Source organism: Schistocerca piceifrons, chromosome 3 (genome assembly GCF_021461385.2).
Source record: "Schistocerca piceifrons isolate TAMUIC-IGC-003096 chromosome 3, iqSchPice1.1, whole genome shotgun sequence".
Lineage (NCBI taxonomy): Eukaryota > Metazoa > Arthropoda > Insecta > Orthoptera > Acrididae > Schistocerca > Schistocerca piceifrons.
Window position 1 is genome coordinate 412,098,365 of NC_060140.1, and position 130,128 is coordinate 412,228,492.

A 130,128-nucleotide genomic window follows, 5' to 3' on the forward strand; every position below is an offset into this window, starting at 1 on the left:
ATTTCAGCAACAATGTCATTTTATCTAGAACACACAGTAGACAATTTAGATCTGAACACTTCCTTATTAGATAGACTACAGCTTCTAAGAAAATCATTCCGAAATAAGTCTTTCTAAAATTCAGCTGCATCGTATATCTCCAAAAGAAGTTTTCGATGTTATTAGTCAGCTCTCTTAAAAATGCATGTATTCCGTTGGCTATGACGAAATCGCTAATGTAACAATGACATCATGTTCGTCTGAGCTTTGTAATATGTTAAATTACATATGTAATTCAACTTTTAATAGTGGTAAGTTTTCAGACAGACTTAAAGGTGCTGTTGTGTAACCACTTCACATACAAAGAATTAAAACAACAGTACACATCTACCAGTCAACTTCACAGATGCCATTATTTTCCAAAAGGATTGCGATCATGTACAACAAACTACATAAACTCTTAGCAGTACACAAAAACATACTCAGTAGGAAACAGTTTGGACTACTAGAATCTTGGATTCATATACAAAGACGAGTTCAACAGCGGTTCTCTTTACATGTTTCTGCTTCTTATGCTCAAAGCACCTCTTATGTACTGAATTACGACTCCCTTTACAATGACCACTCCTCCGCTGAATGTTTATCACCAAAATTTTTACAAGGTTTCTGAGAGAGATATCGACTACTAATATTGTCGTATGTTAGACAGCCAACACATTGTGTAACTGTTGCTTGTCAGACTTAACATCTCATCTCGTGTATGCTTACGTATTCCAACGAAGCTGGGAATCAAAGTTCAAAATACGGATATTGTGTGAAAAGGATGTCCAAAAATTTCCATTTAAGACACATTTAGTCATCCTTCTGATGCTGAGAACTTTTATCGTTGAATCTATGGCTTATATTAGTTTATCGTCAGTGATTTTCAGATCAACGTTACGAATTACAGTGCTGGGTTAATGTGTGAGCTGGTATGTAGGCTAATTGTTTACTATGAAACAGCGACAGTTCTACCAAGAGGTTTACAGCTATGCGGAAGTTAAGTCTTTCCTAATCTGTATCTCCCTACAGATTGTTAATTTGTAGTGTCCCTTCGGCATTCAGTTTTTCTTTAAAAACAAATTTTTCCAACGTAATCGGGTGTCTGTTGCCAACATTTCCGGCCGTTCCCTCCACAGACATGTAAAAATGAGTCAACTTTTAATCGATTGTCTCCTGATTGTATATACATACACTGATACTGTGTCTGTCGCTTTGAATGAAGCAACACTGCTGACCAAATGATGCGTCAAGGTACGTGCCAAGGAAGGTTTTACAGCGTTCTTCAAAGACTCTTTGCCACACAAAGCAATATAACCCGTATTTGGTTCTATGGAGCGTTCCAGGTTACTGTAATAAAATACCAGTGTAGTCAGCACATCGATTTTATTCAGTAATTTATTTGGTTTAAGGCAGCTGCCTTCTCAGATAAACACTTGCTTTTCAACTTAAAGTTTTTGGAGTCAATATCGGTGTTCAAAGGCTCGTTGTCTTCATTCTGATTAATTAGGACAACAGCCTCAATTACATCTTCGTACCATGGCTCTTTGGTTGCTGGTTTGTACATGTTCAGACATGCTTTGGGCTGGTCGCCTTTATCGTACTGTACACTGTCCATAATTTCAATATACGCTAAAATGTATGTAATATTACAAACTACATTTCGGCACACTGCAACTTATCTCACAAAACGATAAAATACACAGCGATGTGAACAGCTGGTTCTCTTTACTCTTAATGTTGGTACTGTTTTTGTAAATTAATTCTTTCATGTACTGTCGTGTATGTCATCTGTGATACGCCGTTCTATCATTCACATTTATCTTTCTTGGAGTTGTAATTTTCACACAAATATTTATTTATAAATGTTACACTTCCATAATCGTCCTATTTAAGTCTCGTTATTTTCTTATTAACGTCTTTAACTCAATTCATTAAATATTGTGGAAATTATATAACATTCTCATCTTTCTTATTTCTGCTCTGTTATCGCAGATGCGTCTCGTCCATACGCTGCCGGAAACCTCTGAAACTATATTAACTAAGTTTACTACAAAATATTTCTCTAAGCTTCATTATTAACCTTCTTTCTCGTACTGTCGCATTCGTTCTCATACTCTTAATCGACTTTAAACGACTTTCTCTTAATATTGTTGAGCCCACTTATGCAAATTAGAGTTGCTAAATTCTGTGCATCAAAGCTGAGTACACTGTAGTACATGGGGGATGGGGCGGAGCTAGAACGACAATCACCTTCAGTTTATTCCTTTACTCTCGATATAGTCCTTATGAGTAACTTAATTGCATCAGGTACCATGGATAACACATTTGTAAATCACAGTAACCTTATCACGCGTTATATTGGGAGTGGTATAAAGAAAAAGTCGCCGCAGTTCATATATGCTAGTTTTTAGGTATGATTTTCAGAAATAAAATAGCATTTACCTGTTGCGCTTTTCATGATGTATCCAGTTCTTGTTGTAGTAATGTCTTGAAAATTTTAAGAACGTAATTCACTTAATTTCGATATGAGTTATTCACAAGTTGAATTTTCAGAGATATTAATCACTTAGTCTACTATCTGAATTAGTCCAGTGATTTCTACTGCACTACTCACTTCTCAAAGACAGCTAGATAAATAGTCACTCTTATGCTATCTCTGATGAAATCTACAACGTTCTGAACAGATTACACAAGTGGAACATGCAAAGCTTCTTAGTTCGTGTTCAAAAAAGTTACACTGACTCCCTTTTTAGTAATTACAACAAAATAAGAAAATGTCTACATTATTATTCTTCTCGTCAAATTTTATGAATCACAAGAACGCTTACATTTCGTGGATTCACATGTCTATGCATGATGCAAATGACGAAAATACGAGGCAGCCTTTCATATTCACGAAGTGTTGGGCGCTTGACATAGCGACGAAGAGGAAACCACAACCTTATTTAGATTTTACTACCGTATAAATATAAAGGAACCTGTTGTTAATAATGTCCTGATAAAATCGGAACATATGTTAATTCTTCGTCATATAAGTTCTCTCGCTATTTGTATAGCTACTAACAACGAACGACTTTGTTTAAAATAAGGATATGTGCTATTAAAGCTTTGAAGATTTACGTAATCCTGAACTGAGTCCTAACGACGGTCAGACATCTTACCTTGCACCAGCGAAAATTATTACAAATATTTTGCCGTAGGCCTAATTAATGTAGCCCATTTCAAACCTGATCGAGAGTTTTTTTAATTATACTCACATATCGGTTCAGCTGCATTGTCGCATCAGCATTCAAACTTCTGTTAATGTTCACATAAACTTTATTCCCTCCTGGTCTCTTAATAAAATAATCTGCTTGATGTAACTAATTCAAATGAACCCAGTTTTTCTCAACGTTCGCCATGTAGTTTTCCTCGTAGTTTTCTTACTTTGATTGTATCCTCTAACGTATATCATAAAGTTACTAGAGAAATTTATTTGAAACTGCCTATCAGTCAAATCCACCGAATGGAGAATTAGATCTGTTTCATTTAGACAGAATTGATTTCATTACTAAAAAACACAATATTGTATATGTGTTTCAGGATCATTTAGCTTAGTTAATCGTTTTTCGGCTTACAAGGCCATCATCAGACTTTAACTGACTACTGGCGTCAAAGAAGTTATAATATTTCTAAACAACATTGGAAAAAATGTCATCTGAAAGAGGTATGAACACGAAGTAAATGTTGAAAAGTAAGTACAAATAAAAGGAGCAAACCAGGAAAAATATTAACAGTAAACTCGATAAACAGTGTGTACGTAACAATTTAAATTAAACTAACAGTTCAAATAAAATAAAATTAGTGCTTGACATAGTATTAAAGAATAGCTTTACGAGATATTACATATGGAAAGTGATACAGAAATGCAGTGAAAAATAGAATTGACTGTTGTAACAGAATCTATGGAGTACACAGGCAATCACAATAAAAGAAATAAATACAGAATAGTTGAGAAATTGAAAGGAACAGACAGTGTGGGAAGCACTGAACATTTGTGAGGATTAAGTGAAATTTAGAAGAGGGGAAGTATTGAGCTGTGTTTGGTCTTTTAATTTTAAACCAGGATTGTGACTCAGATGTTTGTTGATTTCCATGCTTTTAAAAGATTGAGTTTTACACCCTTGTTTGCTAAGTGGAAGTAACGGGACTGTGGCTGGTAGCTGTGGCTCTCAATCAGTGCATCCCAACAAATGTGGAGTCATACTTCTGCAAGTTACAGCTGTATTCATGGTCAGATAACCTAGTTGTTATGTCTTGCCTGCTTGATCAATATAAAACTTATTACAATCAGGGCATGTAATTTTATATACCCCACCGTTGGCTAGTAATTGAGTGTTATCTAAGCTGTTGAAAATACATTGCGCAATAGTGTTCCACACACATTAGAAAATCCTACAGTTGCATGATTTCATTGTTTTTCCCACACTTTGTGACACCTCTCCTATATATGGGATTAACACTACTTGCTGGAGACCTTGGAAAGAGCAGCAGAGGGGAGGGGGGGAGGGGGAGGGGGGTAGTAGAGGATGGGTGCAATTTTCAATTTTTTTTTTTTCCCTATGCAAGACATGGTCTATCAGGACAAGGTTGTATCCATTGGTTGGGACCATAAATATATGAGACAGCACATTATCGAGTGAAAAGCTGTATGGTGTGTGTTACTGGATGTTGTAAGCATGCAAACATTACTTTATCCTCAACTGTAGTTTTTCTATAATTTTTGAAACAATGTGTCTGTGGAATTACGTGAGTTGTCAGTTCTAGGTAGTTTGTGAATTTGTCCACAATCGCCATTCCAAGCTGCTTAAGTTACGAAAAAATGTGTTGAGCTGTTTTGTAAAACGAAAAATGGCTCTGAGCACTATGGGACTTATCATCTAGAAAATCCCTGACCCCGCCGGGAATCGAACCCGGGAACCCGGGCGTGGGAAGCGAGAACGCTACCGCACGACCACGAGCTGCGGACATTTTGTAAAACCTGTCTACGTACACGGTACACTATTTACGTATCTGAATCTGTAATTAATATTTGCATTCAAAGGTTCTTTATTCAGAAGATGTTGTTCAGAACTGTCCATGAATATTTCAGCCAAAAGCAGATTGAGAGGGGACCCCATAGCTACGCCAGCTATCTGTTATACAAAGTCACTTCGTTTTTGCAGTTGATACGTGTTTGTCATGCGCTGCAGCACTTGTGCTTGCCAAGCAGTTCCTGCCACGTGTCGAGCGATACGTAATTTTGTTGCTACATTTTTCTGTAGCTGTGACTTAACAGTATCTCAAAGGAGACATAACGTTTTTTGACTGTATTTTGGAGACGTATTAGCGATCACGCATGGTTCGGATCTGATGCCCATCTGCCGTTTCATCCAAGGTTTTACAGATGATTGACATGTTCTTATGCGCACTCGGACCTCGGAATTCGATGCACAAGAACTACCAGTCCTGTGAGTACATCGCTTTTCTGTCCACTTTGTTGCCTACTAGTGCTTTTACTCATGTATTTTTATTCCATATGCAGATATGACCTGAAGATATACCTCCAGAGCACAAATCCGGTCGCACACAGAGAAAAGACAATAAACAGCAATTGCGAATTTGGACTTTAAGTCAATTATAATATGGACTATTTTACCGTCTCTGATTTTAAATTGTTTGATTGTCGTTCACATTATGCACAAGTTTTTTAAGTGAGGGTGCCCAACCTACAAGGATTTGTAATCGCTCTCTGGTGTCCATCCAGGTGCTGTGGTTGACGAATCTGGTACTGTCGTTGATCATACACGATACTTCGACAGCATATCTTGCTGTAATTTTCAGGCGATTCATGCAGATTGACCTCAGTCTGCTGGCATCATCTGAAGATGAAGGGAGCAAACGCTCTCGCTATGTTGTACATCGTTAACGACAGCACCAGGCTGCATACCAGAGTGTAAGACAAACACTTGTATTTTTATTTATCATTTTAGTGTTATTGTTCCCTTTAGTAACTCTACAGCATTCTTCATTTCATTTAATGAGGCTATCGATTTGCATGATCTGTTCCCTGATTGCCCACAACACGTCTTATACGTTATAAGGTATTATATTAAGTATGTACACTCCTGGAAATTGAAATAAGAACACCGTGAATTCATTGTCCCAGGAAGGGGAAACTTTATTGACACATTCCTGGGGTCAGATACATCACATGATCACTCTGACAGAACCACAGGCACATAGACACAGGCAACAGAGCATGCACAATGTCGGCACTAGTACAGTGTATATCCACCTTTCGCAGCAATGCAGGCTGCTATTCTGCCATGGAGACGATCGTAGAGATGCTGGATGTAGTCCTGTGGAACGGCTTGCCATGCCATTTCCACCTGGCGCCTCAGTTGGACCAGCGTTCGTGCTGGACGTGCAGACCGCGTGAGACGACGCTTCATCCAGTCCCAAACATGCTCAATGGGGGACAGATCCGGAGATCTTGCTGGCCAGGGTAGTTGACTTACACCTTCTAGAGCACGTTGGGTGGCACGGGATACATGCGGACGTGCATTGTCCTGTTGGAACAGCAAGTTCCCTTGCCGGTCTAGGAATGGTAGAACGATGGGTTCGATGACGGTTTGGATGTACCGTGCACTATTCAGTGTCCCCTCGACGATCACGAGTGGTGTACGGCCAGTGTAGGAGATCGCTCCCCACACCATGATGCCGGGTGTTGGCCCTGTGTGCCTCGGTCGTATGCAGTCCTGATTGTGGCGCTCACCTGGACGGCGCCAAACACGCATACGACCATCATTGGCACCAAGGCAGAAGCGACTCTCATCGCTGAAGACGACACGTCTCCATTCGTCCCTCCATTCACGCCTGTCGCGACACCACTGGAGGCGGGCTGCAGGATGTTGGGGCGTGAGAGGAAGACGGCCTAACGGTGTGCGGGACCGTAGCCCAGCTTCATGGAGACGGTTGCGAATGGTCCTCGCCGATACCCCAGGAGCAACAGTGTCCCTAATTTGCTGGGAAGTGGCGGTGCGGTCCCCTACGGCACTGCGTAGGATCCTACGGTCTTGGCGTGCATCCGTGCGTCGCTGCGGTCCGGTCCCAGGTCGACGGGCACGTGCACCTTCCGCCGACCACTGGCGACAACATCGATGTACTGTGGAGACTTCACGCCCCACGTGTTGAGCAATTCGGCGGTACGTCCACCCGGCCTCCCGCATGCCCACTATACGCCCTCGCTCAAAGTCCGTCAACTGCACATACGGTTCACGTCCACGCTGTCGCGGCATGCTACCAGTGTTAAAGACTGCGATGGAGCTCCGTATGCCACGGCAAACTGGCTGACACTGACGGCGGCGGTGCACAAATGCTGCGCAGCTAGCTCCATTCGACGGCCAACACCGCGGTTCATGGTGTGTCCGCTGTGCCGTGCGTGTGATCATTGCTTGTACAGCCCTCTCGCAGTGTCCGGAGCAAGTATGGTGGGTCTGACACACCGGTGTCAATGTGTTCTTTTTTCCATTTCCAGGAGTGTATATGAGATACCATATTTAGAAATTAATAATATTTTCACCGTCATATAAACTAATAATAGCAATAAAAGGAATAAAAGATTAATGATGGGAAAAAATAAGATAAAATCCTACAATTATACTCCATTTATAATTATTCTTATATCTTAATCAATTCTCAATACTAATTGAAACTTAAATGCTGTTATACATTGGATCCTCAATGGTCACGATAAAACTTGAGTCACAGCTCCTTTTGTGCCTTTTAAAAATTCCAGTTGTCTAGAAAAGCCCTATTCTTTTGTGGTGCTCAGTATGAGATGGGACATGGCGCCTCATGCGGGTTGCCAGATGTTTAGTTATGTTGTCCACAGCATGAACGAAAATAATGAAGTACACATGACTTAGTGTGTACCAACTGGATCTAAAAAAACTAAACTCCGTCCTAAAAGGCTTTGGAAGTCCCAACGGTACCGAGCGGCCGCCGTGTCATCCTCAGCCCACGGGCGTCACCGGATGCGGATACGAAGGGGCACATGGTCAGCACACCGCCCTCCCGGCCGTATGTCAGTTGACGAAACCGGAGTCGCTACTTCTCAGTCAAGTAACTCCTCAGTTTGCCTCACGAGGGCTGAGTGCACCCTACTTGCCAACAGCGCTCGGCAGACCGGATCGTCACCCATCCAAGTGCTAGCCCTACCCGGCAGCGCTTAACTTCGGTGATCTGACGGGAACCGGAGTTACCACTACGGCAAGGCCATTGGCTACCAACTGAGTCTATCTGCAACAAAATTAAATAATATATCTGTCACAACTACAAATCGTATAAGAAATATAAAGAACACTCTTCAATACATATTTTTAATATATTAGTCAATAATAACTGTTCTTCCTGTTATCAGAAACTGTGGCAGCAATGAGCTTTTATGTGCTTGACGCTTCAGCTGTTTACATCCCCTGTACCCTAAACTTCGGAAGTTCCCTGTGTGATAACTGGTTAGCACTGTTATTTATTGCTGCCCAGGAATCTGGTTACTTAATATAAGTCGAAGGTCAACATCTACCGCGATATTGCCCTGATATCATTGGTTAGAGAACACAGTAATGCAATGTGATCAAATGTACCGAGCCCTCTACATTCGCATCTTTGTGACTGACTTTTGCCTATTTTATTTTTGTGCAGATATACAGAGTATGGCCCACGTCCCATTTTGGCATTGAATCATGCCTAAACTTGGGTTCACATACTGCATCTTCTTCCTTTCTCGGATGTAAACACGATGACCACTATTCTTATTGTCCCAGTTACTCTGCCACGTACCATTTCCCTAGGATTTTTATGCAAGCTCTTGGTGATTGGATCCCCACTGATCTGCCCCACTTTCTCAGTCTACCGATTTCGTCACCAAAGCACACAGGTCGTTATCTGACGATTATATCAATAGGATTTACGTGGTGACTTTTCCACTGCATACAAACTCTACGGATTGATCAATGAGACGATATGGAACAAGAGGGGTCTAATGAACTTATGTCCAGAAATGCATCGTTTCCATGCTAGAGACCATTTATTCAATCATAAGTTGTTACAGAAACTTCGGTCTAATGTACCATGCAGTCACAGCTACATGGTTTCCATGTGCCTCAACGCAAGTGTGTATGAGCCATAGCATGTTCTGTCTCACACATTCACATTGGCCAGGTTGCATCCTAACAGTGTGAAAGCAGCATGAATACGCTGCTCCATTATCTCCACATCTGGAATGGGCTCTGTAAACATGATACTTTTGAGATGATCCCATAACCAGAAACCGCACAAGTTGAGATCTGATGAACGAACAGGCCATGCATCTGGATCCCTTCGTCCCACCCATCGACCAGGGAAGACACGACTAAGATGCGTCCAGACGTTAACTTCAAAGTGGGCTGCAGCACCATCATGTAGCAGCCACATAACCCTTCGAATCATCTTCCAGCAGAGGAGGCAAAGTCACCTGCAAGAAACGCCGATAGTTCTGGCTTGCTAGGCGATGTCAAAGAAAGGCTGGTCCCAAAATACTGTTGCCAATTATCCCAGCCCACTCATTCCGGCTGCACCGATCCTAACGATTCGCTGTCACCATAGCAGAGGATTTCTGCATACTATCACACAGATGAGTGTTATAAAAGTCGAAGATACCACTCCGCGTAGAGGTGGCCTCGTCTGTGAATAGGGTGGATGACACAAACCCGCAATCGTGGTTGTTTGGTGAAGAAACCAGTGACAAACTGCTCCCGATGTGGAAAGTCTGTCGCTAGGAAGCCCTGCACAAGTTGTAAGTGATAAAGGCAGCAACAATTGTCGTGGATAATGTTCCACACGGTCGTCTGGCTTACCCTGTACTGGTGGGCCAACTGCCAGGTACTACACGGCGGTCACCTTCCACAGTGTTTATCACATTTTGCTCCAAGTATGCCGTCCGAACATTTCAGGTACGTCCTCAATGATTTCGTGCTTCCTGAAAGGGCCCTATCTCAGACAGTCAGCGAAACACTGTTGCAAAGGTTGAATTCTGTGATTGTTGTTTGCAGGGATTGGTCCACTGATACAACGTCGCTACCCACCACCCGTGCCGGCCAAGGTAACCGAGCGGTTCTAGGCGCTACAGTCTGGAACCGCGCGACCGCTACGGTCGCAGGTTCGAATCCTGCCTCGGGCATGGATGTGTGTGATGTCCTTAGGTTAGTTAGGTTTAAGTAGTTCTAAGTTCTAGAGGACTGATGACCTTAGAAGTTAAGTCCCGTAGTGCTCAGAGCCATTTGAACCCACCGCCCGTCGCTAGTTGCCTTTCCGTAAGTAAACACGACGTCGGCAAGCTCTCGGCTCGAATACGGAACCATTGTGTACAATTATGTATCACATCCACTACAAGGTGAGTCAGCAAGAGAAGCGAATCGAATATAATATTACCAATTACTATGGCAGGAGAGGACGCTAGGGCATGACGTATGAGTAACAGTACCACCCTCCAGGAGGAACCCATGCATACTGTAACTGTGGTTGCGTGGTACAGCACGTATTATACCACAGACTCTGTAACAAAGTATGATTGAATAAATGTTCTCTAGCATGGAAACCATACATTTTCAGACATAAGTTCATTAGATCTTTTTTGTTCCGTATCCTCTCATAGATCCATTAGCACATACGTCCCACCTCAGTTACACGTTTCACGGACAACAACAATGGGACAATACTAGACGCAGGCAGGTGAGGTACACAAATTCCCTTCCCTGGGGAGGGGGGGGGGGGGGGGGTAAGAGGGTGACATAAAGAGCGTCCGGCCACCCTCTACCGTTAACACACTAACACTGCCAAATCTAGAAGATAGATATCCCGACACCATGAAGATACAGGAAGAAGAAGATACCTTGTCAGCCCAGAAAGTTTCGAGACTAGATTAAGGAAAGAAATGTAAGAAAAAAAAGTTATGGGTTTATGCTTCAGGTGTCTTACATATTCTCCCCAACTTGATATCGATGTGCACAACGTTCATACAATGAGGTGAAACTGTCAGAAAAGTCTGGTGTATTTTTTACTCGGGCGTCACATTCGCGCCTTCCTCGATCACGCGGACCCATTATAGACCCTCTTTGCACGTTGTCGCTTTGTAGTAGGTTCGTTTTGGTAACATCCTTGATGATTTTTTCCAGAAAATAACTGTTCGCGTTTTTCGTTTCGATCAAGTCTCGATAGGTGTCCATAGGTCATTGCTTTTTGTTCAGGAGCCAAGGTGTGCGAGACAAACTTTGCACGCAAAATACCTTGGAGCCATTGTAAGATATGTTCAGTTCGTTCGTCCACTGAGATTTGTGACACAACGTTGACACAATACTGTCGCACAGCCACCACTTAACACTGCCTGCTCTCAACTGCCTGTTCAAATGCGCATCCGTTGTTTACAGCTGTTACTTCAAGCTACGACCGTTGTTACTGCGCTGACGTCACTTATAAGCCAGGAGTAAAATACCTCTCGGAATTTTTGGACAGAAGCATGTATCTCCGAAATTACTATCAATGCGTCTACTGGTTTTGTACTAAATGTTCCCGTAAATCTTAGAAGTACACTTCCCTGCTTTTGTGTTGGGTGTGCTATCGCACGTTGATTGCGCAGCTGCTGAGTCCACATGTTTGCTGCGAGTAAACGACGAAGACAAATACGGAACTATGGTTACAATCTCACTGCTGAAAACGGTAATTTATAAGTCACAGTTCCAACTTGTACATGATTTTGCAAGCTATCCCGGTGATTTTGTTGACACAAGCTAAGAATTTCTTTTTTTATTGTCTATGTACAGTCCTTACTGATATAAGAACACACATCATTTCTGCGAATAAAACTCCTACGTAATGTGAGAGTAGGATTGCTACTGAGAGACGTTCTAACCTTTTAGCATTGAAAAGTTTTCTTGTGGACAAGTGTTGTGAGTTTGTTGTTAATTCAGCATTGTTGCATGAGTGACAGAACACTTACTGCTTTTTTCTCCAGACCGTCGTCAGCGTACTCAGTGACAATGACAGTATCGTCTTACCCATCCATCAGCACAGGTATTAGACAAAGTTAGTGAACTGCTTATAGATGTTGATCCTGAAATTCTTGGTATATTGGAGCACCACTTAAATAATTTGACAATTCAGAGGATTTCTTTACCAGGATACAGATCAGCTGGCTGTTTTTCAAGAAGTTACTTACGGGGTGGGGGAGTATAAGTAAAAAACAGTTTTCCATTTGAGTCCATAGACGTATCACAGCACTGCACTGAACAGATATTTGAATGTTGTGCACGGGCAGTTGAATTTAGTGTAACTAAATTTCTAATTGTTGTTGTTTATAGGTTCCCTAACTCTGACTCCAGAGCATTTCTGCTCAAGCTAGAGAGGGTTCTTGATTCACTTTGTAGGAAGTACCAGAAATTAGTTACATGTGATGACTTCAATATATATTTTATAAATGATGGTGCAAGAAAAAGGATGTTGATAGAACTCCTAAATTCGTATGATGTGATGCAGACTGTGTATTTTCCAACTATGGTGCAGCGGAACAGTAGCTCAATCATAGACATTCTTCATTACTGGATGGGCATTCTGTTAGTAAAAGGGGGAATGGTCTTTCAGACCATGACGCACAAATTTTAACACTAAAAGTCTTTTCTACTGAAATGTCGCATATAATTACAAACTATGTAGGAAAGTTAATCCAACAGCAATACAGAATTTTTGAAACCTTGTCAGGGAACAAGAGTGGCAGGATGTTTATAGTGTCGATAACATAGATCATAAATATAATTCTTTCCTTAACACATTTCTCACGCTCTTTGAGAGTTGCCTTCCATAAAAACCTTCTAAATGGGGTATTAGAAGTAATAGACAGCCTGTGGCTGACTAGTGGGATAAGGATATCATGTAGAACAAAGTAGAAATTATATCAAAATGATAGAAGTAGTCACAATCAAGCTGCAGTAGCCCATTATAAACAGTATGTTAAGGTACTTAAAAATGTTATTAGGAAGGCAAAGAGATTGTGGTATGCAAATAGAACAGCTAATTCATGTGATAAAATTAAAACCATATGGTCAGTTGTGAAGGAAGTGTCTGGTCAGCGGCACAAGGTCGACGATATACAGTCAGTTCATAGTAAAAATATTTCTGTTACTGATAAATCAGATATATATATATACAGTATTTAACAATAATTTTCTGAACAATGTTAATGAATTAAATAAAAGTTTAGTTTCTACAGGGAATCATAACTTTCTTCTTTCTTGGCAAGTGCCTTTCTGAGACTGATGTCTGAAATACTCCTCTGCGATACAGACAAGGGAGAGACTCAGTCAATAATTAAACCACTGAAGACTAAGGACTCTCACGGCTATGATGGAGTGCCTAGCAGAATATTAAAGTACTGTGCTGCACATGTTAACTTGTATTTAGCCATATTTGTAATTTTTCCTTTAGGAGTGGTCAGTTTCCTGAATGGTTAAAGTACTCAGTAGTGAAGCCACTTTATAAAATAAGAGAAAGGAATAATGTGGACAATTTTAGACCTATTTCTATGCCATCAGTGTTTGCTAGTGTTATTGAAAAGGCTGTGTATGTAAGGATAATTCATCATTTTATATCACATGATCTGCTATCAAATGTGCAGTTCACCTTTAGAAGCCGTTTAACAACTGAAAATGCTATATTCTCTTTTCTCTGTGAGGTACTGGATGGGTTAAGCAAAAGGTTTCGAACGTTAGGCATATTTTTTTATTTAACTGAGGCATTTGATTGTGTTGATTACAAAATATTGCTCCAGGAGTTGGACCATTACGAAATATGGGGAATAGCTCACAATTGGTTCACCTATTACTTTAGCAACAGACAGCAAAAGGTCATTATTCACAAAGTTCAGAATGACTGTGACGTGAGGTCTGAGCGGGATGCAGTCAAGTGGGAGGGGGGGGGGGGGGGGGGGGGTGCCCTAGTGATCGATGTTGGCGCCACTCCAGTTCCTAATTTATATAAATGATATGTCCTCTAGTATTACAGGTAACTCTAAAATATTTCTGTTTGCTGATGACACTAACTTGGTAGTGAAGGATGTTGTGTGCAACATTGGCACGGTTTCAAACAGTGCAGTTCATGATCTCAGTTTATGGCTTGTAGAAAATAAACTAAGGCTAAATACAGTAAGACTCAGTTTTTACAGTTTCTAACAAACAATTCAACAAAACCTGACGTTCTATTTTCACAGAATGAACATATGATTAGTGAAACTGAACAATTCAAATTTCTAGGTGTTTAGATACATAGTAAACTGTCATGGAAAGCCCACATTCAGGATCTTGTTCAAAGACTTACTGCTGCCATTTTTACTCTTCAAACGGTATCTGAGGTGAGTGTTAGTTTGGCACGAAAATTAGTCTACTTTGCTTATTTTCATTCGCTTATGTCGTATGGTATTACATTTTGGGGCAACTCTTCCCACTCTAAAAGGATATTTTTGGCTCAGTAACGGGAGGTTTAGGCTTGGTGAACAAGTGTCTGACTCAGACAGCTTGCCAGCAGAGTACGAACACCTACAGCAAGTGTTCGCAGACAATGGCTACTCAACAAGGGACATCCGCAAGGTGCTACATCCCTCCAGACGACCTGATACTGAGGGAGAAGAACAAGAAGAAGAGACCAGGAGGGTAACCTTTCTACGGTATGCAGGACCTATATCTGCTAAGACCAGCAAAATACTGAATAAGCACAATATCAAGAGTGTGTTCTGCCCACCAAACAAGATCAAGGCGCTTCTTGGAACGGTTAAGGATGTTCTGGGATTGAGAAAACCTGGTATCTACCATATATCATGTGAATGCGGTATGTCTTACATTGGCCAGACCACCAGGACCGTTGATATAACATGTAAAGAGCAACAAAGGCATACTAGGCTATGACAAGCCACTAAATAGGCAATATCAGAACACTGCTTGGTACTTGAGCACACTATGAATTATGATAAAACCAGGATCTTATCTCAAACTCCAAATTTTGGAACAGCGTCATCACTGAATCGATCGAAATCAAGATGACAGAACATAATAAACGGGGAAGCTGGATACCAACTCAGCATGGCGTGGAACCCGGCTTTGGACATATTACAAAAACAACGGAAGAAAATACAAGACCAGGAGAATGGCAGGGGCGCTGGAGAAAGTCGTAACGGTCACCAACAGCAAACGCAGCCTGTGTACAGTGCTAGGAACGCGCCCGGCGGGCACGGACCTAGTACGGTACGCCATGAAACGGCCGCCACCGGGGAAAACAGCGGAAGCGGGCGCGGACGTAAGACGGAACATCTGGAGACCAACCGACACGGTCGCAGCGGGAACGGACGGCGTAGGGAACGACAGACACCACCCATACATAAATACAGGACACGGTCAGCCTGTCGTTCAGTCAGAGGAAGCACCTGATGAAGATGCCGAGGTACGACTTCGAAATATTGTGTTAGATAAACGCGGACCACCGGCAGTACACCCGATTCAACGAGATATCACAAAATCGCCTGGAAAGTCTAAAAAATTACTTCAGTAACATGAATTACACAGAAGAGGCATGCTCTTCAGCAAGAAAATTTACATCCGTCTGTACTAAGTACAGAACCATTTTTGACGACGTTAGGAACCAGGTATTAAATTGTAAGACATTTCCAGGGGCAGATGTGGACTCTGACCACAATCTATTGGTTATGAACTGTAGATTAAAACTGAAGAAACTGCAAAAAGGTGGGAATTTAAGGAGATGGGACCCGGATAAATTGACTAAACCAGAGGTTGTACAGAGTTTCAAGGAGAGCATAAGGGAACAATTGTCACGAATGGGAGAAAGAAATACAGTAGAAGAAGAATGGGTAGCTCTGAGGGATGAAGTAGTGAAGGCAGCAGAGGATCAAGTAAGTAAAAAGACGAGGGCTAGTAGAAATCCTTGGATAACAGAAGAAATATTGAATTTAATTGATGAAAGGAGAAAATATAAAAATGCAATAAATGAAGTAGGCAAAAAGAAATACAAACGTCTCAAAAATGAGATCGACAGGAAGTGCAAAATGGCTAAGCAGGGTTGGCAAGAGGACATATGTAAGGATGTAGAGGCTTATCTCACTGGGTGTAAGATAGATACTGCCTACAGGAAAATTAAAGAGACCTTTGGAGAAAAGAGAACCACTTGTATGAATATCAAGAGCTCAGATGGAAATCCAGTTCTAAGCAAAGAAGGAAAAGCAGAAAGGTGGAAGGAGTATATACAGGGTCTATACAAGAGCGATGTACTTGAGGACAATATTCTGGAAATGGAAGAGAATGTGGATGAAGACGAAATGGGAGATACAATACTGCGTGAAGAGTTTGACAGAGCACTGGAAGACCTGATTCGAAACAAGGCCCCGGGAGTAGACAACATTCCATTAGAACTACTGACGGCTTTGGGAGATCCAGTCCTGACAAAACTCTACCATCTGGTGAGCAAGATGTGTAAGACAGGCGAAATACCCTCAGACTTCAAGAAGAATATAATAATTCCAATCCCAAAGAAAGCAGGTGTTGACAGATGTGAAAATTGCCTAACAATCAGTTTAATAAGCCACAGCTGCAAAATACTAACGCGAATTCTTTACAGACGAATGGAAAAATTAGTAGAAGCCAACCTTGGGGAAGATCAGTTTGGATTCCGTAGAAATATTGGAACACGTGAGGCAATACTGACCTTACGACTTACCTTAGCAGAAAGATGAAAGGAAGGCAAACCTACGTTTCTAGCATTTGTAGACTTAGAGAAAGCTTTTGACAATGTTGACTGGAATACTCTCTTTCAAATTCTAAAGGTGGCAGGGGTAAAATACAGGGAGCGAAAGGCTATTTACAATTTGTACAGAAACCAGATGGCAGTTATAAGAGTCGAAGGACATGAAAGGGAAGCAGTGGTTGGGAAGGGAGTGAGACAGGGTTGTAGCCTCTCCCCGATGTTATACAATCTGTATATTGAGCAAGCAGTAAAGGAAACAAAAGAAAAATTCGGAGTAGGTATTAAAATCCATGGAGAAGAAATAAAAACTTTGAGGTTCGCCGATGACATTGTAATTCTGTCAGAGACAGCAAAGGACTTGGAAGAGCAGTTGAATGGAATGGACAGTGTCTTGAAAGGAGGATATAAGATGAACATCAACAAAATCAAAACGAGGATAATGGAATGTAGTCGAATTAAGTCTGGTGATGCTGAGGGAATTAGATTAGGAAATGAGACACTTAAAGTAGTAAAGGAGTTTTGCTATTTGGGGAGCAAAATAACTGATGATGGTCGAAGTAGAGAGGATATAAAATGTAGACCGGCAATGACAAGAAAAGCGTTTCTGAAGAAGAGAAATTTGTTAACGTCGAGTATAGATTTAAGTGTCAGGAAGTCGTTTCTGAAAGTATTTGTATGGAGTGTAGCCATGTATGGAAGTGAAACATGGACGATAAATAATTTAGACAAGAAGAGAATAGAAGCTTTCGAAGTGTGGTGCTACAGAATAATGCTGAAGATTAGATGGGTAGATCACATAACTAATGAGGAAGTATTGAATAGAATTGGGGAGAAGAGGAGTTTGTGGCACAACTTGACAAGAAGGGACCGGTTGGTAGGACATGTTCTGAGGCATCAAGGGATGACAAATTTAGCATTGGAGGGCAGTGTGGAGGGTAAAAATCATAGAGGGGGAGACCAAGAGATGAATACACTAAGCAGATTCAGAAGGACGTAGGTTGCAGTAAGTACTGGGAGATGAAGAAGCTTGCACAGGATAGAGTAGCATGGAGAGCTGCATCAAACCAGTCTTAGGACTGAAGACCACAACAACAACATGGTGGTTAAAATCTGTAATCAAGTGGACTGCCAAGAAAAATTAGAAAACGGACAATCTTTAATGTTAAAGAGGGAAATATGTGGTGGATTTAAGAGTCATCTATGTGGTAAATTCTCAAAGCGCATTTCTGTGTGAAATAACGTCAAGGCAAAACAGTGCGACTGCAAGAGGAATATTCGAAGAGATTGGTACAGTAGCTATGGAAACCATTTTGAGGAAATATAAGAATCTTATAGCTGTACCATATAAAGTGGAACTGGTTGACGCTAAAATGGTTGTATTAATAGATGAGCTGACTGGGATATTGCAACCACTCTTTCTAGACGACTATTGCGTTAGGAATCCGGATATAAGGCAATCTTTTCTGGGATTTTTTACCAAAATGGAAATGTGTGATTATCTACCACAAACTAAGATTTCTGTGTACCAGAATACTACGATGGAAACAGCAACGTGACTGTGAGAAACGTTAAGACACTTGGAATAGGCACTTTAAAGAGGATGAACTCCAGTTGTAAAATAAAGACACATAACAAATTTATGTACCAAATCACAAGGCCAGTAGTGGACAGAGATATATGAAACCATTTTAACAATTTTATAAAGTTCCCTGTTATGCATCTACAAGGAAGTATTATGTCTTATAGGGCTAAAGAACATGGTATTACCAGACTGGAACCTGCGATTTATAACTGCAGAATGAATGGTGTGTTTGACCCTGTGGAAGATTCTCTAAGTGTATTCAACACTAAAAATCAGTGCTTAAGATGTACTTTGCCATGCTTGTGCCTATCTCTTCTATGCAGCATAAAGTACAGCTTACAGAGCAGTTGGCGTATTTTTTTTAAACTGTTCTGCAATTTGTCCAATTGGATGCAATAAGAATACACAAAAGCTGAGTAGTGCGCAAGTAAACTTTCCAGCCAATCAAGGTTTAGAAAAGATTGTAAACTATGTTCTTCTTGCCTACAGTTTTAATTATTTGCCAGCAAACAGTGTGGAAATTGTTAACACAAACTCCAATAAGGACAAAATAACTTTTATATTGGAGAAAAGCATTTTTTTCCAATCCAGGACACTGATTTCCAAAATATTATCAAATATATATATTGCTGCATTTTGTTTTTTCCACAAATAATCTTAGTTTTCAGGTCTTAAGAAAAAGATGTACTATATCAGACAAAAATAAATGCCTGTAACAGATGTTACTCTTTTAAGGGCTCTAAATTTAAAAAATGCAAACAGGAATATTAGACAAAAGTAATTAGCACAAATGAAGAATATAAATAGTTGTTGAAAAAAGAATAATCCATCGAAGATGTGAAACAAGACTTTCTGATTATTTTAAACAAATTGTCTGGAAAATATGGATACAACTGAGGAATGCAGGATTAAGCATTTGCTGTAAATACCCATGGATAGTGGCCATATGTTGGAGTACTTACAGAGAATTATGGATCCTAGGACGTTTACTACATTTCAAAATACATTTCAAAAGCTTGTTTCTAAACATCCATTCCCCTTTGGGTCTGCTTAAAAGGGATGGTAACATTGTATCTAATTATTTTGGTCTCAGCACTGTGCATCTTTGCCACCTGCAGAGTTTAAAACTGAACCGATAAATACATTTAACGACCATTTATTTCGTAAAGTGATAAACTAAAACTTCTGCAAGAATATTAGGAAGAATCCACAGGGTTTGTGAGTTTGCACACTGAAACAGTGATGTTTTCATGATGTTACATATACTATTCTGTGATTGTTTGACAGAAGCAAACCAAGCAGCCACCCTATTGATCTAGAGTCCAGGTGTTTCTGAAGCTGACACATCGTATTTGACATCTTTCATAATCGTACTCAACGAGAATATGCAGTTTAAGTGGTACATTAAATTACAGATCCCTCCAAAATGCTTCTTTTTTAGTATAGTTTGTTGTGCTAAAGTCTCAGGAAACGTGACACTGGTGGCTAAAAATGCCATAGAGCATATCTTGGATTAGCTCTTGATATCATTTACTAGTTGGTTATGGAAAGGAAAGGGGATACAGTCTATAAGCTTTTTAGAGAACCCTGGCATCATATATGTGATTGACAAGTATCACAGGCTTCCTCAGTAATGTAAACAATAAGCTGCATCTCTCAAAGCTACATTGGAACTTTCATAATGCACAGTCAATATAAAACCAGACATTAATGTCAGTTATATTATTCTAGTGCATAACATGATTGCAGTATCTACTTCCACCTTCCCTGAAAATCGTGTTTAGTGAGGTGAAGCATTACTAAAAAGCTCCTAAAAGGGCAAACGATTAAAGTTTGATGTATGTACCACCAGTAACATAACCTCAATGGGGCCTAAAATAAAAGCAAAGAAAAACTATATTAGCCTGTCAGTAACATCAGTTACATTTTTCTAGGATTTGATGAGGTGAAGCACTATTGAAAAACTTCTAAAAAACTTCAGGTGATTAAATTTTATTTATTACACTCACTGTTCCTTGAACATTACTTGTGACAACCGAAGCTGCCCCTGTCCACATTGCAGACAATACAATCATTAAAAAATACATGTCCTACTTGGAATTCGGCAAAACTGTGGTATATAGTAAGTGCAAAAACCATTTCACATTTCTCTTAAAATTACTTTCAAATATAGGAAACCAAAAATACGAGGGTGAGTCAAATGAAAACCTTAAATATTTTTTTAAAAAATATTATTTATTGTTCAGAAGTGGTACAAAGCTGTATCACTTTTCATCATAATCTCCCCCACGCTCAATGCAAGTCATCCAGCGCTTACAAAGTGCACAAATTCCTTTAGAAAAAAATTCTTTTGGTAGTCCGCGCAACCACTCAGGCACCGCTTGGCGTACCTCTTCATCAGAACGGAACTTCTTTCCTCCCATTGCGTCTTTGAGTGGTACAAACATATGGAAATCACTTGGGGCAAGGTCTGGTGAGTATGGTGGATGAGGAAGACACTCAAAATGGAAGAGAACCCAGGTTTCGTCCCCAGTAACGATTCTTGCGAGAAAGCTATCATTTTCCCGTTCAAAGCGCCGAAGAAATTCTTCACAAGCATCAACACGTCGTTCTCTCATTTCAGGAGTCAGCTGCCGTGGCACCCATCTTGCAGACACTTTGTGAAACTGGAGCATATCATGCACAATGTGGTGTACTGACCCATGACTAATCTGTAAACATGCTGCAATGTCATTCAGTGTCACTCGGCGGTTTTCCTTTACTATGGCTTCAACTGCTGCAATGTTCTGTGGAGTCACAACTCGTTATGCCTGACCTGGACGAGGAGCATCTTCCACTGAAGTCACACCATTTGCAAACTTCCTACTCCATTTGTAGACTTGCTGCCGTGACAAACATGCATCACCGTACTGAACCTACATTCGTCGATGAATTTCAATAGGTTTCACACCTTCACTACGCAAAAAGCGAATAACAGAACGCTGTTCGTCCCTGGTGCAAGTCGCAAGTGGGGGCGGCCATCTTTATAATGATACTGCAACGGTATGCGTGCATCTGCACTATGCTACCACCTACAGGCCATTCTGCACTCTGTTTGTAGCAAAGTTACCAACTTACAGGATAACGGCGTGAAATTTAGATTTATTATTACAAATTTAAGGTTTTCCTTTGACTCACCCTCGTAGGTCATAGATTTCGGTGTAGTAATGAGAGTAACTTCAAATCTATTGTCTTGCAAAATCTTAAAACATGAAATAAAGCTACCATCTGTTTCAACATCTGCAGGGTTAACACGCATATTTTTGGTACATACTGCTCACAATAACAAAGTCGAAAACAGAAAATCTAGAAAAGAGATAGGCTTCAGGTAACAGTATATGCTGTGCCCTGTCCTTTGCACTCTAGTAGATGAGTCTTCTATGGGGCATTATTCATATGACACAAACACAGTGGTCGTCGCTGTGCTGGTGCCAGTCTCTGGGATGTAGCTTCCAATCGCTGCACATCCTGTGCCCTAGTCATCAGACTCTGGCGTGTTGCGTATAGTTTTAGGAGGGAACTGGAAAAGAAGTCCAAAGAATCATTGTGCCACTTATCAATTAGTCTACATATTAAATAATGTATATAATTCGAACCAAGATGGATATAGTTTCCACTAAAAATCAATGTAAACTGTCAGTGTCAACTTCATATCTGATTATAAAGTGAAAATTTTTATGTGGGGGTACAGATGGCTTATTGAGCGTCGAAAGCTGTAGGACAAATTCTCACCAATTTATGCAATGTAAACGCATTGGGTACATAGATCAAACCATGAGAGCAATGATGGTGTTCCAAACGATTCAAAGATTGCACTGTGAGAACAAAGATTGCAGTGGTGTGGGCCAGAGATCAAAGATGACAGGTGGATGGACTCATCGTCAACTCCCATCCCACCACCTTCCTCGCCGTAGCGTTGTCCCTGCTTCTTGGTGGCTACCAGGGCGTGTGTAGCTATGAGGGCAGTACAGCACTAAATTACAAATCATAAGCCAGAAGTCTCATACCTTTGCTACTAAATACCTGCTCCATAACGCGCAGCTGCTCTCAGTTTGTACAAATAAGATTCAATTCCATGTGAAAATTGCATGTAAATACATGTAACTGTCCATCTATGAACTGCAAGCTGACTATATGTTCGTCACATAAGTGAGCCTCTTATGTGATGACTAATATTATCTTGAGCACTATGAAACTGCCTTAGAATCAGCCTGTCCCTGGATTACTCTAGCTGTTTCTCTGAAGTAAGCTATTACACGATTTCACATGTGAAGCTATTGTACGTATGGCGCGTTTACCCTTAACTCCTCTAACAGTTTCCATAGTTCCTACCTACTCCGTAAGGTTTTAAATTGCGTAAGTCACGTACGGTTAAGGTTACCCAGTATGAATGACACATTTGGGCGATGGCTGTGAGCTGTGAGCGTTGACGCGCTTGAAGAAATCATTGTATATTCTTTCGATGTCCACTACCTCGTGCTTCCAGGCGTATAATTCTCATAACAAGGTGCACAGGTCTTTCATGTCAATCGGAAGTTTGATTAACGAAGCAGAAAACGACGTAAATCCTTAGTCAGGTAAAAAGTTATTTGGCTACCCTTAGACTGAGACAGCATTGTAAGAAGTCAAAGTGTTGCATGTAGTATAGTAATACCTTCCAGCCTACATAAACGTGGATTTAATTCCATTTCACTGCAATAACTGTATCCACAAGAGTGACTGATTACAGCCAGATCATTATTAATAACATTCTCACTAATATTGAAAATAATTATTGTGATGCACAGCTCTGCAACAGCAATCTCTGATCGTCATGGTTAATGTGCTACATCTATAAAAATAGTTACTTTGAAAAAAATATAGCAAGACAAGAAAGAAGTCAGGATTATCAACCTACAGAACATTAAAATTTTTAAAAGAACACTGAGGAGAGAGGGTTGGACCGAAACAACGCAAGTTCAAGGGCAAAAATGAGAAGTATGATGCATTTCTTGGCACATTAATGCCCTCTTTCCTTGCAGTTTTCCTCCAGATTACTTGTCAGAAAAAGCAGCAACACTGTAAGCAATGGATTAGCAAGGAAATAATTGGATTCTGGAGGAAACTGAAGGATGTTAAGCAAACAAGGAATACAAAGAAATACAGTTTGGGAAGAAATGCAGGCAGTAGCAACAGAACCAAAGGCCAGTTCAGTAAGACAGCTGTCACAAATTAAAATCATAAAAGTAAAACAGAATAAAACGCAATTAACACTGGAAGATATACAGTAGAGCGTCGATTATCCGAACGTCGGTCAACCGAACGACCGCTTAACCGAACTGTGTACTCGCTCGCACCTGTTACTCTCCCACCCTACCGTCCATCATCGACCTCACTCCCAAACCAAGCTTCCCACAGTAGTCGCCGCGCTGGGCCACCGCTGTCGGAACATTGCTTCTAATGGGGCCTTCACAGGGCGCTGCTGACCGGCCAAGCCGCCAGTCGCTGTGTTTCAACAATCAGCACACTTATATCGGCTTGGCACTGGCAGTAGAAGTAGCGACAGTATCAAAGCTGTTCACAGCAACAGCTGCGCCAGCTTAGAGTTGAGGCGTGCCGCTCCGCGCAGTTTGAAGGATTGCGCGCCCCCAAGAAGAGCTTCTCACGCTGCAAACAGTCACCTTCTGTTCTCTGTTACGACCACTTGTGTGCTGCTGCATGAAGAAGTGAACTTGATGGTACAAAATTCTTAAACGTAAACGTGTTGTCCTTTCTATGAAGTACAACTAAGAGGTTATTAAAAGGTTAGAAGAAGGTGAATCTGCAACCACTTTATCCAATGAGTACAGGTGGGGAAGTCAACAATTACGGATATAAAAAAACAAAAGACGAGCATAGCAAATTTTATAGCTATACTTGATTCTAATGATGGATCAACAAGCCGTAAAACTATGAAGCTCGCCACTAATACAGATCTAGATGATGCTGTTTACAAGTGGTTTATGCAAAAGAGATCGGAAGGAGAACCTATCTCAGGTCCCATTCTGTGTGAGAAGGCAATGCAGTTCAACGAAAAACTTGGAGGGTCTTCGAACTTTAAACTGAGCACGGGCTGGTTAAAACGCTTCAAGTCAAGACATGGCATTTGTGAGAAAAACTGTCGGCTGATTCTTCAGCATCTGATTCTTTCAAAGTCAAACTAAGGGATGTATTAAGGGAAGAAGATTATGCTCTCGAAAACGTTCACAATGCTGACGAAACTGGACTTAACTGGAAAGCTTTACCGAGAAAAAATCTTGTTTCACGTCATGAATTAGCAGCACCTGGTCCTAAAACTAGCAAGGACCGTATTACGGCTTTGACTTGTGCTAATGCTACTGGAAGTCACCGACTGCCTACGTTCGTCATTGGTAAAAGTAAAAAACCGCGTTGTTTCAAGCACGTTAATATGTCAGCCTTGCCTGTTGTGTACACCTCACAAAAGAGTGCCTGGATGGATAGTACGATTTTTATGAAGTGGTTTCTGGACGTTTTCGTACCGTCTGTAAAAGCTCATCAGCTAAAGAATGGGAAGAGGGAGAAAACACTACTTCTCCTTGTCAATGCACCAACTCATCCCATCATGTGATATTTTAAACAAAAAAGACGAGTTCATAAAGGTAATATTTCTTCCACCTAACGTGACCTCCTTATTACAGCCCATGGATCAATGCATTATTGAGACTTTCAAACAATATTACAGGTGTAACACTTCTTTCACTAAATGTAACTGGGTTTTCTCTTTTGATGCTAGTCAGTTGTCAGGTTGAGCATTACTGCAATGGGCATATAATTCTAAAGCATTATGTCAGGGTGAAAATCCTAAATAAATTATTTTTTCTCTTTTAACAACATGTGGGCAGGGTGGGTTCTTCCTTGGCTCGGGGATGAGGTAGAATGAAACAGCATTTTTACATAAGACAACTTTTATTGAAAGTTTTGTACAACTGTTTCTTACTGGATGTTCTGGCTCGGAGAGCGGCAGCTGTGTCGTTTGCGAAGCCTTCTGCTGCGGCAGCAGCGACGTCTGATTAAGCCTGGCGGTGTGTATCTCGTGTGGCCGTCTCGCCCAGTTGACTGGAGACGCGCCTCGTGCGGTGGCCCGTTTAATTATTGAGAGCGAAGTCGTGCATCGGATGGTGATACCTTGGATGTGGCGTCCCAGTGTTTCTCTTCTATAAGCGGCCGCGTGTGTTGTGTGTCGGCCAGCGGAGCGGCGCGGCGGGGGATGGCCAGTGTCCCGGACTCGAACAACGGACTCCTACTTGCCAGTCTTTGGCTATCAGATCTTCATCCCAGCTCACAGGTGACTGCTGATGTGAGGCCGTCTCCTTCCCGTCCTCACGAGTTACCTAGGTACATAAAAATAAGACTTCAAATACCTTTTAACTTCTGTCTTCTGGCGCCGAGGCTGCTGCTTGCTATTCCATTACAGCGGCGAACTTGGTGCGTCTGTGTACGATGTAGTCTCTTCTTGCATGATGGTCTTCAGCACCGAAACTGACTGAAAACAACTGCTACTCTTCTCTTCTTCTTTTGTCTGTCGGGCCCACTGCATCTCGCGTATTACTGGAGGTGAACGACTTCACGGTCATTGCCTCTTCTGTCACGTTGAAAAGCTTCTCAAATAATCTTCTTAAAGTCGGTCATTGGCTCTTGGAATGTAGGCGAGGGCCTTTGCTCACATGTGACAACTGAGAAACACGTGAGCCGGTCGGGCGATGCCCTGACGGCTGAATCGACAGCATCCGCTTATGTGGGGAGGGCGATGGCTTCTGAACTTGCTGACTTCATGGTCATTGTCTCTTCTGCTCTGCTGCTCTGCCCGCTGTTTGCCAGTGTGTAATTCTTCTAAACTAAACTAAGTTTGTCATTTATTTTCTAATTTCTACTTTACTTTCATGTCACTAATTTATTTACTTATCTTAAGTACCACTCAACACAGGAAAGAATTTTTGCGTAAGTTAATGTTAGAAAGAGAAGAGGATGGAGAAGAAAGTCTCTTAAGAAATCATAAGAATATTGACCTGAAAGACGCGTCCTACATGATCAGCACAGCATGGAATAGTGCAAAGGAAGAGAATTTGAAGAAAGCCTGGAATAAAATTTTGGACACAGAAAAAAATTCACAAGTTATGATTGAAAATGACGAACAGAATGATATGTCCGAAATTCTTGGTATGCTAAAAGAAATAGATTGCCACGAATGTGATGAAGAAGACGATCGTGAATGGATGAATATCGATGATGCAGATCCAGGACACCAAATCATGCAGGACAGCGGGATTGTAAACGTCGTCACTGATAAAGATGACGCCGCCAGCATCTCATCAATCAGTGCTCCAGAAAGTGAAGATGAAAGTATACCAACAGCTTCTGAGGCGTTCACTTGTTTAGATACTGCCTTGCGATGGTTTGAAGCCCAAGATGACAGTGACCAGTTTCAGATATCTGTAATGAAAAAAGTATGTGACTTAGCTGCTCGTAAGCGTGTAGGCTTGCTTAGACAGACCAAAATAAAGGATTTTTTTAAATGTTAATTTTGTATACTGTGTGTATTTCATGCAAAATGCGTATGTAACATGTATATATTTTTGTTTAATAAACTGTGCCACATACTATATATTCCTACTGAAGTTGCCTTTGTATGTTACTTTGTAATACTAAGAGAGATGCCTGTTTTTATGAATAAATTTACTGTACAGTACTTCTTTTTGGCAAATAAACATGTACAGTTCGATTATCTGCACAAACCAGTTTTCCGAACACCCATGTTCCCCAATTACTTCGGATAATCGCCGCTCTACTGTACTAAAAATAGGACGAAAAACTGTAATATTATTAAGACAATGAAAACTGAGTACACCATGTACTCAGAAACAGTTTCAGAGATGCTGAAAAGAATAAACATGGATCGAAGCATCCGAAAACACTTGGATAAACATTTCACTAAATGTTCCTGGAACCACTGACAAAACAGGAACTTTAACAACAATTCAGAAAGTAAAATCTAAGAAATATGCCTGCAAATGAAGAAATAATTGAACCATTTTTGGTTATAGCAAACTGTTCATTCAGAGAATGTGTGTTTTCAGAAAAATAAAAAATAAGGGACATACAAGAAAAGTGACAAATATGGCCCAAATTAGTACACACCAATATTTGGGTTTCCAAGTATACTATAGACGCTTAATTATAGCAAATTGTTTACACTCATAGATAAACATTGTTGTATGTCTCTGGCACATTATAGTTTTCAGGTCTACAGAAAAAGCTATCTCTAGTCTAGTAAAATCTGCTATAGTACATCAGAAAAAAGAAACACGGTATTTATGGTTTCTGGATTTGTCACAAGCTTTTGACACAATCACCCATACGGCACTAACTGAAAAACTTGAAACCTGTGCCAAATGTGTACGGGCAGGGAAATAGATAAAATCATATGCTGAAAATAGAAATCAGTATGAGACTACAGAGTCTGGACACATATCTGAAATATGGGCCATTAAGTATGGTTTACCTCAACAATCTGTACTTGGACCACTTTTGTTCAACCTCCTTATAAATAATAATAGAGACAATTAGAAGGGAAAAAATACTATATGTTGATGACATGGCATAAGTAAATGTAGAAAAAAGGTCTGGAAGCAATGGAAAGAAGCGCATTTGTTTCAACAATAACACAGTGCAGTGACAGAAAAAACGCTAATTATGTTACTAATAGAGAAAAGGAGGATGACATTGACATATTCATAGCTGAAACAAGACTGAAAGAAGTTACCTCAATAAATGTTTTGGGAGTTACATTTGACACTAAGGTCCAATGAAGATAAAATTGCTCTTGCAAATTAAGCACTGTAATATTTATTAAAAACTGCTCTCGTATTATGTAGACAACTTACATGTACAGTGCACCATGTAAGCTTTGAACTATACTCACAGTACAGAATTACTGTTAGGGGAAATACCAGCAACAGTAACACAAAAAGAAAATTAGTGTTGTAAAAAGAAGCCATTAGAGCCATTCTTGATAGAAAAACAAACTGACTCATGAGAAATGCCTTCCGCAACCTAAAGCTATTGATATTCAATCCATGTAAATGCTGAACAAAAATTTCATTAATCAAATGCTACATATTAGTAGAATGAAAGCAAACGTTCATTCCTCTGGTATAAGAAACAAAGGACAACTGATAAGTACACCATACAGACAGACACCTGTTAAATAAAAACCACCATTACTCGTGTAAAACTGGTAAAGTGTCTAAGAGTCTACAGGACAGTATAAGTGAAAAGTCAATCCAGAAACAAGGATTATTTAATGGAAAAAAAATTTTAAACTGTAGAGGAGCATATGTGGGAATGAGGAATGTTTTTGTTATCTGTATGCATGCATCCACCCCCCCCCCATCCCCCATGAAGCATGGATCTTGCTGTGCTGACGTGGCTTGCATGCCTCAACGATACACATGACCGTACAACAGGTACAGCTACAATGGAGAGGTATCTATTGAGAGGCCAGACAAACAAGTTGTTGCTTAAGAGGGGCAGCAGCTTTTCCAGTAGTTGCAGAGGCAACAATCTGGTTGACTCAATGATCTGGCCTTTTTAACATCAATCCACATGGTCTTGTCATGCTGGTACTGTGAATGGCTGAAAGCAAGGGGAAACTACAACCGCTGTTTTTCCTGAGGGCATGCACCTCTAATGTAAGGTTAAATGATGATGGCATCCCCTTGGATAAAATATTCCAGAGGTAAAACAGTCCCCCATTTGGATCTCTAGGCGGATACTACTCAGGAGGACACGTTAGCAGGAAGAGACATTCTACAGATCAGAACTTGGAATCTTAGATCCCTTAATCAGGTAGAGAAAACTTAAAAAGGAAATGAAGGGGTTGAAGTTAAATATAGTGAGGATTAATGAATTTTGATGATAGGATGAATAGGACTTCTGGATAGAGGAACACAGTGTTGTAAATTGAAAACTAAATACAGATAATGCAGTAGCAGGTATAATAATGAAGAAGAAAAGAGGAATTCAGGTAAGCTACTATGGGCAGCATAGTGAATGCGTTATCATAGTCTAGACAGACATAAAGTCATCACCAACCACAGTAGTACATATTTATATGTCATCTTGCTCAGCAGATGAAGAGATTGAAAAAACGATGAAATAAAAGAGATCATTCAGGTAGTTAAGGAAGAGAAGAATTTAACTGTTAAGAAGCAGAAAGAATAGGAGAATATGAACTGGAGCGGGGGGGGGGGGGGGGGAGGAATGGAAGAAGAAGTGGCCTGGTAGGTTTGAGAGACGAAACAGTAAATGTAGCACAAGATCAAATAGGTACAAAGACAAGGCGTTCTTGAATATCACAGAAAATATTGAATATAACTGATGAAAGGAGAACATATAAAAACGTAGCAAAAGGGATATGTGAAAGAAAATACAATTGTCTAAAATATGGGATTGACAAAAAGTGCAAAATGGCTAAGCAGGAATAGCTAGAGGACAAATGTAAGGATATAGAAGAATATATCACTAGGGCATAAATAGATACCATCTACAGCTAAAAATTAAAAGAGCTTTTGGGGAAAAGACAACTAGCTTGGAGGCAGTATTATAGAAAGGGAAGAGAATGTAGATGACGATAAGATAGGAGATATGATACTGCAAGAAGAGTTCGACAGAACACTGAGAAACCTATGCCAAACCAAAGCCAAAGGAGTATGAGTAGCTGACATTCTCTCAGAACTGAGAAATCCTTGGGAGAGCCAACCATGACGAGATAACGTATGTGAGGCAGAGGAAATGCCCTCAAACCTCTAGAATAATGAAATAATTCCAAAGAAAATAGGTGCCAAGAGGTTCGTTATCAAACTATCACTGTAATATATATTGGCTGCAAAATGCTAACTCGAATTATTTACAGAAGAATGGAAAAACTATTACAAACTGACTTCAGGGAAGTTCAGTTTGGATTCCAGAGAAACTTAGAAACATGTGAAGCAGTACTGACACTAAATTTCTCTTACAAGATTAAGGCAAACCTACCATTATAGCGTTTGTAGACGTAGAGAACACTTTTGACATGATTCACTGGAATACACTCCTCAAAATTCTGAAAGATGCTGGGGTAAAATGCCGGGGACAAAAGTCTATTGACAACTAGTGCAGGAAACAGATGGCAGTTACAAGAGTGATGGCATGAAAGGGAAGCAGTTGTTGAAAAAGGAATGAGACAAGGTTGTAGCCTATTCCCAGTGACATTAAATCTGTACACCAAGCAAGCTATAAAGGAAAACAAAGAAAAACTTGGAGTAGGAATTGAAGTTCAGGGGGAAGAATTAAAAACTTTGGTGTTTATTGATGACATTGTATTTCTGTCAGACAGCGAAGGACTTGGAAGAGCAGTTGAATGAAATGGACACCATCTTGATAGGAGGATATAAGGTGGACAACAACAAAAGCAAAACAAGTATAATGAAATGTAGTCAAATGAAGTCAGGCGATGCTGAAGGAGTTAGATTAGGAAACGAAACACTAAAAGTAGTAGATGAGTTTTGCTATTTGGGCTGCAATATAACTGACGATGACAGAAAGGATATGAAATGACGACTGGAAATGCCAAGAAAAGCGTTTCTGAAGAAGAGAAATTTGTTAACATTGAATATAAATTTAAGTGTTATATAGTCTTTTCTGAAAGTTTTTGTCTGGAGTGTAGCCTTATACAGAAGTGAAAAGTGGATGATAAGCAGTTCAGACAAGAAGAGAATAGAAGCTTTTGAAATTTAGTCTTATAGAAGAACACTGAAGATTAAATGGGTAGATTGCATAACTATTGAGAAGTTACTGGACAGCGCTAGTGAGAAGAGTATAATAAAGAAACACACATTGCTTTTATTGACTTTAAAAAAGCTTTTGACAATATCAATAGACAGAAACTTTGGGAAATAATGACAAATCAAGGATATCAAAACCTCTAGTAAATGCGATAAAAAGTTTATATCAAGACACCAATATCATTCTAGATCTCAATGGCAAAACAACTGATGATACCAACTAACAAAGGGGTATGACAAGGCTGCTGCATCTCTCCAACTTTGTTCAACATCTACATTAATGAAATAATACATAGATGGAAATCAGAATTTCAGAAAGGCATCTACCTAGACAAGAACTTTCTTTTATATAATTTACTATATGTCGATGATGCAGTGATCCTAGCAGATAAGGAAGACGATCTTCAGAAAGGAATCTACTTGCTAAAACAAATAAGTGCAAAATTTAATATAGAAATTTCAAAAGAAACAACTAAGACAATGGTCCTCATAGGGAAAGAACCAATCAGAACCAAAATAGTGATAGGTCAGAAGATTTTAGTGCAAGTAAACCATTTCAGCTATCTCGGATTTAAAATGACATATGGCTACAGCAGAGATCTTGAAATTACGCTTAGTAAATTCAACCGGGTATGTGGAACAATTAACATAAACCTAAAAAATAAAAGCAGGAAAGACACTGAAATTAAATTTTACAAAACTGTTGCAGTTCCCACACTGCTCTATGGAACTGAGACAGGGGTGATTACTAAGAAGGAAGAAAGTGGGATTCAGGTACGAGAAAAGAAATTCCTTAGAGGTGTTAAAGGTTGCACAAGAAATCAAGATATTAGAGAAGAACTGCAAATCTTTAGCCTCAATAATAAAATTCGAGATTACAGAAGAAAATGGAACGAACGTCTACAAGGAATGGAGAGTGAGAGGCTTCCCTTAAAGGCAAGAAATTAAAAGTGCCATGGGAGAAGAGACAGAGGAAGACCCCGACAGAGATGGGTACCATAACAGGCAATTCCTGCCTAATACCTGAAGATATGATGATGAGAAACAAAATTTTGCTACATTTTTCGCTGTTTGTAGAAGATCATGTCGAAAACTTTTGTAACGTTTATATAGACTTACTATATGTATACTACTGATGCAAAGAGCTCTGGTTTCCAGATGGGTAGCAGCTTTAAGATCCCACCACAATATGTGTATAACTCTCGTCGAAATGTCGCAGTATCTTAACGCTCCCACCAGGCTGGAAACCAGCACTTTTCATATCCTCTCGTAAGCTTTGATTTTAACAGATTGTAGAAGCGTAGTTCAAGATATACACACACCAGCCATTCTAAAAAAAACTAATCCACTGGTAATGGACATCATGAAAGCTACCAAGGGAAACGAAAATCTCAGAAAGATGGCGAAATTCATGTGGACCCAAGGCCACACTAACATTAAATATAATGAAATGGTCGATGACTTAGCAGAAACTGTCGCTTTGAACAGCACTTCTAAAAACATCTTATCACCGCCATCAGACTTGAAGGTTACACTATATAGAAGAACAAGAAACAATGGGAAGACGAATATGTCATCATCATTACACATTAAAAGGAAATATTATGGACAAATGTAACCAAGGGCGATGTCATCGAGCATCGGTGCAAGTAGTATTGACCACCGCAGATATACTGGCAAAGTGGTATCATGAGACACTGTTTACTCGATTGCTGAATATGCATGTTCGGCGTGGTACAAGTCCAGCCACGTCAGAAATACAGATGTGGTGCTCGATGAGGACAGTCGCATTACCACAGGTCATTTAAGATGTACATCTGCAGATAAACTCCACTGTCTTGCTGGCATAGCCTCTCCCCAAATTTGACACAAGGTAGCTGCTAGATGTGAGGAAAGTAAGGCTATGGCTACGGCAGTGCAGCAAGCACATTATCGGTCGAAATCAAGAAAGAGCTTCATGGCAAGCATGGTGCAGTACAGACCAACAACTATCCATTGCATTGTTCTTTATCTCCATCCAGATGTACCATAAGAGTCCTGATATGGATGACATCGAACACACTCGACATGGCTAATTTCTGGTCAAGCAATCTATAAACTGATGTCAACGAGAGATTTTCTTTTGTTGATTACCTACTTTGTACTTCTGATACAGTAATAAATAAAAAATTAGCTAAACATGTGGAAGAGTCACGTACAAGCTTTAGAGAGACTTGCTGGGCAACCTAAACCTGTCAAGAGACTGATAACAAGTACACCCTGGCCGAGGTGACGAAAACGTCCGAAGGAAACAAGCTGTTAAATGCCAAATCACTTGGGAGCATACTGTGAACAGTGAGCTACACTCTGTATTAAATTGTTGTAAGGGAGTTATATCACGGTTATCAATGCCAAAGAACTCTATTGAGAACAGGAAAACGAGTGTATCACTGAAGTCAATAATTTTATGACAAAAGTATATGATATTCTCGAGAAGACATCTTGTATTCTGACTTTCCACTTACCCAAGTTGACTGAGTGCACTACAGCAGGTTTTATCCTGCTTAACGTTAGATTCTAGATAGCTAATCCAATACACTACTCTAAGTGTCATTATTCCAGTCACGCCAATGAGGTTTTCAAAGGTCGGGGAGTATCCAAGAGATAGAGTTCAGTTGCCCACAAAACAGGTGTGCGGTATACTATCCCACTCACGTGTGTCAATTGTTCCCATAGGTATCCAGTTTGGAGCAAAGAATGTTCTGTATTCGCATAAGAGAAGAAAATCAAGGAGATAAACGTTACAATATGTATGGGATATCCTACTTTGAGACAAAAATGCCATTAAGATCAGCATTAAAGCAGCCTATACGAAAGTCTAATACTGGCATACAAACATTGATAGCTGAACAGGACACGACAGCCTGCAGTTGTAGATGTAACTCCAAACTTAGGCCACTGATTCCACAAATTAGTATTCCCACAACTGAAACAGTGTTGCCAGTAGCCATACTGTTGGAAAGCATGATACAGCCTCACGTACAGAAACTGACAGAACGGATCTTCTTGACAATCTGCGGACACATTCCATTGTTTTTACACATTGTGCAGGAACTATTAAGGGTTTGCTATATAAATTCCAGGTCAAAGAACACGTTACTACCTTTCACCTTACTACAGAGAAAAAGTGAAGGCAGAAATTCAGTCGATGCTAGAACAGTCATAGAACCTGCAGTCAGTTCATATAATGGCCCATTACGTACTGTGAAGAAGAAAGATGGTATGATTAGACTTGTATTAGATTCTAGGCAGATTAACACTATTATTTCAATAGAAACAGTCAGACCACAACATTAGAATAACTCTTGCAAAAGTTCTATGGTGTGCAAATTTTATATTCTGTAGACCTCAACCGAGTTACACCCAGAATGTAGAAAATATACTGTTTTCTTATGTTTTGATGTGTGCTACCAGTTTCGCAAATTTCTTTTTATCAGCATCTCGTCAGCTGCTGTTATTCGAGGTTTGGACATTATTTTACCTGACTACTTGAAAAGACACATAACATCCTATATTGGCGATATTCTTATAATAGAAAAATCTTGGTCACAACACAACCATATTTTGAGAAGCTTATTGCGCATTTTTGAAGATTCGGGAATCACTGCCAACTTAGAAAAATCAGAGTTTGGAAAAATAAGAGTAAAATTTCTTGGTCATATAATTTCATTAGGAGGTACTGAATCAGACCCAAAGAAACTTGAAGCAATTAGGGCAATCCCCTCTCCTACCACAATACGTCAGATTCGAAGTTTCCTGGGTTCAGCGAATTTTTATCTCCGTTTTTTAAATATGAACATTCTTGCCATTCCTAAATTTTGATCACTTACTGGAAAAAAACACCATATGGCACTGGGATGAACAAGCACAGCTAGAGTTTCAGAGCTTGAAAGATGCACCTCTTAATGCTACAGTGTTTGCTCATCCTGATTTATCATGAGACTTTTGGTAATCAACAACCTTGTCCAAAATTGGGCTTGTCTAAGAATTTAGAGAGAATAGTGTAACTGTGCAGAGAAATGTAGCCTTTGCCAGGCATGTCTTGTCTAAATCTGAAACAAATTATTCTGCAACCAAGTTGGAAGCATTGGCAATTATTTGGGCATTTTCTGAATTTCCGTTCTTCTTCTTTGGAAACTTACTAAGGGTTACACTGATCGCCAAGCACTCCAATTTTTAATATCATCTAAACTAAACTATGATCGTTTGAAAGGATGAGCTTTTATTTACAAGAGTTTAACTTCACTGTTATTCACATTCCTTGTACATACTCAAAATGTTGCAGTGGATACTTTATCACGTGTTCCTATCGGTTTTGTCAGAAACACTTCTGAAAATGATTTGGAGAAAAACTTCAGTTTGTTGTATATACGAAAGGTATTCTTTGAAAACTTTATTTCCTCATCTTTAGACATAGTGCATGAACAGGATAAGGATCCTATCTGGAATGATGTAGAATGTAAATGGTATGACAAAACAAATGCTTTAATGTTGTTGTTGTTGTGGTCTTCAGTTCTGAGACTGGTTTGATGCAGCTCTCCATGCTACTCTATCCTGTGCAAGCTTTTTCATCTCCCAGTACCTACTGCAACCTACATCCTTCTGAATCTGCTTAGTGTATTCATCTCTTGGTCTCCCTCTACGATTTTTACCCTCCACGCTGCCCTCCAATACTAAATTGGTGATCCCTTGATGCCTCAGAACATGTCCTACCAACCGATCCCTTCTTCTGGTCAAGTTGTGCCAATGCTTTAATGAGACAATTTTATTTGGTACGTGGCAACATTCTTTTCAAAAGATGTAGAGTCAGTGACTCTATTTGGATAGCGTGCATACCTGATGATTTTGTAAATACACATTTTGGTGTACTCATCTCAGGTATGCCCACTTTGGTACAAAAAAATGTTTTCACAAACTTCATACCACTTGTTACATTAACAACAAGCAGAAAAGAATACAGAACGTTTTAGCAAAACGCAAATTGTGTCAGAAAGCCAAACCATCAATAATTGTGCATCGAGCACCATTATGTCCTATAATCTCTTCTAAGCTAAAACAGATGGCTGCAGTAGACCTGGTGGGATCTCTTGTCAGATCACTCAATGGACTGTCATACATTTATGTTGCTGCTGAATTGACTTCAAAATTCGTTTCATTCACTCCTCTATGAAAAGCTACCGCCAAAATAGTATCCACAGCCCTTTTCAATAGTTTTCTACGAGAAGTTGGTCACATTGATAAAGTCATTTCCGACAAAGGCCCACAATTTCGCTCAAATATTTGGTTACGTGTTTTACGGCATCACAAAATTAGACCTGGTTTTTTTTCACACTTTTGGCCTCATTCCAAACTTCAGACTGCATTAAGCGAGAACTTAACAAGCTGTGCAGCATATATTGTCATCATCAACACCAGACTGGGGACAAATACGTTCATACATTCCAAGAGATTCTCAATGAGTTACCACACGATTCTACATCGTTATCTCCATTACTTGTACTCAAAATTCAACAACCACCAGATCGTGTCAGAGAGTTAATATCATTTCCAGCTGCGAAAAAATTACGACATAAAAACGTAGTAGATATAGCGCTAAACAACATCAAAAAAGGCTGCATAAATAAAAAAGAAAAATCAACAGGGACAAGTAAACATCAAAAAGATACAGGTTGGACAGAAAATTCTGCTTAAATCTCATCCTTTATCTTGGAAAAGAAAACCACAAATTCTTTCTTGTAAATAAGGGAACTTATAGGATTTGTAGAACTGTACACGACAATGTTGTGGAAACTGAAATGATTCGGATAAACAAGAGCGAGGGATGTCATCATATTTAGCATATAAAAACATATATAGAATAATTCTATTTACTAAGGTAGTACTCAGATGATAGAACTAAGTGTCACTTGTTTCTAAAATATTTGTTGCATTATTGGACCGCTTGCCACAGCACAGCAGGCTACTTTTTGCAAGAATCAGGCGACTATCACCAAGCAACAAGCTTCAATTATTGCGCAACAAGTCGAGCGATTTGCTGCCACGATGCGTGTGCTAAGCAAACTGGTACAAACTTTAAATTTCATGTAGAATCCGAATAACTATTAATAATTTCTAATAAAATGAACAAACCAGCTCTGAGAGGTTACACATGTTATCAGCAAAGTGTTGTTCACTTGAGAAGTGTTTTTAGTTGTACATGGTGGTGATAATACGGAGATATTTAACACTTTCTTGAAAGAAAGAAGCCCACACTTTCTAATATGATGGTAAATGGAATTCTGGTAACTTCTTTGGCTCTTTAGGTGGTGCACCTTCATGTTCACTCTTGTCATCACCAAAGAGCAGTTCTATCATAGTTCTAGGAAGTCCTTCCATTCTACATTGCTCCCATGTTTATCAGGTATCTTTGGCAGGTGGGCTCACTTGCACACCTCGATGATGCTTGAGACATTCTATAGTCGACTCGAATTTGGAAGACCGCAAGAGAGAGAAATGCTGTTGTTAGCTTTCAACTGTGAAGCGCTAACAGCTACAGTAGAAGCAGTAATCATCTACAGAGCTCTGACAACACTCAGGTTTTACCATACAGTTGTTTACAAAGTCGCTTTCCTAGGGTCTTCTGTTCTCGAAATGTCCTCATTTTAGTACTTGGTTCAAAGGAAACTTTTTGACAGTTAAACAACATGCAAAATGTATAGGCTTTCAAGGGATGAACGTTTTGACACTTCATTTACATAGGTAGCAGCAGCTGTTTGTAAACTATTTCACGTTTCCCTTAAATCACTGATTAAGCTTTCCTTGATTACTCAAACTTCTTTGAAGCCATTAAAGTTGTTCTGCAAAACTAGGCCTCATGCTGTTCGATTTGATAACCCACATGTTGACTTTCCACTGTTCGTTTGACTATGAAAATCTAGACAAAAATTTTCCCTCATGTCACTAATTATTTTTTTCTAATTGCCCTGATTATTTTCAAGCTTTTAAAAACTTTTTTACAAAATTATATCTCATGCTGTGCAATTTGGTACACCATTTTTATATCTTTGCAGTCTGCATTTGGCTATAAAATTTGGACAACAATCCATAATGTAAGTTTCCTTCAAATCACTCATTAAGTTTATCTTAATTACTTGCATTAGTTTCACGTAATTTAATATTTTTTAGCATTAGACTTTACACTAGTTAATTTGATACTTCATTTATCCATCTCCCAATTTTCGTTTGGCTATTGAAATTTGGACAAAAACCAAAAGTGTAATGTTTTACAGAGTCATGGTTTCATTACACTTAAACATTTGACTAATAATAATAACAACAACAACTATGATAATAATGATACTGTACCATAAATGACTGAACGAAAATTTTAATCCTGAATTAACAAATATATGAGCAGTATGCTTCATATAATCATTACCATTTTGTGATACGAAAAGTGTAGCATTCATAATTGTAGAACAAATAGTTACATTGACTGTCAAATGACAGAGTGAATATAAGACTTACCGTAGGTGTAATGAAGCCTTACATCCTATATGTACAAATAACCAAGTATTTTATGTCAGTCCTGTATAATTTCATATATGTTCAGACACAAGCTGAATTGGTGACCAGTCACTTACAGCTCCAGGTGGTGCTGGCTTCGATCACAGAGATTGATGCTGTTGTCAATGGACATCACAGTGTGTGGAGAGGGCGGGAAGACTGAGGATCCAAGTCACATTCAGGGCATCCCACACGTCAGTCAATTGGTCCACTACTGTGGCTGCCCCAGTTACAACCCACAGTGGCGTTGATTCCTCAGCTGTGTTCGAGTGGGAGGTCATTCTAAGATGTGGGAGTTCATTCCAAGATGCAGCAGGAAGTGAAAGACTTTCTGGGAGCTGATTGAAGGTCTTCATCTGACAAATAGATCTCAGATGCTGTCTGTGTTTGATAAAGATCATGAGCCAGATGCAGTCACTTGCCTTGTTTCAGAGAAAGCGTATCGGCCGGGAAAACCTGGGCTGTCAGAAAGGGTGGGATTAATTGTAGTTGGTAGCTCCAATTTTATGTGCATAATGCGGTCAGTTAGAGATATGACTGTCAAGGAGGGGAAGAATTCCAGTGGGAATATATTAACAACACTAAGGTGAAAAAAAATTAGCATTTATCAGTACACAGATCTACTACCTTTGACTCTGTAATCCAAAACTTTGTCCATAATGCTGTGTCAGAGTCATGTGACTTCAGTGTTTGGTCACAGTTATCAAAGTATCTCTTGAAGGCTTATATATCTGATGTATCATTAATTGACATTTAATGATAAGGGTGATGTTTTTGTGATAAATCTTCAATGCACCATTGGCTTGAAATTAAGTACTGCGAGTTATAATAAAAAAGAGCTAAATGTGTCTAAATGAAAATTATGTCTGAGACCTCAAGTCGAAAATAGCATCAGTATGGTGTAACAGTACCTGGTTCTAAATGGATTCCCTCAGTGTAGCAATGCAGTTTAAACCACTTAAACAAGGCAAGTCCTCCAGTCCAGATGGTGTACCAATTAGATTTCTTTCAGAATGTGCTGATACGATATCTCCATACTTACCAATCATATACAGCTGCTCATTTAACAAAAGATCCATACCTAAGGACTGGAAAGTTGCACAGTTCACACCAATACTCGAGACAGGAAATAGGATGAATTCTCTGAATTACAGACCCATAACACTAACATCGATTTTCAGTAGGATTTTGAAAATATACTGTGTTCAAACATAATGAATTAACTCAAAGAAAACGATTTGTTAACAAATAGTCGACACAGATTCAGAAAATATCGTTCTTGTGAAAGACAACTAGCCCTTTGTTCACACAAAGTAATGAGTGCTGTCGACAGAAGATCTCATATTGACTCACATTTCTAAATTTCGAGAAGGTTTTTGACACTTTTCCTCACAAGCGACTTCTAGTCAAATTGAGTGTTCTTGGAGTATTGTCTCAGTTTTGGGACTGGATTCACGCTTTCCTGTGAAAAAGGTCACATTCCATGATAACTGACAGGAAAGTCATCGAGAAAAACGGAAGCGACATCTGTCTTTCCCCAAGGAAGTGTTATAGGCCCAGCAGTGTTCTTAACCTATATAAACGATTTAGCAGACAATCTGAGCAGTACTCTTAGATCGTTTGCAGATTATGCCATCATTTGCCATCTCATAAAGTAATCAGATGATCAAAACCAATTGCGAAATGATTTAGACAAGATATCTGTATGATGTGAAAAGTGGCAGTTAACTCTAAATAACACATGAATACTAAAGGGAATCCACTAAATTTCAGTTACACGATAAATCACACAAACCTAAAGGCTGCTTATTCAACCAATACTGTTGGATTATAATTATGAATAACTTTAGTTGGAACGATCACTTAGATCATGTTGTGGGGAAAGTGAACACCTAGAAAATGCAGCTGATCTACTAAAGAGACTATTACACTACACATTTCTGTCCTCTTCTGTAGTACTGGTGTGTAGTGTGGAGCCCAGAGGCAGATAGAGTTCATGGAGGACATCGAAAAAGGCAAAGAAGGGCTGCTCATTTTGTATTAGGGCTGAGAGTGCCACAGAGTTGTTATATCAATCATTAAAACGAAGCCATCTTTAGTTGGGCAGAATTCTTTTCACGAAATTTCAACTGCCGACTTTCTCCTCTGAGTGCGATTTTTTTTTTTTGCACCCACATACATAGGGAGAAATGATCATGGTAATAAAATAATAGAAAACGGCTCACATGAAAAGATCTAAGTGTTTGTTCGTCTCATGTGCTGTTTAGGAGTGGAACAGTAGTGAAATAGCTTGAAGGTAGTTTGATGAACCCTCTTCCAGGCACTTAATTATGAATTGCACAGTAGTCATGTAGATATAGATGTATATAATTTTCATTATTCCTAGAATGAATTTTCACTCTGTAGCTGAGTGTATTCTAATTTGGAACTTACTGCAGATTAAAGCATCCTGGAGATTTTGAACAATTAAAAAGCATATTTTCTGGTAGTCCTACTAATATTACTGTTGAACCTGAAGGTGATTTTATTCTAGTTAAAATATTTGTAACTGCATGTCCTTTAAAGATTATATATGTGATGAAAGAATTGAAAGATATTGTTGGAAACTGCAGAATACATGAACTATCAGAGAATTAAATCCTTATACATTGTACTTGTATTTACTGAATGTAAATTTTTACAATAAAATAGATGAGATAAAAATACTTTACTGTTGCTTTAATGACATGTATCTTAACTGAAATCTTTCACTTCTAAATTAACTCTACTTTTCACAACCTTACTCTTTATTAAAATTTTCTTTTCTTAGCACATTTCTTACGGTACGAAACAATAGGAAAAGAGTCCAAACGAATTTCCATTCTGTAGCAGACTGCATACTGATTATATCTTCCTGCCAGATTCAAATTGTGCTTCAGACCAGAACTCGAATCTGAGACCTTTGCCTTTCATTAGCAAGGAGTTCTTCTACTGACTGAGCTATCCCAGCACTATTAACAGCTCAACCTCACAACTTTACTTCTGACAGTGACCTGTCTCCTCCCATCCAGCTTTCCTACTTTCCAAACTTCACAGGAGTTCCCCTGAAAGCTTGGTGGGAGAAAGGATGTTATCAGGAAGTTTCGAGTCTGTACACACTCTGCTGCAGTGTGAAAACTTGTTCTGGAAACAATACTGCAGACTGTGGCTAAGCCATTCTCCACTACATGCTTTCTTCCAGAAGTGTTAGTATACAAAGTATGTAGGGGAACTTCTGTGGAGTTTGTAATGTAGGTGGTGAAATACTTGCGAAAGTGAAGCTGCGAGTGTGTGTCGTAAATCGTGTTTGGGTTGCTCAGTCTATAGAGTACTTGCCCATGAAAGGTAATGGTCCCTGGTTTTAGTCGTGGTCCGACACACACATTTAATCTGCCAGACGTTTCAATAGAAAAAAAGTTTCAGACATTTCAAAACTTCAACGTTATTTGTTAGCGCAAGATATACATTCAAACACACCAAATAATGTTTGTGAGACAAGTACCAAATAACATTAAAAAAAATTATTTTTCTTTTTCAATAGAGTTGACTTGTTCACTTTTAAAAAAGTAATTTAATAAAAATTGTTTCAAAATTGTATTCTTATTTACGCATTGTATTCTTATTTACGCACAGAGCAGACTTCTTTTGCCCCAGAGGTAGTGCAAAAGCTAAATCAATTACGTAGAAGCTGGGAAGAAGCAAAATCACAAGATCCACTACCATAACAAGAGCAAATGCTGGAAAAATAGATCGGCTACCGATGTTGGCAGACTATGACACCGTTCCAGTCACCAGTTTGTACGTTGAAGATGGTTTTTTTTTCCGAGAGACGTGGACGCTGACGTCCCGTTCCGTTCCGTTAACAGCCCATGTGAATGTTATCATTTGAAATGCATTGTGCAACGTTTTGACTTTCCCTCAAGTGCAAATAGATCTTTATTGGCAAAATACTCAAGAAAGTAAAATCCTTCTCTAAATGAGATTTCTTAAAACCACTCATCCAACCCATATTTCAATATTGTACAAGTATGTGGGATGTAGCAAGTAGAATAACAAGGGATATGTAATGCATATAAAAATAGCAGCAAGAATGGTCACAGGTTTGTTCAGCCTATGGGTGAGCGTCACAGAAATTATGAAAATCGGAGCTGGAGGATGCTAAAACTAATGGAAGGCCGAAAATCCTTATAGAGGTCCTCCTGCTCATGCAATTATACACAAAAATTGGCTGCATTGATCGCACTTTATTTCTTCAAGTGCATACCACATTTTCGCAGATAGTAATCATCGGATCAAAAAGTTAAACAATCAGTACATCGTATTACGCAAAATAGTACATGATCGTACTAATCCGTACGATATACTGATTCTTCAAGTTTTTGACCCGATGATGGCAGTCTGCCAAAAAGAGTTTTCAATAAATGAATTTCGATCCAGATAGACTTTTCTTTTATAGGTGCGTAAAGATAGCTGTATATCCTGCGAAAGCTTACTATTTAGTTTCAAGAACCAGTATTAAGTGGAGAATCTCAGAACGCATTACAACCCTCCCCCTCCTCCCGCCAATTACTACTCCTGTAAGAAACACAAAACTAGAGTACTGTGTGCACAGAGGCATTTAAGCAATCATTATTCCTGCATACCAGTGGAACAGGAAGAACTAACAAGTGATACAATTTAAATTACCCCTTTCAAGCACTTTACAGTCTTTTGCACAGCATGGATGTAAATTCATGGACATGGTCTACTTGAAAAAGGATGGATTGTCGAATTGACTAAAAGGCTCGGCGATAATAATCTCCCCTTTCTATATTTGCATTCCATCAACCCGAAAACGTATTGGCAAAATTTTGGTTTTTTTAATCAATATTACCTATGGAACTAAGTAATACTTTTTTCGGTAATTTCCAAGAATGTTTGTCTATCGAAGCGGCGGATTGGAAACGATATATATCGAACGTATGATTCTAAATCAATCACGCGACTGTGGTGAGGTGACGGGCATTCCGATAAATTATTTGTGAGATGCTAGGAAAACCCAAACGATTTATGGCGGTAGTGAGTAGGATGTCTGGTATTGTAGACATCTCTTCAGCTGATTGCGTTACATGGAAGAATCTAATTCCATGCTTATGCAATGTAGAAAATTGTTAAAATTTTTGTCGTAAATGTGACACTACCAATATTTCTGCATGACATTGGCAGAGTCTACGCAGGTTACGGAAAAAAGGGAATGCTTCCCGTAGCAATCACATCAAATGGACTTTCTCATGACGCCAACGTCAACGACGAGTGAGGTAAGTCGTTACCTTTGTAATTACAACTATTTCAGTAACGCTTTTCTTTTGTCGTTGATGTAGTGGCCACTGTAACCATGTTCATACCCCCCGCCACCTCAGTCTCGTGATTGGTTTAGAATCGTATTTCGATATCTATCGTTTGGAGCCCGCGACTTCGTTAGGATAACATTCTTGAAAATTACCCATTTTTCACATAAGCAAACGCGAATTCATCATTACAATAAAAAACTACAGTAAAGAAAAGTTCATGTTTGCTTCATTAGCTACCTGCAACTGACAGCTTATCGAGATGCTGATTTCAATATTGGATGCCTTGCACTGTCATGTCAGTAATGATAGACTCAATTTTATGCCATGAACCTCAGCCAACTAGTAATGCAATACTTATCGAATGTACATAAAATTTCGGGTGCGCCAAGGGAACCCTTTCCTGAAGTCAATGTCAAAGATAATGTACGCGTTGCGATGTAAATAAACAAATCGTCGTGCACCAAAACAAAACAGTGGTAACTGGTTATGATTGAAACGTTAATGTAATGGTAGCATTCAGTTATGTTTTAGCCGCTGCGTCGAAACATAAGGTACATATTTTAAAAACCTTCCCAAGAGTCTGTGTGGACACTCAAAAATAGTGTAGTAAAATTCCTGAAACATTTATAGCTTCTGGCATAATCCGCAAATAACGTCAGTATCAAATCAGCTGTAATGCAGTTTTTGGATTATTTCATCAACATGCCTTCCAAGTCCACCAAATGTCAATTTACGAATTATTGTACGTGTTCATTTTGCAACAACCTCGTAACTTATACTGTGCCAACAGCAGCGCGTTTGTTTACTTACGTACGTTTTCTTGGTGGCCCTATACAATAGCTATAGATAAATAAGTCGTTTTTGAAAATGCTTCCACAAACTTAACATGTCAACCGAATAACTGAAACCACGTTCCATCTCAAAGAGAAAGTCAAACCAGTTGTACATAACAGTCCGCTCCCAAACAGTTTATGCCCCTTATTTTGACGTTTTGCAGTATCAAAGAGTTGATCCACTATACATATTTGTCTCCTTTCAAAAGTTATATAATTTAATGCTATGGGTAATAAATTTGTTTCCCTAGTACATATGAATGTTATATTGTCCGTCAAATGAATGTGACATTACATGCTTCACGATATACATTGTACTGTTTGCAAGATGGTATTTTCTCCTTTTGTTGCACAACTGTGCAAATGTCATTGGATGGCTACAAATAAATTCATTACATGACTTATATACTATTTTAATTGAATAGCCTAAAATAGTGTAATTTTGATGCATCATATCACTTAAATTTATTTGATGATATAGACACTGGCAGAGTGAAAATGATATGAATAGTGAATCCACAGATAATCTGCATTTATCATTGTAGACTACTAATTTTTGCACTTTTTAACATATCACCCACATCTATTACTAAACCTCTCCTTTCATTCTCCATTTTTTTTCTTTCCTGTGTAGGCCCGTTTAAAGTGTTTCATTTATGGGTATTAGTTTATTGATACCTTTTTATCTCTCTATATCGTTCTTTTAATTCATTGTATACTTTTATCTTTTACACTCATAATTCAATATGTCTTGTGCTAATGATGACATTGCTGCTGCTCTTCATTTTGTAGAATGTCTTTTTAAATCTGATTTTCTCACATGTTACTCTTTTGGTATCTATCTGTATCAATCCAAGATCACAGTGTGCCTCAAATTAATGATATCCTTTGCTTCTTAATCATGAAGCTAAAAAGTTAGGCACCATATTACTTATCTTATGTGAGAATGAAAACATCTGTATTAATTCTTGGTGCAAATTACATTTTAAAACTGCTGTCCAATCTTCTCTCTTTTGTGAAAATCTTGTGTTCATGGCAAGAAAGGTTCTTTACTGCCTTATGTAGGTCTAAATGCTGATTTACTCAGGCAACTGTTATAAAAGTATCATTTATTATATAATTTTTCTTCCCATATTAACTCTTATTTGTGTGTAGGAACTGTTTTCTATTGGCCTAGTTTGAATACAAAACAGAAATGGAACATTTGTAAGATTTACAGTTTAAATTTCTTGTCAGATTTCAACTTCTTCTCTCATACGTGACAGGCATGAAAATGAATTGTAAGGAGAATATCTGAAGATGAGCCAGAGTGACTTGAAATTGTGTTTTAACATTATGAAAATATATACAGTGCCTAGTATCACATTCAATTTAGTGTTCATGTAGACAATTTAATAAAACTGAAGAACGTCCACAGATGTATGAGAGTATGACAAAAGATTTTCATTCCTGTTTAAAAAAAAAGATAGTTCCCATAGTTAAGCTGATTCGTTATGGGGAGTTTTAGAAGTGGTGCTAAAACTATAGCATTGTCTCTGAATAATGCAGTTATTGTCTACATATGAAATGACCCATGGTACACTCCATATTAAAATTATTTCCTTCTAAGTTTGTTAGAGATAGAATACTAGCCAAGACTGAAAATGAATCCTGAAACTGGATTCATATCTTACATAACATTAAAAACAACCCTGCTGTATAGGTGCCATTCGCAGTGGACATAAATGTCAACCAGCAGATTTCTAATGTCATATTTGTCTGAGTTTTCCTGCACTAGCCAATTTATATTGTGAGGGTGAGGCCAATTTCTGATGCCACCCTTAGGGTGAGTGGTGGAGTGATGGTCCGGTGGTGCACAGTGACAGACTGGTGGTCGAGAGAAATACTCTATTAGACTTCATTTACACATCTCAGCATTGACAATGTGGGGCAGTCACACCCCACTCTGGCGTGACATGCCAGTAGTGGCCAGCACGCAGGAAAGAGATGCGTGCATCACCATCCTGTAGTGCTGATGTGAGTCCAAGCAGTGGCTGGCAGCCTGCCAGTGGGCCAAGGCCGTGACATCAGTGACAAATTTCTTCTCTTTGCTTTCACTGCATTCTGCTGTTGAGCATCTGTACCCAGGTGACTCAGGACCAGCTCGAGTCCATCGTGGAGATGAGGGAGAACTGCCATGCACAGAACATGACGTGCTGTCCCCTGGCAGGAACCTGGAAGTGGCAGGTATGGAAGGCAAGTCAACAGCACTGTGCCGCCAACACAGGAGACTTAGTGCAGGAGGCTTGTGACACAACCCTGTGTCAGTCAAGATGACTGCAGTTACCAGTGCCCAGTCACCTTGTTGCCTAGCATGGCTTTGGTGACATGGTGGTGCTGTTGGATTCAGAATGAATCTGCCTCAAAAGTCACAGCTGTTTATACAGCTCCATAGTGTGTTTGTTACCCTATTATCCAGTACTTGCTCACATTACTCATCACGTTGTTCATGCCCTGGCACCCTGCAAATTAAGCCTTAATGTCACCACTCATGACTGAACTGGATTGCCCTGTACAAAAGACACTCCTCGCAGCAGATCAACAGTGATGACAGCTTCCCCTAACTGGAATGTTCTAAGTTCCACCACATCTCATTGAAGGTCAGCTATGGCATGATGCTGATGCAGAAAGTCCAACACTAGGATCATACTGTAGCAATAATGCTTACATGAGACACCACTTCTACACATTGTTTAAACTTGCTTGCCTCCAATTGAATATTCACCATTATGGACCCCAGTGTCCATATATGGTTATCCTGTACTCCACGCAAATTATAATGTGGTGTGGCCCATTGTCTCTTACCCACTAAATCTCTCATGTTCCCCTATATCCAACAAAAACTTATACTTCTTACCATCTACAACACCCATTATAACACATTCTGCCTCTGCATTCATACTGACTGCATTTTCTTTTATTGGGAATCCATTTTGGCATTTCTGGTGAACTTTTGAGTTTAACAGGTGCTAATTACCACCCAGACAACCATTACTATTAGTCCTATGATGCTGAAGCTGTTTCGTACTACCCATATTATTCAGTGGTTGGTGGTGTTGCTCTGCACACATCCCATACACCTGCAATTAAAGTGCCCTGTCACAGCATCAGTTCCTTCAAATTCCATTGCTAACTTAAGTGCTGCATGGAGATCCCTAGGTGCACCATTGTGCGCCCTCCCAGACATTCCTACTGCTAAACATGTCAGGAAAGCATTGAGTGCCCTCTGCTTGGCTTTCTGCTACCTTGTTTGCCTCATCACTCCAAGTCATTCCATACATATGCACATTAGTTTTTTTATCGTGTCCACAAAATTCTCTATGGCTTCATTCAGCATCTTAGGAATTATACTAAACTGCTCACAGACGAACTGCCCCCTACTCTGCTTCTTATTACTTTGCACCAACCCTTGCCTGAGCTGCTCAAAAAAGTTTGCACCTTGGTCAGTGCCTCCATATGTCATACAAAGGACTTCACTTTCCCAAAAGGTGCAATCTTGTGATTTGCAACAACTGTTTGTCTGACCAACCACCTATGTCAGCTGATAAGAGATCCTCCACAAGCAATAACACATCCCCGACATCCTACCAGAAAATGAGGTAACAAGTTTCGCAATTGCTGAATCTGTCCTTAGACAATGCAATTACAACCACCACAATTCCTCATCCTTTTCTACTAGCTTATTATTCATAAACGTATTCTTTGCTCTTAACTGTGCTACCTGATCAACTAATGGTTGCCCAAATTCCTCACCTACAGCACCTTGTCTCTCTGATTTCACCATAGTATCACCCTTACTCACATTTGCAAATTCAGCAGCAACAACAACAACCCAGTGACAACAAGAACAGAACAGTCCATAGTTAATAATACTACCATACTTATTTCTTATGTGTTAATCATGAGTGACCTAGACTCCCTGTACTGGTGGGGATACTAAAACTCTTAAACTGGGAGATATCCACTGGCTCCTCTGGTCTCACAAAAGTAACTTTACAGTTATGTTGACTCCTAACTCTTGAACCATGATTGTCAAAAATCAGAAACAGTAGTCTCACTCATCCCACAATGAAGATACCATAAGCTGTGGTTTGTATGTCGTGCTGCAGGGAGTGGGTGGTACACCTCCTCTGTCCACATCAACACTTCTGACACCAATCCTTATGGGTGAGGCCAATTTCTGATGCCACTCAACAGGGCGAGCAGTAGAGATGGACTGGTGGTGCCCAGTGACACATTGGTGGAAATACTTTATTAGACTTCAATTGCAAATCTTGTCAATGATATTGTGAGGTAGACACGCCCCACTCCAACACGGCAGGCTGGCAATAACTAACATGAGACTAGCTTCTGTCCTGGTGGAGAAGTACATGTGTCAGAACCCTGTGATGCTGACATCAAACCGAGCAGTGGCAGGCAGTTTGCCAGTGGCTTGTTTCTTCTTCTTCTTACTGCCACTCCATTCTGCTATTGAGCGGCTGAACCTGGTTAACTCAGGCCTGGCTCATGTCCACTATGGAAACATGAGAAGACTGCCTTGCACAGGACACAACCTGCTTCCCCCAGGCAGAAGTCTCCCACGGAGGAGACTTACTGCAGAAAGTGACTGACCTGACCCCATCTCGAACCCATATCTGCAGCTGCTGGTATTCAGGCATCTCGTTGTCTAACATGGCCCTGGTGTTGTGGTGGTGGTGCTGCTGCTGGACTCTGAATGAATCTGCCTCAAATTTCACAGCCATTTATTTACTGCTCCAGTTACTTGCCCTGGTGTGGTGACACCAACCTGCCCACTCTGGCCATTACCACAGTGTGGCATAGGTTTTGGAGCATGGCTAGCCCACTTTGCAATCCTTGTGTGTGCATGTTGTTATAATCTACGCTATGTGATTAAAATTATCCGGACACCTGGCTGAAAATGACTGACAAGTTCGTGGCGCCCTCCATCGGTAATCCTGGAATTCAGTATGGTGTTGGCCCACCCTTAACCTTGATGACAGCTTCCATTTTCATAGGCATACATTCAGTCAGGTGCTGGAAGGTTTCTTGGGGAATGGCAGCCCATTCTTCACAGAGTGCTGCATTGAGGAGAAGTATTGACGTCAGTCAGTGAGGCCAGCTACACTCTTCCGTCCACATTAAACCTACCAACAAACAACAGTACTTACATTTTGACACTTGCCATCCTTTCCATGTCAAACATTCCCTCCCATACAGCCTTGGTATCCAAGGCAAACATATTTGTTCGGATGCAGACTCTTTACAGTAATACACGACAGTTCTCACCTCAGCCGTCAATGCTTGTAATTACCCCACCAGCCTAGCAGATTTCCCAGGCCATCACATCCAACCCTGGTACTGTTGTTCCCTTCACAAAACAGCTTCAGAGCGCAGCACTGACTCAGTATTATCCTGGGCTGGAATGTGTTAATCAGCTATTCTGCCGCTTGGTGGGTAGATTTTTTTTTTTATCTACCCAATTAAATAATTTTGTCAATAATTGATTGTTTTCATTTTTAGATTATAGTTTTTGGTGCACTTGTATGATTTCATTGATCTGGATATTCAGCCCACCTCTCCACTCTTCATCATCCACATTTGTACTACAATTTCTTATGTCTCCACATCCTTGTCTAATCTTTCCTTCACTCATTTTGGCAGGCTCATAAACCAAGCCCAATTCTCAATGAATCTGAGCAGCTGTAGATCCTTTTGCACACATAAACCAAATTGCTGTGTGCACATCACAACTGGTGGGGAGCATCGGTTTTTCGAAACCATTGTTGTTTGCTTCCCCCCCCCCCCCCCCCCCCCTCCCTCCAACACAATTAAACAACTACTGAATCAAAACATTTATTTCCATGGCTTCAAAAATAATTAATAGATGGTGCAGCATTTGTACAAATTTATTCTGAGGTGGAAACATTTAAATATGAACAAAGAGCTTTTACCTTTCGAAATACACCCTCATATTTAAGTTGAGCACAATGTAAAACACCATTGTAGCATCCTATAGCACAAATTCTGTACATTGATAGGGGCAGTCAAGTTGAAAAAGGCATATCATTCTTTCAGAAGAAAAATGTAGTGACAACATAAGTGAATCTGTGAACTTTGAGAAAATTGAGAAGTTTCTCTAACTGTGTTGACTTTCATACAGATCCATATCACACTGCTGTAAAAACTAAACAACTGAGAAATTATTTTTGAAAGGCCATTCATTCATACCTGCAGGTTTTTGAAAAGCCTTTCATAGAGTTGCACATCTACTCCTTTCCAAAATGATAAATTTATTTTAAGTATCTAATTTTCAAACTGTTTTACATAAAATTGGCTCCAATCTTGTGCCTTCTAAAACTGGATGTATGTATGTTAATCATGAAAGCTATAAACCTACCACCAGCAAGCATTCTGCTGAAAGTTTCCTTCTACAATTTTCAGTACTAGCCATAAGCAAGTCCTGTTGAGGTTGCAAAACAAGATAGATAGTAAAATAAATACCATTATTTTCCTACTCTTCTTGTGAAATGATAGAATCTGATGCCTTTGTCATGAACCTATCTGAAAATAGCTATTAAAGACAAATTTCCTATTTGTGATAAGCATATGGTGCTAATAACTATTTTGGAAATTTCTGTTACAGGCAACAAGAAAATTCTTGCGTGGTAAATTTATCGATTCATTGAGAATACATGTCAAAGGTGGCTCTGGTGGTAATGGTCTTCCAAAATATGGTGGTGTTGGTGGCAAAGGAGGAGATGTCTATGCTGTAGCAAAGGAAGGTACTTATATTTTGGATACTACAATGCAGGAATAGGAGCTATACTCATGTAGTGAGTGCAATCAGTTGATGTATATTTCATGTTCCAACCACATGGATGTATGTGGTTTATGACAAGACTTTAGAAGTACATTAAAATAGCATCTCAGAAAGAGAAAAAAGATGATTTAAAAATGTTTAGGGTGAGTTTATAAAAATAGTTAAGGTAAATATTGCTATATTAAAATAATTTTTATTTTGTAGGAATAACCTTGAAAGATCTACAGAAAAAATTCCCAACAAAGCGCATTTCTGCAACTTCAGGAGGAAATAGTCTGCGTACCAGTATTCTTGGGAAGCCAGGTGAAGATAAGGTTATAGAAGTCCCAACTGGTATTACAGTTATTGATGAACACAAAAGAACTCTAGGTATGTTTTACTTTTTTATACATATGTGAAATTTGAGCCATTTATAGAAAAATGTTGAAATAAATCTTGTTATAAGGAATGTTAAATTGTTACAGTTATTCCTTACACATCATAAAAAAGATGATGTTGTAATGGCCTTTAGCTAAACCTGTGGTTTATATTCAGCAAATAGAGACAATGCCAAAAACTAAATATGTGTTTCAGGTTGTTCACTTATTTTTCATCTAGTCATACAGAATACAAAAAAAGGAGATGGAAAAAGGCTTAATGTACTCATCATCATTGTGAGTTTTAAAAAAGACATTCCTCTTTTTGGTCTGATTACTGAACACTTGTTGCCTTCAGTTGTTGTTGTTTGATAATCACCCTGATCATTGTGGAAACTGGTTTTATTAAATAAACTCGAGCTATATTTTGCATCATAAGTAAGAGAGGCAGTTTTTTGTGGGAGGTTGTGGATATAATATAAATCATATGAAAGAAGCTATTAAAAAGCAGATATCAACACAGCTGCCAGCGCAAGATGGGATGGTATTCACCAGTAAACCTCTGCTAGAGAAGAGGGGGGGGGGGGGGAGTAACTGCTGAGTGCTGAGTTCTCTCTTAGTGATAATAGAGTAATGTAGGTTCAGGGGAGGGGGGGAAGGAGACAATAAACGACAGAGACAGATTAGATACATAGAGTGATAAAAGAGCAGTATAGGAGATCTAGAAGTTACCACCTTGGCTTCTTAAGAGGCCTTGAGTTGTGTTAGACATGACAATAAACCTGGAACTCCTAGTGTTGCTTTTAAATCATTTTTCAGCAATATTGTACCCAAGTACAATACTTTATTACAGTGAAGAGTGATGAATGTAAATAGTGGAGTTCTCTTGGTTACTCAGTCATTTTCCCTGGTCATATTTTTAGGATTTGCATGTCAGATGAATTTTCAGTCTCCAGTGCAAAACTGTTTTTGTTCCTAAAGGCACTGGGACATATGATACAAATGTAAGACAGGAGGAAGAATTTTCTCATCTGCTCCAATTTCTTTAGTGCCCTATCAGTAATTTCTCACGTGTATTCAGCAGAAAAAAGTGATTCAGATGATGTAGACCTCCCATATTGGACTAATGGAACAGGGCATGTTGAAATCTGTAGAAATAAGGAAGTTGATATGGCATCCAAGGAAGCCCGTCAAGTACACACTGCAGTAAAATATGAAATCTCCCAGCATGCTGCTTCCATTCTGTTGAGTCTTAAGCCATTGGCAGGAAGAATGGCTAGAAGTGATGGCAAAAGAAGCTGTCATGAGTGAAAGCCGCTGTCCAGCCATGGCAATACTGCTTCAAGTAATACAGACAGACTGAGTCACACTGACTTGTCTTCCTGCAGATCACTTCTTCTAACCCAGTGTTCTCTATTCAAAGGAGAGGACCTCAGCTATATGTAGAGCTCATGATGGAGTGCACATTTCAGTACACCACATTTTAAGTTATTTAATTAGATAAATAAAACAATTTACTCCCCAAGCGGTGGCAGAACACACACGTAAAAAACGTCTGTAATTGGCAAGTTTTCGGAGCCTGTGGCTCCTTCTTCAGGCAGAAGGATTGAAGGGGAAGGAAGAGGGGTGAATGAAAAGGACTGGAGAGTTCTAGGAAAAGGGGTAGATTTCAGAAAGTCACCCAGAACCGCACATCAGGAAAGACTTACTGTATGGGATGAGAAGTGTTTTATATTCTTATGAGACGGCAGCAGTAAATTTAAGTATGGACATGAAAAATGACATATGACAAGTATTCAATGTGTGTGTGTGTGTGTGTGTGTGTGTGTGTGTGTGTGTGTTTTGGGGGGGGGGGGGGCACTAACTTTCATTAACATGGGGTGAAGGGTTCAGGGTTCACTTTGGCAGTCATATGGCTATAATTAGGAAACTGCCTTCAGACGTAAAACTTTATCTAACTGAAGACAGACTACTTTGTGTCTGTCAAATTCTGAGTAATGTCCTGCTGGCAAGCTGGAACAGTACATGGATATTCTGATATGTAGTAGTTGAATTATAATAAATTTGGTGGTTATAACCACTTTGAAATAGCCCGCAGCACTGTACATATTTGCAATCCTTTTTTCAATCCTGGTATGAGGTCCTAAAATCACTACCAATGGCTTGTAATTAGTGATTCAGTGGAGTTTAGTACTATATGGGGCACATGAATATTTCTTATCACAATTACAGTTTTCGGTCATTGCAAAGGCACTCGTCTGGATGATTGACTGATCTGACCTTGTAACATTAGCCAGCTGACTGATCTGGCCTTGTAACATCAAGCAACATGGCCTTGCCGTGTTGGTACTCTCTCTCTCTCTCTCTCTCTCTCTCTCTCTCTCTCTCTCTCTCTGAGTACTATAGGACTTAACTTCTGAGGTCATCAGTCCCCTAGAACTTAGAACTACTTAAACCTAACTAACCTAAGGACATCACACACATCCATGCCTGAGGCAAGATTCGAACCTGCAACCGTAGTGTTCGCGCGGCTCCAGACTGCAGCACCTAGAACCGCTCGGCCACCCTGGCCGGCTATGTTGGTACTGTGAACAACTGAAAGCAAGGGGAAATTACAGCTGTTATATTTCCCAATGATGTGCCCCTTTATTGTGTGGCTTAATAATGACAGAATCTTCCTGGGTAAACTACTCTGGAGGAAAAATAGTCTCCTACTCGGATCTCCAGACGGGGACTTCTCATGAAGATATTGTCATTAGGATAAACAGAACATGTTCTGTGAATCAGAGCATGGAATGTTAGATCCCTTAATCAGGCAGGTACCGAATTTACTCGAATCTAAGCCGCACTCGAATCTAAGCCGCACCTGAAAAATGAGACTCGAAATAAGAAAAAAAAAAAAAAAATTCCCGAATCTAAGCCGCTCCGGAAATTTGAGACTCGAAATTCAAGGGGAGAGTAAAGTTTTAGGCCGCACCTCCAAATCGAAACAAAGTTGGTCCATTGTAATAATGAGACACAATTTAGGTAGAGTGAATGACGATACAGCTACAGTAGTTTGGTTCGAGTCGTAAGCTTAGCAGTTAAGCTTTACCAGGTAGCCATTGCTATGCGTCAGGCGCTCCGTCCGTATTTATACGGGTATCCTTCCTTTTTCGCGTGCTTCGTCTGGTTTGAATAGATTGCTTATTTTGCTTTGATCTGATAAGTGCTGTTTTCTTTGTTATAGGTGTTTGCGTCACTCTAAGCTGAAAATGCATTACTGTACTGTGTCACGCAATGTTTGTCGCATTCTGATAGTGTGTGTTTACGGCCTGTCGCCGCTCGCGGCATAGCTTGCTTTTGTGCGCGCTACTGCCACTTACAATTCAAAAAAAAGAGAGAGTAATCGTCTCACTAGCGAAACAATGGCAAGAGACTGTTATTTGTTGTTACTTACACTGCTGCTTTCTTTGATAATGATCAACAAGAACCAAATAATAGACTGCGTATGATGAACATGTTCTGAACGAGAGTTTGGCGAAAATTTTTCTCCGTTTGAAAATCTTTGCGGCCGCTTCTTTAGCACATCTAATTCTGCACAGAAATTAGTCATCTTAGAATTAAAAATCTAGTCAGTTGCCGTGCTTCATTTCTGACTGTATCACTATTAGGCATAAGAATAATACGAATATAAACATGACACGATACGTATATTCTTCCGCGTTTGCTGCTGTCTCACTCTAGTTTCGTAGTTTATTAGGCAGGCAGGATTTAAATGAGATAGCAGCAAACACGAAAGAATACATGGCAAAATGTTTATATTCGTATTATTCTTATGGTAAAGAGAATACTGCATGTGATTCACATTTCATCAGGTTCCTATTAGCAACCATCTCTTCTCACAGGTAGGAAAAAATTCAGAAAGTAGAGTTGGCCATATTGACAAACATCCCAAACCGTCTTGCATGTCGGATTTTCGTAGTACATTGAAATTCTGCTACATTCGAAGATGAACAATACGGAATTTGTATTTACTTCGTTGGATAATGTATGACAATGCAGTGGTCGAAACTCGGGGCGGAGGAAAAAAAGCTCGCCTTCCACCTTTTTTTTAAATTTATTTACTGACGCGGAGGTTTTGGCGCCAGTATTTATCTTTGTGCCTACGAAGGATGCCTGTGTAGCGCTACATATATTTGACGGCAGAAGTTAGTTGTGGCGGCACCTACCAACATTTTTCAGAACTTCCACTTGCTTTGCACTCGATTCTAAGCCGCAGGCTGCTTTTTGGATTACGAAAACCGGAAAAAAAGTGCGTCTTAGATTCGAGTAAATACGGTAGTTTAGAGAATTAAAATGGGAAAGGGATAAGTCCCAGTTGGACACGGTGGGAATTAGTAAAGACTGTTGCAGGAAGAACAGGACTTCTAATAAGATCAGTGTAGTGTCATCAACCCAAAATCAAATAGAGGTACCTACATCTACATCTATACTCCGCAAACCACCATGAGGTGCATGGCAGAGAGTACATTCCATTGTACCCATTTTCTTCCCATTCCAGTCATGCATGGAGCGTGGCAAGAATGATTGTGCTTGCTGTAATTATTCTGATCTTATCCTCACGATCCCCGTGTGAGTGATACATAGGGGATTGCAGTATGCTCCTAGAGTCATCACTTAAAGATACAAACCAAACATCCATTAATACCAGTCTATGTTCCTATTAGCTCCTCAGTTATTGAAGAGAATAAAAGTGTGTATAGTGAGATAAAAGAAATTATTCAGATAATTGAGGCAGACTACATTTAATTCTTCCCCCAATGACCCATAGACCTTGCCGTTGGCGGGAAAGCTTGTGTGTCTCAGAGATACAGATAACCGTACCGTAGGTGCAACACAATGGAGGGGTATCTGTTGAGAGGCCAGACAAACGTGTGGTTCCTGAACAGGGGCAGCAGCCTTTTCAATAGTTGCAGGGGCAACGGTCTGGATGATTGACTGATCTGGCCTTGTAACACCGACCAAAATGGCCTTGTTGCGCTGGTACTGCGAACGGCTGAAAGCAAGGGAAACTACAGCCGTAATTTTTCCCGAGGGCATGCAGCTTTACTGATGGTTAAATGATGATGGCGTCCTCTTGGGTAAAATATTCCGGAGGTAAAGTAGTCCCCCATTTGGATCTCCGGGCAGGGACTACTCAGGAGGACGCCGTTATCAAGAGAAAGAAAACTGGCATTCTACAGATTGGAGCGTGGAATGTCAGATCCCTTAATCGGGCAGGTAGGTTAGAAAATTTAAAAACAGAAATAGATAGGTTAAAGTTAGATATAATGAGAATTAGTGGAGTTCAATGGCAGGAGGAACAAGACTTTTGGTCAGGTGAATACAGGGTTATAAATACAAAATCAAGTAGGGGTCATGCAGGAATAGGTTTAATAATGAATAAAAAATAGGAGTGCGGGTAAGCTACTATGAACAGCATAGTGAACACATTATCATAGCCAAGATAGACAAAAAGCCCACACCTACCACAGTAGTACAAGTTTATATGCCAACTAACTCTGCAGATGACAAAGAGATTGATGAAATGTATGATGAGATAAAAGAAATTATTCAGATACTGAAGGGAGGCAAAAATTTAATAGTCATGGGTGACTGGAATTCGATAGTAGGAAAAGGAAGAGAAGGAAACATAGTAGGTGAATATGGAATGGGTAAGACAGAGATTTAGGAACCAGGTTTTAAATTGTAAGACATTTCCAGGGGCAGATGTGGACTCTGACCACAATCTATTGGTTATGAACTGTAGATTAAAACTGAAGAAACTGCAAAAAGGTGGGAATTTAGGGAGATGGGATCTGGATAAATTGACTAAACCAGAGGTTGTAGAGAGTTTGAGGGAGAGCATAAGGGAACAATTGACAGGAATGGGGGAAAGAAATACAGTAGAAGAAGAATGGGTAGCTCTGAGGGATGAAGTAGTGAAGGCACCAGAGGATCAAGTAGGTTAAAAGACAAGGGCTAGCAAAAATCATTGGGTAACAGAAGAAATATTGAATTTAATTGATGAAAGGAGAAAATATAAAAATGCAGTAAATGAAACAGGCAAAAAGGAATACAAACGTCTCAAAAATGAGATCGACAGGAAGCGCAAAATGGCTAAGCGGGGTGGCTAGAGGACAAATGTAAGGCTGTAGAGGCTTATCCCTCTACGGGTAAGATAGATACTGCCTACAGGAAAATTAAAGAGACCTTTGGAGAAAAGAGAACCACTTGTATGAATATCAAGAGCTCAGATGGAAACCCAGTTCTAAGCAAAGAAGGAAAAGCAGAAAGGTGGAAGGAGTATATACAGGGTCTATACAAGAGCGATGTACTTGAGGACAATATTATGGAAATGGAAGAGGATGTAGATGAAGATGAAATGGGAGATATGATACTGTGTGAAGATTTTGACATTGCACTGAAAGACCTGAGTCGAAACAAGGCCCCGGGAGTAGACAACATTCCATTAGAACTACTGACGGCCGTGGGAGAGCCAGTCCTGACAAAACTCTACCATCTGGTGAGCAAGATGTATGAGACAGGCGAAATACCCTCAGACTTCAAGAAGAATATAATAATTCCAATCCCAAAGAAAGCAGGTGTTGACAGATGTGAAAATTACCGAACTATCAGTTTAATAAGTCACAGCTGCAAAAATACTAACGCGAATTCTTTATAGACGAATGGAAAAACTGGTAGAAGCCGACCTTGGGGAAGACCAGTTTGGATTCCGTAGAAATATTGGAACACGTGAGGCAATACTGACTCTACGACTTATCTTAGAAGAAAGATTAAGGAAAGGCAAACCTACGTTTCTAGCATTTGTAGACTTAGAGAAAGCTTTTGTCAATGTTGACTGGAATACTCTCTTTCAAAATCTAAAGGTGGCAGGGGTAAAATACAGGGAGCGAAAGGCAATTTACAATTTGTACAGTAACCAGATGGCAGTTATAAGAGTCGAAGGGCATGAAAGGGAAGCTGTGGTTGGGAAAGGAGTGAGACAGGGTTGTAGCCTCTCCCTGATGTTATTCCATCTGTATATTGAGTGAGCAGTTAAGGAAACAAAAGAAAAATTCGGAGTAGGTATTAAAATCCATGGAGAAGAAATAAAAACTTAGAGGTTCGCCAATGACATTGTAATTGTGTCAGAGACAGCAAAGGACTTGCAAGAGCAGTTGAACGGAATGGACAGTGTCTTGAAAGGAGGATACAAGATGAACATCAACAAAACCAAAACAAGGATAATGGGATGTAGTCAAATTAAGTCAGATGATGTTGAGGGAATTAGATTAGGAGATGAGACACTTAAAGTAGTAAAGGAGTTTTGCTATTTGGGGAGCAAAATAACTGATGATGGTCGAAGTAGAGAGGATATAAAATGTAGACTGGCAATGGCAAGGAAAGCGTTTCTGAAGAAGAGAAATTTGTTAATATCAAGTATAGATTTAAGTGTCAGGAAGTCGTTTCTGAAAGTATTTGTATGGAGTGTAGCCATGTATGGAAGTGAAACATGGACGATAAATAGTTTGGACAAGAAGAGAATAGAACCTTTCGAAATGTGGTGCTACAGAAGAATGCTGAAGATTAGATGGGTAGATTACATAACTAATGAGGAGGTATTGAATCGAATTGGTGAGAAGAGGAGTTTGTGGCACAACTTGACAAGAAGAAGGGACCCGTTGGTAGGACATGTTCTGAGGCATCAAGGGATGACAAATTTAGCATTGGAGGGCAGTGTGGAGGGTAAAAATCGTAGAGGGAGACCACGAGATGAATATTCTATGCTGATTCAGAAGGATGTAGGTTTCAGTAAGTACTGGGTGATGAAGAGGCTTGCACGAGATAGAGTGGCATGGAGGGCTGCATCAAACCAGTCTCAGGACTGAAGAAAACAACAAGATAGTGTCCTGATGACCCTTGTCATTTTGGGTTAAATAAATAAATGAAATAGTTTGCTATTAATGAGCAGTATAAACTGTAAATCATTTATTACTGGAGAAGACGTCTCTCCTAATTGTCTAGTGGTAAAGCACATGCCTGGAAACTGAAGGTTGTGGGGCCAAATCACAGTCAGACCACAGAATTTTCAATCTGCCCTTAATCTAGCTTTTATCTCTCACTGACATGAATATTCCCCAGGAACAACATGTCATTCAAATTCTACATTAAATTGTAGTTCCCTTTCTTGGTAGTATTACTGGGGTACGTTAGGGACACAGAACTCACTGGAGTTGCATCCAATTGACAGACTTGCATCAGGCTGTTGAGCACAGAAATTATTATTATGCTGAAGAACATAATTTTATACAATGCAATTAGCATCTTGAATCAGTTCATATGTGGCATTGGGTGATTGACATGAATGTTTAGTCCAAAATAACTATTTATATCAAGAATATAATAATATATATCAAGAGATTGACAGTAATCATATCTATGATTTGTCAGCAGCATACACAGCAGAAATCCAAGTAACACCCATAAATAAGCATAGCCCAAAGAAAGTTGAGATCTTTATCATTGATGCTGGATATAATTTTATCAGTTACTAAATAAACTGATCATGATCAAGGGCGGCTCAGGTGGTACTAACCCATTTAAAAAAGTAGTTCTGTTTATCTCACAAATTATCTTTGTCAGTTATGGTGGTCATATGGCTTGCTATATTGAGACCTCCTCAGCAGGGCTGTTTCGATCATTTGCTCTTTTGCAGATAGTATCAGATACAATAGAATGATTACTACCTTTCTCTTAACTCCTTCATGGTCACTTCTTGACTCTGTATAGCTGCAGCTTTATTGGCCTAGAAATGAACTCCATGTATGTCTCAATCCTTCTGCACTCATTCTCACACCTCTAACAGTACTCAATTCCCTTTGTGTGCCTAATATTCCTGTGGCCCCATAGTTGATGCGTTATAATCAGCTTGTGGTGTAATATTGTGCATAATAATTTGTGCTCGTTTTCACAATACCCAATTCTTTGGGTTTTACTTTTCGCCCTAATTCTACTTCATACAGCTAAGTAACTGACCCATCATCCACTTCCATTTTTCCTTCCGTATTGGTACAGACTGAAATTGCTATACAGTGAAAACATTGTACACCATCACTAAGCAGTCAGTAAACTTTTCCCAAAAACCAGATTTTATACTTATGTGTTTCAGGAAGGCATAGATACTATGCTGCTTCTTTCCCACGTACTGCTTGTTTGGCAACATTTTCTTATTTTTTTCAGTGTTGTGGATTTTTTGCCTGCTAGTTGCCAGTTGCTCTGTCACTTTGTACACACTTGAGCTCATTGTTTGTGTTGCACCCACATTCTATGACCAGTTGTTGCCTACTATTGATTTCCTCTATTGTCAGCTCAGTGTTCACTTTTTATGGTTAATCCATGTTTGTTTCATTTTGAAAAATAGCTTATGAGACAGTAAGCCACATGCATTGAGTTCCTCACCATATTTTATATTAATTTAAGTCACTGAAAAGTTACTGTGGAAGTTGAGTGCACATGAGATCAAAAATATGCTAGACCATGTAGATCCTATTCAGGGTGTGATGTTTTAATTCAGATCTGATAGGATAAAACTACCTACTATGCTACTATGCTGATAAAGGCTCAGTTATTCCTGACAATACCTGAAGCTCGCTCACTCTTTTGTTATTAAAATCATCACAAGAGAACTTTAATGTGCTTGTTTATCATTGCAGTATAAGTCCCATTAATCAAACAGATTAGTAATTTAAACCTACAATTGCCTTAGTAAATGAAAGCATTAGTGTATTCACATGCATGCTAACAATTATATGCCATCTTGCCCTCCTATATTCTGATAGTGCTCAACTACCTTTTTATTGCTTGCCCCTAAATAAATTACAACCTTCTGTAATCATACTACTGTTGTTCTACTGTAATGTTGTGACTAATTTCCTGAATTGAGACCAATTGCCTGCCGTTGGTAAGTTGTGTTCATTAACTGCTGTATATTTATTAGTGTCCTCAACTGCTCACAGCAGTCTTCAAATGCTGACTTACTTCATTGAAATTTGCAATTCTAAAAAAGTGTAACACACACAGTAAATCCTGGAAGATCAGGGATATGTAAGGGTAGCTATTTGACAAGTGAAACCAATGTCAAACATTATAGAAACTTGTACAACTGGTGATATTTCAAACAATATGAACAGTAATTAGAAAGGCTCATCTTTCTCCTTAGATGTTATTTCTCTCATTGATTGTTTCCTGAATGGTCTGGTATTGAGAGTTGTTTCAGCTGAAAATTAGGCCATACCTCATGATGGTTTCAAACAGTTAGTAATGAAATCCTTTAGTTGGGAAAGAAAGTGCAGTCACTGTAAAACTAGTGCTAGTTAAAGCACATACAATTTTAATGAAAGCTTTAACAGTAGAATCATTCAGACTGTTCCATAACAGAATTTATCTAAGCCAATAGATGAAAATAATGTGCCATACATCCTGAAACCATGGTACGCATCCAGTGTTTGACACTTAACATTCACCTGTAGGAAATGTGGTACCAGCAGGAGTGCATACTTAATATATGGTGTGCAGAGTGTGGTAGACAAGTCCTTACTTTATTATGCTGGACAGAATTACATCATAGTCAACACTAATCAGAGGTTTGACACATACTCAACCATCACAGATATTATTGTTAACTCAATACTGAGTGAGTTGGCGCAGTGGTTAGACGCTGTAGACACTGGACTTGCATTTGGGAGGACGGCGGTTCAATCCCGCGTCTGGCCATGCTGATTTAGGTTTTCCGTGATTTCCCTAAAACTCTCTATGCAAATGCCGGGATGGTTCCTTTCAAAGGGCACGGCCGACTTCCTTCCCCATCCTTCCCTAATCCGATGAGACCGATGACCTCACTGTCTGGTCTCCTTCCCCGAAACAACCAACCAACCAACCCAGTGCAGCAATGTTTATTTTGTCATTCAGAGGTGACATATAGTCACTATGTCACCAGTGAGACCCCCCCACCTTAGTGTGGAGCACAGGAGAAGGAGAAGCATTGCAAGGAGGTTAAATATCAGCATTGATCTGTGGTGTAGCAAGAGCCGCAGTGATGCCGGAGATCTTGTAGTCTCTGAGGTGGGCAGGAGGCTGGAGAGTGTGTCCAAAGTAGGAAGTAGCCAGTACCAGTGCACTGTCGTCAGTAGCAGCCTCAGCAGAGGGCGTTGAGGGTGGAATGGCTGATGGTATAGTTCTATTGTCAGCTGTAGCAGGGACAGCCACACCATAAACGGGGGTGGTTATGATGTGGAATCCCTTGGTAGTGAGCCAGGACATCAATTCCACCATGACCATATCGGCCTGTATAGGCAATGTGTAGCGGTAATGATGCAAAATCGTGCTGGTCCCAGATCTCATGTCTTCGTACTGCACGCAGACAACCAGGTTTTCGTTAATGAGCATCACAGATATATCCTCAGGGAGAAAGTCAGAGAGGTTGAGCTGCAGTGTGCAAAGGGTAGAAGACAGTTGGTCAGGTGCAGGGCTAGATGGCGGCTGCAGAGACCGTTCTGCAATGGTCCAAGCTGGCTTTAATGTATTAACAGACACTGTCGATCATTTGTCCTATCATTATGTCGAATGTGTTCATGCTGCAAGTAACTGCTTTATGAGGGCTTGTATACAGTGGGTACAGGGCCAGTCTCACAGCAACAACACGTAGCATCACATGCAAGCAAGTGGACAGCTCCGTATGGACAAGGACCTGCGGTGTTGCGTGGTGTGATAGGGGGGAGTGATGGGTAGATGCAGGTTTTGTATGTGGCATCTAACACAGGCGATGAGTTCTGGTAGGTCACAATCGGTGGAGGATGTAGCCTGTACAACAGAATCGGCGGGAATAGATAATGTGCTTCCACACAGGATCTTGGCCAAAGATACATCTTCCTTATGGGTGGTGCAGACACCAAAAAATACACAGGGAAGGGCTTCTGTCCAAGATTCTGGATGGCACATTAGTACCACTTTTAATATGCGGTGCTGTCTTTCAATGAGACCATTCGACTGCAGATGATATGCAGTGGTATGTAAATGGTGGCAGCCACAAAGATGATATAGTTCATTGAATAGAGAGGACTCAAATTGTCTACCCTGATCGGTAGTAAGCAACACAAGGCAGCTGAAACATGTGATCCACATGTTGCCAAAAACTTTGGCAGCAGTCTTGGCGGCTTTATCAGCAGTGGGTGCAGCCTCGGCCTACAGCGTAAGTCTATCAGTCAGTGATATAACATAACGCGCTCCATCGGAGACTGGAAGTGGAGGATCGGGAATTTGCCAAAGGGGGGTTGGGGGGGGGGGGGGCGGGAGGCTGAGCATGGCAGCCTGTTTCACTCTGCTGACACGGGATGCACACTCTGTTCCATGTGGCGCAGTCTTTCCTCACAGAGGGTCACACGAAATGTTCTGTCACTAAACGTACAAAGAGACATACCCCAGGGTGCGCAAGATTGTGGATGAGATGGAAGATTTGTTTAGGAAAAGGTTTCAGGACAACTGGTCAGACCCTGTCACAGGACACATCGCACCAAACTGGTATGGTGAAGCCATGGAAGGTATGTTACTCAAGTTTGAGGCCTGTATCCAGGCTGTGAAGCATGTTCTGTAAGTCTTGGTCTGAGTCTTACACTATGTTGATCTGGTGGTAATCGGACCAGACAGAGGAAGAGATGATGCCCAACAAACAGTCTGTGACAATGTTGTCAGCACCTTTGACGTAGCACTCGTTGGTCATGACCTGTGAAATAAAATTGAGGTATTGAACATGCCTGGGGAGGGGTCCTCAGAAAGGTTGTGTAACATGTCAGCCAGAGAACAGTAATCCAAGTAAATAGTAAGAGGCCTGCCCTCTCTTCTCAATAGTAGCAGATGGCCTCTTAGGTGGCGAGTAGCTCATGGTCAAAGGTTATCAACTTACACTACATGTCTGAAAGTTTATGAGAGAAAAACCACCGATAGCAAGGTCTCTCACATTTGCTTTTGTAGTAAGGTGGGTGTCGGGAGATGGATGAGCCAGTATAGTCATGTACAGGAAGTTATCCTTAATTTTGTCAAAGGTGGATTACATGGGATGTGTCCACTTAAGGCAGCATTTCCTTGCAGTATTCTTCCTGTGCAGGACTTCATTCAGAGGAAGGAGGATCTCAGCTGCGTGTGGGATGTGTCTCCTGTAGAAATTTCTGACACCTAAACACTGCGTAACTTGAGGTATGTGAAGGGAGATGGCAAGAGTCATATTTGGTCAGTCTTCTCTGATGTTGGCTGGATACCTGAGACATCTATGAGGTTGGCAACAAATGTCACATGGGCTTGTAATAACTGACATTTGTCTTCATTATTGACAAACTCACGGACAGTTAATCTGTCAAGGACTTGTTGTAAGTGAGCCTCGTGCTCTTCCGCTGATGGTGAGAATAAAAGGACGTCATCTATGTAGGCATTAAAAAATGGTAGACTGAACAAAACTTTGTCAGTAAAATGTTGCCATGTTTGTGTGGCAGTTTTTAATCCATAAGACATACACAAAAACTCAAAGAGTAATGCGTAGTTATCATTGTCTCTGGTATGTCCTCTTCCACTACAGGAATCACAAGCAACTATTAATCAGATTGCGTGCATATGGAGTATTGTCTCAGTTGTGTGACTGGATTCATGATTTCCCCTCAGAGAGGTCACAGTTCGTAGCGATAGATGGTAAAACATCAAGTAGAACAGAAGTGATATCTGGCATTCCGCAAGGTAGTGTCATAGGCCCTCTGCTGATCCTGATTTACATAAATGATCCAGATAATAATCTGAGCAGCCCCCTTAAATTGTTTGCAGATGACGCTGTAATTTACAGTCTAGTAAAATCATCAGACGATCAATTCCAGTTACAAAATGATCTAGAGAGAAAATCTGTATGGTGCGAAAAGTGGCTATTGGCACTAAACAAAGAAAAGTGTGAGGTCATCCACATGGGTACTAAAAGAAATCCGATAAATTTTGGGTATACGATAAATCGCACAAATCTAGGGGCTGTCAATTCGACTAAATACCTAGGAGTTACAATTACGAGCAACTTAAATTGGAAAGACAACATAGATAATATTGTGGGGAAGGCGAAACAAAGACTGCACTTTGTTGGCAGAACACTTAGAAGATGCGGCAAACCCACTGAAGAGACAGCCTACATTACACTTGTCTGTCCTCTGCTGGAATATTGCTGCTTAGTGTGGGATCCGTACCAGGTAGGATTGACGGAGGACATCGAAAAAGTGCAAAGAAGGGCAGCTTGTTTCGTGTTATCGTGCAATAGGGGTGAAAGTGTCACTGATATGATACGCGCGTTGCGGTGGTAGTCATTGAAACAAAGGCAGTCTTCTTTGTGGTGAGCTCTATTTACAAAATTTCAATCACCAACTTTCTACTCCAAATGCAAAAATATTTCATTGACACCCACCTACATAGGGAGAAATGATCATCATAATAAAATAAGATAAATCAGAGCTCGAACGGAAAGATTTAGGTGTTCCTTTTTCCCATGCACCATTCGAGAATGGAATGGTAGAGAAGTAGTATGAAAATGATTTAATGAACCCTCTGCCAGGCACTTAACTGTGAATTGCAGAGTAACCATGTGATGTAGATGTAAATGTGGAGGTAGAACGTTTTACAGTCAATAACACTGAATATTTTGGCAGTCCTGTAAAGTAGGGACTGGATAACTGTCTATAACAGTTCGATCACTGAGCCATTAGCAGTCGCCACACAGGTGCCACAATTTGTCTTTTATAGGAGACACCCAGGGACTGAAAGCCTACTGAATGAGGTGACATATGCCACCCACAATCCAACACAACAACACTCTGTTACCAAAGATGTAACATAGCAGTGGAGTGGTGGTGCTGGGGTTTACAGGCATATATAATGACATTCCAATGAACAGAGTTTCATGCTTTCATTACTCGCAAATATTTAAACAGAAGACTCAAGAGGTGAACCCCCATTTAGCCTTACAAGAGAATTGATAAGACAATTTTATCACACAATGCTTTTTTTTTAATACAACTTTTAAGATCAATGACTAGGGAAAATTTGAATTTATACTTTCATTCCCCCTTTACCCTTAAGAAACAAATAAGATTAAGGCAGCAGCTAATGAACTAGCATGACATAAGCGTACTAGGAATCAACCAACACAACTTTCAAATTATGCAATGGGTTCACCTTCCTGATTTGGAATAAACAATTTTAAAGCGCCCACAGATAATCCTTACACAATAGACAAGTCTATTACTGTGCTTTGTTCATCGTAATAATAAAGCTGATGTAAACAAACACAAACGCAGTGATTAGTTAGCAGCCGTAGCTCTTGTGCATTGGTGCTGTTCCATGCTTGGATGTAGATCCAACTTATGTTTTACATATCTTATTACTGTGTCACTCTAAATGAAACTTTATGGCTGTTAATACATCAGAATGTCTTAAACATTCTTCTCACTCATACTTTAGCTAAGTAATTTTTATTTCAAAAATCATATACAGTCACAGTCTCTGTAAATGCTACTTGTGTTCTGATTGTCTCACTGTTGATCTGTACAGTGAAAATGGATGGCACTGCTTCCTGCTTTGTAGTGAAACATGCACATGGAACACTGTTAACACTTACAGCATGGTGCCCGTATGCCATACGGGCGCGGCCGCCCTGACGTTGGCAACGGCGCCCGTATACCGTACGGGCGAGCTTTTATTTGGCTCCGTAAGTGCATTTAGCGCGTCTCCGAAGCAGTTTCGTCAACTAATGTGGAGGTATTTCATTCTTCTTCCACAAGAGGCAAGCACTTATTGGCTATCTCACCCTGGGAGCGGCTGTGAGCACAGCAAAGACGAAGTTACCTGCAGTTCATTCACAGGTGTTTACGGTCGTGAAAATATCGCGCAGCGAGTTGACGGAGGCAGAGATCTTAGAATCGTCCATTTCAGATCCTGCATCTCCATAAAGAATATCTGACAAGGAGGATTCGTACTCCCCAAACGAAAGTACAAGTGATGATTCAGTTATGTATATGTCTCAATTGTTCATAAAGTGAAGAGTTCATTATCACATTTTGTATTGTGAGTAATGTTCATTACTTCATTTGCATTTAGTACCATTTAGTACCAATCTTAGCATTATTTTTTTCTATGCAAACAATGGTACAGACCATCAGTCACCATCTGTGGTACCTGGTCATGTGTGGCTCACTGCGTACAAAGAGCAAGATTGGTCGGAACTAGACGATCAGCCAGCACTGCCGGATTTCCAGAAAGTAGTCGCCGGTGCATTGCATTTTTCAGATGCCACTGAGGAGCTTCGATATTTTAGTTATTTCTTTGATGACGACCTTATTCGGCTCATCAAAAGTGAAACGAATCTGTACACTGGTAACGTTATTACGACAATGCAACGCAAAGGTAGCCTGAAAAGAAACTCTGTTTGGCATAAGTGGTCTGCAGTAAAACTGCAAGAGATTTACTGGTCTCTCAGTATTATTTTGCATATGTCCATTGTCAAATTGCCGAAAATCAGTGATTATTGGTCAACAGATCTGTTTCCGCAGACAGGATTTGCGAGTAAACTGTTGAGTCGCGATCGATTTTGCGCTCCATTGTCGATGTTACACTTGAATGACAGTGCTACGTTCATTAGCAGAGGCGAAGAAAAGCACGACCCACTTCACAAAGTGAGGCCTTTGTTTGATTTCTTTGTGAATAAAAGCAAAATTAGTTTTTGTCCAGGCATGAATCTGACAATAGATAAGGCAATGTGTCCCTTTCGTGGTAGAACAAGCTTCAGAGTATACATGAAAAACAAACTCAATAAATATGGAATAAAATTGTATGCTCTCTGCGATTCATCAACTGGTTATATGCTAAACTGTGATGTATGTACAGGTTCTGCAGGCAGTGTTGACAATAGTATCCAGGGCCTTGTAAAAAGGTTGTGTTCACAGTACTTCGCAAAGGACATTGCATTTATATGGATAGGTACTACAACAGCCCATCCCTTTTGGACATGTTGTGGGAAAATAAAGCTCTTGGAGTGGGAACTGTAATGAAAAACAGGAAAGGTTTGCGATGAATATTCAGAACACTAAAACTAAAAAAAAAAAAGATAGTTTTTCAAAGGAAACACCAACTCTTGGCAGTGAATTGGAAGTCAAAACGAGATGTTTTTTGTCTTTCCAAAAAGCATAAGTCTACCAGCACTAGTATTGCAGTGAGGGCCAAAGGTGGAATAGCAGAAATTGTAAAGCTAGATGTTATTATTGATTACAATAAGAATAAAGCTGGGGTTGACAGAGAAGATCAGTTCTCCAGCTATTATCCGCTTGCCCGAAAAACTTTGAAGTAGTGGTAAAAGCTGTTTTTCCACTTGTTTATCGTGTCAACTGTCAACAGTTTTATTTTATATAAAGAGAACACTAGGAAGAATGTATCCCTAGTAGACTTTATTCAGAGTGGGGAAGAAATTGGCTGAGAAGGGCGGAAATATTTTTCAGCGACAAGCCGCTTCATCCTCACAAATTGAGAGGACATTTGCAAGGCACTTTCCAGAGAAGAACCCACCCACTGCAAACAAGGTGAATACTACTAGGCATTGCAAAGTATGTTCAGACAGGGGGAAGAAAGAGATAGGTAAGCGCATCAGGAAGGAAAGTAGATGGTGGTGCAAGGACTGTGGCGTTGGTCTTTGCGTCCCACAGTGTTTCCAGGATTTTCACACAAAGGCTAACTACATCTGAACTATTAAAATACTCTAGTTTACAAGTACCTGCTGTTAGACAGTCCAGTGATATTTTGTTTTAAATTTAAATACAGTAATAATTGCATTACTCAAGAGAGAGATCATGTAAAACTTTTTTATCCACGATATTTTTGTGTTTTCTTTTTTTAATTATAACACGCATTTGTATTTTATATTGTAAAATAAACTCACATTCATGTAAAGCTCTTACTTTTTCCTTTTAAGTGATGCAAGAACCATATTCCTATCATTTGTCTATTCTTTGCAATCTAATTTCAAACATCCATTAAATATGCCAGTTCACAGCCAAGTGCCGGGTGTAAAGAGGGCGGTGTTGAAAGTGTTAATGGCAAGAAACAAATTATTCTTTTTTTTCCCCAAGATTACAGAGAAAAATCAGCTTTGGTAAACAATAGCAGCGTTGTTGAGTACCCATCGGCGCAGCAGATTTGCTCCCAATCACGACATGGTGTGGCAGATGGGGTCGCCACTGTAGGGAATGTGGTAACAGCGGGAGTTCGTATGTAATAAACAGCACATGGAGTATGGTAGACAAATCTTTAGTTTATTTTGCTGGACAAATTACATCATAGTCTGCAGTGGTCAGAGGTTCAAAATGTACTCAACCGTTACAGATTTTATTGTTCGCTCTACTGCCAAGGGCAGCAATGTTTATTTTGTCAGTCAGAGGCAACGTATAGTCACACACCTGTTTATAACCTTCTCCTGTTCATTAGCCTTTGAGCTCATTTTGTCTGGTTAACTCTAGTTAATCACACAACCGCACTGTGGTTACCAATTCTCCTCCAGTGGGTGTACCCATATCTACTGTCAACCTGTCGTAGCTCACACTCGTTTCTCTGCTGTGGTACTAATGAAAGATAAACTGGGTAAACAACTGACTGTAGAAACTATCTGTGTTGCATGATACTTCAGGTTTTATGCCAGAAATCATATAACTAAGGGTATTCTATTTTAAATAATTAATTTGCTTCCCAGCATTTAACAGTATTCTTAGAAGTGCAATGATCATTTATTATAATTTCAGGTCAGTTGGACAATGATGGAGAGAAACTCCTCCTAGCAAGAGGTGGTGCCGGTGGTGCCCCACATTCTCAGTTCCTGGGCAGAAGTGGCCAAGTGCATTCTGTCACTCTTGATTTAAAAATTATCGCAGATGTCGGGCTCGTAGGCTTTCCAAACGCAGGGAAATCTTCCCTCTTGCGAGCCATTTCTCAAGCGAAGCCAAAAGTGGCCTCTTATCCCTGTAAGAACTAAACTGCATTTTCTTTTCTGCATAGATATACAGTATACTAACACCGTGTTTCAAATCAGTTATCATCGTAGTTGTCTAAAACAAAAAATATTGTTTTATTGCAAGTGGTTGTTAAAATTAACCACTTATCACATTGTAAGAGTAAGAGAAGTAGAATTTGTCTACTATTATTTTTATAGGATTTTTTCCTTCTACAAATTTATCTTGTTACCGTTACATCTGTACGTGATATTTGTTACTTTACAACAGCATTCAGGTATCTACTCGACAGATAAGAAACTATATATGATTGTGAGCACAAGGTGTGAATATGATTTGTTTGCCCTCAATTCCATTCAGATACATTATGCATAAAAAATTACTTACCAAGTATGTGCTCTAAATGCTATAATTTTGTCCTGTCACCTACTACAGACAAGCTAATGTATTATAAGGATCATTGAGAATTTAGTAGTATCACCCAAATTTTCACATCTATCACATCTGAAAAGCTGTGTAAGTAATTTCACTTGAAATCTAAATGTCTCAAAGATTTTTCATGGGTATAACGTTTATTGCTGTAAACTGATAGAAAGTATTTTTTGTTTCATTCCTAGTCACAACCGTGAGGCCAGAGATCGGAATTATTGAATATTCAGATATGAGGCAGATCAGCGTTGCAGACCTACCTGGACTTATTGAGGGTGCTCATGTGAATGTGGGACTGGGCCATAAGTTTCTTAAGCATGTGGAACGCACTCGACTCCTAGTACTTGTTGCCGATGTGCAAGGATTCCAACTGAGCCCGCAGCACAGGCATCACACATGTCTTGATACTGTAGTGCTTCTTAATAAGGTAGGGCATATGAATTGCCCATTAGTAACAAGTAGTGTATGGTTTCAGTTGTTAGAGAAATCCAAGATTATATGTAACACTGTTATGTTTCAAGATAGTGATAACATAAGATTTTATTTGGCCTTAATTCTCACTCTGTCCCATGAGAGGTAGTAGGCAGTAAACATATGGCAATTAGTGTTGTGTAGATATTCAGTTTGCTAAATGTTGAAACTGATTTTGATAACGCACATTCTAATCAATCACTTTTATCTGTTTCCTTAATTATTTGTTTTTCTTGTGTCTTCTTTAGCAATCTAAGTTCAGGATGAGCAAGTCACTACATGTTCAGGGTGCAGCAAAACAATTTGACCAAAAGTGCAAGCCAGAAAGACAGCATTAAATAAAGGAATTTGATTATAGGAACTAGAGGACTCAGCTGAATATTTTCAGCACTACAGAAATGTAATTGAAATCTGACACATGGACATCTTTAGTCAAATTGTAATGTAATTCACAGGAAATGGATTCATAAACAAAATCTTTGGGCCAACCTATCATCATGATGGGAACAAGAAAAACTTACAGCATCACATACACATGTATTATACTTAGTTGACATATCCTACAGCACTTCTTCAGAAATAAAAACAATCATGTGTCCATGTTTTATGTTTGAGTATGTCTAAAAGGTCAAATCATCATCATCATCATCATCATCATCATCATCATTTAAGACTGATTATGCCTTTCAGCGTTCAGTCTGGAGCATAGCCCCCCTTATAAAATTCCTCCATGATCCCCTATTCTGTGCTAACATTGGTGCCTCTTCTGATGTTAAACCTATTACTTCTAAATCATTCTTAACCGAATCCAGGTACCTTCTCCTTGGTCTGCCTCGACTTCTCCTCCTACCCTCTACTGCTGAGCTTTAAATATGATGCTGGCAACAATCAGAGTAAAAGGTCAAAGTAAATGAAAAATGAGTATGCTCTTGTACTCAGACTTGCCACCACTTAATTAATACAAGTATTTCATAGCAAATGTTCAAACTGACCACCATTTTCACACTGCCATAGCACCGTAAATATTCAGCTGTGGCCCCTAGTTCCTATACTCAAATTCCTTTTTCTGGTGCTGTCTTTCTGCCGTATACTTTTGGTCAGATTGTTTTTCTGCATCTTATATAGTTCCCAGAATGTATTAGAGACAGGTATGGGCACCAAGTGGCCTTTTCTGAAGTGAGTATGAAAAACTAACTGGACTTCGCATTCAGTTTAGTCAGGATATCGGATCAGGGATTATTAGTCTAATATGATTCAAGAGTAGTGCATCTCACTGCTATTGAAACAAGTGCGCTACATGTAATAGTATATTTACTACCCTGTAAAGAAAATAGATCATAGGAAAAAATTTTAAGAAACGGTTATTGTCAGCAAGAAAATAATTTTGTGATGCTATTTACTGATAAAGTTCTTTGTGTTAGCAGCCACATCAAGTGGTTTAAAATCCACAAGCTTTCAGTAAGGTGCTCCTTGGCCATTGCCATGTGGTGAACGTTGTGTGATTGTGACTGTCATGTGATTCCTGTTGCCATCCTTATATAGTCTTGCTTCCTTCTTGACATCAGTGGCGGTCAAATCAGTGCCATTTATGCTAATGCTTTTGTTGTGCACATGCCACACCCGTTTCAACATTCTGATAGCAGGCTCCCAAGCTTTTTTTAGCTGCAGACCACCATCTTTGTCAAGGATGTTGTCACAAATTTTTATCTGCATTGCTTCTTTTATGCCACTATCCCAGAAACTGTTAGTACATGTAATAACAGATATCTCATTGAATGTGATTCGGTGTCTCTTTTCCAGAGCATGCTCTGCTACCACTGGTTTTTTAGGATACTGTAAGTGGAACCACCTGTCATCTTCTACACTGCGCTATTCAGTAGTACACACATTCTGCCTGACATAAAATTGTCCACACACACACACAAGGTATTTATATAGTCTTGACATTCAGAGGCCTAAGTCGTCTTTTACAGGCCTTGTATGTTGCCAATTTTTTGCTGGCGGCCTCAAGACTGTATTGATTTTGTTCCTCTTTAGAAGTTGATTAATCTTTCCTGTTACTGACCAGGGAATATTTCCAAGTGTCAATAAACGACCTTGATGAAACTTGGTGGAGTAGTAGAGGGTCCAAAGTAGTACAGTACATATTTTTTTGTTTGTGCCCAATTTCACTTTTAAAGGGTAAAACACATCCCATAAGGAAATTTGACATTTCACATTTAGGGGGAATATCTTCAAGTGATGATATATAAAAAATGTCTGTAATATAAAAGTTGATATGTAATTAATGTTCTTGAAAACTATGTAATCAACTTTTGTAATAATTTGAAATTTTGCAAAATACCCCACCACCATTAATTAATTTTGAAAAGTGAAAACTTTTGTTATGACATAAAGTCAAGAAGCTGTACAAAATGTGATGTAGCATTTTCAACATACCTAATTAAATATATAAACATTCATTATGATTCTAGTTATTTATTTTACTTATATTTGTTTTATGTTTTAATTTTGTTATTTTATGTTTTACATTTTTATTCATATTTCAGCTAAACATTTCACACATGTGTATTTTGTTAATTGAAATTAATAAGTAACTCATTATTATGACAGAAAATAATTACAATAATGATAATCTGTAAATAAATGCTTAAAATGTAAAGTTTTTTTTACACCACGCACATAAAATGAATGAAATTTCTTCATGTAATCTACGCAATGGAGAAGACACCATGAAACAAAATTCAGCAGCATTTCATATTGTCATGGATGATTCTCTAAAACATCATCAGACGTATTTCAGTACATTGGTAAGCCTTGGCAAAGAGAATTGATTATGGACAAATGACAGCTGTGTGATCATATTGTCTCATAGAAGAAGGTGTAAGTAGATGAATGACGAACACTAACTTCACTTAACGAAAGTTTATTCAGCGCTGCTTCTAGCCAGAACACATACAGTATATATAGAGCTACAGAACATTCCAGTACAATGATTCTTCACATTTGTGGATACTTCTAGAATGTACTCAAACCATATATAGAAATTAAAATTGTAGAGTCCAGGTGAGTTTTGAACTCACGACAGTTTAGTATCATCACCACTACACCACAGTGCTACTCAGCTACTTCTGTGACATTGCTCCCTCCTTAACGAACAGCGTCTCGATGTTACGTCCTCCTAGTTCTGGAACAAGTCATCGGCCCTGCATTCTCCGACTCCCAATGACTGATTCTCACCCTGGCGGTGATATACTTAGAACTTCATTTGCCACTACACTTTTGTCACCTTTCCGCTTATTGCCTGTCACTGGAGCTTCGAATTTATCCTGGGTTGCAGGATCCTTATAGGGCTTCATTCGGAGGACATGGACCGTATCTCAGATCTTTCGTCGTCTTGTGTTGGGGTCGAAATCTTCAACTTCAACTTCATAAGTAACATCAGACAATTGTCTTACAACCTTATAAGGTCCAAAGTAGCACCTGAGGAGCTTCTCAAAGAGACCAACCTTCCGGACAAGAGTGAAGATCCAGACGAGGTCACCAGGCAGGTAGACAGCAGGGCAGTGGCTTGCGTAATACCTTCGGCGATCATATTCATGAGCCTGCAACGTGCAGAGTCGAGCTAACTGTCTAGCTTCCTCAGCTTTGGTTAACACCTGGCTGATGTAGTCATCGTCCACGTCATCAGGATGTAATGGAAACACAGTGTCCATTGTTGTAGTCGCCTCACACACGTGCACCAGGAAAAATGGCGTAAATCCTGTGGTGTCTTGTTTGGCGGTGTTGTAGGCAAACATCACAAAAGGTAGCTCCTCATCCCAGTTGCTCTACTCAATATTGACGAACATTGATAGCAATTTGGCCAAGGTCTTATTAAAGCTTTCAGTAAGCACGTTAGTTTGCGGATGGTAGGCAGTCGTCATGTGATGAGTAATGTTGCATCGACGGTTTATCTCTGTCACAAGATGCGATTGAAGAACTTTCCCTCAATCTGTAATTACTGACCTTGGGGCACCATGTTTTAATACAATATCACCACGATGAATTTGGCTACCTCGATAATAATCCATCTATTGCCACTAGCAGATGCTGGAAATTCTCCAAGGAGGTCAATCTCAACACGCTGGAAAGGCATTTTGGTTGGTGGAATTTGTATGAGTCAGTTAGGTGGTTTCTGAGGAACTGCCTTTCTCCTCTGGCACTCTCGACAGTGCTACACATAGTGACATACACTCTTAAATAAACCTGGCCAGAGAAATCTTTTTTTAGATTCTATCATATGTTTTAATAAATCCTAATGTCCAGCCTCAGGTGTGTCTTGGAGTTTCTGTAGAGCATCTAAGTGCATGTGTTTAGGAATCACTGGTAGCCACCTCTTTCCAAACGGATCAAAGTATTTCTTGCAAAGCAGTCCATTAACTACCTTAAATTGTCCTTTCACATCCTACGACCAATTTAAGGCAAGCATAATTTGAGATATCCTGGTGATCTTCTTCTGCTCAGCAGAGAGAGATCCTGGAGTGCAGTGAGACAGTCACTATCTTCATCAAAGTCTTGATGGTCTTGCACAGGTTTTTTTGAGAGACAGTTGGCATCTTGGTGTTTTCTTCCACTTTTGTACACTATGGTAATGTCATACTCTTGAAGATGTAGTGCCCACCTGGTGAGTCGTCCTGTAGGCTCCTTAAGACCTGTCAACCAACAAAGTGAATGATGCTCTGTAACAACTGTGAATGGCCTTCCATAGAGATACTGTCGAAATTTGCACATGGTCCAGATCACAGCAAGACATTCACTTTCTGTAGTTGAGTAGTTTCTCTCAGCTTATGTTAGTGTCCTAGAAGCATAGGCAATAACCTTCTCTTTATCATCCAAAATTTGCACCAGAACAGTGCCGATTCCATGCCCACTGACATCTGCGTGTAGTTCTGTATGTGTTCTCTCATCATACAGACCAAGTACAGGGTCAGTCATCAGAGCTTTTCACAACACATTGAAAGAATCTTGTTGAGGACCACCCCAGATAAAATTAGCATCAGCTTTTAACAACTCTTGGAGTTGCCTGGCTTTAATACAGAAGTCTTTGATAAAATGATGGTAATAAGAACATAATCCGAGGAAACTTCTCACATCTCTAATACTTTTAGGAATAGGAAATTCTGTTACAGCTCTCAGCTTTTTTGGGTCTGGCCGCACACCTTCATTTGACACAAGGTGTCCAAGTATTTTGATTTCTTTTGCTCCAAAAAGACGCTTTCTTGGATTAAGTTTCAGTCTGCCTTGCTGGAAACACTTAAGATTGGCCCTCTGTCTTTTTATATGCTCATCAGGTGTTTCTGAGAGCACTATAATGTCACCTAAATAACAAAGACACATGTGCCATAGAAGATTATCCATCATCTGTTCAAAAGTTGCTGGTCATTACACAAACCAAACAGCATTACCTTAAACTCATACAGGCCCTCAGTGGTGATGAATGCAGCTTTCTCACGATCAGCCACATCTACTTTGATTTGCTAGTATCCCGAGTACATGTCCATGGTTGAGAAAAACTTAGCCCGCTTCAGACAATCTAGTGCATCGTCAGTTCGTGGAAGAAGGTAAACGTCTTTTTTAGTTATCTTATGAAGCTCCCTGGTAAACAACACAAAAGTGCCAACAGCCATCATTCTTCCTGACGAGAGCCATGGGTGACAATCATGGGCTCTGCAAAGGCTGAATTATGTCATTCTTCATCATTTTCTCTACCTCATCCCGAATCATTCGACGTTCCATTGCTGGCACACGGTATGCTCTCTGGCTTACTGGTTGATGGTCTCCAGTGCTAATCCAGTGCTTCACCATCGATTTGTGTAATTTGTCCTTCACCTGTGGATTGAAGCATTTAGAGAACTCTTGAAGAATGGCAAATAGCTTCTCCTGTTGTTCCTTAGTGAGATCCGGTGATAGTCAAGCTAGAAGATCTTAGCTCTTAGTGGTAGTGCCAATTTCATCCACAGACTTGGCATCAGAGGTTTCTATGATGCTCAGCTGTTCTGCAATTAACGACTCAGCGTTTGCTACACACATGGGTCTTGGAAGGATCTGCGGTTCTCGCCAACAGTTAACTATCCACAATTCAACGAATCCGTTCTTAAACAAGACGACTTAGGTTGGGATGACCAAGTTATTCTTCAGTGGTATGCTTCTCTTACATTCCACTACCAGATCCATGGGTTGATGCATGGCATGACACGTGACAGTTACCTTCCTAGTGCTGACTGCAGGAATGATCACTTCATACAACACACATCGTCTCCACACCCTCGGATGCGCATCTTCCTATTTACAGTTTCTCATCTCGTCTAGCATAGTCTTCGTGCCACCATAATCTATAACTGCCTGAGAAGCTTTCAAAAAGTCCCATCCGAGAATGACATCATGACTTCACTCTTGTAAGACGATGAATTCTAAGGGCTGTGTATGGCCACTTATACCCACACTAATGGTACATCTTCCTGTAGGTTTTACATATTTCCCATTAGCCACCTGCAGCAGAGATAATTGCTGTTGACGAATACGGTTTCTGCAACTGGCAATGGTACTTCTCCGAAATGACTGAATATGATGCTCCAGAGTCCACAAGAGCTTGGGCTGGTAGGCCATCCATGAGGATATTGACGTAGTTTCGTACTATTTTTGCCTCACCTCCAAGGAAGGTTGCACCCTTTAGTTTTCCAGATTGCGGCGGCTGGGTGATCAGCTGGAGCTTCTAAACAGCGATGGAGACCTTGACCGGCATATTGGGGAGCATCCGCATCCTCTCCAGCGGTTAGCTTGTGGTGATGGTGACCTACGTCGTCCTGCACCCACATCTTCTTGTTCATCATCTTTGTCCTGGAGTTGTCATCGACTATCATCAGTCTGCTGTCTTCTGGCATGGGCATCAAGTATCCGCACCTTTCTCATCAATAGTGCACCACATGTCCCTATCATCCACAGTGGAAACGTACTGGTTGGTTATCCTGGGTCCTCCAGATGTCAGGCTTCCATGGTGCCCAAACAGTTTCCTCATGTGGCATTGTAGGAACGTAACTCCACCTGGATCTCGACTTCACCGTTTTAAAGGGAAATGAAGGATGAGAGATTGAGTTCAGTGTCTGTTCCACTTCCTCCCTTATGACCTCTTGAAGCTTTTCGGTTTTTTGCTCACCATGCAGTCCAAGTGCCTTCTGAACTTCCTCTCTCACTATCTGACAAAGAACACTTGTGAAATCAGTTGCTTCTTCCATCACAGACATCGATATTATGTTTGGAAGCCTGTCAAATTTCTTGCGTGTAATTCTTTTTTGATGCATTGTCTCGATATACTGGCACCACTCTATGAAGTCGTCTGCTGTCGAAACCTCCTTTAGGAGTAGGGCTTGATACATGTCCTCAGCAACACACTTCATGAGATGTGCAACCTTATCTTCCTCCTTCATTCTAGGATCCACTGTTTTATACAGCTCCAAGACGTTTTCAATGTAGGACGCTGTAGTTTCCCCTGGATGCTGTGCCCTGCACTTTAATTTATCTTCAGCCTTGCACTTCTGTCATTGTGTGTCACCGAAATACTTGCACAGTTCCACCTGGAATACTTCCCAGCTTGTGAACTTCTCCTCGTTGTTCTCATACCATTGCTTGTCAGTGCCCTCCAAGTAGAAAAATACGTTAGTCAAACACAGGGTGTCATCCCATTTGTTAAATTTTGCTATACGCTCATATACCTTCAGCCACTTGTTTGGATCTTGGCCATCATCACCAGAGAAACCGGAAGGATGTCTCATGTGGTGGTACACAGTTGCTGTCATCGTAATGTCCTCTTATTCTTCTGTCTCTGATAGAGTGCAATCTGTTGAATATGGCTTGAACTCGGGTTGCTCGCCACATAAACTGCGGCTCTGTCATGGCCTGATGGGAGCCACTGTGTCGTCGATAATGGGCGCTATCACAAGGTCCAATACCCAGTGCCTCCACCAGAATAATGTCACGTCAAAGGAGGTGTAAGTAGATGAATGATGAACACTGACTTCCCTTAACGAATGTTTATTCAGCACTTCCACATACAAGAGCACGGAGCGTACTGCCTCCAGCCAGAACACATACAGTATATATACAGCTACAGAACATTCCAGTACAATGATTCTTCACATTTGTGGATACTCCTAGAATGTACTCAAACCGAATATAGCAATTAAAATTGTAGAGTCCAGGTGAGTTTTGAACTCACGACCCTCCATGCAACAGTTAAGTATTATCACCACGGTGCTACTCAGCTACTTCTGTGACAATATTGTTTCCCGGTGTAGGTTGACATCATAATCATTCAACAGAACTAGATCTGAAAACCTTCTCACAAAGCACTTCCAACATCAAAATCTGTATACGTCCTATGGGTGTAACTGTGAGCTCTTTGGTATTATCAGATGAACAACTTTCTTGTCCTCATGCATGATGCTCTAAACTGTTCTTTCACACAGTTCACTGCAAGAATCTAACAGTAATACAGATATTTCTCTTTCACTTGGAAAGAAAACAGCTTTCAAATATCTTTTGACCCAGTCAGACATTTGCTTATCAGCACATTTGGGGCTTCAAAAAGAGATTCTCAAATTCTTGGTTCAAACTCACCATTAGTTCTTTTAAAACTATAAAAAGGCAGATGGTCAGTGTGATAAAATCCGTTTTGAGTGTCGTACCCAAGGGTAAGAAACATTTGATGATCTGAAAGGGCTCCACGGCACAGGTACAGACATGGAAGTATACGGGTTTCAGTGTTGGTAGAACTTTGTGAGTAGGCTTCAACATCTAGTTCTGTTGAATGATTACATTGTCAATCCCCACTTGAGAAACAATATAACCAAGCAGCAGTCATTAGTACATAACCAGCTGTCTTCACAAAGACTTACCAATGTACTGAAGTATGCCTGATACAAATCAAGATTTTAGAGGATGATTTATGACAATTTCAAATCCTGCTGAATTTTGTTTTATTTTCCTTCTCCGTCATGTATATTATGTGAAGCAATTTCATTCATTATATGTGCCTGGTGTAAAAAAAGTTATGTTTTAAGCATTTTTTTAAAGATTATAATTATTATAATTATTTTATTACATGAGTTACTTATTATTTCCAGTTAACAAAATAAACATATGTAAAACAGTAAACTAAAAAACAAGAAAAAGAACACCATGAATGTAAAATAATAGTTTAAAACATTAAACAAATATAAATAAAGTAAATGATTAGAATAATAATGAATGTTTATAGACACATCAAAAAAGTTTTGCATCACTCCAGTTCCCAGAACTCGTGAAGATAGATGTTGTCTGTGGATATTGTATTACAGACACAGTTCCTCTGACTGTTCAGAGATGTCACTAAACCTCCCCAAAGATGTAAACAACCATGCATGAGCAGTGAGCAGTGCCTATTAGATGGAGGGGGTCCGACAGCCGATCAGTTCCAGTCATTCCACCAGGAAGGAGGTACACGGCTCATTTTGTTTATAGTTCAACCATGCCTAGACAGTCAAAACTGCATTTCAATCATGTCCACATTGTTACTTTGTGCCAGAAACAGCTCTCAACAAGGGAAGTGTCCAGGCATCTCAGAGTGAACCAAAGCAATGTTGTTCGGACATGGAGGAGATACAGAAGAACAGGAAATGTCGATTACATGCCTCGCTCAAGCCACCCAAGGGCTACTACTGCAGTGGACGACTGCTGCCTATGGATTATGGCTCGGAGGAACCCTGACAGCTATGCCACCATGTTGAATAATGCTATTCGTGCAGCCACAGGGCATCGTGTTATGACTGTGCACAATAGGCTGCATGATGCGTAACTTCACTCCCGATGTCCATGGTGAGGTCCATTTTTGCAACCACCACCATGCAGTGCAGTACAGATGGGCCCAACAACATGCCAAATGGATCGCTCAGGATTGGCATCATGTTCTATTCACTGATGAGTGTCAAATATGCTTTCAACCAGACAATCATCGGAGATGTTTTTGGAGGCAACCCAGTCAGCCTGAACGCCTTAGACACACTGTCCAGTGAGTGCAGCAAGGTGGAGGTTCCCTGCTATTTTGGGATGGTATTATGTGGGGCCAACATACACCACTGGTGGTCGTGGAAGGCACTGTAATGGCTGTACAATACGTGCATGCCATCCTCCAACCAATAGTGCAACCATATCAGCAGCATATTGGTGAGACATTCGTCTTCATGAAGGACAATTCGCACCCCCATCGTGCTCATCTTGTGAATGACTTCCTTCAGGATAACTACATCGCTGGACTAGAGTGGCCAGCATGTTCTCCAGACAAGAACCCTATAAAATATGCCTGGGATAGATTGAAAAGGACTGTTTATGGATGACATGACCCACCAACCACCCTGAGGGATCTACGCCGAATCACCATTGAGGAGTGGGACAATGTGGACCAACAGTGCCTTGATGAACTTGTGGATAGTATGCCATGACGAATATAGGCATGCATCAATGCAGGATGACTTGCTACTGGGCATTAGAGGTACCGATGTGTACAGAAATCTGGACCACCACCTCTGAAGGTCTAGCTGTTTGGTGGTACAACATGTAATGTGTGGTTTTCATGAGCAATGAAAAAGGGCGGAAATGATGTTTATGTTGATCTCTATTCCAGTTTTCTGTACAGGTCCTGGAACTCTTGCAACTGAGATGATGCAAAACTTTTGTTGATGTGTGTGTATTATAATTAGGAATGTTGAAAATACTCCGACAACGCATTGTGTACAGCTTATTTTCCAAAAATGGTATTTCAGAAACCAGTTCATTACAGGGATGTATGTGACTTGAAAGCTTCTTTAATTTATTTTGCAACAAAAGTTTTCTTTTTCAAAATTAATTAATATTTACAAAATTCAAATTATTACAAAAGTTTATTACACAGTTTTCAAGAACATTAGTTACATGCCAATTTTTGTATTAAAAACATGTTTTGTGTATCATTTTGAAGCTATTCCCTCTAAACATGAAATGCCAAATTACCATATGGTGTGTGTTTTTCCACTTAAATGTGGAACTGGACTCAAACAAATAAATATGTACTGCATATTTTGCCCCTGCTACACATCCACCAAGTTTCACCAACATCATTTATTGACACTTGGGAATGTTCCATTGTGAACTATAGAATTGCAAAAACACAAACTCCTTTGTATACTTCTCGGGGATCTTCAGCCTTCGGAAAGATAGCTTGCAAAATGTGTCAGTTGTCATAACCATTTTCCGTGAATAATTTTTGTAAGCAGCTCAGTTCCTTTGGAATGTTTTCAGTGTCTGAAACGGCTTCCACCCGATGCATTAAGGTCCTCAGAGCAGCGTGTTTCTGCGATTGGTGGTGGTAGCTGTTAGTGAACAGATATTGGTCCACATGGGTAGGTTTCTAGTCAACATTATAGCTGAGATACCTATTCGCTTTTTGGCAGATGAGGACATCAAGAAATTGAAAGGCATCATCTGTCTCTGCCTCTATTATGAACTTGATGTTGTTGTGGATACTGTTGATGTGGTCCATGAATTCTCTCAGCTTTCCATATCCATGAGGCCATACATGAATGTGTAATCGTTGTAACAGTGAAAGCAAGTAAGCTTTGCAGGAGCCATGTCCAGGGCGATGACCTGAAAGTACTCCATAAACAGGTTTGCTTATACGGGAACTGATGGACCTCTCATCATGACAACATACATCTGTTTAAAATACTCTGTGCCACACTAAAAATACAATGATGCAGAGTGTGCTTAAATAAATCCACAACAGTGATGTCAAATAACTAGGAGGGTAGATGTGTAGAGTCTTTGATGGGAATGCATGTGAATAGTGAGACCACTTCAAAAGTGACTATCGTATCTCCTCCAAAACACAAGCATTTAATTCAGCTGATTAAGTCATTGGTATTCTTGGTATGGTGCACACTGTGCCCAGCGTGTGTCTTTCTCACTTTTCTGGATGTTGGGTCCTTAATATGTGGTACATGTCACCTCCTCTAGTATTGACCAATCAATTTGTCGTAGTCAGCCTGTTCCATAATGACAGCTGGATTGCCCTTGGCAACTGACGATTACAATAAGAGGATCATTGTGGAGCTTGAATTTTGGTAGAATGTGCCTCATTTCTTGATGAATTCTTCAGTGGTTTCACCAGGAAACTTGCAAACTGCTTTTTGCACACTACTTGGTCATGCTAGCACCCATTGTTGCACAACAGATGTGAACACAGAGGAAAACTACGGAAAGGCAGAAAGGTAACTCACTTGGCCTTGACAGCAACAGAATGGGGCAAAATATAAAAAAGCATAAGGCACTGTTACCTTGAGTTAAAAAAAAAAAAAAAAAGAGATATAATCTGACTGTGCACAAAAGTGTCACTCACAGCCCTTTCCACTGAGCTGATGCTAGAAAAGGGGCTGGTTCTTTCAGATAATTACTATACAGGGTGTTTCAAAATGAACGTACCAGTTTGAAGGCGTTGTGCCATTTATTACATCAACTTAACAATTGTAAATAATACACCAAATGAAAGAGCAACTCAAACAGTTTTGTTTGTATACCTGTGCACAATGGGAAGAGTAAGGAATGACAAAAAGTGACTGAAAAATGTGGTGAGTGAGTGAATGTCTTTCACGCTTAGCCCCAAGAAATATCCCCGTGGAAAGTTTATGGACCTTTCTTTTTCGGTGAATCAACTGTAACTGATGTTACTTATCTTGATGTGCTACAGCTATGGCCCACGCCTCAATGGGAAGAAGCTGAACAACACATGTTAATTCGGGAACAAAATGGTGCACCGCCTCACTGGCATAACTCCGTATGTGACTGGTTAAACGACATTGTATCCGACCGGTGGATTGGGTGCAAGGGGGCAGTTGACACAACATTTTATGCATGACCTTCATGTTCACATACAATCTGATGCGATCATGTATATGTGCCTCCAGCACCAGCTGATCTTTCTGACTTCAGAAACAGTTTTGTTACAACAGTTACTCCTGACACATTGATCAAGGTATTGGACCAACTCGCCTATCGACTTGATGTGTGATTGGTGTTCACACTGAATAATTGTAAGAAAAAGTTTTTGTGTTTCTCTTTCATTTGGTGTGTTATTTATAATTGCAAGGTGAATGTAATAAGTTCTACAAAGCCTTAAAACTGATATATGCATTTTCAAACATCCTGTACTTGGATAACTGGAACGAAAGGAATGGAAAGGTAATGGGATGGGAAAGAGATAGGAAGGAAATAATCACTTCCAGCTGCCCAGAGCATTATGGTAATGCAATGGTGAGAGCTGAAAATTTGTGCTGGACCAGGAGTTCAACTTGGATGCTCTGCTTCTCTAGAGCAGTTGCCTTAACCGCCTGGGCCATCCAGGCATGCTTCCTGTCAGACCCAAATTCCTGCTCGCCAGACCACAACAACACTCACCCATTAACCCCCTTCCTATGGATTCCTGATTCTTATATGAGTTCGGACATTGGTTGTGCATCTGCACTGGAGCTTTTTCATCAAACAGCCATCACACCCATAGAATTATAGATTGGTTTCTGTTCTGTCCGACATGGCCTACAGAACAGACACCACTCACATCTACAATTACTATTCTGTCAGATCAGTGAACCTTCATCACTCATTTTTAGGTCAGTGATAACTCAGTTGTCCAAAACATATTTTAGATAACTATATGTAATCATTTACAACAACATAAAAAAGCTACCCTTCAAACTTTGTAAGGGAAACACAAATGTCAGGGTCCACTGCATCATAAGAACTATAGGTATGCATAACTTTCTCAGGAAGAAAGTAATTTATAGGACACTAATGGAACTCATTCTTTAGTACTACTAGTCTGTCTGGGAGTCATAATAGATTTTATTGATGAAGATTTTGAAAAACTAGTGGAAAAACTGTGTACTTCATCATCATCTTACGTGGTCAGTGTTAGAGTGTTTCATACTGGAAACAACACTTAGGCTTTGGCTAAGCATTTCTGTACCGTATTTTTTTCCACGAACAGTAATAGTTGCAGAGGTATGTGGGACAGCTTCTATGAGATGGGAAAAGTATAGGTATGTACTTCTAATTTTAAAAAACCAGTCTTGGTTCCGAAATAATAATTATTTAATACTGCATAATTTCACCCCTTGGAGCATCATCAGCTTATCTACAAAGAAAGGCAAAAAAAAGGAATATATTAATAATACAAGGGGCATAGTCCTACTGTGTTCCTCTACAACTTGTTATCAATGTTTTTCTTTTTTCCCTTTCTTTGTAGATAATCTCATTATGCCCCAGTAGGATGAAATGCATTATTGATGTAATTATTATTTTGCAATCAAAGCCATTTTTTCAAAATAATGTGTAGCAGTTGCTATATTAGCCAGCAGATGGAACTGAAAAGATATATATACTGAAATATACTGAACTTTGCGGATAGCCATGATGCGTATATGAATAACTCAGTTGTTATGCTTATTACCTCTAAAATGCAATGGTCTAAGTTCGAGGCACAATCTGGTATATGGTTTTGAATTGGTGGTCTAACCTGCTAAGTATACTTAGCCTCATTTACTGAGAATTGTTTAAAATGAAATGAACCTATCTTTTCACTCCTGTAGTGTGCCTAGAGGGTGAAGACTGGTGATGAAATTTCCGAATTCTGGCATTTGCCACTTTTGACAGGGAATCATTCTTCTCAAAGAGCAACAACGAATGGGATGCATTGAAAGGAGTCAAGTGATACTCATATGAGGTACTCTCCTATAAACAGTAGAAAATGGCTTGTAGACACTGAATGGAAATACATACTGAAGTATGATAGAACATTACTAAGTCCCTGATAGCACCTCCTCACAAATTAATTGGTCACCGTGGGAATGTATGTCACACTCGTACCAGTTCTGTAATATTGAGGTACATATAGAATTCAGTCATATAATCACAAGTGATAATTATTGAATTTGTTGTGCGATCTGATATTTTCCTGGCAGGGATCCTTGGGCATCCACCAGGATCGTGTCGTGAGCTCCCCCCAATATTTCAGCAAGCAGATGTGTTGCAATCTTCAGATGGTTCCTCCTGAATGCTGCTCTCCTCAGTGTCCTATACGTATTGCTCATTACCCCATTCATCACTCAGCTTCTGTTGCTGTCCTTGCAGCCGTTGTGGTGGGAGTGGTGGCGATGACACTCAGCTGTGAACTGCAGTCCCCAGCCTCCACACTGTCACTGTTAGGTGTGGATCTGTGTACTGAAACACTTTGCTTTCTTTCAGTTCAGTGCAGGGCTCTATGCCTGACACAGTTTTAGGGTGCAGTCTTTGGTCATTACACCATCTTGGACCCTAATTTCAATGGCCTCCTTAATCGCACAGTCCTGGGAGTAGGAAGGCTGTGGTAAGTATCTTGGTTTGTTGTAATATATAGTATTGTCAGTTTTTATACTACAGTTGGCAACAGTCTTGCTGCATTGACATGGGATTTGGTAGACATCCAGCTTGCAAAGGGGTAGATAATTGTTTGCTGAACCTTGTAGTGTCAAGGTCATAGAGGAAGGGCGAAATACACATTTGATGTTGTGTCACTGCAAGATCCTGATTACTTTTCAAGAGGTATTGCCGAGAAACAAGGTGCACTCTAGTGCTTCTCTTTTTCTTCCTGCTGTTGTCTAGGTACATTCTGTTAAAACACATGCATTATAGGGTTATTGCTCTATCCATTCCTTTGGAATGTTGTCTCCAGTGCATCAGATCAGTTGGAACATTGTCTGGTCACAGAAGGATCGCATCCTGTGAACAAGCTTGCATAAAGTGATTTAACACTGGGATCTGTGGTGACTACTGGAGACGTGTAGATACTGATCTCTGATAGCAAAAGGTCCCACACAGGCTTCCCCATTTAGTGTAGAGTACTGGGGCAGAAGTGTAGGCATCTACACTAGAGGATGCAGTCATTGAAGTGAGATGTTAGTCAAGGGGTGTGCCCATGCCGGAATTGCGGGTGGTTGTCTTGTGGAGGGAATGGTGCAGCTGGTGGTGGAGATGGAGAAGCAGATGGCAACAGCTCTAGCAGTGTCACTGAACAACAATGTGTCTTTTGAGTAGTGTGTCTAGACTATCTGTGCACACTGTTTTCCAGTTTGCCATCAGTTACATCAAGAAACAGGAGGATGCCACCCTGTTCCATCTCCACAGTAAATTGTGTATTTCAGTGAAGAGAGTTGACGTGATGTAGAAACTTACCTAAGCTGCACCATCCACATGGCCAGATGACAAATATTTCATCCATCTAACAGAAGAAACAGGTTGTTTTCTGTTGGGGTCACTTCAGTGCCTGGTCCTCAAAATCTCCCATGAACAAATTCACCGCAACTGGTGACAGAGGGGACACAATGGCGATGCTGTCTGTCTGTTCATAATAATTTCCATCAAACACAAAGTAAGTTGAGGTGAGCACAAACTCAGAGTCTCATCAGGTTGTCTAGAATTTTTTGTTTATCAGTTTCATGGATTTCTTTGGTGATACCCTGATGAAGAGGGACACCATGTGAAAACTCATCAACAGTGTTTGTAGATGTCATAAAAAATGAATGCAATAATGGATGTGATATTGTTGTTTCTACACAAATGGACTCAAGAGAGCAGTTATGCGAAGCCATATGTTGCTAGTTCTGCATTTCTGGCTATTGGTCACAGAGGGATGCCCTCTTTGAGAATTTTGGCAACCCATACAGTCATGGTGAAGCAGCAGCTCATGGTCAAAGTTTCTTGAGCACATCAAAGACACTGCAAAGAGGTTCAGTGGTTGTTCTCTGGAGGTGACTTGCTAGATCTCCTTCTACTTTCATGCATGCTGTGTATTTGAGAAGTCCATAAATTTTGCGTTTATATTGTGAATGCAGAAGCAAAACCATAGCATTCCTTTTGTCAGTGGGCAGAATGACCATATCTGGATCATAAAGTAAGTTCCAGGTGGCCTCTCTCTATCTCTGAAATGTTGCTCTTCGCTGGTGTAACCTTGATGAGTGTGCATCACATTTCAAGGTGTATTTCTTCAACCTCATTGACTGATAGTATATAGCTTAGACAGATTTTATCTAGCCAACAGCACAAAGAGAAAGGGGAACACAAATCAGTACCGTGCAACTTGTTTGTTGGCATTACCTCCAGAAAGGTCACTAGAATCTTGGAGTGACACAATGTCAAATGTGTATTTTACCGACCCCTTGTGACCTTGCTACTGATGGGTTCAGTAAAGGATGAGATAGGTCTTTTGCAAACCAGAGGTCTACTAAATCCCCTGCCAGTGTCACAAGGCATACATTGGCGAAATTGTATTTGTGGTATAAGAGAAATGATGTGAACATAGATGACACACTAAATTATGCCACGCCACCAAACGAGCTGTGGCCAACCATGATATAAAAGTGACTATTTTGTAAACCCCCGTCGCCAGTTTGGTAAAGGCCTCGTCACTACTGCTGTTGAGGCTGAGTTGCCACTGTTGTTATGGTAGGCCGAGTTTGTGTGTTCATGAAATGGCTTGAAATGGCTTCTGGTGCAGTACACCTCTTAAGACAATTTCTACCTGCCACCAATACACAACTATGCCCCAGGGTCAGGTAACAGGATAGGAGAACAAAGGTTCTACGACACTCCAACAAATTAGTAACATAGTCACACAAATGAGTTAAGGTTTACTTATCTTTGTGATTTGTTGAATAATTAATGCTGCAGCACTCCTTGTAACATAGCACAAAAAAGGCTCTCAATGGCTAAGTGCATTAGAGCTTACATGGCAAGATTGACTATGGAAGCAATGAAGACTGTTTTTCATGGTCGAGTTATTTCCCAGTTTGGGGACATTCATTGGCCTCCTCATTCCCCTGACCTATCCATGTGTGACTACTTTTTGTGGGGTTACTTCAAATCAAGTGTGTACCTGTATAATCCACATGCACTTGAAGAATTGAAGGAAGCTGTTCATGTGGAAATTGTCCAAATAGACAGAGGCATGTTGCAGAGAGTTGAAGCCAACTTCAGAGAGTGCTTTGAGAAGGGCATCGCTGAAAATGGCCGTCACCGTGGAGATGTTTTTTTCAAGCATTAATTTTGTTAAATGGCAAAATTTATTTGATTGTTATTCTGTAATTAAAAAATTTTTGAAGCACTCTTAATGATATATTGTTCATTTGAAAACCGTTCATCCTTCATGCCTCACCCTGTATAACCATGTGGGTGACAGCTGCTCTTCTATCTTCAGAGAAGGCTTCTGTCCATTGTTGTCTGGTCATTGGCAAATTGTACTCGGCCGGCAATTGGCCGAGGCGAAGTTGATATCTTTATTCTCAGCACCGCCTGTGGCGCTGGTGGAACTCGCGCAAGTGGCAAGTTTCTGTGGCACTGGCATCAGCTCGCATATTTGCATCTGCGGTGCTTTTCCCCTGGCTGTGTCTTATTCGAATAACACAGCACACTATACTATAGATTTTAAATTAAAAAAAAAAAAAAAGTAGGCCTTCTTCCTCCATCTGGGATTGCATGAGTAAAGAGGCCACTGAAATTAGGGTCCAGGGGAATATAATTAACAAATACAGTGGCCTACAAGTGAGTCAGGCATGCAACCTTGCACTGAGCCAAGAAAAAGCAGTGTTCCCGTACAGTCAGGTGTGCAGTTGACAGTGGTAGTGTGGAGTCTGCTGACTGCAATTCGCAGCCAGGTGCTGCCACCACCACCACTGCCACCACCCAACACAGTGGTTGTATGTATGGTGACGGGAGCGGAGTGATGGCAGTGGTAACGCCCAACGTATACAGGACCCCAAGTGAGTGTCTGCCGAAATATTTTGGAGACCTTACAATGGGACCAGGGTGGACAACTGATTATTCTACTAGTTAGTGAATTATTTACTTCATACCAGGTACTGAACAAATCAGTTAGTACCCAGTACATAATTCACTGTGAAAATTAAATATGTCCAATACAGTTAGAACAATAGGCAAATTGATGTAACATGTTCTGCAGAAAGTATAAAGAGCCTGTTCCATACTAATGCATGCATCTGTCTGTCAGAATTGGACAGCTGATAGTATAGAACCAATAAAACATTTATTCATGTTCAACTGTTATGTTTCATCACTTTCCTAATGCCAGACTGATCATGATGCTTTTGGATCGCGTAGGAAAGTATTCAGTCACATGGAATTTAGTACAGGGAGTTGAACAATAGGAAATGTAAATGAAAAGGCATGTAGACAGTCACAGGAAATCTAGAACAGGCTGTCGAATAGTAGGAACTGTAAATTAAAAGGTGCTGTCACTTAGAGATCTACAATAAATATTCATCAACTAAGTATAATGTGTTCCAGTGAAATATCTGACAACCCACACCAAATTACTGACATTTAATAATGTAAAACTGTGTTGTTAGAGGAGAAAAGATTTTATGTAAGAAGAGTGCAACAACAGAACTGGATTATTAAATAGCAAGGAAAAGAGACAAAGTAGCTTGATGTTCCTGAACTCTGGAGATGGCAACTTGCTCTCCAACACAGCCATGCAATCTGACATTCTCCTGGGCCTTAACCTTCATTAACACATCGCCCCTCACTTTCATCATCTACTTTTTTGTTATGTATATTGGTTTTACTCCACTCTCCCCTCTTTTTCCTTTACATCCTTTTCCCCCTAGATTTTAATTGCATTATTCATCTTTCTTCTTCTAATCCATCTTTATTTCTCAGTCTCCTACTCTCTCTGATGTCTCCCACTTCATATTTGTCTCCCCTCATCCTCAGAAAAGGTGTGCCCCAGTCATCCTGGGATCTGAGTGACTGCGATTCCTTTTTAAACTTCCCTGTTGTATTACTCTTTCTTACTCAAGAAAGGAACTAATAAAGCTGAAAGCAAGGCTAGCATGTGTACATTTATACAGTGCTATAAAAAAATGCAACACCTTCAAGGACTATGTGCAGTGGCATCACACTGTAATATGTGCATACTGAGGGCTATAGTGTTTGTAATTCATTTGTCATGGTCATTGGAGGTCAGTCACCCCTAACCTGCTATCCTGATCCTTCCCCACTTCATACTGCCTCTTTACCTCCACGACCCACCCCAGATTGCTGCTCATGTCAGATGCAGTTGCAGTTTCCAGTCAGGTCACAGCAGTTGAACACATTGGCCGTGTGTGTGTGTGTGTGTGTGTGTGTGTGTGTGTGTGTGTGTTCTATCTCCAAAGAAGGACTTTCTGTCCAATAGCTTCATTGTTTGGCTATCTTTTCACTGTGCCTGTCTGTGACTCAATGCCACATCTACATGGTGAGTAGAACTCTATCTTTTTCATAATATTGTTTTTATTCTATCCTAGACTTGCCATTGTTTAAAAGTAATGAATGATTTATTCAAGTCACAAGGAATGCTAACTGTCAACAGCAAGTTTGCAAGGCTTATTAATAAAAAGGTTGAAGTACTGTATATCAGTAATTCAGCCACTGAAAGCAACAAAACAAATTATTTATTTGAAGTACTGTTTTTCCATGTTATATCTGTTTCGTAGCATTTACTTATGCTTCTGAGTAGCTGTTTAAATGGTGCTTACAGGAGTTGGAGCGCTATGATGATAACTTGCTAGATAAGCCAGCTATATTGCTTATAAACAAGATGGATACAAAAGGTGCTGAAGAAATGTTTGCAACTATCAAAGATAAGCTGCATCATTTATCAGGTATGCAGCTTTTACTAATTTATTGCTCTTAAATTTTTCATAAATGAAGCAAACATAAAGTGAAACTTGTCATTTTATTCTCAGTAGTATAAAATCATTCACTAGAATTTTTATTTGTTCTGGAAGGTACAATGAATGAAGCTTTGTGTTTTTGCACTGTATATGAAGTTTGTTCAGAAAATTCTGGAACTTTGTCCACAAATTTTTTCTACACTGACCATTTACTTATTGAGCATGGCCTCCTTCAAAATACTCTCCTCCACAATTGATATACTGCTCCCAACACCGTTTCCACTACTGGAAGCAGTCTTGGTATGCCTCTTGCTGGATCACTTGAAGTAGTCTGCGAATTATCTTGTCTATCATCCCGATAGTACCATCAAGTAACAGTTTGCCCCTGTAGCATGAATTCATGATGAACTAATCCTTCTGAAAGTCAAAGATAAATATCAGCATGGCTTTGATGTTTGACCTGATGAGATTTTTTTTGGTTTTGGAGAAACTTTTCTGACCCATTGTGAAGATTGAACCTTGACCTCAACTTCATAACTATAGATGGTTGGTTGGTTGGAGAAGGGACCAAACTACACTATCATCAGTCCCTCCGACCATGGATTAACTAAAACCGAGAAAATCCCATATTAGAATCATAACCATAGACCCATGTCTCATCACCAGTTATAATTCTCTTAAGGAACATCGTGTTCTCATTTATGAGATCCAAAGGCTCTTCACAGATTCCTAGGTGAAGGTCTTTCTGGTCTTGACTCAGGAGTAGTCGAGACAAACTTGGTGGCAGCACAATGCATTCCAAGACGCTGTGTCAGGATTGTAAGACGTGATCCAACTGAAATGACACATTCTTCTGCAATCTCTTGGATTGTAGATCTTCGATTGGCAAGTGCAATTTCATCGAAGCTCCTAACGTGAACGTTGTCGGTAGACACCAAAGAGTGTCCTAAACAAGAGTCATCTTTAACTTCCGTCCGGCCATTTTTAAACCATGTGAACCATTCTTAACACTGAGTACAGCTTAACCACTCATCACTGCAAGTTTCCTGCATCGTTTGGTGTGTCTCTGTAAAGGTTTTCTTGAGTTTCACACAAAATTTCTGTGAGTTTCACCCAAAATTTCATGTAGATGCATTGCTCCTCTAACTCTTCCATCTCAAAATTCAGTGTACTTCGTCCAATGTACATTAATGAAATCTGAGGAAATACATGAAAGATCTTTGAGGAGAGTACATAGTGCAGACACTTACCATCATGAAGTAATAGCCAGCCTGCTAAATTTACAAAATGTCACTTCTCCCAACCCTTAACCACATGAATATCCATATGGAAGACCCAGATGCAAGGCCTGTTCCATGCAGCTTCCAGCACATCCTATTCCCTCACTTATTATTATATTAAGTTTGATTCATGGCTACTACTAAAGTACATGGAAGGGCAATTTTTACATCCCAGTTGTAGAGCTCAGTGCTCAGCAGAAGAGGGTCACTTTCAGTGGCTACTTCAGAGCTCCTTGTCACCTGGATCCTCGCTCCCAACAACAGTTTCTTTACCGAGCGAGGTGGCGCAGTGGCTAGCACACTGGACTCGCATTCGGGAGGACGGCGGTTCAATCCCGCGTCCAGCCATCCTGATTTAGATTTTCCGTGATTTCCCTAAATCGCTCCAGGCAAATGCTGGGATGGTTCCTTTCCATCTCAAAATTCAGTGTACTTCGTCCAATGTACATTAATGAAATCTGAGGAAATACATGAAAGATCTTTGAGGAGAGTACATAGTGCAGACACTTACCATCATGAAGTAATAGCCAGCCTGCTAAATTTACAAAATGTCGCTTCTCCCAACCCTTAACCACATGAATATCCATATGGAAGACCCAGATGCAAGGCCTGTTCCATGCAGCTTCCAGCACATCCTATTCCCTCACTTATTATTATATTAAGTTTGATTCATGGCTACTACTAAAGTACATGGAAGGGCAATTTTTACATCCCAGTTGTAGAGCTCAGTGCTCAGCAGAAGAGGGTCACTTTCAGTGGCTACTTCAGAGCTCCTTGTCACCTGGATCCTCGCTCCCAACAACAGTTTCTTTACCGAGCGAGGTGGCGCAGTGGCTAGCACACTGGACTCGCATTCGGGAGGACGACGGTTCAATCCCGCGTCCAGCCATCCTGATTTAGATTTTCCGTGATTTCCCTAAATCGCTCCAGGCAAATGCTGGGATGGTTCCTTTGAAAGGTCACGACCGACTTCCTTCCCCTTCCTTCCCTAATCCGATGAGACCGATGACCTTGCTGTCTGTCTGATTTACATGAGGGACATCTCAAAACAACAACCACAGATGAAATATCAAGAAAATGCACATTATAGTACTGGATGAGAGACTGACATCCCAGGCATATCTGGAGGAACAGTTTGGTACAGTTTGCATGATGATTTAACAAAAAGAAAACTTTGTACCACTCGATATCACATTTATTAAATTTTGAGCACAAGCAGATGCAAAAATAAATTTCTCATCATGCACAGATAATTTTAAGTAGGATTTCCCTAATCCGATGAGACCAATGACCTTGCTGTCTGTCTGATTTACATGAGGGACATCTCAAAACAACAACCACAGATGAAATATCAAGAAAATGCACATTATAGTACTGGATGAGAGACTGACATCCCAGGCATATCTGGAGGAACAGTTTGGTACAGTTTGCATGATGATTTAACAAAAAGAAAACTTTGTACCACTCGATATCACATTTATTAAATTTTGAGCACAAGCAGATGCAAAAATAAATTTCTCATCATGCACAGATCATTTTAAGTAGGATCCAACTAATTTTATTATTTTGACTGAGGAATGGGACCACTCAGTGACAAAACTGCAAAAACAGCAGTGTGTGGAAACTGTTGACGCTGCACCAAGGCAGTGATCAGTTTTATCAGCTGGAAAATTCAAGGTCAGTGTTTTCTGGGATCCCAACCAGATTCTTTTTATTCGTTACCTTGCAAGGGATAGCACAATAACTGGTGAATGCAATAGAAATTATCCGGGCCACCTGGTTGAAATATTAAATTAGAAAAGGCCTGGATTGCAAATGAAAAACAATAAAGATCAAATAACTATTTTTATTATTGGAAATGGAAATATGAGTGGACTGTAGTACAGACTGTTGGAATATCCCCCCCCCCCCCTTTCTCCCCAATTCACCAGACTTAACACCCTGTGACTTGCACCTATTCTCACACCTAAAAATGATTTGGTCCATGATGAGCTGTAGATGGTTGTATTAAGTCTTTCAAAACTGGGTGATTTTTTTATCCAGAAAATGCATGTTTGCTTTTTCTGTGCCAGCACAAAACTTTTAACTCTACTTACATGTTACCATGAGCATCATGTCAGTTACATTAAACTCATTTATTTCTGGTCTTCATTAGATTGTGTCAGGCTTTGGCATTATCTTTGATTTCTAGCTTCAGTGAAACACTTCCAAATGCACTGCCAGAAGAAAAAAGTTAGTACATTTGGAAAGATGATGTCAATTTTGATCCTATGACAGCTTGTGCCACCTGGGAGATAGTAGATGTATTTGATTTTGCTTTTAATATCATCCACCAACAGAAAGTGTTGTGGCATAGCTACTAGAACATCATTTGTGTCTACCTTTTAATAGGGAATGCTCACAGCAAGAAGTCCCAGGGTGGTGCAGATGTGTGAAGCAAGCAGGCAACCATGCCACAGGGATGCACTTGTGCTTCCTACAGCCAAATGAGTGAGTTTGAGAGGGGTCAAATTGTGGCCTTTCAAGTGGCAGGATGGTCCTTTTGGAGAATTCCACACAAGTTGGATGTGCTGCCTCAGTGATCATGAGAACTTCTCTCATCCATAGATGAGGTTCTGGACATCCATACAGCACAGACACGCACCAGGATCACCATTTTGTAAAGGCAGCAGTGGTAGATCATACAGATACCACAGCACAGATAACAGGGCTTGTGAGCCCAGACGCGTCAACACAAACTATTGTGAACTAGTTATTAGCAGCGGGATTACGGGCACACAACCTCTAGCCCATCTTCCACTCATGTTACAACTTACATGCATGGCTTGACTGATGCCATCAGAGGATCTCTTGGAAGATGGAATGGTGCACCATGGTCTTCAGTGATTTCGTTTGCACATATGACATATACCTGGTGAGCATTGTCTTATAGAGTGCATTTATCTGACACACTGGCCCCATCCCAGGCCTTATGGTTTTTTGTGTGATAAGTTACAACTTTGGTGCACCTTTGGTGTTTCTGGAGGGGTGCTAACCAGCATTGGTACATTCAGAATGTTGTTAGACCCATTCTTTTGCCATTCCTGCAACAGGAATGTGATGTGTTGTTCCAACAGGAAAATGCTCATCCATACACTGGATATGGAACTCAACATGCTCCACGAGACATGCAGCAACTTCCCAGGCTAGCATGATCTCCAGACTTGTCTCCAGTCGAGCATGTGTGGCATATGATGGGACAAGAAGTAACTCGTGCAACTCGTCAATCAACAACTCTTGCAGAACTGCATGAACAGGTCAAAGTGGTCTGGCGTAATGTTTCCTGGACAGTATTTGCCATCCGTATAATCAACTGGATGCCAAAGTCAGTGCCTGCACTGTGGGTATGATATGTGCTACGTCAGAATTGCTTGTGCTATTGATCTGTAAATGCAATTCTTTCATATACTCCACATGCACTGTTGCAACAACAAATCTCAAGTGAATTGAAAACCTCTAAAAGGGTGTACCGTCTTTTTTTTATCCACACTACTTTATATGTACGGGCAACCACAGCTGAAATATTCCATGACTTGAATAAACAAGACCACTCCAACTGTTAGAATTCTTTATTGGAGAACACAACTGCTTTAACAAATTAAATTTGCATTTTCAAGTGCTTCACTATATACAGAGGGATAAAAGAACTTGTCAGAAATTTAGGCATGCCAAGAAACTGACAAATAAAAGCGATAAGGTGTGTGTCTACTTACAGTCAAGAGATTAAAGGTTCTATTTACACCAGATAAAGCCATTCCCAACATTTACATCCAGATATTTAAAACTTCTGACTCATAAATGTGTGAGCATCTATGATAAAATGTATTGAGGGATAAGGCCATCCCCAATCTAAAAACAACCCAGTAAAAACATCAAAGTAAGAACGTAGTAGCTATTAAAATAATATATAATAAAAAATAATTAAAATACTCAGCAGAAATGCTGAGCTTGTAACATTAGAAAAGAAACAGTTGTCAGTAGTATCACACTTTACCTCCATTGTAGACAGCCTGTGGAGAAAGAGCTGCTGTTGCCAGACCAACTAACTGCAATCTGTTGTGAGGCCTATGGGGAAAGCCATGTGTGCACAGTGTCACAGACATTAATTAACCAGATACCTTGACTGAAATGTTGGGAGCTGACTGCACATTTTAAATTACCAAACTGCTATAGTCAGAAATAATAAATTCTGTTTATGAGTCACATAAGTCAGCATTACTGTTACAACTAATTTCAAATGGTCCTACATGCCAGCACTAGCCAATGCAGTGTCCTTACAATCGATAGAATTTTTTTCACAAATGAAAAGCCTTTTACATTAATAAAAAACAGTAGTAGGGCTGGAAAGTGTCATTCACTTAAATAATCAAAATTGGGTAGAATGTTTCTGTGACATAAATCTGTCTGGGAGTTGAGGGTATTTTCTGGGGCTCTTTTCAGTGCTCAAAAAATCTCCAGTTATTCTAAAATATTTAGAAAATTACCCTGGTGAAGTAGTTGAAGATTGGTGGCAGAAATTTTAAATACCTGGATATAAATGTTGGGAATGGCTTCATCAGGTTTATAAAGAACCTTTAATCTTTTGATTGTAAGTAGACACAGACTTTATCACTTTTATTTGTCTGTTTCTTGGCATGGCTGAATTTCTGGTAAGTTCTGTTATCTATTTGTATTAAGTGAAGCACCTGAAGATGCAAATTTAATTTGTGAAACCAATCATGTTCTCCAATAAAGAATTATAACAGTCACAGCAGTCTTCTTTATTCCAATCATGATCTTTTTTTCCCCAGCATTATACTTCAATTATGCCATCGCCCCCTTACCTGTAACCTCTGTGTCAGAATTATTTTATTTACTCTACGTAAAAGAATGCTAGATATATAAGTAACTTACATTTTCTTCCTTTGCGTTATGAGAAATTATCGCTGGTTTTTTTTTTTTTTTTTTAAGGTAGAAATGCTGTTTGCTGAAAATCTTCAGGTACATATTACAGTTACATATTGTTCATTTTCTGTCACCCTCAGTAGTGTTCGTAGTATGGATATCACGTTATAAGATAATAACATCAGTTAAACTTACAAGGGATTGGTCCTATCCAATGTGTCAAAACGTACCCTGAAATTTTTCATGCAGCTAAAATACACTGAAAGGAGTGCACTGTCAAAATTTTAACTGTCAGGGCACACTACAGGTATCTTTTTTTAAATGTTAAAGTTACTCATTTTTGCACTTAAACCAGACGAAAAATGTCTCACAATATTAATTCTTTGAATAACTTGCAGTTCGTATCAACTGATAAACTGTTGCAGACATAATTGTTACACGAGTGACTAGCAGAGGAAAGAAAATTGAGGTTACATTACAGACAACTTCCATCAAATTGGACTTTGATTTGTTGACATTAAATATTTTATATCAATTCGTGTAGCACAGTTCTTATGATAATTTTTGAACAATGTATATCTTTTTAACAATGAAACAGTTCCTTGTATATTAAAGGACGTCTTCTGTACATGGTGAGCTGCCTGTAGTCACCACAAAAATGCGAATTTCTATTGGTTGATGAAAACAAACATTTTTCCTTACTCCAGGCACATCTGATAACAGAAAAATTAATGTTTTCAGGCACTTCTCTGTAATTACTAGTTTTATTTTGAGAGAATTGGAATGGAGTTAGAAAACATCGTGGTGGTTGTTCTGCACATTGTGCTGTGTACCAGGCATACTTGATCAAATTCATAAAATGCAGAAGTGACTGAAGATTAACAAAACTGTTCCGCTGATAAACCTGAAATTACAAAGTGCTGTTGGAAATTATATAGTCAGACAGTTATCTGAAAAATGCTTTACTGTGTTGAAAAACTTTTTCATAGAGAGGCTGAATCACACTATTAGTTCCAAGTGGAATATGGAAACTTTTCATCGTCCTCCTAAAGACAGAGGTGTCATTTGGCCATGCCAAGAGTCCAACAAAAGTAATGAATTGTTCTCTGCAAGTGTTAAGATGTTTCAGGTATAACACTTAAAATTATTCTCCCCACTTTTCCAGAAGATTTTGCTGCATCAATTACAAAACTTTTTTTAGTAAACGCTACTTTTTTTAAATTTTTTGTCCTAACTTGCCTTTATGTTCCTGAAGACAGAGATGACATTGCAGAAACTGTAAACCACTGATGCTTACCACTATCACTGCTGTTTTCGAATGTGTCATAACATTCATCGACTGCACAAATGATTCTGCCTTTTTTTTCCTTTCTTCTCTCTCTCTCTTTCTCTCTCTCTCTCTCTCTCTCTCTCTCTCTCTCTCTCTCTCTCTCTCCCCCCCCCTCCCCACCTCGAAATGATAAAGTGTGGTTTGCACAAAACCTGACTGACTGGCTTTATATGCAGTTTTTAGCGAATAACATGAAGATTCACCTGCACATCAACTATGAATATCTATATGGTACATATTTCCTGTTAACAACATCTCCTCTGCAAGTTTACTTGAGGTAAACTTTGTAATTTTGTGACTTCCTTTTCTGTGTTATCTCCTGGCTCTGTTTAACAGGTGAAAGAAGCCTGGAAATCAGTAATTATCTTCTCACTTGCAATTCAGTGCACCGAGTCTTGTTGGTCTCCTTCGATAACATTGCGTTGGTTCTCACAAGCAATTCTAAATCTTTCAGATAGTTTTTCTTTCACATTTTTAATAGTCCCATTGTGGCACATATTTACTTTGTGTAAATCTTTCTTACATTTATACAATTCATGTCCAGATTTTATGAAATGAAATCAGCTTTGCACACTGCTTAAGTTCAAGCATTTTCTCCCTCTTTCATTTAACCAAAAAATTTACAGCCTTTTCTATCTCATTGAAAGCTATTACTGTACCTGTTTTCCCTGGGCTTTCCAACAGCCTTGCCACAGAAGTAACACAATTTTCCATTGGATCACCAAAATTAAACAATGTTGGGCTCAATTACCATTTGGAATGATGATCTTCCATGTCTGCTGAGCGCTGTTGGCAAGCAATATGTACTCAGCCCTTGTGAGTCTAATTGAGCAGCTACTTGGCTGGGAAGTACTGGCTGTGGTCATGAAAACTGACAATGGCCGGGAGAGCAGTGAATTGATCACATGCCCCTCCATATCCACATCCTGTGATGCCTGTTGGCTGAGGATGACATGGTGGTTGGAATGTTGCAATGTACTCTGTTTTGGTTTTGGACTTTACTGTATTTTATGGACGATAAAATGCACTTTTTTCTTTGAAAAATTGCCTCCAAAATTCATGTGAAATTAATATAAAAAGTCCAATGTTTTATTTAAAATTTTGCCAGTCTTAAAAATGGCCATACATTCAATACCGTGGGAAACCTATCTCTAACTGGCAACATTAGATTCAACTGGCAGCAGCAGCGCACCAATGCAACGAACATGAGTTGCGGGGATTCACAAGCTTGCTAACATTGTCTCTCTCCTGCTCCACCGTCAAACCCAGAACACTGTCTAGCCTGTGATGCATCACTGCAAAGTACAGTGCCAGTGAACTTGAGTTGAAAGTGATTTGTGTTATGCCTAACAATACAATATTTTTGTTAGTAGTCTCATAATGGAAAAAAATAAAAGGTATTCATATGATGCGGGCTATAAATTGAAAGTAATAGTATACGCAGAAGAACGTGGAAACAGAGCACCTGAGACCTGAGCAGCATTTCAGCCCTCCACCAACAGTTAAAAAAAATCTTGATTAGCAGGCTAGTAAAGAAGAACCGAGAAAAAGAGGAAGACTAAATGTGCAAATAGAAGTCTGAATGCAAAATGGCCAAAACTAGAAGATGACTTATTGAAATGGATTCAAGGACACCATCAAAATGGCATTTGGAATTAATACAAAAATGATTCAAATACATACTCATAAGCTAGTGCTACAGTGGAACTTAACAGATTTCAAGGGTGGAGTTGGTTGGTGCTATAGGTTTATGAAGTGTGATGGACATAGTATGCAAACCAAAACCAAAATATCTCAGAAAAGGCCACAAGAGTATGAAGAGAAGATATTATCTTTCCATTTCTTTGTTATTCAACATTGAAAGAAAACCAGTGTGGAACTAAACCAAATAGTGAATATGGACGAAACTCCTCTAACATTTGATGTGCTGAGTAACAGGACTGTTACCATGATCATTTTCAAGAGCAAAACAATGCCTTCTGAAATACCACTTGGAGTTGTTGTTCATGTTCGTGACAAGTTTTGGATGGACAAGGCTGGTATGAAATTATGGATGTATAACAAGTTGGATGGACAAGGCTAGTATCAAATTATGGATTAACAGAGTGTGAGGGAGAAGGAAAAGTACTTTGTTGAAGAAGAGTTCTCTTCTTGTACTAGACCAGTTTAGTAGTCATTTGAAAAATTCTGTGAAAGAGAAATTGAGACAGGGAAATACAGAGCTTGCTGTTATTCCTGGAGACTTACTTCACAATTACAACCTCTTGATGTCTCGATAAACAAACCGTTTAAAGTATGTGCAAGAGAGGAATGGAATAAATGGATGATGGATTAAACCCAACATGGATTCACTGGATTCACACTGAAGGGAGCTTTAAAATGACCTAGAATCAAACAAGTCTCTCAGTAGATAAAACAGTAATGGTCTAGAGTGAGAGAAGACATTATTGTTAAATCTTTCAAGAAGTGTGGCATAAGTGAAGCTCTCAATGGCAGTGAAGACCATCTTATATATGACAAAGAGGAATAAGAAGAAGAAAAGTTCCGATGATGATTTTCAGGGATTTTAAAGGTTAGTTCAGTTTTATAAACTCAGAATTTTTTATTTCTTTTGCCTGGCTTTGCAATCTAATAATAGAAATAATGAAAATGTTATTTTTTAAAAAAAATTGCTTAAAAATTGAGGTCCTTCCTATGGTCTGTAAAATATGGTAATTAGCAGAATTACCATTCAAACCATAATTCTTGGAATTGTCTGGTTATTTTCTATTTTTTCTATGTTGCCACATTGCAAAGAATGTCCAAGAAATTGACTAATAAATAACACATATATAGATCTTCAGGAGAAGTAAGTGATTTCAGTTGTTTACCATGTTTTTCATATTTTATCTTTGCAAAGTTGAAAACATTAATTAGATTCCACACTACTGTGAAACTCAGGAACCTGCACATAGACAGATGCTAATAGCAAGCATATGCCAAGAATCACAAAGAAAATGAATTCAGTTTTATCTCCATTGTTAACACAGAGCGATATCACAGAGGCAACTGCTAATTATTATGTATATTATATGAGGTGCAAATTTAAGCGAATAGTAACTGGGAACAGTTATTTCAGAGAAACTATCAATGGAAACTGAAATTGACTTTACATATTATGATCACATTGTGCCACGTTATCTGTTTATTGATTTGCCGTCAGTCGAGGACATGTGCCCACCATGTTGCGCATATATTGTCTGCAACAGCTACGGCAAGGGTATACAATTCGCCAGCTGTCTGGTGAGCTAGGACTTTGGAAATTTTGACATTGGGTTTCTTTCGGTATATTCTTCCTGTATAAAAAAATTCTACCGGGTGATCAAAAAGTCAGTGTAAATTTGAAAACTTAATAAACAACAGAATACTATAGATGGAGACATAAAAATTGACCCACATGCTTGGAATGACATGGGGTTTTATTAGAACAAAAAAAAAAAAGAAAGAAGGAAAAAGAAACAAAGTTCACAAAATGTCTGACAGATGGCGCTGGACAGCAAAACGTCAGTGACTGCGCATGACAGTCGTGTATAAAAGGAGCTGTAATGAGAGAGAGAATCAGATGCGCCAGCAGTCGCAGCATGTTGATGTTATCTGAAAAGGCGTTTTTAGTGAAGCTGTATTATCAGAATGGGGAATGTGCTAGTTCAGCGTTATGATCCTATCGCCATAGGAAGGGGATTCGAATGGGTAAAGGTCCATTGACAACTGCAGCTGTGGCAAGAATGATTTCAAAATAGGAAGCCACGGGTTGTTTAGACGATAGACCCTGTAGCAGCCGACCGAGCACAAGGCATAATGCTGCTGAGACAGTTCAGGAAGAAATGGAGACTGTAGTCGGTTTGTCTGTTGTTGTTGTTGTTGTGGTCTTCAGTCCTGAGACTGGTTTGATGCAGCTCTCCATGCTACTCTATCCTGTGCAAGCTTCTTCATCTCTCAGTACCTACTGCAACCTACATCCTTCTGAATCTGCTTAGTGTATTCATCTCTTGGTTTGCCTCTACGATTTTTATCCTCCACGCTGCCCTCCAATACTAAATTGGTGATCCCTTGATGCCTCAGAACATGTCCTACCAACCGATCCCTTCTTCTAGTCAAGTTGTGCCACAAACTTCTCTTCTCCCCAATCCTATTCAATACTTCCTCATTAGTTATGTGATCTACCCATCTAATCATCAGCATTCTTCTGTAGCACCACATTTCAAAAGCTTCTATTCTCTTCTTGTTCAAACTATTTATCGTCCATGTTTCACTTCCATACATGGCTACACTCCATACAAATACTTTCAGAAAGGACTTTCTGACACTTAAATCAATACTCAATGTTAACAAATTTCTCCTCTTCAGAAACGCTTTCCTTGCCATTGCCAGTCTACATTTTATATCCTCTCTACTTCGATCATCATCAGTTATTTGGCTCCCCAAATAGCAAAATTCCTTTACTGCTTTAAGTGTCTCATTTCCTAATCTAATTCCCTCAGTATCACCCGATTTAATTTGACTACATTCCATTATCCTCGTTTTGCTTTTGTTGAAGTTCATCTTATATCCTCCTTTCAAGACACTGTCCATTCCGTTCAGCTGCTCTTGCAAGTCCTTTGCTGTCTCTGACAGAATTACAATGTCATTGGCGAACCTCAGAGTTTTTATTTCTTCTTCATGGATTTTAATACCTACTCCGAATTTTTCTTTTGTTTTTTTCACTGCTTGCTCAACATAGAGATTGAATAACATCAGGGAGAGGCTACAACCCTGTCTCTCTCTCTTTCCAACCACTGTTTCCCTTTCACGCCCCTCGACTCTTACAACTGCCATCTGGTTTCTGTACCAATTGTAAATAGCTTTTTGCTCCCTGTGTTTTACCCCTGCCACCTTCAGAATTTGAAAGAGAGCATTCCAGTCAACATTGTCAAAAGCTTTCTCTAAGTCTACAAATGCTAGAAATGTAGGTTTGCCTTTCCTTAATCTACTTCTAAGATAAGTCGTAGGGTCAGTATTGCCTCACGTGTTCCGATATTTCTATAGAATCCAAACTGATCTTCCCCGAGGTTGGCTTCTACTAGTTTTTCCATTCGTCTGTAAAGAATTCGCATTAGTATTCGGGTTCGCCTATGCACGGGGAAGTCAGCACTCCTGCAGTCGCATGTTACACAGGCATTCCATACACTACTGTTTGGTTGGTACTGAGGCGTACCCTCCGATGTTATCCATACAAAATCCATCGGCATCAGGAACTGTTACCTGGCGATTTAGTGAAGCGGAGGGCATTTGTGGTGTGGGCGTTTCAAAAGATGGCGGAAGATAACAATTGGTTGAGTAAGGTGTTGTGGACCGACGAAGCTCATTTCACACTCCGAGGGTCTGTCAGCATCCACAACTGCAGAATTTGGGCTACCGAAAATCCTAGAACTGTCGTGGAAAATCCATTGCACGGCGAGAAAGTCATAGTATGGGTTGGATTTACCACATCTACCATTATCGGGCCTTTTTTCTTTGAGGAAATGCATGATTCTGGTTTTGTAACTGCTACTGTGATGGGTGAGAGGTACGCCAATATGTTACAGAATCGCATCATCCCCAGCCTGGCTGATAAACACCTGCTGGAACGTAAAATGTTTATGCAGGATGGCGCTCCACCCCATATTGCTAGACACGTGAAAGATCTCTTGCACACGTCATTTGGTGACGATCATGTGCTCAGCCACCACTTTCGTCGTCCTTGGCCTCCCAGGTCCCCAGACCTCAGTCCGTGCAATTATTGGCTTTGGGGTTACCTGAAGTCACAGGTGTACAGTGATCGACCGACATTTCTAGGGATGCTGAAAGACAACATCCGACACCAATGCTCACCGTAACTCCGGATATGCTTTCCAGTGCTGTTCACAACATTATTCCTCGACTACAGCTATTGTTGAGGAATGATGGTGGACATATTGAGCATTTCCTGTAAAGAACATCATCTTTACTTTGTCTTACTTGGTTATGCTGATTATTGCTATTCTGATCAGATGAAGCGCCATCTGTCGGACATTTTTTGAACTTTTGTAATTTTTTTTTTTTTTTGTTCTAATAAAACCCCATGTCATTCCAAGCATGTGTGTCAATTTGCACCTCTCTATCTACATTATTCCGTGATTTATTCAGTTTTCAAATTTATACTGACATTTTGATCACCCGGTACATGTCAGATTGGACAGTTTCCTTGTTAGTTGATTGCCTGGTAGTGTTCGTGCATCAAGACTCTTTGCACAGCACTTGCCAGCAGTTTTCCGTGCCAAATCATAAATCGGCTTGTAAATCTGCCCTACAGTTTTGTGAAAAGTAACATAAGACTTAAAAAAGGAAATCAAGAAAATAGTTTCATATTATAATAATAATAATAATAATAATAATGTATGTGAGCATGAGATCCCGCCTGAGTAAGACAGTGCAGAGGTAAGACACTTGGCATGAATTTGAGAGAACAGCAGTTCAGATCTCCATCCAACTAACGAGCTTTAAGTTCTCCATAGTTTCCCTAAATTGCCTAAGGCAGAAGTTAGCCTGCTCCTTTGGAAAGGAATGGATGATTTCCTTCCCATCCTTCACACTTCTGAGCTTGTGTTCTGTCTCCAACAACCTCATTGCTGACAGGGTGATAAACCATTATCTTTCAATTTTTTTTACCCCTGAGTAGTGATTCCTTAGCATTTTACTTCCATATTTGGTCCCTAATTGAGTGCACTGCTTTCATCTGCATTCCTGATTTATCTTTCGACATACTACACTGATGAAATTGCCTTAGAAAACTATAATAGTTCTCTCCTGAAAAAACATATAAGGTGATCTTCATGGTATATTGTTCCATGTTTGTTATAATACAGTCTAGATTGCTGCATTCCCAGTTTTTTAGTCTGTTATGATATTATTATATTATGAAAATACCTTAACAATTGTCTCTGTTAAAATTATGTTTGAATGATTACTTTATTAACAGCAGAATACTGCATATTAATACCTATTTAATGTACTGAACTTTTAACAGATATGGAAGAACTAGAACCAGATAGTCTCCCAAGAAGAGTGCTGCAGTTTCATGATGTGATTCCCATTTCTATACAGTGTGATGCTGTAAGTGTACAAAAAGTAAAGGAACGAATTAGGGCTGTACTGGACTTCCAAGCTGAATTATTAAAAGAAGACAATGAAAATTCTGTTCTTCAGAATATTCGAACACAAAACAAGGAATTTGCAGCAAAGATGGTGTGATAACTTGGGAGCTATTTTCTAAATGTATTTACTTTATCATTTCTTATATGTAGAAATACAAGATTGTCTAAAAAGTTATTTGTAAGATTTTTCCTTGTGTCCTTTTTTTCCTCAAAATAAATTCATGAACTACACTTGTTGATTATTACTGCCTCTGATGCAGCTGCATTGGAGCACAAATTATATTCTCATTTATATACTAATCATTTGTGTACATAGATATTTTTAGGGTTCCAGTTCATCATCATAATTTTTTATTTCTGATTAGCACACAAACTGAATCAGCATCCCTGTCTAGTTTGAGTATTGGTAAGAGTTTGAATCACAGGTACCTGAGGCATACAGTAATCCTAATATCTGACGACATTGTTGAGGAGGCCATATGTCATATGCCACAGCCGTGTCAGCTGATGTCTGGCTGCCTACAAATACATCAGTATGAGGTAGCAAAGCTCTTCATTGTGTCATATGAAGCTTACATTTATCCACCGTATTGATCTGTGCATTATCTATCTTGCTGCATTTTTGACTGTTGTCGGGTTGCACTTTGAAAGAAAAGAGCTTGCTTATCAATGACATTTGCAATGCTCAGGAGTTTATTTGCAGTTTGCCATTCACTTTGTAAACTCTATCATTACTGACTGCTTGAAATTTTATTAGTGTTCCTTTGGTTGCAGCTTCTTGAATGATTGTGTGGATTGTTTTTGTCTGCAGTGTCAGGCGGGAAAGAGGTGATGAGGATGTTTCTCACTGTGCGTCAGACCATTGAGTAGCATGGCTTAAAAGTTTTTCAAATTATGTATTAGACAAATAGAGGTGTTGGCTAAACACAAAGAACTGCCAAAGTTCTTGGTTCAGCATCAACAGCTCATTAGTCTGGTGTCTATCTCTCAACTGTATGCTTGCTTCAACTAAACAAGTGAAAGTTAGGTGATCTACCTCTGTCAATTTCTTTTTCAGTATGAAGCAAGTCAGTTTACTTGTCCTGTTTTTTAAAATCCTCTTCTACTACAGTCTGGTATCAAGCTGTACAAAATTTGTTCAGAAATTGTGACTGCTCTCTGATCTAAGTAGTTTGAATTTTAAAGAAATTTTGTGTTTGGTGACTAGCTACTATGTAGTTGCAGCAAGATGTAATTTCAGTCAAAGTGGTAAGTAATGCAAGCAGACTTTTGCGTTCTGGGTTGTAGATCCCGCAAGGTTTAACACATCAGTGTGATTCAGTTTGAGATATGTGTCTCATCCTGTTCTTACTCTTTATTTGTATTTGTCATTCTCGGCTTTGTTCCAGATGAAGAGGGCAATGCCGAAGTATACAGTCATCAGACATAGCACTTGCCGTAGTTTCAATTACCACTTGAGGTCATGAGATAGCAATGGGGGTATAAGCTTCGTACAAAGACAGACTCTTTGTAGCAGAAGTTTCTAATAGCCATAGTTGTTTGCATCAGTCAGATGATAAGCATTCATCACCATCTTCGCAACCAAGCAAGCATAATATTATGCCAATGCATGATAAAGTAGCCAGTTCAGTAGTTAGTGATTCTTACTCTAAAATGATGGAAGATATGCAAAAATTCAATGTGATGTCTACTGACAGTCCTATAGACAGTGAGGAGAAGCACATAAAATTTACTATCCTGTGACACTAAATGTATGGCCCAGAAAGGTCAGCCCAAGGAAATTGTGTCCAAACTGTTGGGCCAGACATAAACAACATCACTGTCTATGTCAATTGTTTTGCGTGCAACAGCAGGGTCATATTTCAAGTATGTCTCTCACCCAACGATGAAGAGAACCACAGCTGTCACACCACTGCACACAAACAGGTCGGAGATCATAACAACAGACGCAACTCTCCACAAGATAACAATGGCATATGTGATAAATGGCCCTGCAGTGAAGTTCCAACTCAACACCAAAGCCACTATTACCTTAAAGAAACTGGAAATGTACTGGCACATTGGCTCACTACTCATTCCAAAACTGCAACGGTATGTGGTGACTCATAATATGCAATTGATTCCACTATAGGATCCAATTACTACTCACATCACACACAGAAAGGTAATAAAACAAGTATCTTTTCAACTACTAAATTCCAATGTAACTATTAACATTGTTTTGCATTTCCTTTGTTTGTCCATAAAACGTAAATCAAATTACCAAAAACACTATTTAAAAACATGCACAAAAACATAGAATTGTTAGAGAACAATTCAAGAAGTTTTACTTACACGCACTTGCTCAATGCAATGTTGTTGTTGTGGTCTTCAGTCCTGAGACTGGTTTGATGCAAGCTCTCCATGCTACTCTATCCTGTGCAAGCTTCTTCATCTCCCAGTACCTACTGCAACCTACATCCTTCTGAATCTGCTTAGTGTATTCATCTCTTGGTCTCCCTCTACGATTTTTACCCTCCACGCTGCCCTCCAATACTAAATTGGTGATCCCTTGATGCCTCAGAACATGTCCTACCAACCGATCCCTTCTTCTGGTCAAGTTGTATCACAAACTTCTCCCCAGTTCTATTCAATACCTCCTCATTAGTTATATGATCTACCCATCTAATCTTCAGCATTCTTCTGTAGCACCACATTTCGAAAGCTTCTATTCTCTTCTTGTCCAAACTAGTTATCGTCCATGTTTCACTTCCATACATGGCTACACTCCATACAAATACTTTCAGAAATGACTTCCTGACACTTAAATCTATACTCGATGTTAACAAATTTCTCTTCTTCAGAAATGCTTTCCTTGCCATTGCCAGTCTACATTTTATATCCTCTCTACTTCAACCATCATCAGTTATTTTGCTCAATGCAAAACATGATTAAAATGTCATACCATTTTTCACTGAGACTGCTGTACTAAAGTTCCAAAGAAACTGGTATAGGCATGCATATTCAAATACAGAATATGTAAACAGGCAGAATACGGCACTGCAGTCGGCAAACCCATATAAGACAACAAGTATCTGGCGCAATTGTTAGATCGGTTACTGCTGTTACAATGGCAGTTATTAAGACTTAAGTGAGTTTGAACATGGTGTTATAGTCAGCACACGAGCGATGGGACACAGCATCTCTGAGGTAGCGATGAAGTGTGGATTTTCCCATTTCACGAGTGTACCGTGAATATCAGGAATCTGGTAAAACATCAAATCTCAAACATCACAGCGACCAGAGGAAGATACTGCAAGAATGGGACCAACACTGACTGAAGAGAATCATTCAACGTGACAGAAGTGCATCCCTTCTGCAAATCATTGCAGATTTCAATGCTGGGCCATCAACAAGTGTCAGCATGTCAACCATCCAACAAAACATCATCAATATGGGCTTTCGTAGCCAAAGGCCCACTCAGGTACCTTTGATGACTGCATGACATAAAGCTTTATGCCTCACCTGGGCCCACCTATGCAGACATTGAACTGTTGATTACTGAAAACATGGTGTCTGGTCGGACGAGTCTCATTTCAAATTATATCGAGTGGATGGACTTGTACAGGTGTAGAGACAACCTCATGAATCCATGGACCCTGCATGTCAGCAGGGACTGTTCAAGCTGGTGGAGGCTACATAATGGTGTGGGATGTGTGCAGTTGGAGTGATCTGGAGCCAGTGACTTGTCTAAATATGACTCTAACAGACAACATATATGTAAGCATCCTGTCTGATCACCTGCATCCATTCATGTTCATTGTGCTTTCTGATGGACTTGGGCAATTCCAACAGGAAGATGCAACACCCCACACATCCAGAATTGGTGCAGAGTGGCTCCAGGAACACACTTCTGAGTTTAAACACTTCCACAGACCACCAAACTCCCCCAGACATGAACATTATTGAGCATATCTGAGATGCCTTGCAGCGTTCTGTTCAGAAGAGATCTCCACCCCCTCGTACTCTTACAGATTTATGAACAGCCCTGCAGGATTCATGGTGTCAATTCCCTCCAACCCTACTTCAGACATTAGTTGAGTCCATGACTCTCACTGTTGTGGCACTTCTGCATGCTTGGGGGGGGGGGGGGGGGGCTACATGATATTAGGCAGGTGTACCAGCTTGTATAGTTCTTCAGTGTATCTACTATATTATTTCAATCCAGCAGTTTATGTTCACAGTGCACACACATGCTACAGTAGTCCTCAGATGGTCCAGCCCTCTAATATAACTTAGAGTGATTTTGAGAGATCTGAAATAGAAATGTCAGTTAATTAGTTAGTCTTTTAGTTAGTTACATGTTTCATTTATCATTTTGCACGATAGATCATGCTGATGTGGAACAGGTCATTTTACATTCCCTTAATAAATTAATTTGTATACATGGTTACATTCTGAGCATTTATGGTGTTTTTCTTCTTTTGAAAAAGAAAAAAAGATATACACATATGAGTTAGTAATTACTACCTACCAACTCTTACGCATTATAGTAATAGAAACTATTCCACGAAATAGGAGCAGTTGTCAAGGAGAAACTTGCACAGTTTGTTTTCAACTTTTAATTTGCTGTCTGTCAGACATTTTATATTACTAGGAAAGTGATCAAAAATTTTTGTTGGAGCATTGTACACTCCTTTTTGGGCTAAAGACAAGCTTAATGTTGAGTAATGAGTGTAATTTTTTCTTCTGGTATTGTAATTATGTACATCATTCTTCCACTTGAACTATAGTGGTTTACTTACAACAAACTTCATGAGGGAATAAATAAATTGTGAAGCAGTAGCCAGAATGCCCGACTCCTTAAACAGATGTCTACAAGATGGTAACGAGTGATCACCTAGTTAGATACTTTTACAGATTATGGTTTTGTTTAGTGTGGTATTTTCCATTGATGTTCTTTGCACAGCATTAACAAGATTTTAAAATCAGTGTGATGCATCAAGTTTGAGGAATGATTGATTGATTTTTTTGAGAAAACAAAGTGCAAAATCAGCATTCAACATCATGTAGTTATGGATGCAGCATAAGAATAAAGGGTCTGTGCACATAAAAAAGCATTCACCTTAGCATTAATCTGTTTAAAAACAAAAGAAATGAAAAGTGGTTTATTGTACAAAATTTGAAATTTGATTAAGGAAATTGTTACTATTACAAAGGGAGAGAAAAGCTGGCCAGTATTCACATTCTGCATGCAGAATTGTGAGTACTGATAATAGAATGAAAGTAAAAATTAATATTCTTAAATTCTGTAGGGGAGAAAGAAGTATATTTGGGGAAGACTGAAAAGGAAGAATAGGGAGGGAGGGCGGGCACTACAATCCAATGTAAAGAGTAGAGGGTCAAAGAAAGTACAACTTCTGACAATAAAATTCAGTGAATAGTCCTGTAACATTAACATAGACGAACTGTGAATTACAGTTACCTTACTGTCCTTTGAAATAGTCATCTCCCATAACTATGCACCACCGAGCTCTGCGAGACATGTCCTGGAAACTTTGCATGAAGTCTCCCTTTGGGGTGGTGTTCAAAAGCCGCAACACATTTCGTTGGGTGTCGGTAATATCATCAAATCTCTTTCCTTTCAAAGTGAGTTTGAGTCGAGGGAATAGGAAGAAGTCTGGAGGATTGACATCCAGCGAGAATGGTGGATGTTCAAGTTGCACCACCCCCCTTTTTTGCCAGGAACTGTTCGACGATATTGGCTGTGTGAGGGCGAGCATTGTCATGAACAAAAGACCAGGAAACTTGTACATACTGGGGTCGTACCATGCCTAGATTTTGCGTGAAACAGGTCAACATTTCAACGTATCATACAGCATTCAACATCATTCCTTCAGGTAGAAATTCCTTGTGGATAATGCCTTGACTGTTGAGAAAGGTGACGAGCATTGTTTTGATGCGTGATTTTTTGGCTCAGCTTTTTCCAACAAGTTGATGTTGGAGAAGGCCATTCCATGCTTTGCCTTTTCGTTTTAGGCTCTTACCAAAGACGCCAGGTTTCATTGACAGTGACAATATGATTCAAGAAACTGTTTGTCGCATCCACCATTTTGACAAAATCCTGTGGAGCCTCTAAACGTGCCTGCTTCTGATCTTCAGTCAAGGGATGCGGCACAGGACAACAACATGTTTTCCTCTTTCCTAACTCCTGGGTAAGGATTCGTCGCATGGATTCATGATTCATCTGCAGTTCATCCGCTATCATGTGCGCAGTAATCAATGGTCATTCGTGATTAATGTCCTCACTTTCTCAATGTTTTCATCACTGATGGTGGTCACTGGTCGTCTGCTATGGGGATCATCAGAAACACTTTCCCGGCCTCCTCGAAAATGTGCGAACCAGTTATACACACACTTCATGGACAATTCTTGATCCCCATAAACACATACCAGCATTGCGTGCATTTCTTTCAGTGTCTTGCCAAGCTTAAAACAAGACTTGAAAGTGATCCTTTGCTCGTTCATTGTCCTGTTCTGAGTTCAGAACCAACGCACTAAACAAGCACTTCATCCAATAGGTCTAACACGGAACACACACGATGCTCAACTGAACTACGGTGGGAGCAGGTTTGCAACAGTAGCCGCTACACAGGAGCAGCGCTATGAGTTGCCAGTGCTGCCTGATCGACCATTGTGACTTCATTCACTAAACTTTATTGTCAGAGGTTGTATTATACTTCAGACAGTGCAGATAAATCTTAAGTAACAAATGGGATTAATGTTATTTTCTGAAATTAGTTACATTTTAGTTACATTTTGCATTCTCATAAAATTCAGGTAATGATAGATAATGAACTGCAGTAAACCAATATGGACCAACAGACGTAGGTTGTTGGAGTAATAATGGTAGGTAAAACACTACTAAAATCATGTACAACAACATTTACAAAATACATGTGTTACTCATAAATAAAATTATCCTTACAAGCCGAAACTGGATGATAATCATTTTGCTAAGAGTCTTCAGTGTAGCCACTATGGCAGTAGCTAAGCATTGAGAATTATATGACTCACCAAATTTATATGGGCAAGGCTCACATTTCCAGATAGATGTTTTCTAAAGTCAGCACTCTTCCTATCACGTGGACAGAAGATTCATTGTATTACATCATGGGGAGGGCCAGTGCAGGATACTTCAGTACTACTCCCATGTCAGTGTTATGCCACATAGAATTGTATGAGACACACATTATTGTCTGGTAATCACCTTCACCTTCAAAGGAAAAGGTTGTTTTTTCTTGCCGTAAACTGGTATGTTACTTTTTTCCTGGCTCATATTTGCAGTTAGATCAATCTAGTCATGAAATTTTAGGCCAGTGTCAAATAACATGTTTGGTGCAACTTTGCAATGAAAAGTCTAGAATTTAAAGAAAAAGAGGATGGAGGGGAACAGAAAGAAAGAGAGAGAGAGAGAGAGAGAGAGAATGAAAAAAAGTTACTCAGAAACCACAAAAACAATTATAGCAGTGACCATCAGTACCTTCAATGTGTCGTGAAGTTGAGTTAAAGGAATTAGCTTTGTTAGAAAATAGTATGGCATGCCAGCATTTTAAACTGTTCTTCAAGAAGTTGGTTGGTTGGTTATTTGGAGGAGGAGACCAAACAGCGAGGTCATCGGTCCCATTGGATTATGAAGTCAGCCATGCCCTTTCAAAGGAACCATCCCAGCATTTGCCTGAAGCGATTCAGGGAAATCAGGATGGCCAGACAAGCGTTTGAACAATCATCCTCCTGAATGCGAGTTCAGTGTGCTAACCATTGCACCACCTTGCTTGGTTTCCAAGAAGTCTACAGGCAATGTCAGCATGACATCAGGAACTCTGCATGTTTTATTCAACAGCTGTCACAACTACGCTTTTGTAACGATGACCTTATGGAGAGCTTTGATGTGATTCCATTTCACCGCAGTACTGCTTTCTCATTCACCTCAAGATGATCGAGGATTCAGCCCCACAATGGCTACTCTCCGACGACAACAATTATAAACAGATGGATGGTGTCACCATGGGGTGTCCTCCGTTACCAGTTGTGACAAACTTTTTCATAAAGAATTTTGAAGAGAAAGAAAAAGCTGCCCTGAAGCCAATATGCATCTTTAGATATACTGATGACACATTTGTGGTGCTGCCACATGAGCTTAAAAGGCTTCAGAAGTTCTTCCGGTATCTGAACATTCTGCACCCCAGCATCAGTTTCACCATAAAGGTGGAAGACAATGGTGAACTTCCCTCTTTCGATGTCCTAGTCAAGTGCAAAGAAGATTATACTATTGGATGCTGTGTACAGGAAAGCCACTCACACTAATTTGTACCAGTATGTCCAGCAGCCATCATCCTTTACAGCACAAAGTTGCATAGTGTTGAAAAGTATACTTGGAAGCTCAGCCACCTTAAGGATGCATTCAAATAAAATGGCTGTAGCATGAGGCAAACCCGACGTCCTTTGAGGCAGAAGTACAGGCCCAGCAAATAAAACACAATTAGGAGAATAAGACAATGTCATAACTGCTATACACCAGCAAACTATTGAACAAAATCAGCATAATTCTGGCTCACCTTAACATTAAATTCTTTTTCTGGCCACCTCTAAGAATGTTTGCATTATTATGTATGAAGAAAGATGACTTGGGGACCGATAATCTGGTTGTCTACCATGTTAATGTGGAAAGGCATGCATAGGGCAGATTGTGCAGACAGTCAAAAATTGTTCTAGGTGTGCAATATGTGACAAAATGGGTTGACTTCCATCATTGTACTTTTTATGCACTGCCATTTCATGTAAAAGATCTGCATGAAATTTTTGTTTAGAAATTCTGATTTTATAGTTCGACCATTATGCAAATTGAAACCTAGAAATTCAAAAGGGGTGAAGTACCATTTTTGTGAAAAAGGAGATTCTACTGTCAATAGGGGGTACATGTCAAGGCTGTTACACGATGAGATGTGCCATGTCCGTACGTGCTCCCATTAGTTTTCTATGGCTGCTCATAGATGGCATTCAACCTGTGAGGAATGTTGATATGTGCTAAGTCCACGTCCTGCAACTGGCACACTGCTGTTCCATCAGATGACATTTGTTAATGAAGATGGCTGAGGTTATGATGCATTGTGAGTCTGAATGGTGTGATGGTCCGAAAGCAATGAAGAGAGAATGTGAAAGTGTAAGTAAGATAGTGCTGGATAAGGAAGGAAAATGTCTGGTTTATCACACAAGACATGAAAAGGAAAAGAAAGACCTCCCAAGCAACAGCCAAGCACACAGACACAGGATGAGTACATCAAATGTTAATGCTCCACAATAAGAGTATCTACATTGTGCTGGCATAAGCTGTCACCAGCACACTGGTCAGCAGAGAGGTTGGGAGAAGATCGATAGTTGGTGCAGGAGAAGCACGCCTATCAGGAGAGAGGCCAAAGACAGACTCGCAAGAAATGCTGTCTCGACCGCCACTATTGAGATCGCTGCCGCAGACCAGAGGGTCCAGTCAGTCACAGACTGTCAGCCCAGTTGCAGACAGCATCAGTTGTAGTTGCAATCAGCTCAGTTACTAGCTCAGTCACTATTCTAGTTGGCATCTTTCAGGTCATGTCACCGACTACAAGAGTTTAGTGTTTGTAGCGGGACTTGCACTTCAGCAGCAGTGAGGGTAATGTGAACCGTTACGGAAGAGCTTGTAATACAACAACTTGCTTAAAGATAAGTAGCTTCTTGTTCTTATGAATAAAGAACCCTATTAATACATGTGTTCAGTTGTGTTGCAGAAAGACGATACCGGCCACCAAACAACATCCTCTTCTTGGTTCCCATTGTGCAAGACTCTACAGTGTCAACGACGACACAAAATATGCGAGACTCGTATTATTGAAAACTCATAATATAATACTGTAATGTATTGTATTGTATGTTAATCAGGAGCCTAGAAATAATGGAGAGGCTCCGTCCCCGCCGCAGCCACAGTGCTCCACAACTCCACGACGACTACCGCAGTCCACTTCACCCCTCCGCCACCCCACACTGAACGACTCTTTCAGGGTTATTGTGCAGTTCGGCCCCCGGTGGGCACCCCCCAGGGAATGTCTCACACCAGACAAGTGTAACCCCTATGGTTGTGTGGTAGAGTAATGGTGGTGTAGGCATACATGAAGAACTTGTTTGCGCAGCAATCACCGCCATAGTGTAGCTGAGGCAGAATAAGGGGAACCAGCCCGCATTTGCTGAGGCAGATGGAAAAAACCACCTAAAAACCACACAAGCCCTCCAGGCATATTCGTGCCTGGGACCAGGCGCTCCCGCCCAATCCGGAAAGCCTTGCATTAGACCACATGGCTAACCGGGCGGGCACTGTAATATTACTATGTGTCACGATATTTGGTTTTAGATCACCTGCAAATGTGGATATTATTGTGACTCTTTGTCAGTGGAGCATAAGACAGACTTTGGTGTGATGGGTGCTGTAGTTTTTTCCATGTGGGTGACTGTAGTGGCGTGGGAATAGGGGAAGTAAATGAGACTCATCAGTGGTTTTGTAGGATTTGTAGTAGAGATAGGAAGATACTGGAACAGGAGGGGAAAATTGCTGCCCTTCAGGCTGAATTAGACAAGGCCAGGGGAGATCTTGACAGGTTAAGGAGGGAGAAGGGTAAAGAGAGGTGGGAAGTGGCAACAGGCAACAGGAGGAACAGGCCTAGAACTTTGTCTGACAGCTTTATGGTGAATGTGGAAAATAGATTTGACCTGTTGCTTCAGTTAGAAGCTGGTGAGCCTCAAGCAGTTGCAGGTGTAGACAGGGCACAACAAACTTTCAGCAGCAGATTGAAAAGTAAGAATGTAGGGAAATCAGAAAAGAGAAAGAAAGTGTTGTTGTTAGGTAGTTCCCATGGAAGAGGTGTTGGCCAACTCTTGCAGGATGAACTAGGATCAGAATACCAGGTCACCAATTTTTTTAAACCTAGTGCTGGTCTGGAGCAGGTGACAGAGGATTTAGGATCACTTTGCAAAGATTTCACTAAGGAAGACACCGTGGTTATAGTGGATGGGGCAGGTAACAGTATTGACAGAAATCCTGGGTACAGTATAGAGTGTGACCTGGCGAAGATTGCATCAGCATCGAAGCATACTAGTGTTGAGTTTGTATCTGTTCTTGGGCGCCATGACCGACCTCATTTGAACTCTTCTGTCAAGAGAGTTAATTTGGAGCTGGAACGGCTGCTCATGTCGGGTGCGGGGTCACACATTGGTGTGGTTCATGTTGATTCTCTCAGTAGGTGGGATTATACTAGGCATGGCCTTCACCTCAACAGGAAGGGGAAGGGTAAATTGGCTGGGGAAATAGCAGGAAAGTTAAAGGGGGGAGGCACTGTCATGAGTGGTAAAATACCAGTGGTTATAGGATTCAGAAAAGACCCTTTTTTAGGGTAGGGAGGACAGAAAGAAAGCAAATTTTAAGAGAGGTTAGAACTGAGACAAACCTTCAGTTTGAAAAAGAAATCAAAAAACATAATTCCAGCTTATTACATCAGCATAAACAGCCATTGGTTAAGAATTTTCAACTGTCAGCAGATATTTTAACTCCACCCAATTTTAACTCAGACAATGTGAAATGTCAGCTATCTTTATTGCATCAAAATATTCGAGGACTGAGAAATAAAATTAATGAATTAACTATATGCATAGATGAATTAGAGTCTTCAAACCCAGCTGACATAATCTGCCTCTGTGAACATCATGTGACCACTGGTATAGAACTTTTAAGTGTTACAGGGTTTAGGTTAGCATCTCACTTTTGTAGATCAGAAATGGAGAAAGGAGGAGTTGCCACATTCATCAGGAACTGTCATAAATTTAAGAACATAGACATTCATAAATTTTGCCTAGAACAGCATATGGAAGCATGTGCAACAGAATTAGATTTTCACAAAAAATCTTTCATAATATTAAGTGTATATCGAGCACCTGCAGGTAACTTTAATCTGTTTGTAAACCACCTTGAAGCTGTACTGGCCCATTTAATAACCAAAAACAAAGAAATAGTGGTTGCTGGTGATTTCAATGTAGATTTCCTTAAAGACTCTCCGAATAAGAACTTATTTGAGTTAGTAACACTATCATTCAACTTAATTCCCACAGTAAAGTTCCCCACTAGGATAGCCACTTGCTCACAAACAGCCATTGATAATATCTTTATAGAAAAGTCCAATGAACAAAATTATATTACAAAACCAATAGCCAATGGCCTCTCAGACCATGACATGCAGTTCCTTCTGTTAAATGTTAATACTGAACAGGATATAAAATCTGTTAAATCTGAGCTCAAGAGGGTAATCAGTAAGCCAAAAATTGATTATTTTAGGACACTCCTCAGAGACATTCACTGGACTGATGTTTACAGTGCTCATGGCATGAATGAAAAATATAACATTTTTGCTAATAAAGTGCTTACCTTATTTGAACACTGCTTTCCCCCAAAACTTACCAAGGTTAGAGGAAAATCTACAAAGAAGCCATGGATTACTCGAGGAATAAGGGTATCTTGTAAAACAAAAAGAAAACTGTATCTGTCAATCCGAAACATTTCCAATGTTGATGCTATAGCACATTATAAGAAATACTGCAAAATATTAAAGACTGTAATATGGATGTCAAAGCAAATATATTACAAGGAAAAGATAGTCATATCAGATAACAAAATAAAGACAATATGGGATATAGTGAAGGAGGAGACCAGTAGGACCAGACATGAAGAGGAACAAATAGCATTAAGAGTAAATGATACATTGGTGACAGATGTGTATAGTGTTGCAGAACTTTTTAACAAACATTTTATAACTGTTACTGAAAAGATGGGGTTGTCAGGTTCGGTAGATGCTGCTATGGATTACCTTAGACCAGACATTTCAAGTAATTTCCATAATATGAATTTGACCCTCACTACCCCAACAGAAATAATGTCCATCATAAAATCTTTAAAATCAAAAACATCTAGTGGGTATGATGAAATATCAACAAAGTTAATTAAAGAATGTGATTCTGAGCTAAGTAACATATTAAGCTATCTGTGTAACCAGTCGTTTATCAGTGGAATATTTCCTGAATGGCTGAAATATGCTGAAGTTAAGCCACTGTTTAAGAAGGGAGATAAAGAAATAGCATCAAATTTCCGTCCAATTTCACTGTTACCAGCATTCTCAAAAATTTTCGAAAAAGTAATGTACTGTCGTCTTTATAACCATCTTATCTCAAATAACATACTGTCAAAGTCACAGTTTGGATTTCTAAAAGGTTCTGATATTGAGAAGGCTATCTTCACTTACAGTGAAAATGTGCTTAATTCATTAGACAAAAAATTGCAGGCAACTGGTATATTTTGTGATCTATCAAAGGCATTTGACTGTGTAAATCACAATATCCTTTTAAGTAAACTAGAATATTATAGTGTAACAGGAAATGCTGCAAAATGGTTCAAATCTTATATCTCTGGCAGGAAACAAAGGGTGTTATTAGGAAAGAGCTTGATACATGTCTATCAGGCATCATCCAACTGGGAACTAATTACATGTGGGGTCCCACAAGGTTCCATTTTGGGGCCCTTACTTTTTCTTGTGTATATCAATGACCTTTCATCAGTAACATTACCAGATGCCAAGTTTGTTTTGTTTGCCGATGATACAAACATTGCAATAAATAGCAAATCAAGTGTAGTCTTAGAAAGATCAGCCAATAAAATATTTGTGGACATTAATCACTGGTTCCTAGCCAATTCTTTGTCACTAAACTTTGAAAAAACACACTACATGCAGTTCAGAACTTGTAAGGGGTGTCCCAAGAGTATATGTCTAACATATGATGACAAGAAGATAGAAGAAGTGGACAGTGTTAAATTCTTGGGATTACAGCTTGATAATAAATTCAATTGGGAGGAGCACACCACAGAACTGCTGAAGCGTCTTAACAAATCTCTGTTTGCAATGCGAATTTTGTCAGACGTAGGGGATATAAAAATGAAAAAGCTGGCATACTATGCTTACTTTCATTCCATAATGTCATATGGGATTATTTTTTGGGGTAATTCATCAAGCCAAGCTAAAGTTTTCCGGGCACAAAAACGTGCAGTAAGAATTATATGTGGTGTGAACTCAAGAACATCCTGCAGAAGCCTGTTTAGGGAACTAGGGATACTAACTACAGCTTCCCAGTATATTTATTCCTTAATGAAATTTGTCATTAAAAATATATCACTTTTTCAAACCAACAGCTCAATTCATGGAATCAATACTAGAAATAAGAATAATCTTCACAAGAATTTAAAGTCACTTAGTCTTGTACAAAAAGGTGTGCATTATTCAGGAACACACATTTTCAATAACTTGCCAGCAGCCATAAAAAGCTTAACAACCAATGAAATTCAGTTTAAGAGAAGCCTAAAGGATTTATTGGTGGCCAACTCCTTCTACTCCATTGATGAATTTCTTAGTAAAACCAACTGATTTGTATATAAGTACAACATAACTTCTGCACAATTTCAGTGCAGTAATGTGTTCACTGAAAATTTGTGTGTGTGTGTGTGTGTGTGTGTGTGTGTAAGTATAATCTAACTTCTGCACCATTTCAGTGCAGTAATGTGTTCATTGTAAATAAGTATTACAGTAGTTGTATTACATGTTTATTACCTTATAAATAAATAAAAAACGTTTTTTATTTTAAATTCAGTGCATTAGTATTTGTAAAATGACTCTTAGTGTTCATTAAAAATGACGATCATTCCACTTGGGACCTGTGGAATGGTACATTAGTTTATTTGTTTTAGTTGTAAATATTTGTCATGTATTGTTGTTTTTCTGACATGTTCCACATCCAGGAGGACCTCCTCACTACGGATCAATTGGAATGAAAGTAAATCTAATCTAATCTAATCTAAACTTATTTTCTACACTCTATCAGCAATGTGAGCAGACATGAGGTTCATGGACGTTATTCCAGTAGAATGCTGGTGAAATGGAAAGTATGCCAATCCAGAGGAAAGTGACCACCAGTCCACGTTGGTTTTCATGGTTCCTGATGGTGAGGGTGCACATAAACAGTTATGTAAGAAGACTTTTATGGATGTTTTTGGTATTTCAAAGAAAAAATTAGAGATGATGGCAAAGAAGAAAAAGACCATTAACAATGTTTTCAAGGACAAAAGAGATGGAGCATTTAGCAGAAAATACACAGATGAATATCGACAGATTGTTGAGGCTCACTTTCACGTGTTGCCTAGAGATTGAGTCAGCACAATAGAAAGCACACAACAAAAGAGTACTTAAGCCCTGATCTCAATCTGAACAGGCTCTTCACTGCATTCAAAGTAAAATGTCCCAATAGTACTGTGATGTATAAATTTTATAGAAAAGTTCTCCTTGCAAATTTTCCACGCATGTCCTTCAGAAAGCCATGATCTGATACATGCCGCATATGTGAATGATTAGTTCTAGGAGGTAAGGCAAACCACCAGAACACTGAGAAAGATAAGCAAGAACTTGAATTCACAATCACAAAAATGAAAGGGCAGTGTCATAGTTAAGAACTGATGCATTTGTTGCAACATTACCAAACAGCAATACTTGAACTCTATTCATAGATCTCCAGCAGGTTATGTTCACACCTTTCCTTACACATAAAGATGTGTTCTGTCTGCAGCAACTCCCATGTTACAATTTTGGTGTACATATGCACGACACTGGTGTTGCAACAATGTATATGTGAAATGAGATGGAAGGAGGCAGGGGAGGCAATGAAATCACATCCTGTTTATTTGCATTTCTCAGTCAGGTACCTAGCATCTCAACAAAGAAAAAACTGTATCTATGGAGTGACAACTGCTGCACACAAAATAAAAACAAAGTTCTTCTATTCATGTACATGTCTATTATCTTGTGGTATGTTTGAACATGTTGACCATAAATATTTCATTTCTGGACATAGCTAACTGGCATGCGATTGAAATTTTTCAAAAGAGAAAGAAGACAGGAAAGTTTTGAGGAGAATAATTGGCCCTGTATATGACAGAAAACAATGGAGGAAAAGTTACAATGCAGAACTGTACACTATATATGCCGATGCTCCTGTAACAAAAATCATACGATCAGGAAGGATAAGATGGGCTAGTCATGTGGCATGAATGGAGGAGTCTGAGGTGATGAAGATTCTCTTTGGTAATCCAGGAGGACAAAGAGGGTGAGGTCGACCCTGAGCAATATGGCTGGACAGAGTGGAAGAAGACCTACAGAAGCTCGGATGCAGAAACTGGAGGAGAATAGCATATGACCATAATGGATGGCGGAAGCTCATTGGGAAGGCTAAGGTTCATCCTGGACTGTAGCACCACAGAAGAAGTCATAAATTTGCTGCTGCTGCTCATACCAAACAATATTTAAACAAAACATAATAATCTTGTCAGACAGTAAAAACCAAACATTCTTACCTATGGAATTTGTAAACTATTATAAATTAAAGAAGTTGAACAATAGTCTAGGGCAAGTTTTCATAAGGCCAAACCTCATGCCATTTTTCAGTCAGTCTGTTCATTGTCCTGCAATAGCTTCAGCCTCGAGAACCATTTGTGTTGCCTTCTCCATTCATTTAGTTCAAGCCGAGAGAACATATTTTATATGTATGAACAACAGACACAAAGATAACTGTTCTGATTCAGTGGAATAATATTTGTAGCTGTAGTAATAGTTCTGTGACCTTTTTTCCTTAACTGCATGTGAAGCAAATTATGATAATTTCATCTGTACCGTATGTACTTTTGCTTTCTGAAGAGCTAACTATTAAGCTCCACATACACATGCCGTGCTAACTACCTGAGTGTAAAGATTGCTAGAGACTGTAAGAGACCTGGTCCTCACCAGAACAATCTTAAGGCAGCAATTGAAGATTGGTGAACTTCTTATTTTTAACTGCCAAAAGCAGCTTCTGGGTATTAGTTTTAAGGATAAATCCTACAACAGCATTTTTATGTGGTGATTCAGTGAAACTGTGCTGTTATTCCATAACAGGTATGACTAGTTATGTGAGAAGAAGACATGCCAAATTCAAGTAACCCACAAAATTCGTGGTTGCACAACTATAGGGGTCTTGATTAAATACGAACAAACAAAAGTGTTAAGAAAGACCTTATCATTAGTAATTACATTGTACCATTAGTTGCTGATGTGTGAGTGGCTGATGAAGACAGTTGCTTCTACATCTACATCTACATTTATACTCCACAAGCCACCCAACGGTGTGTGGCGGAGGGCACTTTATGTGCCACTGTCATTACCTCCCTTTTCTGTTCCAGTTGCGTATGGTTCGCGGGAAGAACGACTGTCTGAAAGCCTCTGTACGTGCTCGAATCTCTCTAATTTTACATTCGTGATCTCCTTGGGAGGTATAAGTAGGGGGAAGCAATATATTCGATACCTCATCCAGAAACGCATCCTCTCGAAACCTTGCGAGCAAGCTACACCGCGATGCAGAGCGCGTCTCTTGCAGAGTCTGCCATTTGAGTTTGTTAAACATCTCCGTAACGCTATCACGGTTACCAAATAACCCTGTGACGAAATGCGCCGCTCTTCTTTGGATCTTCTCTATCTCCTCCGTCAACCCGATCTGGTATGGATCCCACACTGATGAGCAATACTCAAGTATAGGTCGAACGAGTGTTTTGTAAGCCACCTCCTTTGTTGATGGACTACATTTTCTAAGGACTCTCCCAATGAATCTCAACCTGGTACCCGCCTTACCAACAATTAATTTTATATGATCATTCCACTTCAAATCGTTCCGCACACATACTCCCAGATATTTTACAGAAGTAACTGCTACCAGTGTTTGTTCCGCTATCATATAATCATACAATAAAGGATCCTTCTTTCTATGTATTCGCAATACATTACATTTGTCTATGTTAAGGGTCAGTTGCCACTCCCCGCACCAAATGACTATCCGCTGCAGATCTTCCTGCATTTCGCTACAATTTTCTAATGCTGCAACTTCTCTGTATACTACAGCATCATCCGTGAAAAGCCACATGGAACTTCCGACACTATCTACTAGGTCATTTATATATATCGTGAAATGCAATGGTCCCATAACACTCCCCTGTGGCACGCCAGAGGTTACTTTAACGTCTGTAGACGTCTCCCCATTGATAACAACATGCTGTGTTCTGTTTGCTAAAAACTCTTCAATCTAGCCACACAGCTGGTCTGATATTCCGTAGGCTCTTACTTTGTTTATCAGGCGACAGTGCGGAACTGTATCGAACGCCTTCCGGAAGTCAAGGAAAACAGCATCTACCTGGGAGCCTGTATCTAATATTTTCTGGGTCTCATGAACAAATAAAGCGAGTTGGGTCTCTCACGATCACTGTTTCTGGAATCCATGTTGATTCCTACAGAGTAGATTCTGGGTTTCCAAAAACGACATGATACGCGAGCAAAAAACATGTTCTAAAATTCTACAACAGATCGACGTCAGAGATATAGGTCTATAGTTTTGCGCATCTGCTCAACGAACCTTCTTGAAGACTGGGACTACCTGTGCTCTTTTCCAATCATTTGGAACCTTCCGTTCCTCTAGAGACTTGCGGTACACGGCTGTTAGAAGGGGGGCAAGTTCTTTCGCATACTCTGTGTAGAATCGTATTGGTATCCCATCAGGTCCAGTGGACTTTCCTCTGTTGAGTGATTCCAGTTGCTGTGTTCTGTCCCAGTAAAATGTAGGACCCTGCATAGTGCTCAGCCAACAGAAGTGACAACATCGGCTGAGAGCCACTTCTGCACCTAATGAGCACAGCAGAAGCATTAAGGGATTGGAGCTAGTGCCCAGCTTTAAGTGATCACATCCCACTGCCACCCCACCTGACACCTAGCATAGGTGAAGGGGTGAGGAGTGATAAGAATATAAAGGAAGAGCAATGTAGTGAAGAAGCACATTCTACAGGTGTTGCTTGAAGATGATGGCAAAGTATGCTGTTGAAATATTGTGTTTCATAAATGGCTGCACCCGTCTGGACACCCAAGAGCAATTTGAAGTTTCTGTCTTGCAATGGTATAATCTATCTGAAACCTTTCAGGTGTCTTCAGGTCTGTTCCATCTATAGAACCGCCATATTATTATTTATAAATCAAGTGTTAGCATGGTTAAATTGTGCTTGTTCAAAAATTCTACCAGGGAGCTTCCCCCCTCATTCCATCCTCCCGCCCCCAGTCCCTCTTCACCTACTATTTCTTCTTCTCTTCCCTTCCCTACTATTGAACTGTATATCGCCATCACAATTAAACTTTTGTCATCCTTAACAAGCTGAATAACTTAGCTAGTAGGCTTATATTTAGGCTGTTATGTTGGGTCATAGGTTTATGGCTGTCTTGGCTACATTAAATCATTCACCGTACTGTTCATATTAGTTCACCTGCATTTTTATTTTCATTATTAGTCATACACCTGTGTGTGTTATTCCTATTTGCTTTTGTGTTGATAACCACAGGGACAATGTTCCTGGGAGCATTACATGTTCGCGCCTTTTGCCATATGAGGGTATGTCCAGCATTGCTGAATACGATGATTTTGGTGGTCCAGGTGTTTGGGTGTGGGGAAGCGTAATGTTGTGTGGGCTACTGACCTCTATATCATTGAACATAGAACACTGATTAGATTAGATTAGATTAGTACTTGTTCCATAGATCATGAATACGACACTTCGTAATGATGTGGAACGTGTCATGATCAATGTTATTGTGACAGCCAGAGCGAGAGCACCGGCAGCAGCGAGTACTGTTTGTATAAAGCGTTTATTTTGCATTTTGTTTACGACCTTCCACTAAGGAAGGGATTCTATTTGTGTTTATCTGCTCTGCATAGTAACTAACAGTTCTTGATAAAACTTTACGTAGTTTTCGTGTTAGATTTCTTAGTGTTTTCTTGATCGTTTAGAACAGAAAGCGCCCTAAAACCGTCTTTTGTTTGTTTCGTGGCCGTTAGCCACTAGTCACTTGAATCAGCAGTTGTCTTGTGACAGCCAGAGCGAGAGCACCAGCAGCAGCGAGTACTGTTTGTATAAAGTGTTTTTGTACTTATTTGCTGCGCTTAGCTTTTAAATAGTTTTTCTGGGAAAACCTAGCGTAGTTTTCGCGTCTCGTATTTCAGTGAGTGTTTCTTGATTATCAGAGTAGCTCATCAGAAGATTATCTTGGGAATTTGTCACCGTATAGAGTAGGGTAAACATAGTCATGTGTAGGGACTGTGGTTGTTGTGAGCGGACGCAAGGAGAATTGGCCACTCTTCGGGGGCAGGTGGAGGCTTTGTCTGTTAGGCTCATCGAGCTCGAGGCGCAGGCGTCGGCTCGTAGTGGCGTTGGGGCAACTGTGGTGAGACCTATGCCTACTTCGGTGGCCTTGGAATCACATGGAACCCCTGATGTCGCTGCGTCTTCCGGCAGTGAGCATCTTACCAGTCAGCCATCACTCCAGGGTGAATGGCGGACAGTGGTGGGCTCGCGCGTGCCTGGCCGAAAGGCGAAGGTGGGATCTGGCCGCGTGGCAGCTGCCTTACCCCTTTCCAACAGGTACGGGGTGCTTCCTAGTGGTGATGACATCGTTTCCGAGCCACCACAGGATGCCTCGCCTGTTGGGCCAGTGGCCGATTCTCCGGCAAGGTCCCGACAGTCACAGAGGGTGGGCCTATTAGTTATAGGGAGCTCCAACGTTAGGCGGGTTATGGAGCCCTCAGGAAAATAGCGGGTAGGTCGGGGAAGAATGCCAGTGTGCACTCGGTGTGCTTGCCGGGGGGTCTCGTCTGTAATGTGGAGGAGGCCCTTCCGGCAGCTATTGAACGCACTGGGTGTGACCGGCTGCAGATAGTAGCACATGTCGGAACGAATGACCCCTGCCGCTTGGGTTCTGAGGCCATCCTTGGTTCCTTCCGGCGGCTGGCTGATTTGGTGAAGACAACCAGCATCGCACGCGGAGTGCAAGCTGAGCTTAATATCTGCAGCATAGTGCCCAGAGTCGATCGCGGTCCTCTGGTTTGGAGCCGTGTGGAGGGTCTAAACCAGAGGCTCAGACGACTCTGCGACTATAATGGTTGCAAATTCATCGACCTCCGTTATTGGGTGGAGAACTGTAGGGCCCCCCTAGACAGGTCAGGCGTGCACTACACACCGGAAGCAGCTACTAGGGTAGCAGAGTACGTGTGGCGTGCACACGGGGGTTTTTTAGGTTAGAGGGACCCCCCCTTGGGCGAAACGATAAAATACCTGACGGCTTACCAGAGAGGACATTATCATCGTTGATAAAGAACGTCCGTCCTCAGAGACCAAAAACAGGAAAAGTTAACGTAATATTGGTAAACTGCAGGAGTATCCAGGGCAAGGTTCCTGAATTAGTATCTCTTATTGAAGGAAATAGTGCGCATATAGTATTAGGAACGGAAAGTTGGTTAAAACCGGAAGTGAACAGTAACGAAATCCTAGACACAGAATGGAATATATACCGCAAGGATAGGATAAACGCCAATGGTGGAGGAGTATTTATAGCAGTAAAGAATTCAATAATATCCAGTGAAGTTATTAGCGAATGCGAATGTGAAATAATCTGGGTTAAGCTAAGTATCAAAGGTGGGTCAGATATGATAGTCGGATGCTTCTATAGACCACCTGCATCAGCAACCGTAGTAGTTGAGCGCCTCAGAGAGAACCTGCAGAACATCGTGAAGAAGTTTCGTGATCATACTATTGTAATAGGGGGAGACTTCAATCTACCAGGTATAGAATGGGATAGTCACACAATCAGAACTGGAGCCAGGGACAGAGACTCTTGTGACATTATCCTGACTGCCTTGTCCGAGAATTACTTCGAGCAGATAGTTAGAGAACCAACTCGTGAAGCTAACGTTTTAGACCTCATAGCAACAAATAGACCGGAACTTTTCGACTCCGTGAATGTAGAAGAGGGTATCAGTGATCATAAGTCAGTGGTTGCATCAATGACTACAAGTGTAATAAGAAATGCCAAGAAAGGAAGGAAAATATATTTGCTTAACAAGAGTGAAAGGGCACAAATCCCAGAATATCTGAGTGACCACCATCAAACGTTCATTTCTGAGGAAGAGGATGTGGAACAAAAATGGAAAAAATTCAGAAACATCGTCCAGTACGCCTTAGATAAGTTCGTACTGACTAAGGTCCAAAGCGAGGGGAAAGATCCACCGTG

General features: G+C 39.9%; 1 protein-coding gene across 1 annotated transcript; it reads left to right on the plus strand.

The window, feature by feature from the left end:
* The first annotated feature begins 44,685 nt into the window (after nt 1-44,685).
* On the plus strand, nt 44,686-108,029 carry LOC124788330 (GTP-binding protein 10 homolog). Its single transcript, XM_047255577.1, has 7 exons — nt 44,686-44,839; nt 51,804-51,942; nt 52,185-52,349; nt 71,218-71,436; nt 72,042-72,280; nt 92,996-93,119; nt 107,728-108,029. The coding sequence occupies exons 1-7, from the start codon at nt 44,795-44,797 to the stop codon at nt 107,949-107,951; spliced, it is 1,155 nt and encodes a 384-aa protein (XP_047111533.1). The 5' UTR covers nt 44,686-44,794; the 3' UTR covers nt 107,952-108,029.
* The last annotated feature ends 22,099 nt before the right edge of the window (nt 108,030-130,128 follow it).

What these genes read in the sequence shown, in the direction of transcription:
- LOC124788330 (XM_047255577.1), top strand. Translation starts at nt 44,795, where the DNA reads ATGGTAGCATTCAGTTATGTTTTAGCCGCTGCGTCGAAACATAAG. An exon ending in CTATGCTGTAGCAAAGGAAG is followed by an intron (nt 51,943 to 52,184) that starts GTACTTATATTT and finishes TTTATTTTGTAG; the next exon opens with GAATAACCTTGAAAGATCTA. An exon ending in TGAACACAAAAGAACTCTAG is followed by an intron (nt 52,350 to 71,217) that starts GTATGTTTTACT and finishes TTATAATTTCAG; the next exon opens with GTCAGTTGGACAATGATGGA.